Source organism: Poecile atricapillus, chromosome 15, assembly GCF_030490865.1.
Source record: "Poecile atricapillus isolate bPoeAtr1 chromosome 15, bPoeAtr1.hap1, whole genome shotgun sequence".
NCBI classification, from domain to species: Eukaryota; Metazoa; Chordata; class Aves; order Passeriformes; family Paridae; genus Poecile; species Poecile atricapillus.
In genome coordinates, this window is record NC_081263.1 from 6254965 (window position 1) to 6377366 (window position 122402).

The following is a 122402-nucleotide window of genomic DNA, read 5'->3' on the forward strand; positions in this document are numbered from 1 at the left end:
CAAGTCACAGGTGACACTGGAGCCCAGATGAGTGGCTCCTGGGAGGGATGCTGGGAATCCATCCCACAGGATGTGGGGGTGATGAGGCTCTCACCAGCTCTCTCATAAAAACAAATATCTCCAGTGGAGCTGCACCCCTTGAGCATCAGCCAACAGAGAACAAACAGCCCCTTACCTGGACTCTGCTCCAAAAGGGCTGAATTGGACAAAACCCCCACTGGAATAAGTCTTTATTCAGAGTACAGAGGCAAATTCTGCTGCCTGTGTTTCTCTTCTGCCTACATCAGCTGCCCAGCCTGAAAAAATTGCCAAGCTATAATCAAGATATTTTTCAAGTGACTCTGACTGCTGAATAAATGTGGAGGTCATGGGGCTGTTTTCTCCCTCCTTCTTCTAAAATCTGTTTTCATACAGATCAATATCTGTGAAGACTGAAGGAGAAAACAGGCTTTGGGAGTCAAACCTTTTCTGCTTGGAAGCAGGGCAAGAACAAGAGGCTCTGCAGCAGTGCTGTATTAAGGAGCAGGATTTATCATTGCAAGCCAAGGTTGGCTTCTCTTTCATTCTTCAGCTGGATCCTTCCTTTCAGTGACTCTCATTTCTTCCTTGTACAGCAAGAGAGTGAATGCTGAATAAAGATCAGCACCTGGCACGTCCATCCTCTGACAGTTTAAAGGAATTGTCTCTTTTCACAGCACAGGACTGAGCTTTCATCCCATCTGTTGGTACTGGTGGTTCCTGGGTACTGGAAATCTTAGTAATTAAAGAAATTGAAACGTTCCTTGCTTTCTATTTTGTTTTTCCAGGTCCTCATTCACCTGGGATGATAGAGGTGCAGCATTGACATTCAATCACTTTGATCAAAATTCCCATTTTGCAGGCAATGTGGTGAAAACCCTACTTAAGATTTACTCCTACACAACCCCATAACGTGGCAGATAATATTCTCAAATGCTGCTGAACTTTGTGTTGGTGATATTGGGGTTTTTTGTGCCTCCTGTGAGCTAAGCCTCAGCCACTGGACAGCAGCAGAAGCCTTCACCCTGTCCCTGTGTGTCCCAAAACCCTCATGGGAGAGCACAGGTTGCCCTGTCGAGCAGTTTGGGATGCTGTGGGGAAATGGGATTCCTGAAGAGCTCATATTTCTGCAGAACCAGCAGTGCTTATCCCACATTTGCTGAACTCCAGCCCATGAAAACAGCTTTTTTTTTTTGCATTTTGTGCAACACCACCTCACCCACTTAAAAGCTGCAGAAATTTGATTTGCAAACAATCTGCAATTTATTCCTCTCCCAGCCACCCCATTTCTCTATCGAACACCCTCCCTATCAATATCCATCACAGAGCATCTCCTTCAAAGGCCAGCTTCAGCCTCCCAACCCTCTCTTCATTAGGAAAGGATGAAGTAAATCAGCTCTTCAGCAGGTCCCAGAGGCTTCCAGGCTGCGGTGGAAGATGAATTGCACCATTGCCTTTTATGAGTAATGCAGAGTAGTCACAGCAGGGCTTTACAAAGGGCCATACATCTTCCCAGAACCGTGTGTCCATTAGCTAAATAGCTCTGCCCCTCTCAGGACAGCCTGCAGTTGTACAAGATGGGAGAAATTGTGCAGTTATCCCTCCAGCTGAAGTACACCCTGTGTGGGAGCTCCTTCCTTCCTCACAGGACAAACCTGAGGATATGGACGGGGTGAGCACAGTCTCTGTAATCTGCAGGACACAATGCAGGTGAAAGAGCTCAGGGTCAGCTTACCAGCACTGCATGAACAAATATCCCAAATTAAACATGTGAGGAGCCATCGACTCTGGAAATAAAGCTCCTGCACCCTCTGCTGGGGAGAGGCTCGTGGCTGCACAGCCTGGCACACCAATTTCACAGGACTTCAATCTAAAATTCCTTATTTTACCATGGAAATACTCGCAGGGATGTGGCTGAGATGGAGAAAAGAAGACAGGATCTCCACCCATCCCAGCCCTTCCTGCCATGCCGAACAAAAAGCCTGCAGACCTCAGATGAGAAGGAAGCCTTGAATAATATATTCGATGCTATCAATAAATCATGTAATAAAACCGAAATAATGTTTCTTCTCCTCCCATCCTCGGCTTGAAGGGTAAGAGGCCAGGAAACATTAATATTCCTGTCTCTGGTTCTTCCCACGCAGTAGCTTTTCCCACTTCACAGAACACCCCATTCCTTGTGAGAAAACATGTTTTGCCCCATTTAGGAACCCAGTTTCACTGGATGCCTTTATTTTTACCAACAGTGCTGCTTCCTCTCTGCAAAAAGCAAGGGTGAGGCATCCTATGGGAGGCTTGTTAAATCAGGGAAGACCCCAAATTTGTCTGTTTTCTTCCCTTATTTAGGAGAAATGAAATCCAGATGCTTTGGGCTACCGAGGTGGGTTGGGGCACAGCCTGTGTGTATGCTCAATTCTGGGAGCAATCTCCTGCCTCTCCCTGGAGAAAACATCTCCAAGGTGATGGAGTTGGCTTCCCTGCAAGTCCTCACTGTGTGAATTGGTGCTGAGTTATAATCCCCATCAGGAATGTGGGCTGAGCAGGAGCTCAGCTGGCAAAGGGAGGGAGTGAGGGGGCTCCACCGAGGTGATGCTGAGCAGCCCTGGGTTTCCAGCTCAGCAGCAGGTTCCTTCTGCCCTCTAGGGTCCAGCTCCGAGGAGGGCTGCTCACCTCACTCCCCACGAGAGCAGCTCCAGCTTTTCTGCAGGGTGGGCTGGAGAGGAAATTTCGGCTTTGAGCCGCTCCAAAAGCTGCCCTAATGATGCTCCACTGCTGAACAGCAGATGGGGTTATGTGGTGCACCAGTTCTCCCAGTTCATCTATTGTGCCTTGCTGCTGTTTGGTTTAACCACTCAATTAAAAGTGTATTCATTGGTTTGTATTCATCATCTGACCTCAGTAAAAGCTTCAGCTGAGTCAGGAAAAAGCCAACTATAAAATAATATTTTAGCATTTACCCTTTAAGAAGAAATCAGGACCTGAAAGGACATAGCAACTGTGTTTTTTATTTAGTTTGGAGAACCAGTCCCAAATTCATGTGCTGCTTTTGTGCTCAAAAAGGAATTGAGCAGAAAGCTACAAAACTTAAAGATATGCCAGTATAACAAAACCCTCACACCAGTTACCAATGCCGACCAGTGACAGAGGGAGAAAAAGAAACAGCAAGGATTTGTACTCATTTTTGGTAGTAGAAAGTTGGAGAGATAAAGTGTGTCAGTGCATCTTAAAACATTTGTTCAATAAATCATTGGGAAATGTGTAATTTATAGGTTTGGTGATGGGGGAATATCTAGGACTGGCTCAACTGAAGCTAAGAAATCTCTGAAATCCAAAGTGAAAAGAGGAGCTCTGGGACACTTGTTTGTTTTATTTAATGACTATGGTGTAAAGAATAATCTTATCAGCTTTTTAGGTGTGCCCAAAACCTCCTCTCTCCACCTCTGACTTGTCTCATGCTAACAGTCCTTCCAGGGCAAGGAGATAAAAAAACTTGCTCATGAGTTTTGTATGAAAAGTCTCATGTTCCATTATTCACGGAATCCTTTATTCATACCAAATTACATAATCCTTTAAAGTGTGTCCCGTGCCCTCTTCCTTCCACTTCAATTTCTGTCTGCCTTTCTCTTTAATTATGTATTATTAACTTCCTTATATAAAGAGAGTGACCACCTTGCTGAAAATGGTTTCTCTTTCCAGAAAGACACTTTATGCCCAAAACCACCATTAAGTTACTATTGATGGAAACAGGGTTTCATCAGGAAACAGAAAACAGCTGCCAAGAAAGTAATAAGGGTAAATTATACCCCAGAGCAGAGCTGGAGTAGCATTTAATGGATCAGAGAGATTTCATTCACTGTTCTGCCACTGAGTTATTGCACAGCTTCTTAAAGGAAAAAGGTTTCTGCCCACCCTGAGCTTAAAATCAAAATGCTGGAATCAGGTGTTATCAGGATATAAAGCTGGGCTTGGCTTATTTTTCTCCTTGGAATGAGAAGCATCAGCTTGGGTGTCTTAAACGTAGTGCCCAAAAGCAGGACTGAGATTTTACAAACTGCACCTTAATCTTGCAACACCTGCTTACCCTTCCAGTGAATGAGGAAGAGAAGTTCCATTAATTTTCAAGGAGAATAAATGGTTTAATTAATTGGCAAAAAAAGGAAAAAAAATACCCTGGGATTTCTGCTTAGGAATAGAGTTTTTGGCAATGAGTTCCTCCTGCAGAACTTCAGACTCTCTCACTGCATATACAATTCCAAATAACTGCACTAATTTGAAAAAAACCACTTTTACTTAAATTCTGAAATTTAGTTAGAGTCAGGAGGCTGTGCATGGCATCATCACTGAGTTACTGAAGGTAACTGGCATCCTGAAGGGCCAAGAGCTAAACAGCACTGAGGGCAGATTGTTCAAATAAAAATCAGTTTCCCTTGAGGAGCTGTATCTGTGAGAGGACCAGGTAGATCTGTTCCCATGATAGCAACTGCTCTCCTAAGGGACATAAGTAGTTTGTATTCATATAATTTTTTTCTAAGACTCCAATATTTACTTCTGCTGCAGGGAAAGGACCTTTCTGATTTTCCCAGACTATCAGGAGGCCAATACCCAAGGAAAAGCAATGCCTCCTCCTGCTGGTCTCCTCTCTTGGCTTGGCAAACGTGTGAGAGAAGGCTGCAGGTCTGCTTGGCAGCTCTGCTCTGGCACAGCAGGTGCCACGTCTGGCTGCACCAGCATCCCTGTGGGATGCAGCAGGACAGTGTTTGGATGCTGTTCATAATCCTGTGCAGACTGGGGAATGTGCCTCAGCAAAGTGAGAATTTTCCTGCTTATCTCACTGGTGTGAAACCTAATGAGATAAAGTGTAGTGATGTTATTGAAGCCCACTCAGTGTGCTGTATCCATTGGGAAATGCTCACACCTGGACTTCTCTAATAGCTCTGGGGAGGATGGAGCTGCTGAAGGCTTCGAGCCAAGGCCTCTGGCACAATCAGGGGCTGCTGTGCCTGGGCACACCGTTCATTCTGCCAAGCCTCTGTCACTGCCTTGCCCAAATGACTGGCAGGCTGTCTAAAACCCAGCCTCTGGATCATCCACATTCCCATGCTACATCTTTGTGGAAAAAAGTATCAGCACGGAGGAAGGGATTTTGCTTTTTCCTTTTCTCTTACAAAGTGGAACTGCTGTTCCATCAGCCAAGATCTCTACAGGAAATACTGTCAATCAATCCCCTTCGCTCCTCAACACTGCTCCAAAATCCAGCTCTTTTGATTTAGGGCTGATGCCTGGCAAGTGAAGTAACTCATGGGTAACTCTGTTCCCAGTGCCATTTCTCGGCTCTGAGCCCACCTTGATGACACCAACCTCCATTTTTAGCAGGGTGATAAGGAGCTGGCACAGGGAGTGAAAGGCTTCTGTAACCATCTTTTTATCTGTCAGGATGTGGTTGATGGTGAAGCTTAAGAGAGTCAATATTGTTTTAGGACTCTGAAGAGGCAGTGTCCTTGTAACTAAGGGCATTTGAGATTTATGAGCTTGATTTTATGCTCAGAAAGAAAATATGTGCTCTAACACTGGAAATAAAAATGTGTTTAAATGAGGTTTAAGTTAGGAAATCAGGTCCCTATTTCTCTTCTCTCCATCAGCCATTAAATACATCCCCAAAGTACCAAGAAATCCCCATAAATAAAGAAACAAAGAGAACAGAAGAAGTGCAAAGAAAAATAAATGTGTATTTCATCTCATGAAGGTTAAATCTCTGGTATTTTTACTGAATGCAAATTTTCCATTCTGATGCTTCGAGGCTTAAATTAATGATTGTGATTATTTAATTTTCCTCCATTTCCCTTCCAGTTGCAACCATCGCTGTTGGTTTTCACACCACACATAAAGAGTTTTGCAGCTGCCACAGTCATTCCTGTGAAGGTACAAGCTGACCCACGCTCAGTGCTTCAGTGTAAAAGTCTGGGCTACGTTGCTTTTCCACGGTGCTCATGTAAAACCATGTATGACTGTGTCTGTCAGCTTCCAGCCAGTCCCTTAGGAAAAATACAGGTCATTCCCTTGGCACCTGTCCCTATAAAATGTACATTGCACAAAGTCATGATTGAAATGTACAGAGGAAATTACACATTCACCAACAGAAATAAAAAGAAAAAAAAAAAAACATAAAAAAAAAGAAGAGAGAAAGGAAAATCTGATTGCTATTTTACAAGAGAAAAGTGTGTCTCATTCCACACATACAAAATGTTTTCAAATTGTACATAAGTACCAAAGGCATTATGAGAGATTCTTTGGAGATGAAACGAAAGTGCAAGAAAGCCAAGGCAACAGAGCAAATGAAAGGAAGCAAAGCAGCAGCTGTCTTTGCTTTCTAAAGGACAACCAAACTTCCCGGCTCAGCCCAGCCCCGGAGCTTCCCACGCGGGAGGCGCGGGCGTGCGGCCCCACGCCCGTCCCAGTGGGAAATTCACCTCTCAGCTCTCACTGTCAGGACAAAAACATCAACCATTTCCAGCTCAGGTAAGGCCAAATGAGCCAGATGCTGTTATTATCCATGGTAGTGTCAAGGTATCTCAAGGAAGCGGCAACACACTCCAGCAATGGATGTACCCTTTGCTCAGTGACCTGTTTAGGGCTGAAGCAGCTCTTACAGCTGAGAACTTTGGACCCAGAGATGAATTTCAGGCCAATACAAAAATTTGATTACTATTTACTGAAGGCATCCAGCAGTATTAAACCGGAAAATTAGCTGTTCATGCCTTTGTTTATTTAGATTAAACACTGAAGGGTAAGCTCTACCCAATATAAATCTTGTATCTGTGAAAATACTGGCAAAATTCAGTCCTAGAGGATGGTTTATTTGGTGAGGCTGGTGAAATCTCTGAATAGGGGCTATTGGAGTCTGTGGGCTGACCTGCTTGGAAAATCAGATTTATCAGTCCTTTCTTCCATAACTCTAAGATCAAAGATGGGCTTTTAATATTTCTTTTCTTAAACATCTCTTACCTAGGTTTTTTTTTAAATATAGGCAAAGGTAAGACCCACGGGGCACTGGGATCCTCTGCTTGGGCAGTAGGGTTGTGGGAGACCCTGGCACTCTCACCGCTGCCGTGGGACAACCTGGCACAGCACATCAAGACTTTGCCCTTGGATCTCCAAAAGCACAGGACAACTGTTTGGCCACACATTTTAGGAACAGGCTTTTTGGACTTGAAGTTGGCACTGGCCACTCTATTATACTTGTTTGTTTGAAAGGAAGCCAAATAAATTATCAGTCACAGAACTGCCTCACTCTGCTGCATGGCCTGTGCTGCCTTCAGAAGTGGGATTTCTCCTTGGGATGGCAGTCACACACCAATCCCCCCTGCAAATCTTCCTTTTTTGAACAAAACAAACTATTGAAAAAGTAATTTGGTTTTATTTTACCCACTGTCTCACCTCCAAAACAGAATTTTTCTTCCCCCTGTGCATCTCAGATGCAGCTTTATCTGTTTTGATAAAGATATACCCACATGCACATACAGCCCCACGTGGGTGCGTGTACTCCAACCACATGCACACGCTTCTGCAGCCAAAGTTGTGTTGTCCTTTTATCTTGCAGGTTATGACAAAGATAAACTGTGAGCTTCATTCAATCTGTACAGAATTTACAGTTCAGATGAATAGCAATGAAGAATATATAGGAATACAGTAGCTGTTAAGTATTTATGGGCTGTGTGTGTTCGTTTTGTTCAGGTATTTTTTAATTAGCATCACAGAGGCAATCTCGTATTTTAGCTTCCTGATAAAATCTGTTTAAAGAAGCATTCAAATGCAGTGAATTTCTTAACAGAACAGGATGTTCATTTTTTTTCCCTTTTCCCAGCTACGTTGAGTCACATCACAAACCAGGCAGGTGACACTTTGGTGTCTGTTCAATGCACATATGTGGATTGCATGTAGAGATACCTATCAGCACGTGGCATGTAATGTGCAATCTGTGTGCAGTACATGTGGATAATGTGCCAAAGTGACACCAAGCAAGATAAATTTCATAAATACAGTGTCTACATTGGAGAAATAGGAATATAGTTTTAGTGTGTGGAGTGTTGTTGCTGTATAACAGTGGCACCCACCTATATGAATTACTGATAAAAGAATAAAACATTTATAAGAATAATTTATTGAATCTCCTAAAGCATTTGATACACCACGCAGCAACTGCAACTATGTTTAAAATCTGCTCTTGATTTAAAATAACAAAATCTCTGTCATTTATCAGCTATATCTTGTTTTGCCTCGGTGTTCCTGAAAGTCTCAGGTACTCTACACTGTGCGTGAATTTTTTGAGAAAAAGTGAAGAAACTTCAAATTTTAGGGGTTTGAGGGGAGGGAAGAGTAACCAACAAAAAAAGGTCTCCATCCTGCCTGATGACAGGAGCATGAAGTAACTCCAGCTCCAGGGAAGATGCTGGAGCAGTGTGAATTACCAGACAGGACAGAAAAGACCTGTCACCAGCCTTGATGACTTGTCCTCAGGTTCTCAGCAAGGCTGAGCATGGTGTTTGTGGAGATGCTAAAGAACCAAGACCTCCACACCCCCATCTGTGATCAATCCTTTCCATGAGCATCACTGCATATGGAAAACACTGGGTCCTGGCCACTGTGTTGGTCAAGTTTAATGGATTACTGTGAAATGCTGCTTCTGTTCTAAAGGGAGGTGCCCATGGCATGTTAAAATAAGGAGGTATTTTCCCATTGTGGCTTGCAAAGCTTGTGCTGACCTTTTCCTGTGTGGAGTGGGAAGGAGAGAGCATCTCCCCATGTCCACAGTCATCACTGTCAAATGGAGCTGAAATTCCAGCAGAGGCTTTGCTGGCAGCCTGACATTCAGCCTTGTTTTGGGGTCAGAACCATCCAAACTGGAGGTTCTGGCATGGCTTCTACCTGAAATCATTAACCTGCCCTAAAATTATAGGCGTAGCTACAGGTAAAATCCAGCCTGAGCTTGGCACTGAGCTTTGGAAAGCCTTGTGAGCTCAGGTTTCTCAGATCCAGGCAAACAGATGCTGCTTGAACAATTCACCTGCAGCTGTATTTACAGGAATTAGGAGAGGGCAAAATGCTTCCAGGTTCACTGGCAGCTTTGGAAACAGCACAGCTTGGACCAGCTGCTTTCCAGTTCTCCCCATTACTGAGCTGGAGCCTGGCATGCACAGCCACATCTGTGGGTTGCCAAAAGGGACAAGGGTCTTGAAAACAGCTCTTGCTTCAGGGAGCAAAAACATCTGCACTGGTAGAGCCTGTGAGCTCTCCTCAGAGATGTTCACCTGGACAAGAAAACCTGAGCCAGACCCTGATCCCTGTTTCATTTTAATAATCTAAAGCCACGGGGACAAACCCTCACAGGGCACAGAGACAGCACAGACCCCATCCCCATATGGAAAAGCTCCAGCAGAACAAACCAGGGATGTGTTGAGGCCGTGGTGGCTCAATGAGGAAGCAAAGAAATTGCCAATAAAAAGCAAAACTGTCATGCTAACAAAACATAAAGGCTCTCTGGTGCATCTGGTGATGCCAGGCCGAGTCTCAGAGCAGAGTTTTGGCATTACAGCTTCCCTGGTAAATGGTCTGGGCAAGGAAGGGGAGGATATGGGGCCAGGGTCAAACTAGGTCATGGCAGCAGTGCCAAGAGATGAGAGACTGCAAAAACCAGTGAGATGGACAAACCCTGAAGGCCTCCTGACAGCCTGGTATTGCAGTGGGGAGAACACTGACAAAATATTTATGGAGATGAAAATGCCACTCCATAAGGAGAGTGAGAGATGTTTCCTTGAGGAATGGTTATGGCACAGCTGCAGGGTGCCCGAGACCCCCAAGGCTGTAGAGAAGGGTGGGTGGAATTTCCAAAGAGTGGTTTCCAAGGTTTGGAATTCACACTCTCCCCTGTGCCTCGGGCTGTGCTGCAGGCACAAAAGCACCTGGCACCCCAGGGCTGGATGCAGGTGAGGGAATCCTGTGGGAATTAAACCAGACATATGGCAGGTCCCACACATGTGGGTTCAAATGGCATCTTTGAAATGAAGACCAGGCCTCCATCCTTGGCACTGCCTGCTCCTCCAAACCCGCAGAAGGGCTATCTGGGATGCTCTTTTTCAGAGGCATCCTGATGGAAAGGAGGTTGTGACACACAGCCAACACAATTCGTATGTTTTCCTCCCCATTTACACGTTTGAAGGAACCACAGGTACAAACAGTTTTTTTACCCCGTAGTCACAAGCAGTAGAAATGGAGTCTGTGCATGCTGTATCAGAGGGATGGGTGATGACCAGTTGCAGCATGAAAGACACTTGGTATATCAGTGTAACCTACAGAAGCACCGCAGCACCCTGCGAGGTGGCTCACTGGGAGGACAGCCTCTCCCCAGGGTGATGCTTTTGGCAATGTTACCTTGTCAGGTACTACAGCAATCTGGGAGTGCAGATACAGCTGGAGCATATTGCTGTCTACTCATCTCAGGCTGCATGCAGTAGCAGGCAAAATTGAGAGTACAGTCAGTGAGATAGTCCAGAAAGCACATTCATAAGTTAAAAAGGACCCCGCTGCTACCTAAATTCAAAGCGTGATTAATAGTGTATCAAAAGGTGTGTGATCCCTCTCCCTCTAGACACTAAGGTAAGGCAAGCAGTATTGTGTCACTGGGGCATCAAACACTAAGATATACTAAAGAAGATTCCTATGCAGTATTATTATCCTTATTATTAAAAACCCACCCTGTTGTTATTGTTAAAAAAAACAGTGAACCCCCACCCCTGCTCTGAGCAGGTTTTGCTCCGTGAGGCAGAAGAGTTGGGGTGTTTGTGTGCTAAAAGCAAGGGTTTGCTTTTACACCTCTGAGCAGCAGTGACCCCGTGGGGCTCGGAGGGGCTGCTGCCCTCAGCCCTCCCCACAGCCTTCTCCTCAATGCTACCTGCAGCTGAAGGAGCTTTTGTATCTGATTTCCTTGTTTCTGGCTCAGGAAAAGGAAGCTGATGAGAACAGAAGAGGCTGACCCTTGATGGAGAGAGGATGGAGAGGATGCAGACGTGCAGCTGTGCGTTGGGAAGAAAGGGTTGGAGGCTCAGGGCTCGCTCAGCCTGAGCATTCACATGATGGAGAAACAGAAATCCTCACCCTGCTCCTGGGCTTTTCGACATGCCCAATAAAATACTCACTGCTAAGGGTCTTTGCGTGGCACAACTTTGGGTAAATTCCTTAGGAATTTCAGTTTCTCTTTTAATACTTACATTTTAGTCTTAGCAATAACATTGCTGTGACCACGGTGGTCTGAAGATAGCAGGAAAATGAGGTTTCCAGTTGCTCCCTCTTGGGAAAAGTATGAGTGAAGGTGTTTTTCTTTTCTCTTGGGCAATTATCTAGAAGAGGAGCATTTGTATCTGAGGTGATGCTCTGGCTTCTCAGGTAGATTATACAAACTTTTTCTAAAAATTCACATAATTTAAAATTTTAAAAATCAATTAAAAATGTAAAAATATACCTATTTATCCGTAAATAGCAATGACCTTGCAAAATTCATTTGGACCTATTCAGCAGCATTTGAAACAAAATGCCTTTTTAGAAAATCTGACCTATCACATAGTCTGTCTAAAGAAATAGAATGGCTTTCTGAGCTGAATGAAAGGTTTGGTTTTGGTAAGCTCCTTGACGTTTTTTGCTTTAAAAATTGTTATTAAGAAAATGGGTCAACAAGGAAATTCACATACAAAATCTGCACTTGAGTAACATTAAAGTCCCTTCCCAAATATTGGGAAATTTGACTTATGGCTGTTTTTCTGTCTTGGGGTCACATTATGAAAGGCCACCTTGCAACATCTCCAGCCTCATCCCCCGTACAGAGAACTCCTCAGACCACCTGAACTCACACTTGGACCTGAAGGACCCAAAAACTTACTGTGGCTTCATGTCCCAGCCCAGGCATTGCTCCATCATGTAGGTGGGCCAATTGCAGGATTTCTTTCCAGACCTAGACCCAGATTATGGGAAAAAAAAGCCCAGAGGTTTCTTGGAGAGCAGAGCTCAGGCCCTGGTCCAAGGTCACGGCTTCACATTCAGCACAGACACTCCTGGAGCCGAGTGTGGGCATGGGCAGCCTGGAGCAGTTCAAGATGGTCTGCTGGAAATTTGGCTTTCACATCTTCAGCTCTCTCACTGGACTCCTCTGTCCACACTTAACATTGCCTAGAACTTGTTTCTGTCCTCCAAAAAATATGGAATAAGATTTGGGAGGAAGAGGGGAGCAAAGAGTAGCCCAAGAGAGGCTCAGCAGAGGGACAAAGTTTGCCTGTCCACCCTTTTAAAAGTCTTTGTCATCAGGACTGCCTTATCAGCAACCCAAAACTGATTTATTCTCTTGTAGTCTGGTGGTTAAGACTTCTTGTGGGAGATTGCCACCAGGAATGTGTGGTACAGACATGGGGGAGCTGAGCCATTAGAAGGGAAGACTTTTCAGAGAGTATTGGACTATGATTTAGGAAAATAATGGAATTATTTATGTCAATAAGCAACAAGCAGGACCTGTCATTGTTTATGCAGGCTTAAATAATTTCATGGAAGTGATGAGCATTATTTGTAGCTAATTCTAGTGTAAGTTAACCCCAAAACCCATGAGGTTTTGCCTGGATGAATGAGAAGTGATGAGTTATGGCATGGTTGTGCATGGGGGTGTGTCAGAATTTCTTTGGTATGACACCACAGAAAAATAGATCTCATACCTTAAAAAAAAAATTCTATCTGAATTCTATGTGAATTCCATGTGAAATGTATATAAAACCAGTTTTCTGCAATCACTGATGATGGGACAAATCCAACAACTTTTCAATATGCAAGTCAAAATATATTTATAGATTCCAGTGCAGGAAGTTGAAGAGGAAAAACTCAATTTTTCCTATGCAACCCCTGAAGATGAGTTTTAAGGTCCCTTCCCACCCAAACCATTCTGTGGTTCTGTGAATCGATGATTCTGTGGTTCTGTTACTAAAGACCAGGCATGTACCTGTGCTGGAATAGGAGTGCATGACTTCATCCTTATCCTCATCCTCATCTGGTATTCCTGCCTCTGTATCACACCCTTGGTGCCAAATTTCCAGCAGGCCTTGAAAAATAATTGCAAACAAATAAGAGAATAAATCTCTGTTATCTCTGACTTGGACAAAATTTGGAGTGAGCAACTGGCTGGAGCAATGTTGATTTTTGCCTCACCAAATATCACTTCTATTCTTGTGGTCGGTAGAAAGCCCAGGCCACCATATTTGATTTAGGACCTGCTGACACTTGTTCTAGCAGAAAGGATCTCATTTTGGAGCACACCAGAGGCAAATCAGCACGATTTACAACCATTAGGCATTTAAACTTGTCTCTGTGTGGAAGTCAAGGGCATCACTGCGTTAATTCTGCACAAAGAAATCTGGAGCCAGAAGGAGATCTGGAGCACAAAGAGAGAGGGGAAAACTGCAGAAGTTAACAAAAACATGGCTCAAGAGGGGAAAGAAAAGAACTAGCGTGGCTAGAAGCCCAGTTTCTCCCTAATAACAAGGTTTTCCCCTCCTGAATGGTGAAAAATGGCAGGGAAAGTTGTGAAGATACTTCCCTCTTCCTCACTCTGTGATAAGACCTGTGTGCTGGCCCTGGGCATTAGCAAAAGAATGGTTTTATTTCCTGTCTGCAAGTTGTCAGACTGCACCCACATCTTCCCTAAGGCCAAAATTATCCTGGGTCTCCCCTGGTTGCTGTGTCTGGTCAAGCAAACAGGAGGAGAGAAAAAGGCTGTGAGTCTCCCTTCACCCCAAGCAAATCAATGTTCACCCTCTCAAAGGCCACACAGAAATGAAGTTGTCACCTAAATATCCTTAACAGGCTCTTGATATGACACAGGGAAAATGTGGAAAGATGGGGTTTGAAATCACAGCAGAAAACACATGTGGGATTTGGGCTGTGGATGCACAGCAAGGTTCAGAGGCACAATGCCAGCCCTGGTGTCCCAGCCCTGGAAACAGATCCCAAACCAAACCTCTCCTGATCCACCCCCTTGCAAATAAAACCCCTAACAACTTATCCACGTAAAGGATCACTTTGTGGCTTTGTTTTGGTCCCAAAAGAAACTTTGAGCATCACTTTTCCCTTCGCTTTCCCCCAGCTGAAGGAGCTGCTGAGGTTCCTGGCAATGACACAATGACCTTTCCAAGAGGAAGTGCTTCCACAACAACGAAATGGGGCAGACGGGGATTGGCACAACTCGCGGGCAAGCACGGGCAAGAGGCTTCTGAAAGACCATGAAGAAAAAAAGCAGGGCCTCTTGACTCAGCTTGAGGGATCCAAACAAACCAAAGGATGTCCCGAGAACGTGGGGGTGAGATTCTTGGCAGGGCAGAAGAAGGAAGGAAAGATTTTCACGGGCATAGTATGTGCAAAAGTGTTCAGGCACAATGCAAACTGTAAGAAAAGTGCCCACTCTGACCAACAGGGCTTCCAGAGGATGGAACTCAGCACTTAACTCGCAGCAAGGCAGGGACCACAGCATCCTGCACGTCCACCCTCTCCCTTTGTCTGGTGGCTGTGCCTCCCCAATAGCGCTGCTGGCCATGAGAATGGCTTGGGATCATGGCAGCCCTCCAGAGGGGATGCCTTTGGTTTGTCTTTGCTTTCAAAGCACCCCCAGGTCCCTTGTCAGCAGAAGGAGAGATAATTAAATACAATACATGGTTTAAAATATAAAATTCCATCCCCTTAGTCTCTTGTCCTCCTTCTCTATCTCATTTCTCTGTTCTCTGGATTGTCCCTCTTCTTGCACTCAAGCTCATATTTCTGAGTTTTTCCTAAGATGGAATCATTTCCAAATGCTCTGGTTCTGAGCAGTACCCCAGCAAGTCCCACTTAAGGCTATGTCTTCTTCTCATGCAAATATCCCAGCCACCATCCCTCTCCTCCAGGGGCCCACACAACATTTCCATGTATTATATTGGAATTATGTCACCTTCCTCACAGCTGATGAGGAACCACAGAGTAACAATCCCTCATTATTACACGTGCCCTGAAACCCAAGCCAGAAACAGACATGTATTCTGTCTGTGACTCCAAAACACCTAAAAGTGTGATCAGCTTCTGCCATGACATAGCAATTCCCCCCTAACACTTGTCAGCCACCAGTTAATGTGATCAACAAAAGCCCTGGCTGGGTGATTTATTCCTGCCCTGCGCTTCTGAAGATTCCCAAGAAATGCAAATTGCTTACTCTGCGCCATGGAAATTTCACCTAATGATCTTAGAAAGAGAGTATGAAAGAAATCTGGACTTCACGGCTCCAGTTCGCTCATCACCGTGACCTCTTCCAAAAATGCAGGCTTGGACCTGCTCATTCCCCCCCAGAGTAAGCTGCAAGAAAGTATCTGCCAGCTAAGGGTGCCCTAGAAAGAGGAAAGCCTTAGCTGTGGATCTCCTGGAGAAGTTCGGCACGTGGACAGCTGGAGCTGCCAGCGCTTGGACGTGGCTCGGCGGCTGCAGGGAGGCTTCACTGCCGGGGGGCTGACCAGCCCATGTCACTGAAGGGTCCCTCGCCCGTGGCTGACCTCGGGGGGGGACCACAGGGTGTGCAGAGGTCAGAGTCGGTGTCTGACTCCCCTTCTGCAATGTAGGGTCTGATTTTGGCTACGGCTGCATAGCAACCGTTGTTAAGGATGTCCAAATTCTCTTTGGACTGGGAGATGCTAAAGCCGCTGAAAGAGCGCTCCAGTTCCTCGTGGTCCACCGAGGGGATGGAGATGGACGTGTCGCTGTCTCTCATGGCACTCTCGTGGTGTTTGGTTGTAATGTCTTCGTTCCTCAGGTACTCGGCGCTCGCCCGGTGCCCGCCGCTGTAGGCGGACAGGGAGCGCTCGTGGGAGGGCGGAGGTGGGATCCGGACCAGCGAGCCGGGGTCTCCGATGGGAGAGGAGCCGTGGCTCTGCCGCTGGCACGACGTGGAGGGCGGGCACGCGTTGCTTGGGGCTGGTGGAGCGGAGAAGTTCTTCTGACCCATGGAGCTGGTGGACCTGATGATCTTGATGATGCAGCCGTTCTTGTCGATGTGCTCCCTGCTGTCTTCGGGGCTGTGGTAGGGAGGGGCTGGGTCTGGTTCTTTGGACCCAAAGTAAGCCTCTGTCTCCGTTGGTGGGATGCCCATCCGCTGCATGTAAATGTTCACCAGGAAGTCCAGCTTCTTCTCCATGGACTGAACCTGCAAAAACACCACAATTCCAGCAATTCATGCAGGCTGAAGCACATTAACATCCTGGTTAAGAGCAGCTTCCATCGAGGCACAAGTGTGGGGCTGGGCTTCGTAGATCACCTCCACATACACTGACCCAGAGCATCTCAAACTTGTAGTGAATATTTAATTGCTCTGTTCTGGAGGGTTTAATTCTCCACCCTTTTACAAGGCTTCCCTTGTTACATGATTTTCCTTATCTAATCTCTATCTAATCTTTATGACAGGCACCAGGTTCTAGAAAAGCTGAAGCACACTTGCTTCTTCTAGCTCCTTCCTGAACTTTCCACTTGTCTGGGCTCAGAAGGCCATTGGAATTTCTGAGCCTTAAGCTCTAGGAAGATTTTGAATCTTCAGCAAGGCCAGCAGCTCCAGCAGCCAGCCTCAGGGACTCATTTGAAATGTGTCCAGCATGGTGGAAAAGAAACCAATGTGCTGTTTTCAAAAAATAATGCAGGCTTTTGACAAACTCACTAAAGTAGACTCAAAGTGCCCAGTTTGAAAGTAGTACTTAGGCTTCCAAGGCTTTTAGTTCCTTTTTATAACATCCACCTTGCTGATTTTTCAAAGTATTCTGGGCTCACTTTTTTTAACTAAAAGGTAATGTCCTACTGCGGGAAAAAGGCAAGGAAAAACCAACACAATGCATGCAACACCCTCTGACAAGAACCCCTTCCTGACCCCAGATACCTGTTTTTCAACTTTTCCAAGCCTGCCCATCATGCTGGGGTCTTCAGGCAGCTCCCCTTCTGCTGGCCCTTTGGTCCGATCCTTGTCAGTCATGGAGGATCCTCTCCCAACGATCTGGTCAACTCTACCGGGATCAGAAAATCCCCCCGCCCCCGGAAAAGGACCTGGAGTCAGTTGGGGGCAGCAGGTGAGGAGGGCACCACTTGTGCCTCCATGGGACAAAGCAACAGCCTTTCTCCCCAACTAACACTCCAAATTACTCACAGACACGCAGTGCCACTGAAGTGTTAATTCAGATGCAAAATTCAGAGCAGTATTAGCAGAGTTTGAAATTATCCATTTTTGTTTATACAGATAAAACCTGGCACATTATGCACAGTAAATTTACCCACTGCAAAGAATTTCTTTTACTGGCTTTCTTCCAAATCGATTAACTTCTTATTTGCACTGAGAAATTATTATTTTGGGGGAAGATCAGGTTTTCTGTCTAGCAAATATCAATGGGATGTTTTTCAGTCTTTGCAGCAGTTTCCTCTCCTCAGTGCAAATGCCCATGTGTAATTCTCATGTCCATGAAAATCAGCTGCTTGTCCTAAGATCCAGACAAACAGATGCAGTGATAACTTTTTTAGTGGAATTCCATCAAGGCTGAATTTGGCCAGAACTCACCAAACATTATCAAACTTCATCTCAATGCAGTTCTCACTTGTACTGCTAGATGTTTTTTATTAGCAGGGCACCCAGCTGGGAGCAGCAGACGAGACTCCTGCCAAATCAGCTGAGAAAGGTTACCAGGCACATAATTTGGTACTGACTTCTTTACACACATCACATTTGCACGTCCTTATGCCCACTATGGAAACACCTGGGTTGATTAACAGCTCCATATGCAGAGGAAGGAGGAGAGCAGAACCAGTTTGGAAGCTGGAACTCAATTTCATTAGAGGCATCAAATATAAATTTCTGGAGAGTAAACACTGGAGCTTCTCGATCCCTCCACAGTCTGGGGAACAACTAATTTTTGGAATAACTTCTTAATGGCAGCCAGGTTTAAAGATTAATTCTGTGCTGGGCAAACTTTACTCTTGCATAATGCACCAAACGTAAGGGTGGCAGGGGGAAAGAAGGGTTAATTAATCTGACTGAAACCAAGTTGAGGTATCTTGAGCGAAAACTCAAAATGCTTCTTACGCAGTTCTGCAGTGTGGGCCATGGGTCCATGCACCAGGAGGAGGAAAAGGAAGGAGCTGAACACAGACAGACAGGGGAAAATGAACAAACAAAAACCAAGGAAAGGAATGAGACGTGAGGCTATTTCCAACACAAGAGCCATCTGTTTTCTTCACACTGGACAGGGACTTCATACGGATGTTGGCTGTTGACACTGAGGGACAGGTACCAGTGGGAATGGACCAGCGTGGCTCCCTTAGCTTATATTAGAGCAACAGCACTTCACAGCACCAGATCTGGCTCAAAGAGATGAAGTGGATGAGCACATCGCACCAAAGACAGAAAATACAAGCCAGCAATCATTTCAGAGTTTAGCTTTGATCCCAGAAGCTACTTGATTTGGGCAGGGATGTGACAGAATTCTGTTCTGCTTAAAAAGCCATGTTTGATCCTTTGCTTAGCAATATAAGCACAGGAGTACAAGGAGCACCGAGTGCTGGAATTACAAGTGTGAGGAATATGCATGCCTTATTTCTCTCTTGTAATGGGAGAAGGAAATCACTGACATTTACAGGAACTTCCCACGAGGGATGCAATTACTGACAGGACATACAGCACAAGAAATCCTAGGACAATGTCGTTACCATGTAAGCAAAGAGCTGTTAAATTGGATACCTCGGGCTACCTTGGTGGGGAATCACAATTCAAGGCGTGGTACAGCCACTGTATGAACTCCTCTCCTGTATGCACAAGCAAGTAGACTGGTAAAACAATGAACACGAGTTTAAAGAGGCCCAAAGTCTAAATGTTACTGAATATTGCAGAAGGCCAAGAACAATCAGGGTGCTCTGTCCTCCTGTCCCATCCAGCACCACACTGACACTGAAATGTGTCCACTAATGGAATGAGATGTCCCTCAGCAGCTGTGGAGTAGAGCAGGGAGGCAGGACAGACTGTGACACAGAGAGGAGAGCCCAACATTGCATTGTAATAACAGAGAGAGTCTTGTGTGCCCTAATTGTAACCTTGCAGAAATCAAGGCAGGACTTCTGTTGTCTTTCATACCTGAAGAGAAGAGCTATCCAGTGAGTGAACCTCACATGGCCCGCTTCAGGGGCCAGCTGGCACTTCACAGATGGAGTGATGGAGTGATCACTAAGAAGAGCACTAAGATGCTCACCTTCAAGGAAAAAACTTGCCTTTAGACCTGCTGGGATTTAGGAGCAGGGCTGAAGCCCTTCACAGAGCTCGCCCATAGATCATCCAGAAGCCCTTTCCTATTATACAGTTGACAGCAGAGCCCAGAATTCCCACTTGATTCATTCCCTTTGTGTCTGTACCTGAGCACAGTCCTGACTCCTGGGGTGCTTGTCTTCCACAGCTCTGAGGAAGCAGAGCCAGGTCTCGCCTCGGAGGCAGGGCAGCACCAAGGATGGTGCAGGGGGGCAGCTCTGGGCCTCTGGCTTCAGTGCAGAGAGGGGAGAAGAAGGTGAACCAAGTCCTTCTGTCTTTATAGTCTCAAGGTCTCCCACCCCTTTGCTTCCCATGGCACAAGCTGGACCACAGGAGAGTTCTGCTACCCTCAGCAAAGCACAGAGATTTTGTTTGTCTTGTCTGTTTTGACTTTTGTTTTTGGATGCCTTGTCTGATTCAAGAGAAAAGAGGAAATTCCTTGTGAGCTCCCAACCCACCTGCACCTAGCTGAGGACCACCAAAGGCAGGAGGTCCTTTTAGCCACCACAAGATTTTGAGATTTTGTCCAAATGGGAAACAAAGCCCAAAAGATGAAGAAGAAAGAACATATTTCACTTTAGCAAGCAGAAGGGGATAATTTATGTTCTTACTGCATGACAAAGGAGCAAGAATCTTCTGAGGTGCCCATCCCACTTCTACACTACAGCCCATGGGGAGACTTGTGTCTTCCCAATACTTATTTCTGCTGTGCCAAATACACAGAGGGAAGAATTCAGCTGAAGCTCTGGGAGAGGCAGCCCCTTTTTCTTCCTTTCCTGGCAGAAGAGGATTCAGAGATTCCTAAGGATGCACGACAAACTGTGCCATCTGCTGTCCTTGGTCGGCTCTGCTGGGCCTCAGTTTGGGAGGGAGAGAGAAGAGGGGACTGCTCTTTAAAGTGGACTTTACTGTCTTTCCTTCTTTCTAATGATACAAAAAAAATGTAAATTCTTGCATCAGCCACAGTGCAGGTTTTCTCATGCTTCATTATGCTTCATGCTAACAGTGCATGCAAAGAGGTGTAATATGTCACCCTCGGGCCAGAAGCAGACATCAAAGGGTCAAACGGCTCAAATGAGATAAAAATGAAGTGTTTGGGAATTGATAGTCAAGTATTTTCTTTTTTTTTTTCTTTATCTCTTATAAATTTTTGTAAACAATCCAGGCATTGAAGCCAAACCCCCTTCATCCATGTCACAGGACTGGCTACTTACCCCTTCATTTGGCAATAAAACTTCCTCTGGACAAATTTTGATCTACAACTGTTGTCTAAAACTTACTGAGATTGCACCTACTGTAGGCTAAATCAGCTGATCAAGGGAATTTTATCCAAATTGTCTGTGTGTAGAGCATGGAGCAAACACCATCAGCCAAACCACAGCTGTGGGCATTCACCAGGATCCCCCTGACTTTGGTGGGAGCTGAATGCAGAAGGATTTTGGCTGAACTGATCAATCCATAGGGTCGAGACAGCTCAAGGGACATCCCTGCCATGATGTTTCTCTGGGCAGAATTTGGCTTAAACAGGGGGTGCAGACTGAGAAGGAGGGGCTGGAGCCATCCATGGGGACCTCACAGGACACATCCCATGGCACAAGCCCACGTGGTGTTGGGGTGATGAAGATCACGGCAGGGTTTTTGGATCTGGGGCTGCTCAGAGCTCTGGCTCCCATCCATCAGCCCCTTGAGCACCTCACAAGTGCCACTGGTGTCTGTGGGAGGATAAAACTGCCAAAAATTAAGTGCAGTATAAGCCTTTTCATGGGTGGGAACAGATTTCAGCAGCCTTCTGTACCCTGCTGCTTTCTGCAGCCACAGCTTGATACCGGGGAAATGAAAAAAAATCATTGGAAAAGGGAGAAATCATGAAAAAAAAAAGTCTAAACATCCCAGGAGACTTGTGGGCATGTGCAAAGATTATTTAATCAGTATTAGAAACTTTATAAACAGTGGGGGGAAAGTCATTAGTGTGAAGCTGATACAGCAACTGTCTTGGACTGAATAAAATAAATATTTCAATTTCAAGCATCCTACCCTTAGATCCATCAATCACCTTTGCTGCCTGTGAGGCACAAGTTTTCACATGAAAATCTTGTTTTTAGTGAAGGCTTGTTGGACATATCATCTTAAAGGTTAAATACAACAAAATCCTGTTGAATATGTATTTTTGTTTTTAAATATAAATGTTTCTGCAGATAACAAGGTTATTTCATTTTCAAAGACTTCTTTCAGCAGGGAGGAGGAATGGGAAAAATTACTTTTCTGAAAGCACTTTTTTCAAGCATAAAGCTTTGGGCTTCTAGAAAATTCTATTTTTTAATGTTTGAGTTAGCTGAGTGGGAAAAGGTAAGCTTTCAATATTCCTTTTACTTACATTTCTTGAGTGAAGATTACTCAGAGCAGCTTAAATAAAAATCAAGAGATTTGTCACATATTAGCTCTTAGGGAGGCAAATATATTTAGGAAAAAAAATATTTGAGGCTAAGCTTATTGCATTTCAAAATCACCTACTATTTCTGCATGGAAAATGATTTTCTGACAAATATTTATACTTGCCTTGTGCTTTAGTGGTCTCAGTGCAAGGAGAAAATGACCTCAGAATGCCCTAAAATGGGAATTTTTGTGAGAATATATTCCTCACTGCTTGAGCTTCAGATATGGTTTTACTTAGGGAGAGAACTTAATGAGAACTATCTTGCTGTGTGGCTGAGGGCTGGGTTTGACTCCTGCTCCTTTTGCTTGGAAAATCAGGATTGATTTATTATTTTTCAGAATATGAATCCCATGGTTTCAGTATTTTAACACAATTTTTTCCTCTGTGGTCACTAGAGTGACACCAGGAAGAAATAGAGTCCACTGCCTTCACTAGCTACAAAACACTTCATTCTTACTTTGCCCACTGAAATAAACTCATTTCTTTGTCCAAAGAGCTGCAGAGGCTCCTTTGCTTGTGTGAGGACGGTGTCATCCTTTAGGAAGTGGATTGTTCACTTTATATTGGTGTTGGGGGTAAATATTCCACCTTTTACGTTTGAAGACAGCCTGATAAAGTATGAGATCTTTTAAAAAGACATAATTTAGCTTGCTAACGCCTCAAAGAAGAATGAAAATAGGAAATAGGCTCGCTGAAGGAACTGATGGTTATTGATGACTGAATGAACATCCCCTTTTTTGTTCCCCTCTGGCTTGAAGGCAAATCAGAGCACACCCAGAGCAGCAAACCCTTGTGAGTCATGATTTAGCAGGCTGCACTGCTAAGTGAGAAATGCCGTCATATAACTGGCATGAAAGGGGTTTGACATTAAGCAAATGAACAAAATTTCAGAGAAAGCGGCATTTTGGTGAATCCTAACCTAGGCGAGTACTGGGGAGACTCTTTGGAAGAATACATGGGTCCTTTGGTTGGATACTTCTTATGCCGGGGAGTTGAAGGGGGTGGGGGACCCACAATCATATCTATCCTGGCAAAGTAAATAAGAAAAAAGAGACCAGCAAAATGCATAATGAAGCAACACATAGAGAAAAGTTGGTCAGAGAAAAGTCGCAGAAAGAAACAACTGAAAAACAGAACGACAGGGAGGGAGAGAGAGAGAATTTGAAAATATATTCCTCTGGAAACAGAAGGCTCTCTCCTACCACCTGGTTGTTGGTGAAAAACCAGAGTCTTACCCACCTCAGGGTAAGATTTGGAGATTTAGGCACCACTGCAACATTATTAGGAGTTCCCCCCACCCCAGATATAACAGGCACCATGCTTTACCCTCTGGAATATATTTGCATATGTGTGGCAATATCCCACTGAGGTGGCTGGATATGAAACAACATATATTCATCCTCCTTTCAGTTCCAGTGCTAGAGAACACATCCTCAGCTAGTTCAGGGAAGCATGAGCTGCTGGGAGTCGGCGAGGAACGCTGCAGGACTGGATAACTCAATGAATGGGAGACATCCATGGTTGGCAAGGTGTCAGGATGGAACACGAGACAATGTGAACACAACACTGAAAAGAGCACATTGCAGACACAGTGACAGAGGCTTTACTGATTAAAGAGGAAAGTGCATGTAAACACCCCAGAAATGTGCTTGGATGCAGCTTTAATGCACCAAAGCCCTGGCTAGGGGAGGTGAGAGCCAGCCCTGCCGAGCTGAGCTGGCAGGCAGAACGTGGGGCTTTGACTGATGAAGGAAAGGGGCATTAAAATATCTGTTCTCCAAGGTGACTTCCTCCCTGGGATGCCCATAGGGTGCAGGGTCCAACATTGGCCATGGCTTTGTCTACAGGGCACCCTTCCAGTTGTCCTGGGCAGGTGCCCAGCCATGGGACCTGCTGGTGCCCAAATGATGGCCTCAAAGGGCTCTGCTCCCATCACCATCACTGATCTCCTGCTCAGTGGGGACTGTGAAACCTGTGAAGCTGCCTGGTACTCTTGGATCCCAAATCTAGATGCTTCATGCTTTTGAAGCATCTCCTGGTCCTCCTGGCTTCCCTGTGAGAGGATGGGTGGTGGCCTTGACCAGCCCCAGACCCTCATCCTCACAGTCCCAGAGCTAGAGCTAAGAGGAGAATCCAGTCTGGTCTTGGACACCTGCAATTCCTTACCCCAACCTCCCCAAAAAAAGCAGAACACCAAAATGCTTTTTCTTTGCAGCATGGCCCTGAAGGCCTGGGAGATCTGGATGGGTGGTGAGGCAATCTGGCACAGCCCTCAGGGTGCTGGAGGCTCAGGAATGCCAGTGGAGATGATAACCCCGATGCACAGTGCCCACTGCAGAGGCGGCCTCAAGGCCTCTTGTTTCAGGTTACCAAAGTTAGGAAATCTCAATCCCCTCCCTCTCCTCTTCACCCTCTATATTCAGCTACACATCTTGGATCTATGATCACTGAATTTGGACTGAACAGGAGTGAGAGGCTCACACAGAGGAAATTCTCCAGGATATTTTAGTCTCCATTGCAAGGGAGAATGTTCCTTCTGGGAAAAGCACAGTGTGCAGCAGGGCTGAGAAAGTTACCTCTGAGACTTGAACATCAAAAATAGCAGAGTTAAAATGGTCTCTGAGAGATTCATGGCAGAACAGAGATTCCTCTTTTTCCCAGTACAACTTTCCTACTTAATTCCTGAGGTTTGTGTCAGCTGTTTGCATACAAAACGACGTCTTATTTCTTCACATTTTCTAACTCTGCCAGGGACTTAGATGGGTCTGAAATTAATGGAAAACTTCCTCAATGGCTTCTAGGGGAAGCTGGGCTGCCACAGCCATCAAGGGAAGCAATTTCATCCTCCAAGTGTAAAAGCAAATGGTGTATTTTTTTGACTGGAGATTGCCCATGGCCAATTCCTGCCACAGTTCTGGATGTCCTTCAAGCTCTGCAGAACTGGAGCTACTTCTGCTGAGCCAACACAACCAGGGGTGTTGGAGGCTTGGGGTCTACTTTTCCCATCAGGGCTGAAGGAGATTAAACTCTGACCCTCTGTTCAAGGAATCAAACTTATGTGTTTGGGTTTTATTTTTCCTTCCAGGAGAAAAACTGAAAACATGGAACCTTCTCGGTTCCACTTGTCCCTTTTCCACATTCCTTCTCCTATTAAAATGAACACATCTCGCCCTAAAATCCCAGCACAGAAGCTGAAATGCAGCTCTGCTAAACCCCACCTACGCTGGTGGGCTTGGATGAGAAATTCCCATCTGCATGGATTCTCAGCAGACTGTGCCACCCAAGGAGGGATTCCTCCTCAAGGGGCTTAGCATCCCAACAGGGGGAGGGAGCTGCTGCCTCCTCACTGCTCTGTGTCTGTGGCAGCAGGGCCACAGCCAGGACACCAAATTTTGTCTTATTTCACTCCCAGAAAGGCACCAAATGACTCACATGAGCCTTAACACTGGGGCACCAAACCTTTGCACCCCGCCAGGAAGACCATGGAGACCTATCCGTGTTTGCTATGGGATATAACATCATGCCAAAAGCTCCCAAAATAAAGCAGGAGGATGAGCCATGATTCTTGTATGTCCTGAAAAGAGAGTTTTAGGGCAGTCCCTGTCCTGCTTATCCCTGTGGGGACCAGCCATAAGCACTGATATCCTCCTTGGGGATTTATCTTAAAAAGGAAAAGAATAAGCTGTAGCTGCAAAGGAAAGTGTCTCTCTCCTGGCAATACCTCCACAGTGAACAAAAAGCAGTGGAAAATGAAGCAAAGAGAGGGGTCTCTTGCCTGGCCTGAAGGTTTTTGATCCGGGAGAGCATGTCCAGGTGCCCAGCTGAGTACTGCTCGATGACGTCCATCACGTCGTAGGGACGAAGGCTCTCCTTAAACTTGCGCTTGGAGACGAGAAACCTCATAATGCTGCAGGAGACAGAGAGCAAAATCATAACACAGTCCCTGGGTGCAGCCTGACCTGCTTAATGGCTGATAAAAAAACACTGCAGGGAGCTGCTTTGGAAGGAAAATGGAATAAATCCCAACCCTGTGGGTTTGGGAGAGGATGCAGCAATAGGAGAGAGGAAGGGGATTGCGGGGGCTGGTGGCTGAAGCCCTGTCTGCGCCAGGGGGGTCCCTGATGCCCCTTGGACTGTCATCTGTGCATGTGCTCTCTGCACCAGTTTTAGAAATGTCAGCAATAAATCTCAGAGCTGGTGAGAACCGTCATTTGGATGCATCCCTGCAGGGGATTTTCCTGTTTCTCCATTTATTCCTTCCCTAAGCAAAAATTGCCCTTCCTGGCAAAATTGTCTGTAAAGCAGGGCAGGCCACCCAGGGGAAAAACAGCCTGCAGCACACACACGTCAGCATTTGCCAGCACTTCTTGGGCTTTACACTTCTTGTTTTTCTCTATAATTTATTCTTCTGGACTGACTCCCCCCTCTCCCTTTCTTACCACACTGCCCTGATGCTGACTTTCAGCCCTGGTGTCAAATCTTCTGTCACAAACTCGCAGTTGCAGCTTTTGTTCTCATCAGGAATGTCTTCTCCAGGGAGGCTTGCTTCTGGGTTTGGGACAGGGAAGGAGAAACACAACACGTTACTGTTTCCTGTGCCAGTGCTGCACAAGGGAAGACGAGGCAGATCACAAAGAGCAACCCCAGGGGAAGCAGCGGAGAAGCCTTTGCTGAGCATCCAGATGAGAGCACTTCCCAGGATGTGCTTAGGGGACATTCAGCAGTGCCAATTGCAGCTCTTACCCATCCCAGTATCAGTGAATCCCAGTGTCATTTGGGTCAGAAAAGCCCTCTAAGATCATCGAGTCCAACCATTCCCCCAGCACTAAACCATGTCCCAGGTGCCACCCCTAGATGTGTTTTAAATCCCTCCAAGAAGGTGACACCACCACTGCCCTGTGCAGCCTGTTCCAGGGCTTGACCACTGTTTCAGTGAAGAAATTTTTCCTATTGTTCAACTTAACTTTCCCCAGCACACCTTGAGGTAATTTCCTCTTGTCCCTGACTGTTCCTCCTTTCCTCATCCTAATATACAGAAATATAAACATTATCACGGTTATCAGAAGGGATTTTCTTGCTTCTTCTAATCATTATTTATAAGTTTGGGTTGGAAGGAACCTTTTAAAGGCTCTCTAGCCCAACCCTCTGCAATGGGCAGGGACATCTTCAACTTGATCAGGCTAAAATACTGAGCGGGGAAGGAATCCCAACACCTTGACTGGCAGCTCTGCCCTTCTTAGGTGGGGAGGGAGAGGATGTTGGGTCCAGCTGGGAATTTGGGGTCCAGCAGGACACCCCAAGCCCTCACCTTCCGAGTTCTGCCGCGACGCCGCTCCCTTGATGCGGAACGCTTGCCGGGCTCGGCTGCGGTCTCCGAAGCTCCAGCTCTTGGGCACTTTGCTCGGGCTGTCCTCGATGCTCTGGTCAGCGCTGGGGGACCTCCTGATGCCCTGAGCCTGTGGAGAGCCTTTCCCTTTGGTGCCAGCACCGCGGGGACTGGAGAAGACACGATCTTTCAAACTGACCTTCTGACTGTTCAGAGAAACACGTTGAAACAAAGACAAAAAGGAGACAGCAGGAGGAGTCATTCTGGAAACCACGCAGTCCTTCCCCACCAGCCATTAGAAACCAAGAGCACTTCCAAGCAGCAGTGACATGTAGCTTTGCTGTTGGCTTTTCTTTTTTTTTTTTTTTCTCTTTCCAATATATATTTTTTATTTTTGTTTCAAAGAAAGCATTGTAGAAATGTTTCCATCATCATGAGTGAAATGGGAATGGTTCATAAGAGAGAGAAAATAATGAGGACTTAAACAGAAGCCCCTCATGGGATGCCAGGGCTGGCGGGACAGAATGACATTAACAATGAGGTTATGATTCCTTAAATCACTGATCGACTCCGATCACGAGTTAGGAAGCTTTTCTTTCACAACTGCCTTCCAAAACACTATGGCTAATAAGAAAATACCAATTAAAAAAACCCCAAACCATCATCTTAAAACTTTTGTGCAAACACTTCACTTCTGGTGCTCAGATCTGTCCTTTCCCTTTCTTCAGCTCCTGTATTTCCTCCCTCTTAAAGCATGATCTGCCCTCTTTGTATATTCCGAAGAGTTTCTCTTTATCTAGTTACATATTGAAACACATAAATACAAACACTGTGCAACTCCTTTGTATCCTATAAAAATCCCACCTAAAAGCTATCTGCCATCTCCCTGGAAGTCTGCTATCGGTGTCATAAACATGGAAAGTAAAATTTTAAAACTCCACAATATGGCACTTTAATGCCTTTTTTCCTACTGGACTCCTTGCAATTATGGTTGGAAAATAAGGTCTCTCCAGAAACAGAGATGATCTCATTGGGAAATAGTGACCACCCAACTCTAATTAGTTTCCAAATTTTGCAATTTGCATTTAAAGCCTTTCACCCAAATTAAGATGCTGAATTTTCATGTGAAAATTTGAGATTTTGTGAATCTTTATGAAACCACAAACTTTATAGAGACAGCATTGGGAAAAGCAGACTGCAAATAGTTTTGGACCATTTCATATTTTCTTAATAGCAATCGATGATTAAACTCCACTGATTAGAGGTTGGACAACCAGTGCAAGATACTTGCACAAATAGCCAATATTTTATATATAGGTATATCAAAACTGAGTGAAGACAGGGATTTAATTCCCAACACTCTGTTCCATTGCAGCAGCCACTTATCATTCATTCTGCTGCCAACTCTCTGCCGCAATTTGCGGGAAGAACATTTCAGAAATTTTAATTTCCACATCACCAACCAAAGACCTGCTTTTTTTTTTCTTTTTTTTTGGTGTGTCTTTCAGCAGCACCAACTTAAAAGTCAGAGCCACACGGCCCTTCTTTGCCTTCAAAACTGGCACGAGGTTCTTCAATCAGAACTTGGCTGCTGGTTTTGAAGCAAAGCAAAACGCTGCTCCCTTTTCCCAGCCGCCGGCTGTTCCCTGCTGACAGGAGCAGACAACAGCTCCAGCCAGCAAAGGAAGAAGATGTGACTCGAGGACGCTCAGGGAGCAGATTTGTCGAGTAAGAAGGTGCTATTTTTACAAAGTCACTTCACATTGCGAGACAACAAACATTTACAGGGAGAGAAAGGTGCTTAGGCAGCGTTTTGCAGAGTTGTGTGGGGAGGGCATCCCCTGGGCTGCAGGGAAGGGTTGGCTGCGGCCACAAGCTCAGCAGCAATTTCACACTGAAAGATGGATTGGAGACAAAATAAAATTTGCTCATGACCAAACTAAAAAAGGCAGAATTATTCCAATTAAAGATGAATTTTAATTCAGGTAAGTGCTGGGGATTGAATTTCCAGTGTGGTGCCCACCTGCAGGGGCTGTCTGAAAGACATGGGATCAGCAGAGCTGAAATCCAGGTCAGAGGTACAAATCCACACAGGAATCTGGGAACAACCACATGCCTAAACACCTTTCTGGAAGTAAGCCTTCGTTACTAATGCTACCAAAACCATTGTACATAATGAGCCAAAGGTTTCAATGAAATTCTCACTCTGAGTTTCTTGGATTAGAAACCAGATTGAAATTTCGTCATTTGATTCTAAATAGGCCAACTGGATATTTTTTCTTTATTTTTGTTGATTTTACAGAGTAACATTTCTTGAATCCACTCTGTTTCAGTAGCACTGTTACTTTGAATTACCTCTTTAAAAAGTAAGTTCAATGAAACTGCTTTAGCAACACAGCAATATTCAGGATTCAAAGTGATGTCTTTGTGCCCTGTCCTCTGCTGAGCTTCTCCCATCACCAATCCCAGCATAAAACCAGTTGCCTTCCACTGAGTGTGGCAGGGTCTTTTCCTTGGAGCCTCTTTTCCATTCCCACAACAAACGTGCTACAAATGTTTGCAGGAATCACAAAAAGCCAAAAAGGAAGGGTTGAACTTGGTGAGGGATACGAGCAAAGAGTTTCAAGCCCGAGAGCATGAGGAGCAACACATTAAAAAATCTCATAGAAATCTGATGAACAATTGGGATCTGGGTGGGTTTTGTTCCCAAGTGCTCACTAAGGAAAAAAACCCAACACTTGATGTAAGTTCCTTGTTTAAACACAGACGACATGAGACACCATGGACAATTGAATTTTTCTTCTGCCATGCAATTCCCTCATTGGAAATGACACCTGGAATCACATGCAAGTACAATCCCTGCAGAGGAGGATGCTGTTGGGGTCTGCAGGAGCTGGTAGGAAAAAAAATCCCAAAGGAATACAGACATACATAGGAATATATGTTGTCAGCTAATCCAAGATCATGTTCTCACTCAACCAGAAAGTCATGCAGAAGGACGCAGAGTGTCTCAGAGAGGTGTTTGGATGTCACTCCAGGATGGTAAATGAGCCTCAGTTGAGTGGGGAGTGTTGGTGACATGAAGGCAAGGACAGCAGGGACAGATGGACGCTCACAGTCGTGACAGTGGCACGAGCACAGGGCGGGAGCTCTGCTCGTGCCAGGGGAAGGAAGGGAAAGGGAACTGTGGCTTTGCAACCAGAGGCACAGATTGGGGGAAGCCACAACAGCCCTACAGGGTGTGGTTTAATTCTAGGTCCTCATAACCACTCCAAGTGGCACATATGAACACAGACTTGACAGCAAAAATTACCTTTCCAGGCTGACTGTGGGAAAGTTTCACAAAAATTAAGGTTTTGACTTGAATTTTTAACATAGAAAATGAGCTAATTTTTCTCTGTTTCCAGTCAAAAAATGAGAGTCCATGCTGGAGAAACTGGATGATGTTCATGGCTTTAGTGGGCTTTGCATTTTGTTTAAGTCCAGCTGCCCAGCACTCAGCAGAGAAATGCACAAGTACTGACCTTCAAAATGAGCTGCCATCAGCCTCCTTAGGATGCCAGGGGCTTAAGCTCCTGTTTGAAATGCTCTGGTTTGGGGTTCATTCCAGTTCTCTATAGTATTAAATCAGCACTTTAAAAAAAAATGTGGACTCATTACATTAGCAGTAATTTTAGATCAATAGAAAGTATCAGTTGTAAGGTCTTGTCATTGATTTTAAACTATGCTTGAGCCATTACTTCATTTTCTTCTCAGCTAGCCAGGGTGAGTTGGATTAACACAGACTCAGATCCATTTCTGCATCCAAACTCAACCAGTATCAATGCTCATTCTTCTGAGAAGCTGTGGCCAGGAGAAAAAGGTTGTCTCCTGTCAGTAAATGAGGGAGCTTTTTTAAAATCAAGAATTTGTGCTGAGCTTGTGGCATATGAGAACAACTCATTAAAACCAGGCAGGAGTTCCAGGAGTGAATGATGGCCTTTGTGATTATCACTGGGCTCCAGTCTGCTTGCTGGTGTGGGTAAGAGGCAGAAACCAATTACTGGAGACATGAAGAAAGGAAAATAAAACAGTGTATGCAAAATTTGGTGTGACTAAGACAGAAACCAAGAGAGGGCCCAGCTCAAGCCTGGTTTGCCTCCAACAGTTTCAGAAAAAACATTGCTAAAAGGTGAATTCAGCCTAGAGAAAGCAGTTTCTAGAAGCAGAGAAACCTGGGCGTAAGGGAAACAAAACATCAGCCAGTGATTGTGTCATGGTGAGTAATCCCTCTCCTTTTCCTCATCCACAACCACGGTGCTAGACTTGGATGGGAGCCACCGAGGCTGTGATGGCAAAGACTGGAGTTGCACCAGCCCTGCAGCCACCACACAAACACAGGAAAGCACAGGGCCTCGGATGAGTGAAGGGACACCACAGACATGGTGTAACCATGCCTGTAACCTTTGCTGTCCTGCAGCATCCTGTTACAATCACCCATCTCATCCTAATTCCCAGCCCTCTCCTCCCAGACTGATGCTGAGTGCTGTCAGACGCCACATCAGCCGCATCCTGCATCTTCTCCCAGCTGTTTGCATTTCGGGAGCAGAGCAAAGGGTTGCACCTCTGAGCTGGCTGATCATTCCCAAACCAGCCTCCCAAACCCAGAGCCACAGGCCACTCAAGGGCTCTGCAAACACCTTTCCTTCACTGCCCTGGTGCCCCCATCCCACTGTGAGGTGCCCTCATCTCTGAGTGTGCCGGGAAAGTCTCTTACAAAGCAGAATACAATGGAGCTGATAATCTGGCTTGGTGTAGTTACATTACTGTCTAAAAATGAATGTGATATTGCATTTATTGACTAAAGATCACTGGTTTAGTACATTAAGAAACCACAGCTTCTAAGGAGTTTCCTATTAATTTACCTACATTGAGTTTTCCATGATTGCCTCATGGTGTGCTGTTATTTCGTTATGTGCATCCTAGATGAAGGCTTTTAGCACTCAGCCTGAGCTGCATCAAAGTGCTGGCATCTGCCCCAAGAGTTTGTGCAGTGGGGATTGTTGGCAGACACCCAAGGGTCCAGAGAAACAAGACATCTGAATTATTTTTACATCCCTTCACAGTTAACCCACAGTTTTACTAAAGCACAGGGTATATAACACTACATTCAGGACAGATGCAGGTTACAAAGATGCTCTTGTTGAACCCCAAAGGTTCAAGGCTCCTTTTTGACTGGAAGAAAAACAGTCTGTTACCCTCCTTTTCAGACTCTCCAATAGATTAAGAAGATATTGAGGTAACACTTTGTTTCATCCTCCCTTTCCCTTGCAGAACTCAAGACAGGGGAGATGAAATGAGGACGACAGTGGGACAGAATCCAGTAGAAAACGGAAAAAAATTACACTGGCTTTAGCAATTAAAAATCCATGCCTAGGAAGACATGCAAGGAAGACACTGAGATCAGAGTGGCTGATTTTCCAGAAAACAGAACTAGACATGAACAGATGAGAGGACAGATTACGAATAGCACTGCTCATTTTCATCTCTGCCAAAAACAACCTCAGTGTTAAGCAACTGAGAGGAGGCTTTCTCTGGGGAGGAGTTCCTGCTCACACTACACCTCCATACATAAAACAGCCTCACCTGGCAAATGGGAACACCACAGAAGTCAGGATCATTTTTTCCAGCTAGACTATTGACCAAATCTTTGCCATTTGTCTTGAAATGCTGCCTGTGCAACTGATGATCACCCGATATTTACCCACACTTTTCAAGGCTAACCTTCAAGGAAGGCCACAGCACCACCAAATATGTAGCAGGAGGCTGACTCAGAGGTTCAGGCTATTTATCCAGATGTAAAGGATTTCCTACTGTGGAGAAACTGCTTTTTATGAACCCTAGATCATGCACCACTCCTCTTTGTTACCCATTCAGAGATGGGATTTACCACTCTACTTCTGAGCACCTGGTACACGCACACCTCAGCCATGTGAGTCTACCCTCTAGACTGACAGAGAATAAAAAGAGCCAGCAGGTCAAAAAATAGCAAGAAAAGAAAAGATACAGGTTGAAACAATTAATGAAGAAAATCAGAGATACAAATACTGTTAGAGCTGCAGTTTTATACTTTCAAAGCTGTAGTTTGTTGGCTTTCTGAGGGATACAGAGACTGGTGATTTTGAGAATTAAAACGGACTCCAAAAAAGAGCATGCAAAAATCCGAGTTCACAAACATGCGGCATCACTCAGTGCCCTGCCACTCCTGGGCTGTCCACCTGCCTGGCTGCGGGGCGAGGAGCTCGGGGGTCCCCTGCCAGCATTCACAGCATGCAAACTCTGGGCAGTGGGAGATCAAGAAGGTGCATGTTTGCTGCTGAGGAGCAGGGGTGGGGGCAGAGACTCTTCCAGTGCAGGTGTGGAAGTATTTACGCACAAGATAAGATCTGTGTGTCTGTGTATATGGCCATGGGTGCACTAAGGGATGCTCCTTGGGAAGTCCCTGAAAACACCTAGCAGTTGTCAGCTGGATGAAAAAGATGCAAACCCTGCTGGTACAAAGCCCTGAGCTAAAGCTGTCTGTCCCCCTCGGGGTCTAGAAACAGAACCATTCACAAGGCCAATGTCAACGCTCAGGGGAGCCCGTGTCCCCTAGGTCTGGTGGGACAGGCTGAGATTAGTCCTTCTCTAGCTGCGTAGTAGAGGTGCTAGATAGGCAAGCTGTGGCTTCCAAAGGCCACCAGGCTAGGAAAGGTCAATTTGTCATGGTCAGAGAGCCAAAGGAATGGTGACTGAGCAGAGGCAGGAAGCTGGTATTTCTCATGCTACTAACTGGACATTGCTGTACAGTGCAAGTCAATTTGCAAGGATTCCCTGGACATTGAGGAGAGATGGAGTGATAGGGAGGACAGGGTCTTTTGAAAAAAATTACAATTTTTCATTTTGCTTTCTTTTTTTTTTTTTTTTTTTCTTTTTTTTTTAAGTTTTCCATTATTTGTTGAACTTCATTTCCTGGCCTCCTCCCTTGCTGAGCAAACACTGGCTTTGGCTTGGCCCAGCCCAAATTCCCCATCCTCATCCCTTTGCTTCGTGTGCTCTGCACAACTGGCAGCCAGGGAAGGCTCTAATTTCGGGGCGGGCACTGGGGAGGCTCTTCCACCTCTTTTTTTACTCATCTAGTACCTCTATTAAGCAGAGAAGTGATCAGAACGGGTGGTAGCAGGGTAGAGGGAGAATGAGCCGTGCAGCTTTTGATTAGTTTCGTGCGACGCATTTCCCGTGGTACCTAGAGTTTCCTGAGCAGCATCCGCATAGTGACTCTCTGCACGGTTTGCTTTTACTGGAAATGAGGGGAGAGTAAAAATTAGACCTGGAAGCAAATGCCAGACAGGAAACTTTTGATTACTGACTCTAGGTTTAAAAGACAGGTGTTTTGAGGGCCGGGTTCATGACAGGATTGTTCTGCTTGAGTGTTCAGTGAGGAAAATAAAAAAGTCAATCAAAAATCAAGAGGGTTTCTGAAATTTGTTTCACTGTGGTCAATAAATTTAATTATTAGACATGAGGCATTCTGCTCATTGAGTTGGTGGCGTCAGTTTATCTACAATTAACTGCAAGAAGATTTTTCATCTGTATTGGAAACAAAAAAATACTCTGTTCTTCTTCTAAATATATAAAAAACCATAGTTTTTTTCAAATTGTGTAAACCATGGAAAGCAAAAACTGTAACTTATTTTGTCAAATACTATCCAAAAAGCTCAAAATTGTTTGTTTTTTTTTCCCAAAAAACCAAACAAAAACACTCACAAAGAGAGTTAGTTAATATGTGAATTATTTGCACTTTTCACATGGGAAATACCATTATATTAAGCCTGGTATTAAAAAAAAAACAAAAACAGATAAAAACAGGGTGTGGTGCAGTCCCTTTATGGGAAGGGAATTGAACATCTGTGTTCACACATCTGGATTTTGTAAAGATTTTCAGACAGGCCCTACCACTTCTGGGGAGTTGCTCACTTTGAGGAGGCACCACCACAGCTCCATCCCAAACGGCTGCTCAGGCACTGCCCTGCCAGGAGATCCCCACCAGGACCAGGGTCCTCCACGCCATGGAGCAGCCCTCTACCTGTGGAAGGGGAATGACGTGGCCCCATCACCCCACCAGGCCACCAACCACCAGCACGCAGCTCTTGGCAGATTCATGGGCAGACTGGAAAGGCTGAAGGGCATCAAATCCCAATCTTATTTTACACTGGAGTTGGGTAATCAGAGGAGCTCACGGGGACAGCATCCCATGCAAGCTCAGCCGACACCACCCTCGGCATCCTGGGGACTCCTCAGGTGTCCACAACGGGACCCTGCATCCCCAGGTAGCCCCAGGGGCTGGTGGTGCTACCAGGGCTGTCCTGGAGCTGGCGTGGGAGTGGGATATTGAGCATGCAGAGCCTCAGGGAGATGCGTGGGTTTCTCTCCTCTCAGTCTCCTCTGCAGTCCCTCCAGAAAGATGCAGTTCCTTCCGTGCAAATAATCCGCTCCCCTAAAGGCAACTGATTATTTCCAGATTACTGTCAGTCCCAGCATGAGTCTCTGACACCAGTTAAATTGGTTAGAAGGCCAAGCACCAGCCCAGGCTCATGTGGCCCATGGGGTTTCTATGATTGACCCTGGTTTCCATGGGCAGCAGAGGTTCGGGACACCTCGGACATCCTTGGCTGGATGAGCAGGGGCCCACTGAGTCAACCAAAGGCATCCTCCAGTGCGTACAGAAGCCTTAATCACACCCCTGAAGAGAGATCTTGGGGTTGTGTGTATCTCAGACAGACATATACACACACTGAGAGATTAACACACAGATATACACACACGGTACAAGGGACCCAGCCCAGCATTCACCCAGTGCATGGCCAAGGTCCTGCTGAGCTCACTGGGGTCAAGGACAAGCCACAGCTGAGAACAACCTTCCAAAGAGGTTCCTCTCATTACCTACAGCGCTGAACTCATGCTGGACAAAGTAATCTGAGTTTTAGCTTCCCACTTCCCTGGAATCCTTCTGTTTCTTTTTCTCTGATATTAATGTGTTATTATGTTCGTTTGGTTCATTAGTTTTTAGCTTTTCACCCAATTGTACTTTGGAAAATGCAAGAGGAAGAAATGTGGTTGTGGATGCCTTCAGATGTTTCTCAAACCATCTGTTAAAGAGCATCTGAAGCCCACATTTCATACAGGAGCCTCCATAGCCCTGGCGAACCATGTGCTGTCTTTTTGACATTACAATCAAAGCAAAACAAACAGAAATGAGATGCCACAGCTAATTTTCAGCCTGATAAACAGAAGAGTAACCACCCCCCATTATCACTCTGACCTACTGGCTTTCTGCAGCAGGAGGGGTGAGAAAAGCCCTAGCAGAGAGCAGGCCCCCTTTCCTGGGGAATTGAGGGAGAGTGGATTTGCATTTGGAGCCTGCATGGCAGCAGTGCTGTCCTGGAGGTGGGATGGGTCCCAGGGCAGCACAGCCAGCCTGGGGAGGGGCAGGGGCAGGGTGGACACAACACCCAAATGATGGGCACCAGGAGGTTCTGAAAAGCGTTTGTTTTTTAAAGGGAGGAGAATGAAAAGGGGAGAAGGGGCACATAGCCTGTAGAAAAAGGCCAGCATCTCTTCTGCTCATCGCAGCCTAAGCTCCACCTCTGGGAGAGGTGGGCTCCTGGCCCCCAGGCAAATCAGCACAGAGCGTTCCCAGCACTTGGATGTGGATGCAGACAAGCTCATGGTGGAAAAACAAAGCAGAAACCATAGAGAAAGGACGTAACCTGTCCCTCAGATCAGCTGTCCCATTTTACACCAAGACTAAATCAAAAGAGAACCAAGAGAACCACCCAGGAGAAATTCCAGGTGACCCTGAGCCTCTGCCACACTGATCCCATCACCTCCTCGTGTCCTCCCAGCCCAGGCAGCAGCTCTCCCAGTGCTGTGTGGGCAGAGATCAGCACTGGGGTCAGAGGGCAGGACCCCAACAGCCACCCTGCACACTGGCAGAATGCTTGGGATGCTCCCTGACCTCACAAGACACTGTTTATCCTGCACAGCATAATTCCATGTGCCATGCCAGCATGCCTTCTCTAAACTGAAATAAAATAAGGTGAAAAATTGTGGAAAAAGCTCTTTCTGTTCCATTTGCTCCAGGGGGTTTGTGGTGCATAGGTTACAGAAAGAAGGATATAGGAAATCAGCCACTCCCTACACATTACTAAAACAGGAGGAAGATCCAGCTGCCTCCAGGTGTAAGACTGTTTCCTTACAGCGATGGAAATGCAAAGTGGAAAATCCTTTCCCAGCTGAAGCACTGGAAGTGTGGAGCTGGGGTCTGCTGAGAGAGACGATTCATCCCCAGGAGCTTCCTGAGTGAAGCATCACCAGCAAGTGGGTGATTAACTGTCAGGTGGGCAGAGAAACAGGATGAGTTCTCTTTTCTAAGGGCAGGATGACACACTGAGCATCACCGGGAAGCTGCTGGAAATTCGAGTGGGTGGAAGATTTGGGATGTGAATGTAAAAGACACAGAAAATTTTATTGGGGAAAACAGGCAATTTGGGCTCCTCTGAACACAAAATTCCTTCCTGAGGTCTGGGGCATTATCAGATAGAAGGAAAATGACAGTGGGAACAGGTAGAGTTGGTATTGTCCTAACACACAAGGAAGAAGGAAGGAGCTTTGGTGCTGCCATGGCAGCAGAACTGAATGATATGAAATAAACTCCAAAGCTCTGCACAGCAGCTGCAGACCCTCAGCTAAGCCCTCCTTGGGCTGGGGTTTAGCAAGAAAACCCATCGGTGTCACAAGACACAGGTGCACCACAGGAGCAGGAAACAGCACTTGGAAATTACTCTGATGAAGGACCTATAAATAGTAAAAAAATACTCTGAAAAAGGACAGGGAAGGACTATTTTTACTTCTTTCTGTGACATAAGGTTGAGAAAATAGAAAGTGATCAGGGAAAAACCTGCAACCTCTATGAAGAAATATTGTACACAACTTCAGGTTTCAAGAAAATAAATATGAACCCTGTAAGACAGGACTGAGATTCAAAAATCAGAAATAAGACTATTTAGTCTTAGCAGATTGCAGGGTTGATGTGTGGTGTAACCCTGTAAGAGTCTGTCAGATGCCAAATTTCCTTGGTTATGGAGCTGATGGGGCTGAACAGGGATTTCTTCTCATTGCACTGTAAGAAATGTGGATTTACCCTTTGATGCAACCAAAGTTTATCACTGAATGGGGCAGGACAGCAGAGCAGCCAGACCCTGGGATGAAATTCTGACCCTCCTGATGCCACAGGCAGGTGGCCACGATTTCAGCCTTGGTCTGCTCCCAGAGAGCTGTTCCCAAGTAATGCTCCCTGCTCTAATAATGCTGGATGGAGGCTGACTTCACTTCAGCTACATTTAAGACCTTGAGCAAAAAATAAAAAATAAAAAAAATAAAAAGAAATCTGGATAGTTGAAACATGATCTTGGAGATTTGGGTTATTTGGCAGGAAAATAGATGGAGTGCTACAAAGGTTCTGCTTGCAAAGAAAAGCTCAAATGAATGACAGGGAAAAAAAAAAAGGTGGGGGGAGAGGGAGAAGGAAGGAAAGATGAAATTTTCCACCCTTTCTTCAGCAGTGTATCTAGCCAGATATCTTTGGTTGGCTCTTATGCCAAGGCAAAATTAGTTTCTGGCCTCTTATAAGCTAAGAGACATGGCAGAGAGGTACATCTGCAGAATGCCAGGCTCTAGCTGTACTTCTGAAAAATGTATTCATTGTTTACAAAATTCAGGCTGTAAGTTGTGTTTTGAGGAATGAGATGGAAGATCTGAAAGCCGAGCAGATGATCTCCACTGATCATCAGTGAGTTTGTGTCTCATCAGCCAAGAAAAAAAAAGTGATTCAGTTCCAGAATTATTTTTTTAAAAGAACTAGAAAATATAGGACAAAAAAATCCCAGAATTAAATACTTCTAAGTGGATGAAGAGTGTCCTAAAAAGTATCCCAAGCACCAGCCCTGCTGCTTTCCCTGGGAGTTGTGAACGGAGAAAAGCTCTACCACAAGTGAGATTTACGGCTGCCCTTGGAAGGTGCTCGCCACGATCCAGAGCACGCTCTGCACCGTGGGCTCGAGGCGTGGAGGGAAGATGGAGCAGGGAAGGTGCCTCCTCCCCAGGGAACGGGGTGCACAAAGGGTGTCTCTGCCATGCCACCTCGTGCCGTGCCAGAGAGCCCTCCTGTGTCCCACGGAGCAGCCGGTCCACACCGTGCCCTGCAGCCAGAGGAGCTCAGGAGAAGTTGCTAACGCGGTGACGTGGCGATGGCTTCGTGCTCCCCGTGTCACCTCTGTCCAGCACGGGTGACAGAGACACGGGCAAAGCGCCACCTGCCCCTGGGTGTTATACAGAGTTACTCAGCTACGGCCCCAGCAACGAAATAAAACAAAGAAGCGTAAACCAAAGCCCTGCAGTCACCCCCGTGAGTGCCTGCCAGCTCTGCCTGTGCTGCCACCACTCTCCGTACCCCCCAGCCTCGCTAGCCTGCTGCTCCAGCCCGAGGCAGGCTGGAAGGAAGATATGATTTAAGGTCCAGCACACACGTAGATACATCGGACTGCACAGCACAGGAAAAGCACGGTAATACCTAGGAATGCTTCCCTCGATGGTGCCACGACATGGTACACACACGCACACACACAGAAATCTACAGGGAATGCATGGGGATGGCGTGTTGGCAGTGATACAGACCTTGGCGATGGTTCGGGCTGCTGCTCTTTCCTTTAAACAGAAGCAATAGTACATTAGCATGGTGTCAGGTGGCAAAAGATGTTGCTGCTTCACTGTTAAAACATAACGAAACGACAATACCAAACAATACAACTAAGTGGAAGTTGTGGACAGAAGGAAGGGAAAGGAGAGCTTAATTCCTGAAGTTTCTGGCCCGGACAGAAGATCACTGGAGACTCACACAACCTCAGAGAAGACACACACAACGCACAGGGCTGAAGGTTTCACCCCAACCCATCCTTGTGCCTAGGCACCACTGAGACACCTGAGGGTTGTGTGATTTGTGTGAGCACAGGAGGACTTCTGTGGGCTCAGAGAGCGGCCCCCTTCCTTTGGAAATGCACTGCCCTCATGTTTCTGCACATGGGGAAGGGTTTGAATGGCTCCCATGACCTTGGTGCATTCGCTTTTCCTCCCTGGCCACTGGGACAGAGCTCACGTCAGATCTCCGAATGCACGGATTAATGCCAGGTGCTGGGGTTGGACATGGGTGGGAAGGAGCATGGACCCCTGCCCTGGCATCCTGGCACCCCAGGTGGGGTTTATACCTCCAGAGCCTTTGGCAGCTACTTTACCAAAGCAGTTGGCAAAGGCACCACAATCTGTGTTTGCAGTTTCGTATTGAGATCTGAAACTGCATTGCCCCAAAAAATCACTGGGGACAAAGTGAGCTGGGTGCCTTCAAAAGGGCAGCCAGGACACTGCAAGCCATGCTAAGGCCACACTGAAAAATACCCCTCACCTTCACTGACCAGGCATTGGGGTGGTATTTCCCTCCAGCAATGAGGAAAACCTGCTCTGCCTTCAGCTGCTCCTATTCACAACTCCACTGGGGAATGGTGTTTAGCTGGGGCCTCCACCAGCCCTGCCCCTGCAGCCCCCCAGAGAGGGAGCAGACCGTGTTTCTCAGCAGATACAGCTCTGCCTCCCCTAACACAGGTGCCCTCTGAGTGTGATGCTGCACCAGCCCTGGCCCTGCCACTGCTCAGCAGCGACCACTGAGACCTGCACAGAGCCCTCAGCTAATGGAGAGACTAATAAAAATCTCTTTCCCCCCCTCTGCTTCTTGCTCAGAAAAGCTTGGAAGCCCAGCCTCAGTCACTAGCTCAAATACTCACATTTTAAAATGTTCAGGCTGACCCAGGGGTGTATTCTTTATGGAGGCACACAGCCCAGGGCAGGCCCCATCGCACACCTCCCAGCTGGTCCCAATGCCCACTGGCCCCTCTCCATCCCTCCCAGGGTCTGCACACTCCCCATTCACCAACAGGGCAGCCTTGACTGCTCAAAAACCCCAAGAATTACCCCTCCCAAGCAGAGGCTGAAGGTGCAGGGGATTCATGTAAACCTTGCCACAGCCAATTCAGCAAAAATGTCTCACTGCTGCAACCTTGCCTGCTGTCACTGGAGGGAACAGAGAATGAATTAACACATCACAGGCCTGAGTGTCCTCTGAGTGTGGGGAGGAGAAGAAAGGTCAGAGGAAAACTGGGATCACTACCTCCATCAGCCCCTTTGAGAATATGACTTTGAGTTGTCAGTCAAGCACCGTGACATTGCTCCAGAGCCAAGTTAGGCTGAAGGAATTCATATAGAGCACAGGAGAGGGGCAGGGAGGAGGTCACTGAGTGACCCATGTGGGACCAGCTGTCAAACCTCTTTCATCTTCAAGGATGTCCATATGCAGGAGGGGAAAAAGAAAAAAAAGAAAAAAAAGAAAAATATTGCAAATTGTGTGAGTTCCAAACTCTCTTAACTCTGCTGCTAACCTGAATGTCAGTCCTGACTTGCTCTTCAGGTTCCTCAGGAGCTCCAGCTGGTTCAGAGGAGGGATGAGTCTAGAGGGAGAAAACAAAGAGCGTTAATATCCAGACAGAGCTGATTGCAGAGCCTCCTGTCTCGGCAACTTCCCCTGCTGCCCCATCCTTTCAACCAGAACCAGCTTTGTGCCACCAACTGCAGCAGGGGAACAGCTCAGGAAGGATGGAGAGGGGTTGGCTGCTACTTCCAACAGTGTCCTAAGGCAGAGCAGTGGGGTAAGAGAGAGAAAGTGACAGCAAGAGAGAGAGAGAAACTTGTCTGCACCACTGGATTTTCAACCTCCCCAAAACCAAGCAGCTGCCAGGGTTCCTGGGCAGCCCGGTGGTGTTTTGGCAGAGCTGTAGTCTGGCAGGTTGGCATTGCTAAATGGAGAGAAACTCCAGCTTTGGGGGAAAATAGGAAAACTCAACCCTGCTGCTCTTGGGGATGTAGGAGGGCATGGGAAGGGGCAGAGAAAATACGGACCTGGGGTTGGGAGCATCCCAGGAGAAAGAGCAGTGTGCTCCAGGGTCAAGTTTAACCAATTCTCTATTCTCCATGTCAGGTTTTGTCCCAAAATGAGACAAAATCTTGTGTCACTGCCTTCCAGAAAACCACAGGGCTTCCTTTCCTTCTCAGTTTAAAAAAATAATAAAATAAAAAAAAAAAAAAATAAATCTGACAACGGGAATTCTGGTAAGAATTGAAAGTCCAGTGAACAAAACTCCTGTGGCCTGCTTTTGTGCTTAAAAGCCATTAAATTAGCTCAACATCCATTTTTGGGTTCTTCCTTGAGACCCTGGAAGTCCAGGGCTTGCTCCATCAATATTTAATATTGATATTCCCAGCCAGGTTTTCAACCAAGAGAAAGATAGGCTGGAGGTGTCAGGTGGAGACTGAAAGAAATGAGGCTTCTAAGAAAATAAAGGGAGAGATATTCATGCTCACATTTCTTCAGCCATGATGAGACCAACAGTTTCACACTTTAACTAAAAAAAAAACCAACTCAACTGGAAAAGCCTCTTCTCTGCAAGCAAAAAACTTATCCTCAAAACCAAAGTGGTTTAGCAGAGATTTTGTGTTCACAAGATTGAGGCAATCAGAAAATTTTCCAATTCTAAGTATGGAGAAAAGAATAAAAATAGGCCTGAAAAATTTTGGCTCGGCTCCCCAGTCGCTTCCATCCAGAGAAAAGCACATCCTGATCTGCTGAATTAATGATCCTCTTCATTCCAGACATCAGGAAGAAGCTGACCTTGATGCAGTGGAGCTGTGCATGAGTGCTGGGCTGTCACCTCCCTTCAAACACACCGTAGGGTTTGGAGATGCATTCCAGGCTGGGAGAGGTGGTGCATAAAATCCAGCACAGGGTGTACTCAGCAGGTAATGAAGGGTGCACAGCTCTTCTTTGGTGAATTAACTCCTCAGGGAGGTCCATACCCAGCAGAGCACAGGAAAATTGCCCCACTCTCTCCAGCTGGGATTGCAAATCCTGGGCTCTCACTGGTGCATGTCTCAGTTGAGGAGTTCATTAGCTCAAAAGACTGGAGGATTCAGGATCCCAAAATGAACTATTTCTTTTGCATCAGCCCATGGTCTGCAGCGTGCTGAAGGTGGCCACCTCTTGGGCCACCACAGATGCTTCCATGAGGAAGTACAGACACACAACAAACACAGAAATTCACCATTTCTGTGGTTGGTTCATGGGCCTGCTACGTGAGGTGGAAATCACCAGGATCTTACTGAAATAATTATTATTGAAAATGGGTGAAAACTTACACATATACTTGACCTGAAATTTAATCTCAGCTAAATGCTCAGCCTAACCTGTCACTGCAAGAGCAGCTTGGGGAACAGCTACTGCACCACACCATTTCTCCAAACCCTCAAAAACCAAAAAAAGGCAGAACTCTGCACAGCTCTTGAACTGAGCTTTGCTGTGGAATGTTGGATGCACGGCCCCCTGCCCTGGTGTGTGCCCGGGGCACAGGGGACGCAGGTGCCACCAAGCCAGGTGCAGGAGGAACCTGTGTCTGGGGCTCCTCACGTTTTCTCTCTCTCCTCCTGGTCCGTGTGTCACTGGTTAGCGAGGGAAGCGCGTTCCGGTTAGGGGGGAGCTGGCTGAGGAGTCTGCACACCACGGGACACACACAGCTCATGCCACCCACCACAGCAACGCTTCTGAGCTGCTGCAGGTCCCCCCGGCTGCCTCCACCACCCCTCCCAGTACAGCACAGAGAAAGGCCACGCTAACTCCGGGCGCCGGCTCCCACATCCGCAGGGAAAGGCGGATCCGCTGTTCCTGGGAGCACAGATAACTTTTCAAGCATCAGGGGACAGGAGGGAGGTCATGCCTCGGGCCAGGACACCACCAGAACCCCACAACACGAGGAGGGCAGCAGCACACGGCACGGTGGGAGCTACAGGGACACACCACGACACGCACACGGACGCCATGATGATTTTTTTGAACAGTCCCAGGATGAACAATTAAGGAGACGGTGACAGGGAGATGGGTGCTGGAATGGAATGAGAACCTAAATGAGCCTCCATGCAGTGCTGGAGCTCCTATGGGCAGCCAATTTTCTCCCTAACCATGACTTTATGTCTCCAGCTGAAGCTATTTTTCATGACTGAGAACATTTATGAAGCTTATAAAATACTTCATTACAACAAATGGAACGGAAGTGGCACATTCTTATTCCTCTCCCAGTAGTAGAAAAATGTCTTAATTCTCAAAACAGGCTGTTGTTTAGCACAAGAGGAAAATACATTCTTAATATTATACTTGCAGTTCATTGATGCAATTTGCTATAAATTAAGCACACAGAGCAGTAAGTGTGATTTACTAAGGCTGTAAAACTTGCATCTGTGAAAACTGGAACCGGCTTTCGAAATCACACTAAATCACATCAGCTCTAGTGGAATTACTGCATCTAGTGAGGATTTAAACTGCTCTAAGAACAGAGCTTGGCTTGCAGTCTTGAAATGCAAGTCATTTATTCCCCATCTTAAAATATTAACTTGACTACACCTTCAGATACCCATCTCATATAAAATACACCTGTGATTTGCACATCTATTCCTTTCTGCAGAACCTGAGATAGTATTATTTATCATAAATCTTACACAGCCATGTCCAGGACTTTGCATTTGGATTGATCCCAAAAGGTTAAGTCCAAGATTGAATAACTGTGGCTAATAACTGCTTAGCTCTAGGTGGGTCTTGGAACTAAAAACTGAAGTGGAAAAATCCTGCTGAGATGAAGCATTCTTTCACCAAAAAGTCAGATTGGATTACTTGAAGAAATGAATGATGGTATCAGTTTAGCCTCACAGATCTTTCTCTTCTGCAGGTTTTACCCTCAAAAGCAGGCACAGCTGTTCTGGAGGTTTTATTCTGTGCTACCACTGATGTGCCCTGTGGTGCCACCCCACCAGCAAACTCAAAGCCAGCATTACCAGGTGGGCACAACTCCTGCAGCTCAGAGCCAGATAAATGGCACAATGAAGGATGGGAGAAGAGGGCTGGAGAGAGGGAACACACAGGAGTGAGGGCAGAGGGAAATGGAAGATGAATGGGGATGTTTTCTTGTTAAGCGTTGCATGGATTGGGGGTGGGGGGAGGTTGGAAAGACCATCAAGAAATCATCCTTAACAAAGCAAGCTTATCAAGCACGCTCCCATTCTCCTTCCTTACATCATCATTTTGGCAGTTTCCCAACACTTGTGTGTACCAATAGCTAAAATGTACATGGGGGTGCAGGGGGTTAGTCTGTAGCAGCAGGAGGGCGCGTCTGCTTTGGGCTTTCACTCATTCCTTGGAAAAAAACTCATCTTCAAAGGTTTCTGTCTTTTTTGTTTGTTTGTTTTGCTGTTTGTTTTGTTTTGTTTTTTTTAATTCAAGGCTTTGCATGTTACAGTCCCAAATGAAGAACAAGGAGTGACATGACACACACTTTCAGAGTCACATGCACTTCATACCTGGAGGCACCATACGTTTGCGTTTGCGTGCTTTTCAAGTGTTTTCACCAAAGAAAACCAAAGGGGTAAGAGAAAGAAAAACAGGGAGGGGGGGGAAGTTGGGGTGGAGGAGAGGGGGAAAGAAACAGAATAAAGAAAATTAGCATATGAACGAAGTGTGTCCCCAGGAGCAGATGCTGTGGCCAGGCTCAGAGGTGAGCACAGGAGCATGGACTGAGCTGGCTCCCACTGTGGCTGGCTCAGGAGCCACGGCACGCCTGTGTCACCCTTGGGGACAGGCAGCTGGCACCTTGCTCCGAGAGCAAATGGGCACCACGGGGCAGGGAAAATGTGGGGGCCTCCCAGAGTCCTTCCATGGAACATCCACAGCCCTCGGCCCCACCAGCCAGGAACTCCTGGGCTGGGCTGCTGAATGGGCAGGATGTGTCCACAGGTTTGGCTTTTTTAGTGAAGACCAATATTTGACAGCAGTTCAGATCAAGGCCCTGCTCTCATGAGTGACAACAAGAGCAGATTTTTTTCTAATAAATGCAGTGGCTGATGCAGAACAGGTTATTTATGGTGTCTGGATGCACCAAGCCAACTCGTGCATTACAACCCAAACCACACCTGCACACACAGAGGCCTTGTGCATATTTTCGAATTTGGTTCTGCCACATTTTGGATTTAAAGAAATGAAATCTGGGATTCTCTCAGAGGCCACCATGTTTTCCCTGAAACAAATCAGAGTAGCTCTACTGCACTGCTTGGAGTGATGCTCTGGAGCCATGTGAGCTCCTCCAAGGCAGGTGTAACAATTCTCTCATATCAAGCAGCCAAGCCTTTCCAGAGATGCCTTGGGAAGAGAGATGAGCTAAAGGCACAGGCTCCTGCTGTGAGGAATAAGCAGCTCAGTGTTGAGCAGAAAGGATGCCGAGTGGTGACTGCAGATCATCCCCGGGCACCAGAGAGGGGGATCTTGTGTTCCTCTAGCCCACCTCCAAACCACGCTGTGCACTGCAGCCATGGCCTTAAGGGGCTGCTGGGCTTGACGTGCTGCTACAGCTGCAGCAGCACCAGCAGCAGCACAGGGCTGCCAGTGCCTGCTAGCTGGGTTGGGAAAGTGGGGAGGCAAGGAGAGATGGTCAGTGTGAGTGATGCAAGCTGCAGCCAGAACATACAGTTACTCCTTTTTTTTTAAAAAAAAAAAAAAATAATCCACCTAATTTATTTGACAGCATTCAAAATACAGTCAGAAGGGGTTCACTGCTTTTTTGGTAAAAAAAAACAAACAATTTAATTGAGGGCTGAATCCATTGGTGCACCCACGGCTCACTTGCCTGGGTGGTGTTCACTTGATCTGAGCATAAACAGGAGCTGGGATTTAAGGGAGAAGCTGAGAGCCCAGAGAATCCATTTCTAAGGAAGCCCAGAGTGACACTGCTGTGTGGGGCTGAGCAGCACCCACAGCAGCAGCCAGCAAAACTGCTACAACCCTGCTATAAATCTGTCCTGGCTTTTTACTCAAGATAAGCAGGCTCTCCAAACTACTTTTTATTTTTTTTTTTTTTTTTTCTTCTCTTTCTCGTCTCCAGAATTTCTATTTAGCCTTTTCTGGAGATCTTTGGCTCAGATTTCTCCCTGTATATTAGCTCTGTGGAAATACAGGTTTTAACAAGGAGGTTGTGTAACAGGTAATCAAAAGGGTGTCACTGCATGTCTGGCTGCATGGTAAGTTCAGTATTTCAAAGAGCAGTAAAATCTGCCAAAGTCCACTGAAAACAAGCCCTGAGTGCCTGCATTTTGCAGTGGATTTTGGGCCAAGCTCTGTCCTCATCCTCTCCAGTAGCTGATCCCAGGCAGTGCTGCAAAGTTACAGCCAGAAGGCCAGGTACTGGGAGAGAGAGTTTCAATGGGTGAGTTTAATGCTATTGGAAAACAGCTTTGTTCTGTTCTGTTGGGTTGCTGTTGTTTTGGTTTTTTAGACAAAATCTTCAAGTTGGTTCCTAAATTTCTAGGGGAAAAGCAACCAATCAGACACACACTGGGAATGAATCCAATGAGAACTTACTGACCACAACAATGGGACTTCCAACAGGTTTTTATGATGGGTTAAGAGGCTGGCTGCTGTGTTTGAAATACAGGCTAAAGCTTACCCCAGGAAATACATCCAGGCTGTCTGCCTGAGGGCTCGAAGGCACCAGTAATATGGAAAACAGGAAGGGATTATTCCTGCAGTGGCACAGCCCAGTGCTGGGCACAGCCCTGCGTGGGAGCGGGGAGATGGGGCACAGGGGGCCCCATCACACCCAACAAAACCCCATGGTGATACAGGAATATCTAGCAAACATATCCAACCATTCTACAAACCCAGAGAGTCATGGATCACCTCTAAAAATCCACCAGGAAGGGGTGCCTGGCTCTGCCCAGGATGCAGGGATGAGGCGTGGGGTGAAAATGAATAGAACGTTGTGCATTTTAGCTTCTAAGGAAGCCACAAAGCCAAAGGGGGACATGAAGGATGCAGTGCTTCCCCATGTCCTGGAGGGCTTGGAGGCATGTCAGAGGACTCTGTCCCCAGCTCCATGAAGCTCCACAGCCCAAGAGGCTGTTAATTTCCACAGTACTGCTCTAACCTGTGTGGTTTCACCTTAAAAACCTGCCTGGTTTTACTGCAGGCAGAGCAAGGCAGGTGGCTGCTGCTAAAACACTCTGGTGTTCAGCAGCCTCATCCATCATGGTTCCAACGTCATTCCCTGCTTGTGTCAACACCCTGGGACGGATAAGTGAGATACAAGAAATGGGAAAACGCTCCCTGAATCCCGAGTTAGTTTTCCTCCTCTTAGAGACAAAAAAGGAAAAGAAAGGAAAGGAGGACCCAGGGAAAATGCACCTGGGAGGGTGCCAGGCTGGTCAAGGGTGGGAGAGAAGTTTGCTGAAAGGCAGAAGGACCATTAGAGACCTGTTGGACCAGCAAGGAGAGCCTGAGAGGGCACGAGGAGCTGCAGGTAGGGTGAGGGTGGTGTTTACCTATGATCCAGGGCAGCTTGGAGGGAGGTCTTCACACCTGGGCACGGCAACTGTCACAACACAATGCAACTACCAGCAGGCGTGGAGAAATAAAGGTGAAAAGAAGAGCATGTACACACAGAAAGACATGGGAAGAAAAAAAAAAAACAACAAAAAACACAAAGCAACAGAGAAATTAAAATCAAGTCAAAAAGAAAAACAATGAAAAAAATACAAAGCAAAAAAAAGAAACAAAAACAACTCCAAAAGAAAAGCATATACCAGCCCTTAGGAGCTCAAAATCAACTTTTTCAACCAAAAAAAAAGTAAATAAATAAGCAAAATTATATATCCAGGTAACTATGGAGACAGTGGCATTACGAGGAAGGCAGTGGAGGAGGAAGCTGGAGGAGGAGGTACCTGTACATGGGGACAGTGACGGTGCGTTCGTAGTACTGCCAGGTGGAGTGCAGGTCTGTCCGGGACAGGTTGGTGGCATAAAATCTCCAAGCCGCCTGTGCAGGAGAAAACCCAGTGAGACTGTGCACCCAGGCACAGCCAGAACCACCCCTGGGTTTATAAACCTCAACCAACACCAAGTCCTATGGGATGGATCCAGCATTCTGCCTTCTCCTTGATTTGGTAGGTGACAAACTTGGGGTGGTACCATGATCCTCCTGACCATGTGAGACCTGTTAAACATGCTGTGGCTCCCAGGCATTCACTGCCAGGCTGAGGTCAGGATGGGTGCTGTTGCCCATTAAGAAGTGAAAAATGTGGAGAGAGAGGAGCAGGGGAATGTAAAATGATTCATTTAAATTCTCCAAGATGTACAGCAAGGCCAGCCTTCTGCAAGGACATCTGCTTTCATGAAGAAAATGCTCCCAACTGTACCTTTATATCAGGATAAATATTCTCTTTGGGGAGGAAAAAAAGGGTGAAAACAGATTGTCCCAATGCATTTGTCTTGCTGAGCTGGCTGCTTGCTGAATTCCATCCCTTTTCTATCTAGATTCCCCACCACATATGCTGTTTTCCCATGGTTGATTTCCTGGCATTTATTCCCAGACAAAACCAGTCACCAGCTGCTGTCTCACATCTTACACACACGGCACCATTTGTCTCCTCCCCATCTTCCAAAAGTCTATGAAGCTCCCCAAAACCAGGATGATGTAACCACAAGGTTCCTTGGGTGTGACCCTCACCTGGATCAGGCCCGCTGCTGGGTTTCGCCTCTTCTCAAAGTGTTTTTGTCGATGCTGCTCTTGCACCTTCAAAGCAAATCCTGAACCCAAGATACCCTGGGGAAGAGAACAACAATTTGTTGCTAGGATGGGTTTAGTTAACCTTCCTCTTAAAATCTGTGGCCAGCTTTCCAAAACTCCAAAGGTTTTTTTCCTGGCTCATTTTTTGATTCTAACATAGAGGAAGGAAGGAGCCTCCATCCCAGCAGCTGTGGCAGACTCTATCCAAGGGGCAGCAGACTTTTCTGGCACTCACTGGAATTGCAAATTTTCCCAAACTACCTCCAGCCAACTGATAAAATACAAAAGAACCCCAGCGTGATGGCATTCAGCAGATTATCCCCATAGGAATCCAGATCCTGCAACACACTGAAATGCACTGCCAGAGGGACAGGGGGAATTTGCTGAAATGGTGTAATTGCAGAATAACAGATTGCATTGGGTTGTAAGGGAACTTAAAGCTCATCTCATTCCAACCCTCTGCCATGGGCAGGGACACCTTGCAGTATCCCAGGTTGCTCCAAGCCCCATCCACCCTGGCCTTGAAAACCTCCAGGGAAGGGGCAGTCACAGCTTATTTGGACAGCCCGTGCCAGGGCCTCACTACTCTCACAGGGATTGATTTGTTCCTAATATCCAATCTAAATCTGCTCTCTTTCATCTTAAAGCCATTAATTACCCCAATGAACAGCCTTCTGGAGGAAAAAGTGCTTTTTATTGTTTCCATAAATATTTGTGCAGAGCCAAATTGAAAGTTCCCATCCCATTTGCTCATGCAGGCGATGCCCAAGTTGTGGATATTCAAACAGGCTTTTCCCTTTTCTCCCTCATTTTTTGATTCACAAGCCACAGAACACCACAGTGAGGAGGCCTCTGAGTGCATCACATTGTAGGTGTTGGAGTGCCACCAGCTCCAGGGGCTGGGGACAAGGCCCAGGTGAGCTCAGCTCCCCCCACTTACGGCAGGAAGGGCGAAGAAGGAGACGCCGATGAGTGTGAAGGTTGCCGCCAGCAGCCGCCCGTTCCAGGTCTGTGGATACTTGTCCCCGTAGCCAATGGTGGTGAGAGTGATCTGCAGGGAGGAGATCAGTGCCCAGCCCTTGGTCAGACAGCCTTAAAACTGAAACAACACAGCCAGAGCTCCCACAGCACACGGCAGAGCTGGGTCACCGTGCCCTGCACTGTCCGAGGCGCAGCTCGGGGAGCTGGGAAGCAGCAGGGATGGATACAGGATGCACAGACACCCCAACACCCGCCCTGCTCACGTGCTGGGTTTCACACCACTTGGGAGTGTTTCAGTGCCTTTTGCTGTCAGAGAGAGCTGCCATCTGGTGCAGAGGCTGGCGGTGCTCGGAACCTCCCCCAGGAGGGGCTGTGCCTTCGGCAGGGGAAGCGAACCAGCACCGTTCCCCCAAACTCCCTTTCGGCAGCTCAGGAAAGCTATTTGCATGCACAAAATCTGCTGTTTATTCCAAATCTTCCCAGCAGCGCCTATCAGCTGGTCTCCACTCCCCTATTTAAAAACAGCCTGTTAGGCTGAGAGGATGAATTATGGCTCCTTCACACCACCTCATCTAGGGATGGGTTTTGTGCTATTGCAGTGCACCAAGAGAGAGGTGGAAAGCTGCTGTCTGTATTTTGGGGAAGGACATGAGAGATTTGATGGAAACAGTCACCTGAATTTCAAACTCCAGGGGAAGACACTTTTTCCCACTTCACTCCATGGACATCACATGGGAAATGCTGGCTATTCCCCCAAGGCTTCCAAGAGGATTTGGAGAGCCTGGGACTGGCAGGGCAAGGCAGAGAGGGATGGTCTGATTAGAAACATCTTTGAGACTTCTGATCCCAAAGGCTGTCCCTGTCACACAGCCTCCACGGATAGAGCTGGCCCCAGGGATGGGAGCTGACACCATGCTGATGTGGCACTGGAAACATGCATTCCATTTAGAATAAAAAATCACTTTTACACAAATGGAAGTAGGATCCCAAAGTGCCTTTTAATTGGTCCCACTAAAAGCCTTATCAATTAGATGCTATTTTGACCAAGTGGTTGAAAAATGCATCAACGTGGCTAATCCTTACTGAAACAGAGTCAGAGCAAGGCTCTCTCCATAATCACTGCTAATCTGGTTTACAGTATTCTTGTAATTTCTATAGACAACAGTAAGTGTTGGATACATTAAGATCAACCAAGGGATGAGCTTCTGACCCTGAAATTTGATTTATCCCATCTCTCAACATCTGCCCATATTGGATCCATGAGCTGGACTCTGACAAAAACTGTTTATTTTAATGAAGCTTAATTTATTTTCTGAACTTCTCAGTGGCAAAACAGTCTCAGAAGCAGAAGGGATAAATCTGCCCATGGTTCTCCCCAGACTGAGCTCTAATCTGAGCTGTCACTTTTCCCTCATTGTTTATTTTCTTGTTATGTCAAATTGGGCTTTGTTTTTATTTTTCTGTCCTAACTAAAGGGCTTGAAAAACAATTTACAGCCTCTTTCCCTTTGTTGGAATGGAGGAGCTGCTTGATCAGCCGATTTCTCCCCAAGCCTGTTATTGGGATTTGATCAGATCGGGGATTTTCATTACATGCTTTGTAATCAAGGCCAAACTAGTGATGGAGCAGAAGAACAATAACACAAGATTAGAACGTCATTAATTCTCTCTTTGTTAATCGGGTAATCCAATAATTCACATGCACACGCACAGCAAACCACAAGTATTGCCCTTTCAGCAGAGATGTGACGGGGAGTGCTCGCCCCGCTGGAGACTTTCTGCTACTTAGGCCCTATTAATTTTATGAAATTTATTCCAGCGCCTTGCCCAAGTGCAATTTGAATAATTAAAGGACAGCAATACTTGTCAAAACAATGATCAAAGTGCTCTGTGGTGCGGGATCTCTCTCTGACCCACCTCTGTCACGACAGAGCTCAATCCCCCCACTGGGAGCACATGAGTTCCTGGCTCCCCTGCAGCTCCAGTTAACTCAGAAATGTGATCCCCCAACAATTTCTATGAGGTTTATGTAAGAAAAAGAGCTAAATGGAACAGCCTGAAGCCATTTAATAAAAATGTTAACTAAGCACTCTCTAAGTCAATACCTCACGTAAGTGATAGAAGATGGAGGGTTAATGGACATTTTATTTTAATAACCAGCAGCTGCTCTATGGAAATTACTTACCAGACCCCACCAGAGTGCATCTGCGTATGTATCAAAGTGCTCATTTTCTCCCTTCTCGGCCAAGTACACCAGGAAAGAGGCCAGGATGAGGCACAGGAAGCCAATATACCAGGCAGTAATCAGCTCCTGTGAGAACATTAAAAGAAAGAAGAGAATAATTGCAGTCCTGGTGCGCATCTCCAAATGCTTAGTTTCTCGCTTGCTGCTGGATCTGAACTTTCCCTGCACTTGTTTAGGTTTTGGGGCTTTGGCTGGAGATCAGTGATGGCACTTTCTGAGATGGGACACATCTTTGCTTTCTGGCTCTGCCAGGCCTGAAGACCAAATCATCCAAACACACACAGCAAATGGAGGAGGGGATGTTAAGAGCTCCATTATTGCAAGAACTGGAACTGAGATTTTAAAACTCTCATATTTCCCCAGTTCACACAGGGAAGTGGAGTTGAAACTGAAAAGGAACCCCCAGATCCCTGGATATTCTACTTAGGACAACTCCAAGCCACTAAACAAGGAGGAACTGTGAAGTTGGGGTCTTGTTGGACTATCCCCCAGCTGCAGGGAAGTTTTAATTCAGAATTCACAGGAGTGATTATTTTTGGATTAGGTTAGTGCAAGGGTGGAAAAAAAAGATGCACAAATTTCCTATGATTTTTACACAGTGCTGGAGAAGCTGGCTAAGCTTCTCTGGGGGAGAAATGCTAAAATCATAAATACAGCATCAGGAATCAGCAATTTAACAACAACCTCTTCCCAAACTGATCCCCCTACATCAGGGATTGGTCCCATGACTGGAATCTCTCTCTCCCTTCCCTTCTTGACTGGTGGAGCATTCCATCAGACTTTGTGTCTCTGACCGTGTTGCTCCTCTGCATTACCTACGGTGTCCCTCCAATCTCCTCTTCCAGGCCTGGAAGAACTTTGGGATGGAGAGCTGAACCAAAGCAGTGTCTCTGGTGGGGAGAACACAAAGAGCAGCTCCACGTCCTTGCCTGGGCCTTGCTCACCTTGCTGTGTGCGTAGACCACAGAGCCCAGGAGCTTCCAGGTGCCGCCGCGCCGGTCCATGCGGATCATGCGCAGGATCTGCAGGAACCTCAAACTCCTGAGTGCCGAGGTGGCAAAGACGTTCCCTTGGGACCCCGCCGCCAGCACGGCGATGGATGCGATCAGCACCATGATGTCTGCGGGAACACGGGGCAGGGAAAGGTGAGGGAGCGCTGCCAGATCACCACCAGAGGGAACGGCATCGCCACTGCCTCGGGCAGTGCGTGACAGGGGTCTCCTACACCTGTGTCCCCTGCTGGAAGGGCACAGAACTAATCTGAAACTGGATGAGAGGAGCCACTGCACCCCTTGTGGAAAGCTTTTCGTTCTCCATGCTCATCACTCCCATAGAAAATGGGTCAAATGCTGCAGAGCCTGAATTTTGATCTGGTTCAGGGTTAACATGGGATTAAATACTTGCCAAAGGACCTGTCTTTTATCAGTCATAGGTGCCTGTTACACAGAGCAAGGAACTCCCCCATCTAAACTGGGAATGAAAATCTATACATCCTCCATAATTCTAAAGTGCTTAAGGACAATGGAAGTCCAAGAAATAGGCCAAAAAAAAAATCTTGCTCAATACATATCAAAGATCCCATAAACCTCCCTCTTCCCTGATTTATAGGAGTGTTTTGCTGTGGAATAAACTGAAATCCTGCATATGTCCATTGCCAGCTCCCAAACAGTCACAGGCAGTCTCCATAGCGAAGGGCACGGCCACTCTGTCCATTTCTAATCCCAGAAAATATCACTGCTGTGCCCAGATGGTCCCTCTCACAGGAGACTTTCTGAGTGCTTTACAAACAATAATTAATTAAGTCTCACAACTCCCTTGAGAGGCAGCTCATCAGCACCAGGATGACACACAGAGTCTGAATGACTTGAGAACAATTTGGTGTGGAGGTTGGACGTAGGATTGCTGGATTCCAGTTCCTCTGCTCAGCCTCTCCCTGCTAAACCCTGTTTCTGTGAGCTGTCAGTAATGCTTGAGGTGTGTAGGGTTAGGGTTAGGCTCCCAGGTCATCAGAAAACAGGGAGAACCCTGTGATGAATAACAAAAGGCATGGCCATGGATTAGGACTTCTGCATTTTGTTTATTTTTTTCATTCTCAAGGTCACCATGAAGCAGCTGAAGTTTAACCCCCAAAACACATGCAAGACACGGGGGAACCATGCAAGCAAGTGATTGGAATGGCCATCCTGGATTGGGAAATCCCATGCAGGGCCTCAGCTCTTACCGATGACACAGAAAGGCTTGCGGGCAAATTTCAACCGTCCCCTCCAGCCCCGGTATCGGCAGCAGCAGCCGGCGGCCCAGATCCGCACAAAGTATTCCACCCCAAACACCACGATGGTGACGATTTCCTGCGAGGAGAACGGTGCCATTAGTGGGGAGAAAAGGATGATGGAGACCACGCTCCTGAATCCAGGAAAAACCCATGACCTCAGAAAAATACACCTCAGAAAAGTCATTACTGAGCTGTCTGCACCACTCAACAGAGAGACCAGGCTTGAAAGATCGTCAGATCTCTGCTTCTGTGTCTTTCCTCCCCCGCCCCAGGGTGGTGAGAGGTGCTGCACATTGTAGACATGAACTGGAGCTCTACCCTTCTCATATTGTGCTTGTTCCCCCAGCACAGGAATGATGACCACCTCGTTGTCTCCCTGCCACCAGCCTCCAGGACTCAACTCAGTTAATGCTGAGGCAAGAGCAGAGATGGGAATCACTGAATGGGAATAATCCTAGAGGATGACAAAAGGGGATGTCAGCATTTTCCCTAGAAAACTGGCTTGGTTTGCCTGTGTGTGCTGGGAGATCTGGTGCAGATGCTCCATCCCTTGATGCCACGTGAGCTCTTTCCAGCTCTTTCTATCTCTTTCCATCTCTTTCCAGCTCTTTCCAACTCTTTCCATCATCTCTTCCTGAATATCCTGTGCATGTTCTCTTCCCTCTCAGATCTTGTCACACCTTTCTCATGTGTCAAACCCAGTGAAGCCCTAATTAGTCTGCAGCATTCTTTGATTTCATGTAGGGCAGGAATGGGGAAGAGGAAAACAGACAAAAGGAGAAGAGACAGATGAATCTAGCAGCTGTAGATTTTTAAAAAGTTTTTTCCCATTTCTGTCCCATAGGCCTGAGTGGTCCCCTTCTCACAAGGGACAGCTTAAATTCTTGCCTCAAACACCCCCAGTCTCAGGGGTTTGTGGGGATTTGATTTGATTTTAATATCTCACTGTCAGCCCCCACTTACCAGGATATAAAGGGCCCCTTCTGAGCTGTTCTGGTACTCATCAATGGTCGAAAAGACAGACAGCACCAGGCAGGAGAACACTAGTAGAAAACTAAAGGACACAAAAAGGGAGAGAGAGAGAGAGAAGGTCAGTCTTAATGGCAGTAAATTTTCATGCTCATCCAATGAACTCAGAGAGCAACTTTGGATAAATTTCTCTCGGAGTATTTACTGCACAGCTGCTACACCACCATGTAAAAAGGATAAGTCAAGTGCCCAGCTTTGCTAGCTGGAAAGCTTCTGTGTGGATGGACCACTGGACTATCCCCAGTTTGGCCAGTGCCAATCCAGTTCCCCTTCCAGCTGGCAGCTCTGGTCACTTCTGACATTTTTTTCCCCAAGGAAGCATCAGCTCTTTCAGCAAGGTTCAGATGCATCCAAAAGCATCCAAATGAGCAGGGAAATTTCTAGCTGGGACAAGAGGGGAGCAGCTGGCTGAGGAGCAGGAGCATAGGCTGAGTGTGAGCTCCACTCCTGCTCTACTTATACATTTACATCTACAAAAGCTCACACAGAAGTGGTGCTGCAATTCTTGCCAGATTAGGACATTTTGGGTGGATTTAATGTTCCTTTCTCGGGCAGGTACTCCACATTAATTTCCTGCTGCCCAGAAAGGCTGGCAACTTTTTGGGTTTTTTGGAGCATCACTGGTGGTGGGTGGCTGTTACTCTGCTCTTCTGTGGCCAGACATGGGGGTTGATCCAGCCCAAGGGAATGTGATTTTGGTGCTGTTGGCACTGGGAAGGAGCTGGGCTGCTCTCTGTCCCAGCTGTTCGGGGACAAAAGAAGCCTCATCCTGCCATAAGCTGTGGGGATACAACTTTGATATCAGCTCTCTCAGTCGCTAATTTACCACAGAACTGGGGAGATGCTCAAACCCCAACGTGCACCCAGATCTCACTGACATCTACATCCACGGGCAGCCTCCCAAAAGCAGCCTGGGCAGTGCCACCCCAGGCTGTCACTCACTGCCTGTCCCCAGCCAGGCTGCCCAGTGCTGCATGTTCTGATGCAAATCAAAGGGCACCGAATGAGTGACAGGAGCTCGACTCTCTTCTGACACTCAGCGCCTGAATCCGCAGCTGCCGAGGTGTCCTGGCATCTGCTCAAGGATGGAGGCTTCCACCCCTGCCCACTGCTTGCTCCAACAAAAGCAGGGAAATTAATTTACTTGGGATCGATTTACTAATACAATAAAGTAGGCCAGCACAAGGAGAAACTAAAAGCTGCATTCTTTAAGAGCATTAAATAATTCATTTGTCTGACTTTGTCTCGCATTCCTACAAACTGCATTGTGAATATTTATAAGGTTTGGTTCTGCTGGTGGGGGCTGCTGCTTTTTGGTGAATAAAGGAAAGGAGTTTCACACCACCAGGTCATGCTTGTGGCTTTGCAGTGACCATTAATGTCACAGTAACAAGTAAAAATAGGGAGATTTTCAGTATTTATTCGAACCACAGGCTGAAACGTGGTGGTGAGGTAGGGACTGCTGGAAGTAAGGGACCTTCAGAGCCATCTCAGCCAAGGCTGAGCTTTATCAGCCACAAGATGAATCCAGTATCAGGCAGATAATTTCCTGACTTCTCACTGCAAATTTCTCCTTCTCACACCAGATTTGGTGTGCAGACACTTGAAACAACCTCAGGAGAGTAATAAACCTTACTTGCAATCCCACTCATGACATCACTCAGTGCCTTGTCCAGGTCTGACTTTAATTGTTCTTTTAAAAACACTTGCCATAAACAATCCCACCAGAACCTGCCCTGCAGTCAGATGGGCTCCATCCCTCCCAACATCCTCCAGATTGCTGGGAGCTGGAGAAGGGGCCCCACTGCTGCCCACACCGTGGCAGGGGGAGCAGAATCCCACACTCCAGGAGGGAAGGAGCTGCAACTAGGTTGCTGCACTCCTGGAATGGCCCAGATTTTTCTGCAAACAGCAAACATAGCAATTTTGCTATGTTGAAGTGAGAAACAAATGAATAATCAATGAGAGAAGAAAGAAGGGGGGGGGGGGAAACAAAAACAAACAAAAAAAACCCCCCAGAAAACAAAAAAAATCCCCAAAAGAACCCCAACCAAACAAAAATAAGATAATGAAAAGGGATCAAGGGAAAGAGAATTCTACATTTTCTGATTAGAGAAGTAGATTGTGAGTTGTATTTGTTTTTGTGACCAAGCATCACTGTAAAGTGCCTGAGGAAGGGCTGAAAGCAAAGTGCCAGTATCAGAGCAGGCTTTCACACTGTTTTTGCTCAGCTGATCACCTTGGATGGATCCAGAATGAAACCACTATCAATTCATGATTCCTGGCAGGGACACACACCACAAAAAAATAAAAAGAGGACTCCTGTATATTAAGTTGTCACTAGACAGATATTGGTAGGACAGGGGGAGCAAACAAGGAATAGAATTTGCTTTATCACTTCAAATCCCAAGGACGGATTGTGCAAGCCCTGGTTATGGGGAGAGCTGGGGCAGCTCCAGGCACTGCTGGAGCAGTTGGACACATGGGTGCTGCTTCTCCCCCTTCCAGCACATCCCTGCAGCCTCATTCCCAGCCTCCCCATGCTCCTCAGCTCCCCAGGGCCGGCTCAGGGCTGCTGCAATTTCCACTCTGGGCTCCCCAGAGCTTCCATTGCCGGGGAGACCTGATGCAGATCAGGCTGGCAGGGCCAGCATTAATTACAGCTCTGCCGAGCACAGGAGGGAGCAGGGAATGCACCAGCTTCTCCAGCAGAGCATGGGAGATCCACAGCCAAATCCCACTGGGACAAAAACCTCCCCCTGGCTCAGTCCCAACAGGTAAGGAATCTCCCTGGCCCAGCCACCAGGTAAGGAGCAGTCCTGCCAGCAAGGGATGCAGGCTCTGGATCAGCACAGGATGAGCTGCACACGAATCCCAAAATAGCTCCACGGTGATGCACAGCTCCTCTGCCCAGCCCTGTGGCCCACCAGCCTCTGGGGGCTGGAAAAGGAGACTCAGAGAATGGCACCCTTCTGCAAGGGAACTGCTCTGGGGGGGCTGAGGCCTGTCTGGCTCCTGGGAGGCTTTGAGGGATCTGCAGATCCCCTTTGGACAGAGGAGTGCAGGAGAGAAGCTGGGAGGTACGTGCACATCAGGGCATGAATCCTCTGAGCTGCCACAGAGGGAGGGCAGTGGGGAACAGGAAGCTGGACTCTGCTTTAATTCCACCTAATCTACCCAGACAGATCAGGAAAGGGCTCCAGATAATAATGGATAGCTAAGGAAAGGGAAACAAGCCAATAAATAGTGTAGCAGTTAGGATGAATCTAATTTTTAAAACTACGTATCTAATGAAAGCAAATTACGTCTGCAGCCTGACTCTGGGAAATGTTCATGTGCAATAAGGAACATTAATTAGGTCCCATCTAATGATTTTTACATTAAAGATGCCAATTCTGCTTGGAACATTGGAGAAGACAATATCCTCCTCCTGAGCAGACAGGTCCTGCTGTGGAGTCAGCACCCAGCATCCCCAAAACTCCGGGCGGGATTCAGGGTGGTTTGGGACCACTGTCTCCTCTCCAGAGGGACAGAAAGGAGAAATCTGCCTGTTGGAGAAGTACACCTCATTATATTTTCTCACCCACCTCATTCCTGCAGGCCCCCAGCACTTTCTGCTGCTCTGACACCCCTCTCACCTGTTGCTGAGACCTTTAAGCTCAGCCAAGACTCAGCTGTGCAAATCTGACTGCTGCTAATACCAGTAAATCCAAAGACCTCCAAAGTCTGACTTTACATCCAAAGGTTATGTTGACTTAAAACACCCGTGCAAGCTTCTTATTACAGTTTTTAAATCCCAGCCCAAAATCTGCATATCCAGATTTCATATCCACTGTGCTTCAGGTTAGCAACAGAAAAAGGAATGACTGAACTCCCCCTTGGAAATAAAAATACTTAAAATGGCATGAAACATGAAAGATTGTCCTTTTTTTTTTTTTTCTTTCCTTCCTCAGTGAAAGCACATGATGGAATCATCATAAAGCTGCTCAGGTTAATCATCTAATTTGCCTTCCAAAAGAAACCCCCTTGGAATCTACATGCCCATTTACATAAGAATTTTAAAAGGCCTCTAAATTTATTCCTGAAATACTCATATTCAAATAGCATTCACTGACATTCAGAAATGTTGGGGTTCTTCTGATGGAGCACCACTAATTAGCAACTGGATTCCTGGAGATGGAGATGGATACAACACAAGGAGGTGACAGAAGCTTTTAATAAGCCACTGTGCTTGTTGCCCACTTTCGATGGCTTTCCCTGGAATTGGGAAAGGACTTTAATGATTTGTTTAATTAGAAGGGGCAAAGCTGGAAAGGAAGGAGTATTTCACTACAGGCATTCAAGAGCTGCACAATGAAAAGCAACTTAAAACATTTAAAACACTTGAAAATTACTTTGGGGATGTAAACAAGGCATTGATAATTGTGCTAAAATAAAACTGACGTGCTTATGTGCAATCCAGCTGCAATCCCAGTAAATCCATTTGCTGTGGGCTCTGTAAAACGCTGCAGTTCAAGTACTTAAAACTTTGATGTAAATCAAAGGCCAGGAAAATACAGAAATGACAATAAGTGAAGGTGAAAGAGCATCCACAGCGAAGAAAAACAGAGATTGGCAAATGCCTTTTAGTGCTCAGAGAGCCTGGAAATCAGAATGGGAGTATTTGCAGCTCAATTTAAACCTCCATTGAGTCAGAAGAAAAACGCTGAGAAAGCCGTGACTTTTCCAGCAATAAAGACTTTGTTGTATGGCACCTTCCCTTAGCCAGGAGCATCCATCATCTTTATTCATGTAAGCAATCCTGCTGTGACTTGCAACCTGGCTGCTCATTTCCAAGGCTGAATAGAAGCCTAAATACCTCACTCTGGGTTCCCACATCCCTTGGTCTCAGCCAAAATCATCTCCCAAAGCAAATCCTGTCACTAAAAGAGCTGGAAATAGAAGTGGAGAGTCCTGCCTTTTGGTGCTCTCCTTCCCAAAAATAACTCCTGATGGCATCTCAATCCCCTCAGGTCTGGCCATGCCCAGCCCCATCCTCTTTCCTAGATTTTGCTCCTTGGATGAGCCTGGAGGATCCCTGAGCATCCATGTGGGTAGGAAACATTGTTTGTGGTGATCACACCACCTGGCTCCAAGGCAGGGATTGTCATGGTTTATAAACTTTTTAATAAATCATTATCAAAGGCCTGTCTGGGACAACATTTTCAGCTCCTGTGCATTCTCAGTGCACTCAGGTGATGCCTGAGCAGCCTTGGTAAGAACCTCCTTGCTTGTACAAAGCCATAAAGAGCACTGAGGACTGTGGTGTGAACTGTGGAATGGGTTGGGTTGAAAAGCTCCTTAAAGATCACCTAATTCCAAGCCCCTGCCTTGGGGCTGACACCTTCCACTGGAGCAGGTGGTCTGAAAGGTGAGCTGGAGCATCTCCAGAGGACCAAATCAGCGTTCCAGGGAAGGCTGTGGTGTGCACAGTGAGGCTTTAGATGGTGTGCTGGGAGGTGAGAATTCATCAGGCTACAGAGAAATAGCTCTTACAGATCGATATTCAAGGACTGGCCCTGGGATGGGAAGGAAAATCATAGAATGATTTAAGCTGACAAAACCCTCAGGGACCTTTGAGTCCAACCCTTCCCCAGCACTGCCAAGGCCACCACTAAAGCATGTCCCCAAGTGCCACATCTACACATCTGTGAAACTCCCTGGTATGAGCATGGCAAAGTGGCACAACCAAGTCACAAGAAAACCTCTTGCCCTGCTTTCCTTCTATTTAGGACATTTCTCAGAAATAAAAGCAGGATTTAAGAAATTTTTCCTTCAATATCCACCACTTCTGAAATTGGTTTCCACTCCAAAAGCTCCTCCAGCCTTTTGTCCTTGCTTGTAACTGGAGTGCCAGAATCCTGATCCAAACCCTTGGACTGCAGGAATCCGAGCTGAAATTGAAATGACTTGAAATAACTTGTCCCTAGTCCAGAAAAGGATTGTGTGTCTTCACACTTAGGAGCAAGAGTGAGCTTAAGAGATTTTCTGGATTGAAGCCTCAAAGAACAAAAGCCGTCTGGAAATGCCAGGGGATGGAGACCAAGATCTGAACACTTACAGTGGGAAAAGGAGTTAAATGTAAGGAATTGCTTGGGTTTTTTACAGGCTGGCTCTAATCATCTAACTTAGGCTGAATAAAAGCCTTATTAATAATAATGACTGCATGCAAAGTTCTAGCTCCAATGTTCCGCTTTGTCCTCACCCAGAATGAATCACTTGGAAATGCTTGTCTGCGTATTCTCCTCGCCCTGCACACGCAGCCTCAGAGGAGCCAGATGTCTGGAGGAAAACCCAAAGTATTAATCAAGCCTGTGCACCTGCCAGAAGAGTCTGTTCCTGCTGGGATCCAGCTCTGCTGGGCTCAGGCTTTCTTTCAAAAAATTTGGTGGGGAGAAATGTATTCATGCAGCTGCAGAAATGGTTCATGGGAGAGAATCCTAAAGCCCACGGTGCAATTATAGTGCATTGGGAGGTAAATTAAGAGTATAAAATATTGGACATTTAAGTAATTCTTAAAATGTCTGTGCAGGCATTTATTCAGATCATGTTCATTGATTTTAATGTGAGGGAAAGTTGCTGTCTCATGCAATACCCATATTATTCAGATTGAAATCTGAGCACTGCCTCTCTTTCATCCCACGGGGTATTCCCCCAAAAGAGCCTCTGCTTCCTCCCCACCCTGGAGAAATCATTGCTAGTGAGCACAGGAATACAAACCTTCCTGATCCAACCTTTATCCCTGTTTGAAGATCAAGTTATTTCTGTTTCTTAAGCCGCAACACCTCAAGAAAAGTAAATTTCAGAAGCCAAGGAAATGCTGCATGGTTGGAGCAAGCAGGAATTAAAATTCCTCTTGCTGAGATCAAACTCCTCTCACTGACCTGGGCAAGTCACTCCATCTGACTTAAGTGAGCTCTAAAACTGGGTTAAAAGAAAGCTGTCCCTATAAAATGTAATGCTGCATCTCATCTAAACATTCCTCGAGGGAATGTGATATACAAAAATAGGCTCTGGTCTAATTGCAGATAGGAAGATTGTCTCCAATCGGGCTGGTTCCCGCGGCAGACAGGAATAGTAGCCGCTTTTTCAAAGGTCTGTCCCAGAAGCAGAGATTCAGCTGGAGCCTGAGGTTTCCTGCCCACGAAGGACGAGCTCCATCCCACTGAGCTCCTTCAGCTTCACTTCCCCATCTCTGACTTTGCACTAGTTCTACAGCACCACGAATTTCAGCACCTCAGAAACAAAAATCCTCGCTGAGAGCATCCTCAGGGAGCGGCAGCAACAGGGGCTCGGCAGCTCTCAGCAGCCACCTGAACTGTCCCAGACCCACAGAAGGCAACTAAATGGCTCAAAATCCTTGTGCTGCCTTTAAAAACCTCAGTTTCCCCAGGGGTGAGACTTTAGGCTTTGCTCCTGTAAAAGCAGGACCACAGAGCTGTTGCTCTTGGGCTCCCTCCCAGCTAAGAGTGAAGGAGAACAGCTGAGATACTGGCAATTTTGAAGGCACTCAGATGCCCCAGTCACTTCCCAGGGTCCATCCCAGCTTCATTCCTTGATAATTATAAGACAAGGATGTGGTTTCTGAGAACCAGAGGCTAATGGATAACACCAAAGTGTAAAATGCAAGGATTACCAAAGCCCTGCTAATTTCATTTGTTCATTCGTTTAATTAACAGAGTCTTGGGGAAAATAAGGAAGTATTTGCAAACTGCCCAGATAATATGCCTGAGAGTTGGTAATTTCAACATGTGTTTAATTTTACCTCTCTTGTCCCAGGCAGTGAGCAGGAGCTCACAGCAAAGGTGCAAAAGAATTGGCTTACAGCCTTTTGATTTCAGTCCCCAAAAGATTATGACCTCCAAACCGGGTAAAAAATAACCCCAAGGAATAACAGGAATGCCACAATATTCAGGATTGATGTTCCCTCTCACTCACTCCAGCACAAATCAGGAATAATCCCCTGAAAGCCAAGGGGCTGCACTGCCACAGGAGAGGCTCCAGCTCAGCTGGGTCCAAACCCCGCGATGCCTGAGAGACACCTGAGTTTGGCACAAGAGAAAATGCAGGATTAGGTGCAGCACCAGAAATAAAAGGCCAGTGGTCAGTTTTGAAGCTCTGCATCCCCTCCCCACGTTGGTAGGATATCATGATCCTCACCTGGCAGAGGTGGCAGAACACGGCCCTGGTGCTTTCCCTGCCGGTGAAGCTGCTCCTGTCAGGATGGGAACATTTTTCCAGGAGCAGCATCTGGGCCATGCAGACAGGCAGCCCAGAGAAGCTGCCCAGGGTGAAGGATGCAAAACAAACTTAGATCTCTGGAGAGCTCAGCACTTAGAAGACAGTGCTCTTTAGCCCTAAAAAATTGCTGAACCAGCCCAGTTATGCCGCAGGGAGGGGAGAACATCACACCAGCTGCCAGTCAATCCCTGCTTAAATTCACCACTAACAGAACTATTTTGAGTCTCCCAAGAGCTGCAACTCTGAATTCAAAAGTCCTTTTGCACCTTTTCCTCTCCATCAGCAAAGTTTCCCAGGGCAGTAGCCAGGTCTGTGGTCCCCAGGGGCGATGGGGACATCATCCTGCCACCATCCACATGGGCACCTCCTCGGCTCACGGCAGAGAGCGGCCAGCTCGTGACACCTGCACAGACAGCGCCAGGTCTGCCAGGACACAGCCTCGCTTTGCACCTAATAAATCAATCCCCAGCACCAAAGGACAATTATTCACTTCTGTCACCCCTCACTTCTTCCCTGGCATAACCCACATTCTGCAGGTAGATGGCCAGGTGTGGAGCAGGTGAGCACAGCTTACACATCGAGAACCTTTTGCAGAGGGAGTGGCTGCCCAGAGAGCTGAACCCTCCAGAAAGTGGAGGAAAGCCATGGCCCTGGCACAGGAAATCAAGGAAACCTCAGTTAATGAGGGAGTCTCGTTTGAACTGGGCAGTTTTGGGGGCCTGCTGCAAGCAGGGCTGGGGTTGAGAGCCAGCACGTTCAGGCCAGGGCCTTTGTGCTCACCTGGATACTCGCAAAAAAGGTGACATTGCCTCACCCAAAGCTCCCCCAAAACATCCATCAGTGGAAGGGGGGAGGAAGGATGCCTGTCCCCCTCCAGCTGTCCCTGCAATGCAGCAGTTCCCAAGTCAGCACAACCTCTTCACTTCAGCTAAGGCTACATTACCCAGCCAGTTCCCAAACCCCACACCTGCCCCCACTGCTGCTCATTGCTGTGAGGCACCCAGACATGGGCAAGAGGGAATCAGGCTCAGACAGCACCAACCAGGTGATCTGTGGATCTCCTGACTCCTAAGGCAATGGATGAGCCTCACATGATTGCCCTCTCTGGCTGCCACCCTGTCTCTACCTAAAATTTGGACCTGTTGGCTGATTTTCATCAAGTTTGCCAAAGTGATGGGGAGCAGTGAGGATAAGAACCTCTTGCCCTCTATTTTTGCCCCTCAGAGGAGGCTGCCACGTGAGCTCCATGGGGCTGGCACACACCAAGCAGCCTGGGAAAGCCACGAGCTCCCAGAGAGCAGCTCCCCCATGTTCCCCCGCACAGCAAATGACAGTTTTGTTCCCTTTACTTATTTCCCTGTGCCAGTAAACACAACAATAAATAGCAAGCTGCAGGAGGCAGATGATTGTGTGGTGAAAGGTGGAAAACATCTAAAAATGATTTAAAGCAGGGAGGAGAATAGGAAGAGAGAGCTGTGGATTATAATCTCTGAGGAGGAGGAGCTGCACGGCTGGGGAAAGGCAGCAAAGGCAGGGAAGGTTTTCCTTCCCACCCTCCAGCTCCTTGCTCTGGGTGATGCTCAGGTCTTCTGTGCAGGTCCCTCTTTGCAGAGGTCCCCAGACCCAGCCCTGGCACGGGACCCCAGCAGCCCTGGGACAGGAGCAGGAGCAGCACTGCAGGGGTTGGACCCTTTAAAAACTCCTCGGGAACAGGGACACAGGGCATGGACACAGTAAAGCTGAAGAGAGATTATCTAGCTGCCATTTCAACACGCTGGTAAATCAAAGTCGATGGAAGCCATATGCTCTGCTGGGAAGCATCCATCTCGTTGCCAGGGAAACATCCTTCCCGTTTAAAATGGCAGGCAAAGGCTTGCAAAAACCTGCTTTTAACCCCCTTTTCTCAGGCATGATCCAAGTCCCCCAGCAGCTCCCCCAGCCCTGCAGCATCGCTGTACTGCTGCCTGGGAGAGCCGCTGCAGCTTAGCCTGGGAACAGGAGAAGGAGATGGTCCTTCTCCCCTGGGGTCCAGAGGGAATCAGAGCCAGCCTGACAGCAGTGAGATCACACATCAAATTCCCATCTTACTCCCAAGGCAGCTTCCACAGTTCATTCCTCTGGAAAAACAGGGAATCACCTGCCTGGGTCACATCCAGCAGCTGCACTCGGGGATGCTGCAGGTGCCTGGTACAGACACACACAGATGTGCCCAGCTGTGGGGCAAGACCCTGCTGCAGCAAGGGAATGACCAACAGCAGGACCACGGTTGGGTTTGTGCTGCTCAAGCCATCTCCTGCAGAGCTGCAGGTACCACCCATTCCTTACAGGCAGCGAGCACCAATCTGACCTTGGGAATCACGGCAATCTGCAGCCAGGACTGCAGGAGCCACAGGAAACCAGCACTGAGCTCAGCAGCTGGCCCTGGCTCTCCTGCCCTGCATCTGCACCTTCTCCTTGCTCCCTCTAAACCAGAGGTGCAGTCCTGGGTCTAACACGGCCAGGCTGGTTTGCTGGGGCCACTGTCAGCTGCAGGAGGGGGTGGTGGGGATGTGGAAGGAGCATTTCCAGAGCACAGTTTATAACCTGGCACCGTGGAAGTCACAGCAAACACTCTTCAGCCTATCAACGCTGATGAATGTGCTTTTGTTTTAAGCAGAAGACACAAATCAGTGTCCACTGGAACAAAACTGGACATCTCTGGGAATGATTTCACTGCTCTGTTTACCTGCCACTGAAGCACCTCATGATTTTTTTGTTTTTGATAGAATCATGGAATGGTTTGGGTCGGAGAGGACCTTAAAGATCACCTTGTCCCCACCCTCCTGCCATGTGCAGGGACACCTTTCACTAGACCTCTGCTTCATGCCCCATCCAACCTGGCCATGAACACCTCCAGACCCCTTTTTAAAAAATGTTCTCATTTATTGTAAATCCCATAAGCAGATGAAGCCAAAACCAGAGCATTTTCTATTCTGATAAGTAACTATGCCTTAAAAACATTTATAATGGAGATCAGAGACAATATTTAATAATGCAAAACCTAGGAAGGCGTGATGGGACAAAGACAAATCCTGAAGGCTCCCAGTCTGTATGGGAAATGGTTATTGCAGCTGGAGGATGGAGAGGCTAGAGTAACAGCCTGGGGAGCAGGGATGCTGGATTTTTATGCTGCAGGCATCCTGTGTCACTGAATTCCTCTGTCCCTCAGCTCCCAACTGGAAAACGTGGTGATGATTCCCCCCAGCACACAGGGGCACAGCTGAGGTTAAGCCCAGGTCTAGCTCAAGACATGTCCATGGCCCTCAGCAAGAGATAAATCCTTCTGGAGTAGCACAAAGCCTGGCACAAAACAACTGCAAAGCACACCAGCAACCAGGGCTCACGTGGACCAGAGCCAGCACAGCGTCTGAAACGACAGCACAAAGCCACCCGGGAGCCCACAGGAGCAATGTCCTCCAGCACACGACCCCAGGCCATGGCCAGCACCACAGCCAAAGGTTCATTCCACCCCTAGGTAACAGCTCAAGGTGTTATCAACAGGCTTAAATCCCCGTCCTGGGCGCTGGCTTGGCTCCGGAGCCAGCAGCAGCAGCCAGTGCGGAGCCCATGAGCAGCACGGGTCCCCATCAGGGCAGCAGCTCCTGCCAGAGCCGGGCAGGAGTCACCTTCACTGCTGCCATCGCAGCCACATCTCCCCGGCGACTGTCAGCCGGCCCCGAGACCTGCTCGGGCTGCCTGGGAATTATGTCAGCGGGCACTGTAAATATCCAGCGGCCCTTTCATGATCCCGCACATTCCCGCTACCTCCTGCTTGGCTCGGAGCCGCGTGTGAGCTCTGTGCTGTGCGCTCAGGTCACTCAGCCACACGGAGCCATGAATGGATAACAGCCAGGTAGTATTTGGAGTCACAGCATCCTCAGCCTGCTGCTGAACCAAGGAGCAGCTCCATCCTGCTTGTGTAACCCGGCCTCGCAGGACTTTCCCCATAATTAGAGGGCCTTTCCCTGCAGTCCCAGGGGGGCCATATGCTCTGTGAAAGGATGCTCAGAGCTGAGCTTCCTCTCCTGCACATATTTTCAGTCTTCCCTAGAAACAGCAAAGAGCAAGAGGAAGCAGGAAGAAGGGAGAAAAAAAAAAAAAAAAAAAAAAAAAAGTTTAATTAATCTTCATTTAATTTCTGCTGTCTTTTAGCAAATAGAAAATAAGTGAGCAAGCCCATCAGGCCTGTGCTGCTGCCCTGGGCTCTAGCAGCCCTAGTGTTTCCCAGATGGGATGCACATCCCACCAGGCCACTGCAGCCAGCAGGGAATGCCGGCACAGGGTCAGGCCTGACTCCAGCCACTCTTCCCAACACATCCCATGGGGATGTGGCTGCAAGGTACAGGGGCTTCCCCAGACACAGATGGGGAAGCATCTCATTGCCTTCAATCATTTCTCTGTGATTTTCAGTAGCCATCAGCTCCCAAGGGGGGAAGAGCAAGGCCAGAAAGGACTGAGTCCTTTTGGAGGTTCAGCCCCTTTATCTACAGCAGGCTGGGGTTTGGGCAGGTGCTCTCTGCCAAACATACACCCACAGAAGGCTGTCTGCAAAGAGGGGAAGCAAAAATGGCAGGTTTGATGGAGGTGCTCCCCAGGTGCCCAAGTTCTTGCAGATGGATGGTCCAAGTCCAGGCAAGATCAAGCCCTGAGCTATTAGTAAGTCTCCGAAGTTTGGATGAGACTCAAGGTTGGGATATGCCCCACCTACTTTAAGATGTTTACATCTCCACCTCCTGGTAAAAACAGTAGGATAGAAACAACTTTAGAGTCCTATTCATTTGTCATATTCAGATACTTCCATTACCTTTTCCTATACTTACAACCCCAAATCATTCTCCGCATACTAAGATCGTTTAAATCATTGCCAAATTAAAACCAAGTTTCATACCTACATGGTGTTATCTAAGTTTAGACAGAGGACAGAATCAGGTTAGGAAGAAATTCTTCCCTGTGAGGGAGGTGAGGCCCTGGCACAGGTCGCCCAGAGAAGCTGTGGCTGCCCCTGGATCCCTGGAAGTGCTCAAAGCCAGGTTGGACAGAGCTTGGAGCAACCTGGGACAGTGGAAGTTGACCCTGCTTATAGCAGGGGTGTGGAATAAGTTTTAAGGTCTCTTCTAATGCAATTCTATGATTCTATTTATCCCATTAATCTACTGATCCTCATACCAAGCCTCAGCAGCTCTCTCTGTGTCATTTAATATGACTTGAGGTGCTCCCACCACCCACAACTGCATCGAGGGGGAGGGTGCAGGCTCTGGGTCTGAAGGGGCAGCTCAGAGAAGGTTTCAAATTATATCTGTTTTATGTTGCAGAAAATAAAAACATCATCAGCTACAAAAGGTTAGTGCAGAAATTCTTCCTATTGCTCATTAGCTGGCACAATAAGCGAGAAGCTGCTAATTAAGAATAGCATTAAAAACATCTAGATGTTAAAAGAAGAAAATGTGGAGAAGAAGAAAAAATCAATGCAAAATTCCGGTAAGTTACAGACAGAGAGCTCAGGAAATTCTCCTTCTCTCTAAGTCTTTTCCCTTCCTTACAGGAATATCCATAACTAAGAAACAGACCATGACAGAGATGTGCATCCCCTACCACAAGAACCAAACCAGAGATCACATTAACCAAGTTCCTTTAGAGCTGATACGGATTAAATGCTCCGTTCCCTCAGGCTATGGAAACACAGCCCTCATGAAGTGCCAGCAATTGAGTTCAAGACATAATGACATGAGGACTTGTCCCTCTGGCTCAGGGTGATGCTTAATTGGGTGTGAAGTCAGCTTTTGGATGAACACTGCCATTAACACGCTGGCTTCTGTGCAGCTCCCAGAGAGGTGCTACTCCTTTCCCCCCAGTTCACTGCAGGGCAGCTTTCTGCAGGCATGGGGTGTGTCTGGAAAGGCCCATCCTGGGGAAAAGGACACCACAAAACTGCTGCACTGGCTCTGAGGAGCCCAGCCACGTTTGCCCATGGCACCTCCAGTCCCTGCTCTGCTACCAATGGAGACTTACAACTCCTCAATACCTCATCTCTTCTAAATAATGAAAACCACACTAATCAAAAACCCAACAGGATCAGCCGAGCAACCTCTGGGGGAAAAAAAGAGGGTACAAATCCCACCTCCCCCTCAGCCATGAGCCACTGAAGGGCAAGAACTGCTGCTCAAGGGCATAGAGTGTGCTCAGGTCCCCACGAGCTGTCCCAGCTGCTCCCCACCCCGAGATGGACAAACATCCCATGCAAGCTCCTACCCATGCTCCAAACAGCCATGCTCCTGCAGCCAGGAGAGATGGGATCAGCAGCACGGATCTTCCAAAGGATGGAGCCAGCTTGAGGGTTGGTTTTGTTGCTCATTCAAGCCTGGAGTCTTTATATAGTGTCAGGGCAGGATCCAAAAGCGGAAGAGAGACACCCACTCCCAGGGAGTGTAACACACACACTGAAATAAATAGCTCCCTGCCTAGGGGGATGACTCAGGAATCTCACTAGTCCTTAAAGCACAAATCACTGCTAATAAACTCCAGAAAGCTTGGAGGAAGGCCTAGCAATAGGTCAGCTGGGCAAGACTTGGCATTCCCAGCCTTGCCAGGTAAAAAGGAAGAGGAGGGATGAGTAACCAGTGAAAAATAACAATGTCTAACATTGAGGCAATGGTCACACCAGCCTAAGCCCTTCCTGCAGTCTACCTGCCTGAAGAGCATTGAGTAGTCAATGTTATTGGGAAGAGGTTTTGTTTTCACTGGCACTCCTGGAAGCACTCAGGCTTACCCACCATATGTCTTGAAGTGGCAGGAGGAAACAGAGCCTCTCTCTGTTTGTCCAGCTATAATATACAGGTATTTATATTTACCTATTTTGCTCTCCTGTTGAGTGAAAGACAGAGTGCTCTTACATCCCTTATTGCATTCTTCAGATCAGGTAACGAACCTCCCAGCCAGCATAAACTCAATTAATGGCCACTTTGAGACTCTGAGTTGAGCACAAACCCATAAACATGCAGAGAGCATCTCCCAGAGCTGTCATTTCACTGCCACATGTAACAAACACTCCAAGAGGAGAAAGTCAATAAGACCCATTCACAGCCCTCTCTACATGCTGCATCTGTAATGAACAATGAGATCCCAGAAAACTGTCCCTCTGTGGGTGATCCATGTCATGGAGAAGATGCCACCTTCATGCTCCCAGCCCAACCTTAGCCCTGCTGAGGTTCTCAGACCACAGCCAAAGCCAACCCCACCTTCCTTTGCAAACCCAAGAGCACAGACAGAAACCAAACCACCAATCCAAAAGCAAATCAGGTGACAGGAAATGCTGTTAAAAAGAAAAGTGGAGCAAAAAGAACATTTACCAGCAGTGCCCCAACAACTACTTTATGCCTTTTCTGTGTCTCGAATGCTCAGTACACCAAGTCTTCCAGCAGGGACTGGCTCTTTTTGACTTGATGGGCAGAACAGAAGCCTGTAGACTTCTGCCCTCATTAGTGGTGCTTGCACTGCTAATGCTATAATATTAACAGAATAATATTAGCTGCTGTAATATTAACAGAATAATATTTCTCCCTTTCTATTCATTTTAACTACCCTTTGACTGATGTTTTTTTCTTTTTCTTTTGCACCCCATGTTAGTTTTTTCCACCATACCAAGCCAAATCTGCAAGAAACAGACAAGTACCCAGGAACAACCTACTGCCCTCACACAGGAGACACACGAGCTGTACACAGGTCACCCCTCAGTCAGGATTTCTGATAGCTTATTTTTTTCCTGAGCATCATGATAACTTCATGGAGAGTGACAGGCTCGCTGTGGAAGCTGCGTTAGGAGTGCCTGCCCTGCTGTGCTCATCCCTTGCAGTGCGTGACAGCAGCGCTGCTGCCACCCCAGCCCTAATTTGCTCCCACACTGTCACCTCCCCAGGGCTGGCAGAGCTCTAAACGAGAGAGCAGGACTGCCAGGCAGATCAGGGTTTGTTTACAAATGAGGAATTTGTGAATGCCTGGGAAAGACCCTCCGGAAGGCAAAATCTGTCCTGAAGAGACCAAGCACCAGCCACGATGGACTGCCAGGAAGCTCAGACAGAGAGTGGTTGCCTCCTAACCCAGTCATTCCCTCTGTCTTTGCCTGTCCTCTTGTTTCTTCTCCCTGTCCCAGCCTCCCAGGGGAGGCAGTAAAAAAAGGAGGATCTCTGAATGAAGATGGTAACTGGGCACCTCACTCTGGAACACAACTGGAGCTGCTTAGGAGCTACAACCAGTATCAACAAGGCTTGACTGCTTTGGATTTTTTCCAGTCTTGGGCTGCAGATCACAAGAGTTGACCAGGGTTTGCTACAAAGATTCCTTTCTCCAAACCACTTCTCAAAGGTGGATCTCAGATCCAGGTCATCCCATTTCAATGTGGATCAGCCTCATCTCTCCACCTTACCTGCTGGGGTGTCCACTGCAGTTCTGGCTTTGAACACCCCAGTTCCCACAGGCTGTGGCAGGAGGTGGGAGATGCCTCCACTCACTCCTGTCTCAGTTTGAAATCATGCCAGGCTCTTTCTTCTCTCCTCCTTGCCTGGGTTGGTCCCACCCAGCCCTCACTAAGGTGTGCAAGGGAAGTTAGGCTCCCTCTGCCATCAACAGAGAGAAATGGGCACCTCCAGAAGGCAATCCTGCCCTCCTAAGCCTGCACTGAGGCTCCTGTGGGATTTGCACAGGGAATCCAGCAGGTGTCTGAGCATCACCAAAGTCACAACGAAAGCTCACTGCACCTTAAACATATGGATATTATAGGTCCCAAGTCCAGTGACTGCTCAGTCACAAAAGCTTTCACCCAGCAAACCCAGTGACTCTGATGTAGCTTTAAATCACCAGCAGGACTGAGAGGTGAGAAGATTCCAGAGGTCTTCTTGCTTCCTCACTTGGAAAAGCCAGCTCTTTGACATCCAATCCACTCAAAAAAAAATCACTGGATGGATGCTTACCAACACCAAAACTTTTCCACGCATCTAAAAAGCACATTAAAAGGCTGGAGTGATGCCAAGGAGAGACCAGAGCTCTGCAGGAACTCTCTGCATTCCCTCCTTGGTTGGCAGTGGTAGAGCCAAGCAGCCCTGAGGCTGTAACAAAGCAGCTCTTGCCATCCCAGCCAGTGCCTTGTGTGAGATTCTCCCCACCAAACACTACAAGTAATTATTTCAGTGCTTCACAATAAATGCCCACAAGGCCACCCAGACACCTCTGCTGGCAGTGTCACAGGAGGCTGCGCTTGCAGCTGACCCAGGACAAGCCACGAGAGCCATGTGGGGAGCCGAGGCCACCACAGCTTCAGGGAGCTGAGCAAGTTCACACAACTTGCTCATCACACAGACTGCTCTTACTGGAAAGCAAAATTTACATTGAAATATCTACTCTTGCAGTCCTGGTGGAATCATCTTTCATCACAGGTGGCTGTCAGAATAGCCCAAATCTTTTTGTCTTGCAGCCTCATTAGGAGCCATTTAAATACATGGTGGTGAAGGGCCCTGCAGCACTGTCCTTCTGCACTACCTGGCTTTGCCATCATGTGTTCACTAGTCAAGTACATCTAAATACACTCTAAATGCATTCTAAATAGATTCATGAAACAGTCCAGACCACCACAACAATCTGGTTTTGCAATGTGGTTCCCGTTGAACTATCAGGGGATAAAAATCATTGCATTATTTTAGAGAAATGTGTATCTCAGTGCTGGAGATTCCCCTCTTTGATCTACAGGGACATCACACCAACAGGCACAGGCCATTAATCCTTTGTAGGAACCACCCTCCACCTTTCTCAGCTCTACCATATCTGTTCCACAGGAGATTACATGATTACATGAGATTTTTCCCAGGAAAAGGGACTGGCACATCTCCCTGTCACCATGATTTAAAGAACAATCTGTTCCTCAGGAACTAAGAAATCAGTGAGCATTTGGGCTACCTTAAAAAGGGTTGTGCAGGGCTAAGTGTTTGCTGCTAAACTCCCAGAAGCTGAACACTAAATTTACATGCTTTTTACCCTTGTGAGCACCACTGATGCCAGGCAGGCAAAGCCTGTGCCCTGCTCATCCGGGACAGTGTCTCACCCTGTCATCCCTTCCTTCTGCTGCAATGCAAAAAAAAATATATATAAAATCAAGAAACCTGATTTTTATAACTATATCTCTTTGAGCTGTGCCCATCTTGCCTTTAGCACAGGATTTGGGGCTTACATTTTGGGTTATTCCTTTTTTAATACATTGAACCGTAGCCAGACTTATCTGGTTGAGGTGTGTTGCAGCACAAAAAGGAGGTGACCCAGGGGATCAGCTTGTTTTTCATTTCCTTAATGTCAGTGTGGGGTGAATGTGATGGCTGGAACGTGACACATTAAAGCGACTGAAATCAGGTTGCTCCCACCAAGCTCTGACTAAGCAGCTGGAGAGGAGCTGGTGAGGCATCCCACCAGGAAGGTCCCTGGTCCCTGGGGTGGACACAGCCCCACAGGTCAGGGCAGAAGCACTGGAGGTCAGAGCTCAGCAGGTCCATTGAGCTCAGCACCCATGGGAGATCTGTACTGGCCCCTTCATCCCACTCAGCCTGGAGGTGTGGAGGAGAATCCAGGAGAGGTCCCTGCACGTCACTGGTGGATGGGCTGAGTTTGGTGGCACCGTACCTGCCCAGGACAGCTCTGGCTGAGGGTGGTGAGAGCTTGCCATGAACCACCTCTCCTCAGGGTTTGGGGATGGACAATTGAGACTGTCAGACCATATTTACCCCGAATTCTGGAGTAAGAGATTATCTGGGAATGGATCTATGTGAAATAACCATGCTTTCATCACTTCTGAGGAGTGAAAAAAGTCACAAAAGAGGTCACTTCTGCAAAGAGAAACCCTGGAACTCCAGGGAAGCACCTCACCCACTCTCTCTGCTCCCCCTGTGCCAGCCATGGCCATGCCAGGATGCAGGCAGTGCAGGCAGGACACTGGAGAGAGGTGGCTTGTCTGGGTGAGAAGGGAAGAACAAATGGGATAGGGATGGTACAAGGAAATTTTAATAGAATTAGACAGGGAGGAAATGTTCCTCCTTATTATAATTTAAGTTCATGCACTTGCTTAATTAACTAAATGCATGGTGCACAGTATGCAGATGAAAAATGCACCCAAACTATTTTTAACACAGTTAAAGAGGTGCATTAGGGCTGTAAATTCTAAGTAGGAAATGCAAGAATTGTGTTGGTTCCTGAGCACACAGCTTTAAAAGTGCCTGAATCCAGGCTGTTTTCCTGCCACTGTTCCAAATGCAGCCCCTTCTTCAGCTCAGGGACCAAACCTGAGCAGCTCACCCAGGGATCAGCAAATGTGTCTCCAGACACCCCAGACCAGGGTGAGCACCTGCCTTAGGCTGGCACAGAACACAGTGATCCCTCCTGAAATAAGATGGCAGGTAGGGACAAAAAAAATCACTTTCAAATATTACAATTTCAGCCCTTCCTGAGCACAGGACAGGTTATGGAAACCAAGCCAACAGGACTAGAAGGGAAAAAAAAAATAATCCAGAGTAATAGAAAGGAAAAATTTTGGAGGCCAAATGCCCAGCTGCACAAAGAACTAAATTGAGATGGAAGTGCTGCTGCACCCCTCAGAAAGCCTGACCTGCTATTTAGACACAGCTCAACTTTTCAAGTTTCAGCTTGAACACAATGAAGCCATGTGCTGCATTGGTAAGGATCTATCAAAAAAATAATAAAATAAAATGTTGGGGGAATAGAAAAATAAAAAAAGATGTTGAGGGAAATACTGGGAGAAGGTGGGAGATAAAGGAGGCCGAGACTTCTGGGAGCCAGAGACCACTTCTAACTACACCCAAAAATGGGGCCCACCAGGCTCAGCTGTCCATGGGGTTGTGCAAAATATATATTATATATCATATATATCATATATATCATACACAGAGCTCCCAAGAGCAGGTCACCCCGTTGTGTCAGTGTAGGAAGAGCTATTAAGTACGAAAATGAATCATAACACAGAAATATAAAACCGCGCTTTTCTCACAGAGGTAACAGCGCTTTTAGAGAGGCAACAACAGAGATGAGACCAGGGATGGGGGAGTGAGAGATTCCCTGGTTCGAATTTCCCTGATTTCATATGCATGAAATGGTGCGAAAGGGAATGATCGACAGCAGGAAGAGGTGGGGAATTAAATCAGATGGATTGGATCTAGGATGCAGCACTGGAAATAAATGCAACCTGCACAGGCATCTGAAGGCAGAGCATCAATGGCCCTGTGCAGAACCAGCCTGGGCCTCTGCAGGCAGGAATTTATCAGAGGTACTTACCAAGTAAGTACTCTCATATTTATTAAAACATCTCCATGCTGGGAGAATCCCAAGTTTTTGTCTTGGATTTGGGTGCAGGGAGCTGCTTGAGCAGCCCCAGAGCTTCTCTGTGCCTGGAAAGTCAGCTGGGTCTGTGAGCATCTCTGAGATAAAACCCAGCCTTGCAGCATCACAAGCTCACTCACAATGGAAATAAATCTTCATGCAAGAAGTCCCCGTGAGCAGCAGGAGCAGGGAAATAGGGGTGCTGGCAGTAGAGAGGGCTGACAGAGCCCAGGACAGTGGCAGGGCAGGGCACCCTCATCCACAGTCTTCTGTTCCTTCAGGATGAGGGATAAAGGTGTTTTTGTGCTCCAGGCTTTGGCACAAAATGAGGTTTGGGGCACGAGGAGACAGAGGGACCCCAAAGGCACAGGTAGGGCACTGCCCTGGCCCTCGGGACACGGGAATGGCTCCAGCTCTAACATACAAACTTTGTGACCTTGAGACAGTCTTGTCATCCTCCCACACCTTTGAATAAGCTTTTTATCAGTCCTGTCTGTCTGCATTACTGATTTCCAGTTACAAAACCCATTCCAGCACTCACAGAGCTGGCACAGGCCATGCCAGGCTCACTCGGGCAGAAAGGGGGGATAACTGATGCGTGAGCTTATCCTGATAACTTTGTGTGAAGGTTCCCATATCCTTCTGCTCTTCAAACACTCTAACAGCTAACTGCCAAGGCTAAGCCTATCATGTGCACAGTACAGAAAACTGGAGTCCACAGAACTTCCCAATACACCATATGAAATAATGGTATCACCAACTCTTCACAGACATTGGTGCAATTACCACCTCAGCCCTGAATTCAGCCTCCATTTCCCAGCAGGTGCCTGAGGGGTGGGGGCAGAGGCTGGTTTTACACAGCTCCCTGTGGTGCCACAGCGGATACAAGTGGAGTCACAAGCCCAGAACAGACGCAGCTGCTTGGGATGGGAGGGATGCAGCTACGTGCAGAGAGCCAAGGGACACTGGGAATGGGGCAGTTTGGGGTGACCCTGCTCCTGCCCTGGGAGCTCTCCTGGCTGCCCAAGCAAATGCCACCACAGAGAGCCAAACAGCTCAGAAGTTAAGACAGAAGTTAGCCGAGGAAGCCAAAGATGTTTGTAGAGCCCTGGCAGTCAGAGCTAGCCCTGCTGTTTGTCATTTGGCTTTCAGCCCCTTCCATCCCTGTCACTGTCACCCCCGTGTCCCCCAGCTGCGCTCTCACCTGTGTTTATCAGCACATTGCACATAGATCCCCACCCTCAGTGCACACACAGGCAATAACCCAGCTCACAACGGGAACACCTGGCCCCTCTGGAAGACTTTGTGACTTAAACCACCCACAACTCCAGAGGATGGACGGGAGCATGAAAGGCGCTCAGGATGTCCAGTGCTGGACTTCAGAATCCTCAGCTGAGCTCCACAGATGCTCTCCCTTCTCCTCTCTCATTTCCCTGGTAAGATGAGCTCCCCCAAGGATCCCAACTCACTGCAATGCTCAGCAAATCTCCTCCTTCCACCCAGCCAGGATCTCCCCTCTCCAACTGGTCCCACCAACACCTCCAGGGAAGGCCTCAATGTACAAAATGGCTGAGGAGCAGAAAGCACATCCCAACTCCTTATCTTACAGCAGCACAACAGCAAAAGGATGGAGGGGGGAAAAAAAATCAGAAAAGGCCCCGAAAATCCTTTTGCCGTGGTGGACAGAGGCCCTGGCCATGAGGAAAACCACAAAAACAAAACAAAAAAAGCCATTGGCACCAAGGGTAGGAACACCTCAGCCTGAGCCCAGGCCTGCGGAAGAGCCCAGTGGGACTGTGGAAAGTCCCAGAGGGAAGGGAGTTGCAGTAACACCGAGATTTATCTTGACCCTCCCTTTGCAATCCTGGGAACAACGGGAAGTCATCTGCGCTCCTATGCAGCAATGCTTCAGAGATTCAGGGAATCCTTCTGCCAAACGCGGGTCAGATGGGCCATTTCTACCCAAAACCCGGTACCAGGGGGAGGTGTGCACCCAGGGATGCTCCTTTGTTTACCGCTCGGCTGTACAGGCAGGGAGCCCCAGACACTGATTACCATTTCTTTCTAGACACATCTCCCATTCAGACGCTTCCCACGGGGGGCAAGAAATACCTCCAGAACCCTGAGCAGAGCCCCAGAACCAACCCCGGCCCCAAAGCGACTGCAGCCATCCAGCAGGCAAAGATGGGGCCGGGGAGGGAAGGATGCTGGGGGGTGGGGGGGAGGAGAGACGGTGCCTGAGCTGAGCTTTTTGTTCCTCTGCTCACAGCATTGCTATGGTGATTTCAAGCAAGACGGAGGAACAGTCGCTACCCATCACTCCCGCTGCTCCAGCCCCCTGCACCGACCGCATGAGCAGCCCCTTCCCCCGCAAGCAGCAGCGGGCAGGGGGAGACAGGGGCTTGGTGCATCGCACCTCTCCTGGGAGCCACCCCCCAGCTCTGCAGGGGCAGCTTCTTCCCCCCCGCCCCTTTCCCCGGATGGCCATCACCGCCCCGTCCCCGGGCACCGCCTGGGCTGGGGCGAGGGATGCGGGATGCGGGATGAGGGATGCGGGATGCGGGATGCTGCGCGGCCCGGCCGGGCGGCCCGACCGGTCTGGGAGAGGATGGGGGGAACGGCTCAGCCTCCGCCCCCCGCAGCATCCCCCGGGGCTCCCCAAGCCGCCCTGGCACCCGGCATCCCTTCCCCGCAGCCGCTCTGCAGCTGGAGCATCCTTCCTCTCCGGCGCATCTGGGGGGCTGAGGGGGTGGAGGGGGGCACCCCGAACCGGGGGGGGTCTCTGCCATCAGGTTCGCCCCCCACCCTTTTACTCACACGTATGCGTGGTAAATGAATGCCCATCCCCGCGGTCTCTCCAGCACATTGTAGAGGAAATTCTGCAGCTTGCGGTAAAAAGCATTCCTTTTGGGGGGCTTCCCGCTGCCCGAGACCCCGGAGCGGGGCTTGCTGAGGATGCTGCCCCGCTTGGAGCTCTCGGAACCGGCGATGAGGAGCGCTCCGTCCCGGCTGGAGTCCGGGGCTCCCGGGTCCAGCCCCACGAAGCCCACCTTGAGCTTCTTCTCCGCGGCGGGCCCGGGGTAGACGCCTCCGTTGCGGGATTTCTGCACCATGGTGGCGGCGGGGGCGGCGGGGCCGGGGGCGGCGGGGGCTCCGGCGGGGGCTCCGCCCGCGCTCCCCGCCGCTGCTCCGCGCCCGGCGCAGCCCAAGCCGCAGGAGCCGCTGCAATCGGCTCCGCCAGCGCCGCCCCGCCGCCGCCCGCCCCCTTAACCCTTGGCATCCCCCGCCGGCAGCAGCCTCTCGCACTCCCCCCACTCCCAAAAATCCGGGTTTGACATTCCTCACCCCACCAAAATTGAAAAGAAAGCGGCTCCGACTGCGCCCCGCAAGAAGAGCAGGGTCTGGCATTGCTGCCCCGAACGTAGGTCCCTGCTAAAGCAGGGTCCGACATCCCTGATCAAGATCCTCTGATCAAGACACATCTTCCCCCTGCCCCCAACACAGTGTCTGCTCCCCAAACCAGGCTCTGGCTCCCCCCTCAAAACCAGCACGGAGCCCCGGGAAGGGCTGGCAGCACCCTCCGATGCGATGCCCATCGCTGTCACCCCTCTGGCAGCGGGTGCAGACACTCACAGGAGGGACCCGATCCATACCCCATCTCCATGAGCCCCCTCAGACACAGACCTGCTCAACCTCTCCACAAATCCCAGTGTGCAAACTCATTCCGTTTCTCCACGCTTCCCAAAAGCCCAATCTATCATCTTGGATGCCCAAATTCAGCTTTCATGCTGAAACTGAATCATGACATGGTCACCAAGCTGCTCAGAAGCCAAGCTCCCAGTACAGAAAGCCCATCTCCACATGTGCTGATCCAAATCAGCTCTTTAACACCCCACTATTCCCCTCTTACACCATGGCTGGATTCTGCCCAAGGAATATTTCCTTCTGACACACCTTCACTGGACTCAGGAGAAGACAGGCAGACTGCAGAAGATAGGACTGAGGTGCCTGCCCCACATAATTATTCTCCATGGAAAGGGTTCTTTGCAGTGCCATGAGAAGATCTGAAATCAAATAAAATCAACCCCAAGATCATCAACTCCTTCCCAGTGACATTTCTATCTCTTGCAATCCAAAAAATCACAGGTGATCTGTGAACTGTGCACTTCAGCATGTTCTTTGCAAATAAAACTAGGCTTTAGGACAAAACTTTTGTACGTAAATTAAATTGCAAGCTCAGGTAAGCTGCTCCTTTCATCACAAATACCTCAACACAATGTTAGTAGGGAAGCAGAAAAATGGTGGCCCCCAGGTTTTATGGCTGCAGGAGCCACCCAGGGCTGGGTTTTATTGGAAAACCAGCTTTTCCTGAAATTCATATTTAAATGAGAAAATCAACATAACCTTTCAGAGTGCACTTCTCAAATCCTGGCTTTTTGGTCCTCTCCTAATTTCTCAGGAGGATCCCAGTGAGAACTAATGGATAAGAGTAGCGCTGAGATTAAAGCTGCTGCCTCTCACTCCCCAAATCCTGTCATGCACATTGAGAGAAGAGCAAGCGTGGAGCAGCCCTACATTTTTTATGAACAGAATGTTTCCTGTGACCCATATTCTCTCCAACACATGGCTGAAAGAGAAGCCATCTCTGCAAGGCAGGCAGAAAACTAAAGCTGGGTTAAATACTGGAAAAACAGATCCGCAAGTATGTCAGCGAATAAATTGCTCAATTCAATGAGGGGCCATTCTATTCATTATTTGTGAACACTTGTAAGATCATTAGTGTTCTTTAATAGGGTGGCCAATTACGAATGTGCCTGGCACTAATGTACAAAGTGCATTATTATAGATCCAGTGACGCAGTCCCAAAGCAGGAAATATCCCCCTCCACAAAAAGGCCAACAACAAACAAAGGAAGCAATTTTCAATTAACAAATTCAAGATTACAAATAGTCTGTGAGCCCTAAAGAAGAATCTAAATTCAACGCACTCCTCTTTGCCTAATTAGTTGGTCACTCGCAGTGTCACACTGCAGCACAGCTTTGGGTATCCTGCATCTCTGAGACCATCAGAAATCAGGAGTGGGAAAGGGAAGGGGTGGGATCTCCCCTCTCCAAGTCATGGGTGGGCTGAGGAAAGGCACGGTGTGGTGGCAGGGACTGTCAGGGATTGTTGTTTCACTGAGAGGGAGGCAAAACCTCAAAGACAAGCAAGGCCAAGAGCAAGTGGCATCAAGGATTGCCTCCTTTTGTGAACAGAGCGGTCTTTGGGAGGTGGAAAAGGACTGATATTGTGGATGAAGGCATGTTCCAACCTCACCCCTTCTTTCTATTTACCTTGGACTCTTAGGGCATCTCTAACTCCTTTCTTACAATATTCCATGGGTTGGCAGTGCCAGTTGCAGTTGAGTTCTCATGGCACGTGGCTCTCCCCTTTCCATCCTCACATGGCACTCACAGGAGCTGTCCCTTGATCCCGTCCCCAGTGCCTGGCCCTGAGTGGAGCAGCACTCTTGGGAAGCAGCTGGGACACAAACACTGAGCTGTGATGTCCTGCATGGATCCCGCAGCAGGTGATTGTGGAGATGAAGTCACTTGTGTGCAACTTCTGCTGGGTGGCAGAAGACAAGACACAGCCATTAACACTGGGAATTAATGAGGTATATAAAAGCAGCAGTGGGAAGGTGCTTTTATCTGATCCAAGGACATTATGTCTCCACAAATAAACAGAATTACTGAGTCAGTCCTTTGCTTTCAACACTGGTGATGGCTTTAAAACACAAACACCATGGCAGATAGCTTAGACCCTGAAGGTAGGATGAAATCCATCAATCCATGTTAAGATACAGGAAGTCCATGCCCGTCCCCTGGCGATTTTTGAGATGTAGTAAGAAATGACTGGTGTGAAATATGTAGAATATGACTCCAGGGATAAATTTCTGCTTGAAACACTGAACGAGAGCCCTTTCTCCATCCCCACCCAGCTGGTGGTTTGTGTGAACTGTGCTACCCGTAGCTTGGGTTTTGTCACCCACAGCTCTCTCCCAGAGCTATTTTCAAACCCTAAAGCAGATGGCTTTACCTCCCCTTGTACAGGATGCTGCAACATCCCAGCAACACTAACCTGCCAAGGGAAAAGACATTAACAGCTCGGTCTCTCTGCACCCAGTGTCCACCCATCTCACTCTGCTTCAGCTCCCCCTCACCTCCCACCACCCCCATCCTCTTCTCTGAGCAGAAAACAGCCCTCAAGAGCCCCTGCCTATTGATTATTCATGTCTCTTCCCTGCTTGACTCTTCCCAACACATGCCAGATCAGTTATGGCTTTGAAACCAGTGGCCCTGACCCAAGAGAGGTTGGTTCATACAAGGAACTCGACCTGGAAGGAGATGCTTCCCCAGCATAAGGTGGAGCCCTGAGGGAGAAAAAGCTGTAGGAGGGATAATCCATGTACACAAATGGAGAAATCTACATATTTCCAAAGGAGAAAGGTGAGTGTGACATTTCTGGCTAGAATAGAAGGCGATGCTCAGTGAAAGCTTCCACATTTGGGGTGAAGAGATGTGGGCACATCTGCAGAGAGTTTGCAGGGTGGTGAGGACACTGGTGCAGAAGGACCACCTCGAGAGCAAGAGGGTCCAAACTGGGCAGAGAGCAAAGCTGCTTTTGGCAATCAGTCACAACCACAGTTTCAGCACTGATTTTTTTCAGCTTTTTTTTTAAATCACCTGAAATGAAGATGAGCCAGATGGTTTTCCAGTTCTGATCCAATCTGACAGTCACCAGTTTCAATGCTAATTAAGTTCCTATCAATTTTCATCAAGACTAGAAGCCATGATAGACAGAGGCTCCCCAATGATTCCTTCTTCCCCCTTCAAAGGGGATTTTATTCTCTTCTTTACCAGGCACAGGAAAAGGTGTCCATGAGGATGCCACGCCTCCCAGCCACTAAAAATCTTCAATCAGAATTTGCAAGCAACATGCTGATAAGAAGAAGCCAGGCACCCTTCATCCTGCTGCTGACAGAGCTGCTTATTTTATATTACATATTTATTGGATGCAAAATTTCTGTGCCACCATCCATCTTCCTGCCCTGTTCTTAGACAGCACCGACCTCATTGGAGGCTGCTCCAGAAAAACCCGAGACAAATCCTGCTGTATGAGATCAGCTAGAGCTGCAGCTGGAAGTGTCTGACTGTATGAACAGAAATCTCCCCAAGTTACACTGAACTGACTTGTGAGACACACATGCTCCATTCTTAACCAAAAATTTACGTTCCTCCTTTCTAAGGGTGATTAAAATTGCTGAGGTCTAAATATTAATTTGTGCTGTGGAGGCCTGACTCTAAAGAAAACTGGTTTCTGGAAAGAACAGCTGCTTGACTCGGCATGTTGAAGGAGAAACAAGTGGGGAAAAAAGCAAAATTAAGGCAAATTCTATTGAATTAAATTGCACTACTCTCTGAGCACCCACAAAGCTGAAAGTAAGTCATAGAGGGACCAGCAGCCAGCCCATTTCCCTGTCATCTTTAGACTGCTCTGCACAGACCCTTCTCCTGGCAAATTCCCCACTGGCCAGGTCTCCTTCCCCATCTCTACTCTCCATGCTTCCGTCATTGCCCTCCAGCTCCTTCTCCTGCCCTCGCCTCCTTTGGGATCACGTGTAATTCCCTTTCTTCATTTATACTGTTACCTTGAAGGTATTTTTAGCCCGTGACCACAGTTGCCCCTGATCCTTCCTTTTCCCAGACTCTGTAAATTTAGCTCTCTTAGTCATCCCTCACGTCTCCCAGTGCTCACATTGTTCCTCCTGACCTCCTTGGCTTTCCACCTCCTCCTGCACCCACAAGGACCAAACCCACACTGTCAAATTGCTGTCACCTCAGTGCTCCCTGACCTCATCCCCCAGGACAAGGCTGCTCCAGGACCTCCTCACACACCCTGATGGCCACCACAAGCTCCTTGGGGATGACCACCCAGAGATGGAGAAGCCTCCCCACTAAGAGCCCCTTTCCAGCGTCTCAAACCCAGCGCTGTGCTCTCCACAGCACACAGCTTACTGCAACAAAACTAAACTTGGTCTCACCTGGGAGCTCTCCCAGCCTTGCCTGATTTCAGGAGCTTGGAATCCAGCTCAGGACTGGCTCTGCTCCCAGTAAAGCACCTCCCAGAACCATAACTGCATCCTGGCTGCAGCCCAGTCCCACAAAGCCCATTAGGTGCTTTGTTCCCATTCAAGCACCTGCCTCCCACCGACTTCAAAGCTGAATCAAAACCTGCATGAATATTTAGGGACTGGAGGTTGTCATCCGAAAGAAACAAGCCCATACTGAAATAGCTGATTCTGACACATCATCTCTGCAAGGAGGGGCACATCAGATTGCTCTGTGCTTTATCCTGACATAGAAGGGAAACCAGCTCCAATAAACAGGCTTGAAATGGTCCCAGGTGTCCTGGGCTGGGAAGGACATTCTAGAGCCCAAGCTTGGTCAGTGCTGGGGGCATAAAAGGGGTGTTGGTGTGTGGGGCAGGAGATGCTGGGGCAGGATGTGAGAGGGGTTCCAGCTCTGTTTGGGTTCCAGCACGTGGGGAGCTGTGCTGGATCAGAGGTCTCTGAAGGAGATAATCCCATCTGATCCTGTCCCAGGGATGGGGTGTTCCTTAGGGAAGAGCAGGGAAGGGGGGTACAAGGAACTGGCTGGGAGGGTCCCTGCCAGCAGCCTGAGGAGATGCAAAAGCTCTAAACCTGCACGGAGAAAAAAATATTTTCTTTTTTTGAGCAAAAGCTCTTTTTTACTAATTTTTTCTTTTTTTTCTAAAATGTCAAAACCTACAGATTTGGCAAGTAAGAAAACCAAACCAAATTACTAAAATACTGAAAAGCTTTAAGGCTAATTATTTTACCTCTACATTATGGAGAAAGATGAAAAGAAATCCTTCCAAATTTTAAAAGAAATCTGCTTTCCATTTTTTTCCATGCAATTTTTTTCCATTTAAAAAAAAAAAAGCATATTAGATTTTGATTTTAGTTAGGAGGGTTGCTTTTGATCCATGTTTCAGGTTAAAAAAATGGAAGTATTCTGTTGGGAAGCTGCCAGGCAGACGTGGCTGTCTCCATGCTCCTGCCTCTGTCACAGCATACCATGTGTCATCTGCAAAGGAAAACTCTTGAAGTAACTAAATTCGTGGTTCCTCTGCACCGTGGGCTTTTGCTGCAGGCTTTCTTCAGCCTTTCAGCCTGGACACCTGGGAAATCAAAAGAATGTGAAAGGGCAAGAGTTTATGATTTATTTATCTTTAACCTGAGGTCTTAAGGAAAGCTGGTGTACGTGCATCTGCATCTCTCTTCCCTCCTTTAATAACTGCAGAGCTTTTGGGAAATTTTTATCTTCTTTATTAAAGATAGGGGGGAATTTCAGATTGCTTTGAGTGAGAATATGTGATGAGAGAGAAGACAGAAATCTCCTCTCTGCAGGAAATGGTGATGCATGGACACGATAATAATGGACATCAGAGAACATCCAGGACATTATTTGAAATATAAATCCATGGGAAGACGGACACCCCTGGTTCTACTGATCGTGAAATTCCCTCCTCGAGGGCTCACTTTGCATCCTGTGTGGGAAGCACCTGCTAAACATCTCGGGTGTTGGACAAGGCAGGATCAAGAGCTTTGGGCACGTTCCCCCAGGCAAAAATGCGGGTGCTGTGCCTGCAGGGTGGCATTTCCTCACTTCCAGCCTGATTTTCATGCAACCCGTGTTTTGTTCTCGTAACTTTGCCTTGCTCACACTGTTCCTGTCCTCTGGGCATTCCGAGGCTCCGGCTGTGCCCTCGAAACCTCTCATTCAGCATCTCTGTGTGCGGGCAGGGCCGGGGAGGCAGCAGCGGAGCTGAGCCGTGTCTGCAGCCTGGCAGGAGCTGCCGGAGAGGGGCTCCAGCTCCACCTGCACATGTGCTCAGCCTCGGCCACCCCGCGCTGTCCCCACTCTGGGCACATTCCCCGTGGAGATTGATGGCGGGGAGGACACCGAAGCCACGGAGCTGCGGCAGCGCTTCCCTGGCAGCCGCGGAGCTGGGAACCGCTCGGAGCATCCTCGGGGCCGCTGCGGCCCCATCCATCACAGCCACCTCCCTCTGCCACCAGCCGCCCTCGCTTGTCACCGCAGTCCTTCAGGGAGGTGCTGGAGCACAATTCCACGCTGTGTCCTTGGAGCTGGCGAGCGTTGGAAAGGATCTCCTCGCCGCACTGACGTGTGAGAGGTGGCGGGGCTGGCACAGACACCCCTGCACTCCTGCCCCGCACCAAAAGCCGGCTCAGAAACCCGCAGCCTGTGCCCAGTAAGTGCCGTCACAGCCATGGCATCCCCACAAGGCTGATATTTGGGGACTGTCCTCCTCTCTTTCCCCTGCTCGTGTCCCCGTCCCAACGCCTGGCTGCCTCCAGACTCATCACTCTGAGTGCTCTGGCCGGCACTGCAGAGAGCATTAAGAGGATATAAGACATGAGAACAGTGCCAGACTCAGGGTGATTACAAATCATTTAGACTAAGCAAAACCAGGCCATCCTAAATTTGTAGGCAGCAAAAGAGTGTTTGTGAGCAGAGCTGAAATGAGTTATTTCAAGATGCTGCAGTACCTCTCCATAAAATATCAGAGTAGTGGCCAAATGGTACCCGAGGCAGAAGGGAGGGTCTGGCCCAGAGCTTCACCCTGGGCTGTGCTACAGCTCCAGTTTCTCTTCAGCTCAGCAATATCTCTGCACAGGGTAAAGAACAGCCCAAAAGGAGGACAAGATGTGGTGCGTTGCCCTGGCCAGAGCTGCTGCTTTGTGTTCCCCTGGCTGCAGATGCACCTGAAAATGTGGATCTCAAACTGGGGAAATGCAGAGGGAGGTGGTTAAAGGAAATTAGTCAAAGGCTCCCAGGTCTGGCCCGTGGCATGTTACAAAATGTTGGAGAGCCTGGCTTCTCACCCTCCTGTCTGAATTTGTACCTCTGGGGCCAAGGGTGGCTGATGGACTTGGTGAAGGGAGTGCAATGGAAGCAGGATGGAGAGGTGAGACCCACCCAGGCGTGGGATGTTCCCTGCCTTGATCAGCCCTTTCCCCCAGCTTCTGGTCTGGCCCATCCTCTGTTTCCCAAGAAGGTTTAGTCTGAGAGGTTTGTGTCCAGCTCCAAGGACACAAAACCCAGGGAGAACTCCTCATCCTCACTGGGCCAGGCACTGCCCAGGCTGTGGGGATGGCCCCAAACCCGTCTGCTCTGACCTGGGTGCCCAACATCATGCAGATCTGCTCAGGAAAGAGGCCAAGCCCAGACATTTGGGCTGGGGAGCAGAGCAGAGGTGATTTACACCAAAGGTGGATGGAGAGCTGCCCAGTGGCAGTGCAGCTTTGCAAGGGGAAATGTGCTGTGCAGCTGCCCAAGGAGAAGAGAAGCATCTGCTGGGACACAAGGAAAGACATTGGTTAGTGATGAAGTCACTTTCTAAGGTCACATAGTCACTTTGTGCTGCATGTGCATCATCCCCATCGCTACCACAGATGATTCAGCATCTCCATCACCAGCAGGCGATGGCAGGACCCCTTGGGTGATGTCCTCTGGGAATTCTGGGCTGAATGGCACCTTGGCCTCCTTGGCAGTCAGTGACAGTGGTTTAAAAGGCAGAAAAAATTGAATGGGTGGTCAGGAGACCTTTGTTTGCTTTCTTCTCCCAGTGGGGTGTGTTTTCAAATGTTGTGTAAATGCTTCAGATGTCACCAAGACTTTTGAGTCAGCATGACACAGGCAGGACCTCACTGCCTGCATGGGGTTAAGGTTCAGCAAAATCTGGTGACAGATGATGGAGCCATGGGAGAGGAACTGCCCTGACAGAAGAGGTTTTCTGAGTGCCAGTGACGTGTGGCCTGTGCTGGGTCTGCAGGGACCTGCCCAGACTGACAAGGGGTTGTGGCTGATGCCTCAACTCCCCTCCAAGTGCAGAAGGGCAGCAGGAGGTTCAAATTCCCCCAGCTCAGCATCTGCAGCCTGGATTCCACTTGCAATCTTGCAAAAGCCTTATAAATTTTTTAGAGCAGCCCCAAACGCCTGCTGAGTCAGCCAATCAGCTCCAGTGGATTAAGAAAACTTACTTTAAATTATTAACAGCACACAGCCAGACACGAGGGTAGAGGTGGGAAAGGAGAAGCACTCGTTGCTCATTCCAGTGGATGCCACAAGAGGAGTGTGGGGTTTGCCAGAGGTGTCCATTCACACCTAAAGGATGGTCCCATTTGTGGGATATTCCCTTCTCCATCAGGATCCCCCACCAAGGCATCAGAGCCATGCTGTGTGCAGGCTGTGCTGCATCGTGGAGATTTCCCTTTTGGAAACTGGGTTCACATCCAGCCCACACCCCCTTCCTTCCTCCTCCCTCCTCTTCCAGGCCCATTGGCTTCTCTCCTCTTGAAGAGCTGGTCCCCAGCTGTACAACAGAGCCAGTCCTAAAGATTTTTGACTTTCCTGCAACCTCAAGTACTTTTCCCTCCACCAGCTTTAAATTTCAGGAAATACAATCACACTTGCAAATTCCAGTCCCCAAAGAAACAGCAATAAGCACTTTGCATCTCCCGAGGCTATTCCTTTTGCTTCGGCCGTGCTGCCAGGATGAGGGACGAGGGTCTGGGTTTCCTCTGCTCGGCAGCTGTTCCAGGAGGACTTTGTCCCTGTTTCCACGAGATGGCACCGATGAGGCTGCTACGGGATCAGCCACCGCGACGCCTTCAGGGAGGACTGTGGTGGAAAATTACTCTAAAACAATAAAAGTTGCTATGAAAATATGCCTCTGAGCTCTGGGTTGTGGCGTCCCAGCACACCTGGACATGGCAGGGAGTAATTGGAGGAGAATATGACATTTTAAAATCCATCTCACCACCGCAGTTCTATCACCTGCCATGGGTCACACACACCCACCCGCTCCGACACGGTGCTGATGGCTCCAAAATCAGCCTGAGCTCACTGCGAGGTTTGCCACAATCCACCCGCGGTCAAGTTAGGGGGGCTGTTGGGTTGTTTATCATTTTGGTAGGATCCCAAAATGGATCGTGTCAAACTAAGGGCATCATTGCTTGTGTGCCTGCAAGCCCTGTGGGGCCAGGCAGTGATTTGTACATGGTGGGTTGTTGATCCAATCCCAGAGCACAGATCCACAATGGATTCAAACCCAAGGTTTGGCTGGAGGCAGGTTGTGGCTTCACTGATACTGCGTTGAGATGCTCAGAAATTCAGCATATTTTTCCTTTGGAACCTCATGCTTTGAAGTGGGTTTAAATAACACTATTTCTGTTCATTCTGTCTTGCTAAGGATCCTGACCCAAACCTCCCAAAATGGGTGATGCTGTTGCTGCTGAGATCTCACTTCAGGCACCATCTCTTCTTTCTGCTCCTGCAGATCACCTGGGGTGCCAACCCACATCGAACTGAGGCTGAAAACTTGGCCCAGCTCTGAGCCATGAGCAAGTCTGAGTTAAATCCTCTGGGGTTTATATTTTTGCTGTTCTGCAGTTCTATCATTAATTACCTCACCACTTGTGCAGTGCTACCAGAGTATCTTTCACAGCTCCCTTGGCATATTTCTATGGAAACGTAGCCGTGGTTTTGTCAAGCCTGTTTTTGCTTTTAAAATAGAGAGAGAGGTGCAGACTTTGCGCCTGCTCTTCTCTGTCCCCCACCTGACCCCACGGTTGTCCCCACTCCTGCTGTGCCAGGGGCTGGCTTCCATGGGGCACCAGGGAGCTGGAGGTTCCTGAGCAGCGTGGGAGGAATATTCCCACATGAGCTCCTGAAGCTGCTGCTTTTAAGGATGCAGGAAGATCATGCACATGAGGATGTTCTCCTGCTTGGAAACACCCAGGAAGAGGCACAAGCTGTCTCAGGGAAAACATGCCTTAGGAGCTGGGAAATGCAGGAGGAGCTGGAAGATGAGATTAAACTATCAGTGGGAGAACAGCCTTCTCCTGTGGCTGTGCTGTGCCTGCAGGGATCCCCAGATCCCCTTCCAATTTGTGGCATGCCAAGGACACGGCACTTCAGAGAGCCCAGACACTGCAAAGACCTTGGGAATCAAATTGTTTTCTGTGGATGAAGCTGGTGGATGTGGGGTGTGTGGAGAGGGGTGAGGAGCCTTGGTGGCCTGTGCACAGTTTTGGGGATCTTGGCCCAGGGAGCCAGTCTGTGTCTGTGACGCGAACATGTGATGGGGAGAGTTTTGGGGGAGCAGGCAGGGTGAGATCATGCAGAGCTCTCTGTAATTCAGCTGCATGTCAGCTCCTTGAGGCTCTGCCTGGGGACACACAGCACTGCAGAGCATCAGATGTTAATTAGGATCATTAAGGGCTTTGTGACACAAACAGTAATGATGATATTTGTGTCTCTGGAGCTCTCCTGGGAAGGGCCTCGCTTGATGCTGCCCTTCTCAGAGACCGCGTATGGCCACATGTTCCCAGCACTGTCTCCTCCTGAAAGCCGAGTCATGGGCAGAGACAAGCTCAGGATGCCCCAGCACGCTGCTAATGCCTCCTTCAGGGAGGAAACATCCCTTGGAAACATCCCCGGAATGATGTAGTGGAATCACAACTCTCACACCGCCTCCCTCCTTCTCCCCGCCCCATTGTACCACCTACTGCTCCTCCTCACACTCGGTGCTCCCACTCAGTCTCCTCACAGCTCCTGGCTGATGCTTTTGGCCCATCCCAACCACTCAGCAACCAAAACCCCTCAGACTGGGACAGCTGCACTGGGTGGAGTTGGGAGAGCTGCACACCTTGCCTGGACTGTGATGAGAGTCAAGACACTGCCCTGGGTGAAGACCATGAGTTTCAGGGCTTCTTGTGAGAATTGAGTCATGTCTGGGTGTTAGTGAGGAAGAAATGTTCCTGTTGTGTTGTTTGGAAAGGGCTGGGGGATCCACCATGGATGGGTGATGCCACAAAGCAGAGCTGCTGTCTCAACCACTGCTCCCAACATGATGGGGAATGACAAAGACCCAAAGTGATGCTCCTCACCCTTACAGGAGACAGGGGGTGCCCTATTTTCTTTTCTCTCAGTGGCATAACTCTAGGAGCTCAATTTAAGCTGTTTTGCATAAAAAAAGTATTAAAAAGACTCTGGAAAATTATTTTAGAGTCTTGAGCTGGTTAAGGAGACCCTCAAAACTGCTGTGAGAGCTGTCCCTGCTTCAGGCTGGGGGAATCACTTGTGTCGAGGGGTGCAAGCTGGGGAAGGGCTGAGTGCTGGCTGACACCCTGAATATGGGCTCCCAGCTGTCCTCCTGCCTCCTTATTTCCATCCCAGGCCCTCCTGTGCCCATCCCCACCATCTGCTCTAAGTGCGACTACACAGCCCCCAGCCAGCCCAGCCCCTGTCAGTAACAGATGCACACACACACAGCTCCACACCTTTTGGGTTGGTTGGTTTGGTTTGTTTGTTTGTTTGTTTTTTGGGAGGGGGGGGCAGTTTGTCTGTTTTTGGTTTGTTGGAATTTTTTTTGGTTTTTTTTTTTTTTTCCACTGTGGATGTTGTACCAGTTTTATTGGTAAAATTAACATGAAGCCTCACAAACGCTGGAACATGCTTTTCCTTTTAAAGAATTTCCACTGGACCTTAATGGTGAGCATCCAGTCGTTGACATATAAACTCTTACAAGCTGATGTGCACACGTGCGCCCGGGGGAGACGGTGGCAGCGTCCTGGTGTCAGGGATGGTTTCTGCGCGATGCACTGGGAGCCCACGATTCATTTGCCAGCCTTCTGGGCCTTCTGGGCAGACTTGGTGACTTTCCCAGCCCCACCGCTCTTCTTCTCCACGTTCTTGATGACGCCCACGGCCACGGTCTGCCGCATGTCACGGACAGCGAAGCGGCCTGAGGGACAGGGAGAGGAGGAATGAGAGAGACACACCGAGGCTGAGCTCTTCTGGGAGGATGGGGGTGGGATCTACACCCCCCACTCATGGTGCTATGTGTTATCCCTGCCCTTGGAGTAGGTTCCTGCAGGGACAAGCCCTCAGCTATCAACTCTTGCCACTCCTGATGCTCCCCCCTATTTAAATGATTGTTTTTTAAAGTTAAACCCCATCTCTTCTCTGCAAGCTCCCAGCACTGCTGAAGATTCCAGATGTGCAACATCAGCCTGGTCTAGTGGAAGGTGTACCTGCCCGTGGCACGGGGGTGGAACAAGATGCCCTTTAAGTCCCTTCCAACCCAAACCATCCTAGAACTCAAGCATGGCACGTCCCCACATTTAAGGGTGGCCTCCACTGCACAAACTTCCCTCTTTCTTTTCCTGACCAGTTGTTTCAGGGCAGAGAGGAGGAAACTGGAAAATGTTTCAGTGTTCAGAAACTATCATGGTTTAGCAACCATAAAGCAAAGGTCTTGTTGCTCCCAGAGGGAAAACCCAGCCTTTGGAGACCCAGCTCAGCAGCATATGGGGGACCAAAAAACATCCTCGGCTCCCTCCCCATCTAGCTGGGAGAAGCTCAGCATGTCTGGTGTGAGCTCTGCACCCACAGAGCCCTCATGCTCCTCCACAGGAGACCTCCAAAGAGCCATTCCCTTACCAAGGGGTGGGTACTGGGAGAAGCTCTCCACACACATGGGCTTGCCAGGGATCATCTCCACGATGGCTGCATCACCCGACTTCAGGGACTTGGGGTTGTCCTCCAGCTTCTTGCCAGAGCGCCGATCGATCTTCTCCTTCAGCTCGGCGAACTTGCAGGCGATATGTGCGGTGTGGCAGTCGATGACGGGCGAGTAGCCAGCACTGATCTGGCCAGGGTGGTTCAGGATGATCACCTGGGGGACAGAGCAGTGTCATGGCAAGGCTGGGAGTGGGGGGACACTGGCAAGCCAGGCGTGGTGGCATCAACACGTCCTGCTCACCTGAGACGTGAACTGCGCTGCCTCCTGCGGCGGGTCCGACTTGCTGTCCCCGCAGACGTTCCCGCGGCGGATGTCCTTCACCGAGACGTTCTTCACGTTGAAACCGACGTTGTCCCCAGGCAGAGCCTCGCTCAGGGCCTCGTGGTGCATCTCCACGGATTTCACCTCAGTGGTGATGTTCACAGGGGCAAAGGTGACCACCATGCCAGGCCGCAGGATTCCAGTCTCCACTCGGCCCACAGGGACTGTGCCAATCCCTGTGGAGACAAGGATAGAGTGCAGCAAAACTCAATCTGCTTGGTATGTCCCTGGGCCAGAACCCACATTCAGCAAAAGCAAGATTTCTCCAGTGGTTGTCACCGAAGTATGTTTGCTCCTTGCCCAAAACCCCCATGTTTTCAGCAGATCAACACAGGGATTTTGAAAATCACTGATTTTCACAAAACTCAAAGTTCTGTAAAAAAGAAGTAACCCATAGTCAGAAAGTCCTGAGCAATGCCCCAAAAGTTCTCCTGGAGCAGCTGTGGCATCTCTGGTGTGGAGGGCTGGGACATCCCATCATGTGTGCAACATCCCTGATGGCCACACCACCAGCTGTGACAGAGAATGAGGGTGGCTCATTAAATATCTGGGATCTTTTACCTTGGTGACTCTGTGTCACCAAGAGACTTTGGGAAAATTCCCCTTTGGAGGCAGGTAAAGAATGATTGAGAAAAACAACATTGAAAAGAGATTGAAGAGGTTGTCTGGACCCATCTGCTTCTCCACATCCACCCTTCTGCCTCCACCTCCCCTCTTCTCACTGTGCCTCTGCTCCCCAAGGACCTGCCTGCCAGTAAAACCAGATCCCTTTGCCCCAGCTAAGCTAGAGGAGGACACAGACCTGCTCACCACTTTTCATGTCCACTGCAAACAACAGCAGCCTGCATTAAAAACCCAGCTAAAATCCCATGTTCAACCCCTGCAGTGCATGTGTCCTTGGAAAAGGGTGGGAAAGGTCTGGAAAAGTCAGGGCCTGCCTGATCCAGCAGCCAAGGAGTCAGCAGTGCTGTCCACTTATGCCAGCAGGTCAGAGAGCTCACAGGGTATTTATAGCTGAGCAAAGTGTCCCCATCACCTCTCCAGAGGGAAGGGGACACGCGTCAGCCACGGCTCTCCCTACATGGCTGGCACAGCTTGGCAGGAGGAGGTGCTGATGATGGACACCAGCATTTGGGAAGCTCGGGCAGGTCACAGCCAAGCTGCCATGCACCAGCTTCAGTGGCCCTCCCTGCTGGTCCTGTCTCTCACCTGGGTCACAGAATGTTTCTTGCTGCCTCCAGCTTGCTAGCCGTGACCTCTGGGGTCAATTTGCAGCCGTTTTGGCATCATGTATTCCCTGGGGAGAGCTCACAAACCTGCTGCTCCTCTCTGGTCCCTGGGCACCTTTGGGCACGTCCACCTCCACCCCAGGCAGGCCAGGCTCAAACGGGGTCTTTGCCCAGGAGCTACCACCCTTTATTATCTCTGGTTTGAAGAGTCAAATCCCTCCAGCTTCCCAACACCTGGAAATGTCATTCCCAAATTTCTGTGGAATGAAGGCTCGGGTTAAGGCAGAGGAGTGGCAAAGCTCACCTCCGATCTTGTAGACATCCTGGAGGGGCAGGCGCAGGGGTTTGTCTGTGGGGCGGGTCGGGGGCAGGATGGTGTCCAGGGCCTCCAGCAGGGACACCCCACTGGCGTTGCCTTCTTTGCGCTCCACCTTCCAGCCTTTGAACCAAGGCATCTGGGAAGAGAGCAGCAACAGAGAGCCATAGAATCACAGGATGGTTTGGGTTGGATGGGACCTTAAAGACCATCTTGTTCCACCCCTCTGCCATGGGCAGGAACACCTTCCACGAGACCAGGTTGCTCCAAGGCCCACCCAACCTGGCCTGGAACACTTGCAACACGCACTGAGTGTGCCTGTCCTCAGCACCCAGAGGTAAGCCCAGAGAGATGTCCCACCAGTACAACCTTCATCAAGTCAGTCCTGCCATGTCCTGGCTTTACTAGGGGCTGGGGAGCTCCTTCCACTCCACCATCCCTGCAGACTTTGCTCAATCTCCCTCTCTCTTCTAGAAATGAGCAAGACATCCATTAACAGGAGAAAAAGGATGGAAGTGGTTAAAGCCAGCACACTCACAGCCCTCACTTCCAACACCAGCCCATGGGCACTGCACCAGCTGCCTGGATCCTGCCCTCCAGGAGTGCTGCCTCCAGCACAGGGACCACAGGGTCTGCAGCCAAGCACCAGCTACAAAGTGCTCAACCTTCAGTCCTGGGGTCCAAGCTTCTCCAATGTGAGCCCCAAAGAGATGTTTCCCCTCACTCACTCCTGCTATCACCCCTCCAGGGTTGGGATTCTAAACCCTGGCTTGGGAGGATGCTGGAAACCCATCTGCCAAGAGACAGGATTGTTTTTCACAGATGTTCTATTCTCCTGTCCTAAAGTGGGTATTAAAACTAAAAAATTCCCAGAAAAGAGGCAGAGAGTGGTGGAAATGTGCTCAGGTACCATGGTTAAATGCAGGGAACTGCAGTGCTTTATTAGGGTGATGCTGCACTTCTGGATGTTGTAGCAACACCTGGAGCTTGCTGGCAAGAAAAATTTAGTCCTGGTCTGAGACAAGCCTAATACAATAAGCAGAGATCAGAGTCTGCAAGGCCATTCCCCTGCCTCTGTATAGAGAGGGTTAGACAATATTTTCCCACTCAAATGTCAAATGTTTCCGGTGTGTCCCAAATCCATCACACACTTTGTGGATGTGGCTTTTTTCCCATAGCACCAACACCAGGGGCACAGTGCAGTGGGCATTGGGGGCTGGGGTGAAGCAAGACCCCCAAAGTGCCCCCAGCTTCACAGCAATCCCTGCAGGGTGTGGCTATGCCAAGTCTGGTTTGCTATCCTGCAATCTGCACCAGCTTTGGGAAGGAGAGAGGGAAACACAGGATGCAGCCAGGGAACTCAGCTTGCATCCAAAGCATTCAGGAAAATGACCTTCAGGGGGTCATGTCTGACACCACTTGTCTTTCTTGGCGGCAGTGGCAGGAGGAGCCTGGGGACTTTTGTTGCGGGTTCTTCCCAGGGCACTGCAGCTCTCGGTGTGCAGCCAGACCCAGAGCCAGGCAACAGCTTGGCAAAATGAAAACTCCATCCAGGCAGCGAGGGAGCCTCGTGTGATGTGCAGGATGACTCAGACCTTCCCCCATTCTGCTGTCGCATGGCCCAAACGCCAGGCAGGGACCTGTGCCAGCAGCTGCCTGGTGGCCACCTGCCCACAGGCTCTGCTCTCGAGGATGACGGCCACCAAGTGCCCACAGCTCCTGTCCCTCTGCTCCACACAGCTCTGGCACACAGGAAAATAACAACCTCTGCCCAGGACACCTGGCTGCCAGAGCCATCCTCTCTCCAGGGGACTTCTGACATGCCAAGAATCAGGTAAAGATGAACTCAGACACCTTCTGGGAATGAATCTCTGCAAAACCTCAGCGTGGCCTCAGGGTGAAAAGCGTCTGTAAAACTTGGTTCGTGCTGCCTCCTATGGCCACCCAAATAAAACCTCTGTCATGTATTCCCAAAATCTGCTCCCCAAAGACCAATTCATATTCCACCACTCCTATGGCAAAAGTAGGATCTGACCAAATCCTGCAGACAGGCTCCAGCTCCCCAAAATATCAGCTGAACTCCAGCTCTTTTACACTCAAAATTTGTTTCACAGAGCAGTTGCCTTTCCCTGATTTGGCCCAGCCCATGAGCACCTCAGCACCCCCATGCACACACCCCAGTGGTGAGGCTGCAGTCCCAGGAAACCACACATCCTGCCACCAGAGACTGGGTGTGTCTGGGCTGCAGCATCCCATGGGGTGAAAGTCTCCCAGACCACATGGAATGGCCCCATTCTGCCAGCTGGAGCATCATAAAGCTGCTTCACAGAACACCCCACTTCCCAAAAAGCTCTCAAATGCCAAACTTTGATGGAAGCACAGCCCAGCTGTCATTTTTTGCAGTTGGCCTTGGGATTCTGTGCAACAGGGATGTGGGCTGGAGTCTCCCACACAGAGCCGGTTCCAGCCTGATGTACCCTCCTTGCTCAGAGGCAACAGGAGCTGCAGGGACATCATGGCTCTAATCCCCACTTTCTGATAAGTCCCCTGACAGACAAGTCACTTGACTGCCTTGTGCTTCAGTGAAACCTGTCCAGAAATTACAAGTGAAAATAATCAGAGCTTTTTCAGGAGAGGAAAGAGAGAAGAGACATCTACACCAGGTTCCTGCTTAAGCTTTCCCTGAGGTGGTGCAATATGAGGAGGAGGAGCCTGTCCCTCAGCCTTCTCCAGCAGAACTCATGCTGTTCCAGACCAGGCCAGGTTTTCTTCCCAATTCCCTAGCTCAGGCAGAACCCAGGAGCCAGCTGCTTCCTTAGGACAAAGGACAGAGTTGTTTCATCCCCTGCCTTCTCTCAGGTGGCACATCACACTGGGAACCTGCCCTGAGACCCCTCTGGAGGCAGGGGGCCACAGAGCCCCTCCTGCTCCATGCCTCCCCTCTGCTGTCTATTTATAGGAGAATTGTTCAGGATCATCTTCCCGGCCCAGCAGCTGCTGACATTTGGAGCTTGCCGGATTTGAGGCACCCAGGAACCACGGGGCTGGGTTTGGCATGGCCCTGGCTGACCTTTATCCCAGCTCTGCTCCTCTGGGAACAGGAATCTCCCAAGCACCCCAATAATTCCTTCCTTCCAAGCCATCCCAAGGGAGCTGCCTTTCCTGTGCAGGGCAGGAGCTGTGTTTCATGGCTGTGTGAGTTTCCATTGCAGCACTCTCCTTCCTCAGGCCTGTGATCCCTAACCTCCCTCAGCTGCTGCTGGACTCATGGATTGCCTCCCTCATCACAGAGCCCTGCCCTAATTCACAGGAGATGTCCTGAAGTCCCCCTAAGAATCAAATTTCCCATGGGTTTCACAAGAGATTCCTGGGGTGTCTGATCTCAGCAACTTGCTCAAGGTCACACAGAAGTCACCAGGAGAGTAGGGACCTTCCTCTGGCCAGAACTTTCCAGCCCATTATTTCTTTAATAGACTAACCCTGAGGTAGCTTTTCCTCCAACAAAACCAGTGTCAGAATAACAAGTGTTTTGGGCAGCCTGTCTGCCAAAACCTCCATCCTTCTTAAGCCCTTCCTTCTGCTGTACTAAATGATGGCATGGGCCCACCCAGAGCACTCTGCCTTTGTCTCCCCACCACAGAGGGAGTGAAAACCGATGGGAAAAGGAGCAGCCTCAAGTGGATACTCTAGGGAACTGTGGTTTTGGCATGGGAAACCTGGTACTTCCTGAAGACAGCTTTAGGAGTGAGATCCCAGCACTGGAAGTGGAGGTTTGGCCACCACAGTGACACAAAGCATCGATGGGAAAGGGAACCTGAGACCCAGCACGAGGGAGCCCGGCTGCACTGCAGGAACTGCTCCAAGCCTGACCCTAGATTGTGCAATTCCCCCCAGAAAGCAATGCCCTAAAAACACCCCCACTGCTCCTGCTGAGTGACAATTGCTGCTCTAATGTCACCGTGGGTTCTGACAAGGTGAAAACTTCAAATCCCAGCCCAGAAGCAAAGCCAGACTGATCATCTCCTTAAGATGCTCATGTTCAGCTGCTGGGGTGCCCGGCCAGGGCACAGCACCCATGAACAGAGAGCCCATTCATCCTGCCCAGGGCCAAGCAGAGCTCCATGAGCCATCATCTGTGCTGCCAGCACATGTTTGCAGAGCAGAGTTCATCTTCAGCCTGTGTCAGGGTCCTCAGGGTGGGGGGAGAAGCGTAACACAAGGCACACTTACATTGGGAGAGGGCTCCAGCATGTTGTCTCCATGCCAGCCCGAGATGGGCACGAAGGGAACTGTGGCCGGGTTGTAGCCGATCTTCTTGATGTAGGCGCTGACCTCCTTGACGATCTCGTCGTAGCGTTTCTCGCTGTAGGGGGGCTCTGTGGAATCCATCTTGTTGATGCCCACAATGAGCTGCTTCACCCCCAGGGTGTAAGCCAGCAGGGCGTGCTCGCGGGTCTGCCCGTTCTTGGAGATGCCGGCTTCAAATTCACCCACACCGGCAGCGACGATCAGGACAGCACAGTCAGCCTGGGGCAGAGAGTAGATGAATTGCTGCACGGCCCTGGTGACACCCCTGAGGACTTTGGTTACCCACAACACTGCTGATCTGCCTTAAAACTGACCCAGCTGTGCTATTTCAGAATTGCCAACCCCACATGGTTCTGCATTGTGGGTGAGAAACCAGTGTGGATCCCTCCTGGATGCAGGACTCTGACCAGGATCATCTACAGACATTACAGATATTATTTAAAAACCTACAGAACTCCTGCAAAAAACCTCCCTGAGTGACAGGTGTGACTCCAGCCATGGAAACTGTTCCCCAAATTACTTTTGTACCAAGAACACACAGCATAAGCTGCCTGGGTTTGGCAGAAAGCCATGCCCAGTCCAACTGGTACCTCAATGGAAATCTCCCTGGGTATAGTGGGGTTCACCCAGCGCCCATCAGTCACAGGGAGATGCAGGAATGTCCCACAGTTCCTACCCAGGAAGAGTAGGCCGTTTGGTTTGGCAATATTATGTGGGACAAAAACAGCTGTTTTGAGGAAAGGGAAGGAGAAAAGATCTGTGGAGCCTCCTTTATCCAATAAAACCTGGTGGATTGTTGGAAGTTTCCTGTATACCTCATTTGGCTGAGGCTAAAATAATGTGGAGATAGCCTCACACAAAGGCCTGAAGCTCCCAGGCAAGCCACGTTCATCCCACCTTCTCACGTGGGTGGAAATGGGGTGGAGAAGCCCCTTCTTTGTCCCCAAAGACACCCTTTCTCCCAGACACCCAGTGCAGGACCATGGCGTGCTGGGTGCCCTGGCACTGCCCAGTCTCTTGGGTGGACCCTGCTGAACACTCCTCGATGTCAGCTCTCTCAGCTCCCACCTCCTAAAGGACTCTAACAGCACCTGCATGACCCTGAGCTCCTGAACAAGCCTCAGCCTCCCCTGTCCAGCAGCGCCCCACGCCCTGGGCCCCAGCTCTCACCTGGGAGGTCCCAGTGATCATGTTCTTGATGAAGTCCCTGTGGCCAGGGGCGTCAATGATGGTGATGTAGTACTTGGTGGTCTCAAACTTCCACAGCGAGATGTCAATGGTGATGCCACGCTCGCGCTCGGCCTTCAGCTTGTCCAGCACCCAGGCGTATTTGAAGGACCCTTTCCCCATCTGGCCAACACAGAGACAAGAACTAGTGAGAAACTCAAGCCTACAGCACTGGTGGTGGCCTCCCACCCTCCAGGCACTTCCCAAGCTCACACAGGGTCACACTGCAAGCATTTAATGGTAAAATTCCCTAAATTCAGTGAGAGCTGTGGTCTATTTACTAAAAAATACAGGTGAAAGAAGATATTGTTCTCAACAATATTGTTCTCAACCTCAATTCCTCAACAGGATGCAAGAGAGGCTGGAAGAAGAGCCATGGAGTGAATTTGTGAGTGGGGCTGGGTGGGCAGGACCTGGAGGAACCAACCCATGAGGTCTCCTCCATGAAACACCACAGTCCTGCCCTGTCGCTGGAAAATCCTGTACAGAAACATGTAAAGCTGCTTCTTGCCACACCAAATGTCTCTGAGACAATATTCATATACTTATCCCATTTCCTAATGCTAATGGAGTTATTGAAAAACATCTGTTTATGAGTTTTGTTTTATTTCCCATGGTTTCACAGAGATGCACACACAGGGGTGTGGTCTAGTGGTGGGCTTGGCAGTGCTGGTTGGACTCAATGATCTTAGAGGACTTTTCCAACCTAAATGAATCTCTGATTCTGTGATTTTAATCCATGACTCAGACCTGTGAGGCAGCTGGTTAGTGGGAAAGGGCATTGCTACATGAGTGAGCCCAAAACTGGCAGGGGTGGAATGGGTTAAAAGAAAATTAAATGAGAGTTGGTTGCTATGAGCAGAATAGAAACGTGATTGATTCTTGCCACAGAGTGTGCAAATTCACAGGAAAAGCTACTGTGAGCTGCAGCCAGACCAACTGTCATTGCCAAATGGTCAAAATCTCAGCCAACATTGTAATGCAGGAAATCACGCTGGGGGAGATTAGCTCCAGTAAATCTTCCTGCCCTGTGATAAAGCACATTCCCTGGTAAAACCACAGAGCCACTTCCGAAGGGCCTTCTCCTCTGGGCTGGAGCCCTTTGACGTCACTGCACCAGGGGAGCTGGATTTCCCTCCAGCGTGGAGGTCGTGCTCCCAGTCTGAGCTGGATCCTGCCAGGTGGAGATGGGGCAGGACAAGCCCACCCTTGCTGACCACTCTGTGTGCTGGGGCAGTCAGGGCAGCCTGGCCAAAGCAAGGGGTTAAAATGGGCTGCAGCCATCAGCTCTTGGCCTCAGATACTGAGGGGTTTTAAGGCAGAGAAAGGAATTCAGGTAATTTGCAGATGATTTAATGGTCTCCTATTGCTCTGCAAGGTCAGAGCTGTGATATCCTGTTTCCATCCATCCATCCATCCATCCATCCATCCATCCATCCATCCACTCCCTGCAATCACACTTTCTTCTGGCCCATTATCAGTCACTGGTCAGAGAGAAGCATCTCCTGCTGGCAGATAGCAAATGCTCCAGTGCTGAGCCTCCCCAGGAAAGAGAGCACAGCATCACATCCAAACCTGCCCTGCCTGCACCATGCCCAGGGGCTGGTCTGCTCCATCTCCCACACTCCATCCCTGTTCCCAGCCAGCACAAGGAATTAATGGTGACAGCCTGTTTCATAACAGCTGAGTGCTGTGATGACTTTGCAGCTTGCTCTGGAGGATTATGGGCAAAATCCTAAAGCTAAGGGTAAGATTTCCCCTCCTCAGAGGGGATGCTAGGTCGAGGAGGTGATGCCTCATCTCTGCTGGGAAGCTGTGAGCTCTCACTGGGATGGAAAAATCCAGAATCAAGTCTCTGCTCCTGAGTATCTGCCTGACACTGGATTTAGCGAGGGGGTAGAGCAGGAGCTTGAAGGATTTTAGAATCACAAAATGGTTTGGTTTGGAAAAGACCTCACAGATCAGCTCATTCCAACCCCTCTGCCATGGACAGACAGTTCTACTAGACCAGGTTTCTCCAGATTCCATCTGGCTTAGCCTTGAACACTTCCAGGGATGGGGCCAAGTTAACCCTTTCCAGCACGTACATCAAACTCCCCCTTAGGGAACAGGGAGGAGTCATCAGAGTGCGCTCATTTACTGCTGGAAATGGAGATACAGCAGGGAATGGAGCATTTGTGCACTGCATTAATAATGGGCTCTTCTCGGGCAGGAGGTCAATCAGCACATCCCACAGCCTTTCCCCCATCAGCAGCCTACTCCCTCCCTTCTGGGTGGGGAAACTGAGGCACAGAGTAGACCCCTGGCTCTCCCACAGCAGCTGAGTGGGAATCAGCACCTTCTTGCCATCAGCCATGTCCACACACACACAACCAGCTGCTCATCACGTGTGAGACCCCCCCAGAGCTCGGCATCACACGTAACGTGAAGACAAATGAGATCCTTTATTTAGCAAACAGTTTCCCTCCTTTCACGGGGTGTATTCAGTTACCCAGAGCTGGTGTTGAAAAACCCAGGGTATTATCTAGCTCTGCACAATACCTTCCCTGTTCAGTGCCAGAAATAGCCTGAATTTCCCTGATCGAACCCCAGCGGAGGGACAGCTTTCTATTCGGAGGCCACAAACACTGATTATTTCATTTTTTTTTTTTAAAAAACAGGACAACTCTTCTTTCAGAGATGCTGTTACCTCTGCCCTTGAATCAAAAGAAAAAAAAAAAACAAAACAAAAAAGGGAGAAATCCTCGCTCTTTTCTCTTAAATAAAATAACAGACCCTGGGGTTTTTTTCTTGGCCTTTTGGGTGCACGCAGGCCTCCATTTCCTGTGAATGCCACCTAATGGAAGCAAACCCTTCCCCAGCCCTGCATCAGAAAATGGAGTCTGTAAGCTCAGTCAATAGGCTATTAATAGCAGCCTCCAGTGCCCGCAGATCCTGGCAAGTCAGTGAAAGTGTCTGTTCAATTAAAATCACTGCAATCACATCGACGATAACCTTATCATGTCTTATCTGATCTTATAGGTAAAGGGAGGGGGGATTTATGGAAGGATATCAGCAATCATTTCAAACCAGGGAACAGGGATCATTTTGTATGAAGGAAGAGGCTCTTTGGCTTAAGGATGCGAAAAAAAGGCTGAAAGGGGGGCAGGAAAACAAGGGATTGAGCTCAGATGCTATTGGAAAATTAAAAAGGTTAAGACAGACAGCAAAATGTGAAGTCAAAAGTGGCAGCTCTATAAATCTTTTCTTTCCTTTTTTTTTTTTTTGTCAATGAAATGTGAGATCTTGACCAGAAAAAAAAAAAAAAAAAAAAAAAAAAAAAAAAAAAAAAAAGAGGGATATCTGCATTCCCGGAGCGATGACGACAAGCTATATTTTGAGTGACAGGAGCTGCCCTGTGGATAACACAGCCAGGCTGTTCCTGGCTCACCCACATCTCTAGAATTTACCATCATTAATTTGTCAGGACTCCCAATTGACATTTTTCTTCCCAAGACTGTTTCTTCCTCGTTAATCTTGGGGTTTGCCACATTACAGGTATCGGGTGGTGCTTTGCTGTGCAACAGCTTCTAAACGTATGCACGATAAAATCGTTATAAATGCCACCATTGCAAGGGTTTAATTTAACTTAAATGCTCAGATTTCCTGCCAGTTTTCTGTGTCACAGGCTGCCACTCACACTACACACCAGACCACCTGCCTGGGAAAAACAGGAATGAGGTTTTTCAACTGGATCAAACCAGTGGTCCAGCTGATGTTGCACCTTGTCCCCGGCAGGCACTGGGAACTGATGCTTCAGAGTGAAATTCAGGCAGCCCTGACCTATGAGGGATTATCAGGTTTTCCCCGTCATGCACCATATTTAGAAGGAATTTCATGCCTTGAAGCACCATGGTTTGTGGCTCTTCCAGAATCCTAGCGATTACTGCTGGTTTCCCTAGCCCATCTTGCAGACCTCGGCGTGCCCCTGCCCTCATTACCAGCCGGCAGCAGGGAGTCCCCCAGCTCCGGAAAAGAGGGTGGCGAGTGCCCAAATGGCCTATTTTCCCAAGGCCAGAGAAGTCGGGAAGACCCAGGGGTGCAGAGGGAGAAAAATAGATGGGAACAGAGGGAGAAATAGAAGGTAAGAGAAGGGCAGCACCAGCAAAAGGGGAATATTGCCAGCGGGATAGCGGTGGGGATCAGTGAGGAGCATCCCCGCGGGTGGGAACGCGGGGTGGGGGCAGGCTGAGGGGCGGGCTCCTCACCTCGGCAGCCTCCTTCTCAAATTTCTCAATGGTCCGTTTGTCGATGCCCCCGCATTTGTAGATGAGGTGCCCGGTGGTGGTGGATTTCCCAGAGTCCACATGCCCGATGACGACGATGTTGATGTGCGTCTTCTCCTTCCCCATGCTGCTGGGCTACGCGGGGCTGGCCGGGGCGGGCGGCGCTGGGGAGGGCGGTGGGAACGCGGCTGCCTTTTGGGGGAGGCTGCGGGGAAAGAGACAGGCGAGTCAAAAGAGCCCCCCTTGTGCCATCCCCCTCGCCCAGCCCTTCGGGAAAGGCTGTCCTCCCCTCGCCCCACCTTCCCGCTGGACCACGCTCCCGGGGGTGCCCGGCCTCGTCTGGCAGCTCTGCCCGCGCTGGGTCACAGCCAGCCTGCCCCCGGGATGCCAGCCGGGCTATTTCGGGCGGCCACGTCCAGCCTCCAAGTCTCGGCAAGGAGCCGTGTTTTTGGGCATCTTGCCCTCCACCGCCCTCGCGGAGACCCCCGGTTCCCAGGGCTACGTCATCGATGCTTCGAAGGTGCCCTTCCTCCCTGGAAAACCTTCCCGCGACTCTGGGCTGCTCCCGCTGCCTTCTCGCTCTTTCCAAACCCGAGGGCATCTCCTCCATGTCGTGGCTGCCCTGGGAGGAGCCGAGGGTGCCCGTCCTCCCGGGCTGCCCCCACCGCTCCCCAGCTGGGAACTGTGGTTCAGGTGACAACAGAGCGTCTGCAAAATGGGGTGGACAAAAATAGCCCTCGCCTGCTCCCCCAAGCAGGGCTGCGAACAGCGGGGCTCCTCTGAGCCTGCACTTGGGGGGTTTATTACATTTTGCTGCCTTGAAACTGGATGGAACAGAGGGAGGAGGCTAAAAACGCAAACGGATATATCCGGGGAGCTGTCCTGGCATCTCCCGGCGTTGCCATGGCTCTGCAGCTGCACACAAACCGGGCACAATTAGGAGCTTTAATCTGACGTCTAATAAAATCCAATTTCACGAATCTGCCCATAGAAGTAAAGGAGGTCAGGAGGAGTTTGCTGCTCTAATAGCGATTCAGTCATGCGGGTGACAACATTCCCAGCGAGAAGCTTCCCTGGGCAGCAGGAGCGGCGGCTGTCCCGTCCCTCCTGCCCTTGAACCCAGCCAGCCCGGATCTGGCCATTTTGCGGCTCCACTGGGATGCTCGGTGCCGGAGCTCCCAGTCCTGGGTGCGGGTCCCTGTCTCCCCTGCAGACCCCTGGCACACTGGGGGACATCAAAGCAAGAGCGCTTTGGGAACTGGGGGATTTTTAAAATTCCTTCCCCAGCGAGCTAAAGGCATCCCTGCCCATGGCAGGGGGGTTGGAACGAGATGATCTTTAAGGTCCTTCCAACCCAAATCATTCGAGGATTCTATGATTATAAAGGCTGGAGGGGGGACCTGGGGGGGATTATCAGGTTTTCCTCCTCATGCGCAACATTTAGAAGGATTTTCACATCCTGAAGCACCACGGTTTGCGTGTTATTTCCCAACCTGCGGGAAGACGCACCTGCGGGATGAAGGAATGGTCCAGCCCCATCCTTTCCCTCCTCGGGGGTACCCCCCACCCCAGGGGCTGACAGCACCCAGACACGGGGGGGGTGCGCTGATCCCCCGCAGCCCCTGGGGCAGGACATCCCCCTCCCCATCCCGGCTGTCCCCCCCATCCCGCCGGGGTCCCGCAGCTCTTACCGGGGCGGCGGTCGGGGCGGCCAGAGGCTGCCGGCTTGGGCTCCGCCGGCTTTATCTCCGCGGGAGGGGCCCACCTATCGACGGCGGCAGCGCAATGCAGCGGCCCCCCCGCACTACGGCAATGCGGTACCGGGCGGGGGAGGAGGAGGAGGAGGAGGAGGAGGCGCGGGGGGGTTCGGGGGGAGGAGGACGAGGAGGAGGAGGAGGAGGAGGAGGAGAAGGGAGAGGCGGGAGAGAAGGGGGACTGGGAGGGAATGTGTAAGGATGGGAAGGAGGTGGAAGGATGGGAGATAAAGGGATGGGAGGAAGATGGAGGGATGGGGAAAATGGAAAGGTGGGGAGAGATGGAGGGGTGGGAGATAGAGGGATGGGAAGGTGAAAGGCTGGAAGGCTGAAGTCAGAGGGAGACAGCAAGAGGGAAGATGGAGAGACGGGAGGAAAGTGGAAGGATAAAAGATGGAGAGATGGGAGACATGGAAGATGAAGGCATGAGAGGGAGGTGGAGGGATTGGAGGCAAAAGGATGGAAGGATGGGGAAAATGGAGGAGAAATGGAGAGGTGGACAGGTGGAAAATGGAGGATGGGAAGATGGAGAGATGGAAGACTGAAATCAGAGGGAAACAGCAGGATGTAAGATAGAGGGATGGGGGAAAGATGGGAGGATAAACGATGGAGAAACAGGAGAGACTGAAGATGAAGACATGAGAAGGAGATGAAGGGATGGAGGAGATGGAGAGACTAGAGATACAGGGATGGGAGGAAGCCAGGTAGATGTAGGGAAGGTTTTTTGGAAGACAGGGGAGATGATGGAAATGCTGGCCCAGGGGGAGTTGGACTCCCCATGGCAGCCTGGGAGTGAAGGGACAGGGCTGGCTTTGGAGGGGGCCACCAAATCCACATCCCTGGCTCTGCCCCAGTGCTGCAGAAGGGCTGTGCTCCCACAGGGGCTGGGGAGAGAGGGGTCCCTGCAGGGCACAAGCACGACCCTGGGCAGACCCTGAGGGCACTGCCCCACATCTCTGCCTTTCTGGGAATGCATCAGGCCAGGGGCAAGTGACAAAGCAAGGGACAAACAGAACAAAACAGATTTCTGCACCTGCAACACGAATGGGGGCTACTCAAGAATTTGTGATTTAACACCATCATCTCATTTTTAACAGGAAATGGTGTTCAAGTCCTAGGAGGACAAGGAAACCAGAAGTAATCTCCTTCAGTAATATAATGACATTTTCTTTGCATAAAAAAATAACATGCGGTGGTCAGAATATTTATGTCTGTGTCAACTGTGCATTTCCAAGGCAAATCCAAAATTTTCTGTGTCCCAAAGCCAAATATAGGTCAAAAGAAAGCTAATTTTGAATAAAGCTGTGAAATAACCCAGAACAATTTTATTGCCCAGACCATCCTTCCAGTGAATTTAACAGCTAAATTAGATACCCTTATGAAGATACTCTTACCTTCCTAGACTAATGGTTAAAAACTCACTCATCATGTGGATAAAAATGTTCCTAACTTCTCATTAGTGATTAAAGGGAGGCCTTTTTTAATGAATATTATAGCTCACTGGTATTTTCTTAGAAATATGATAGTCAAACTATCTTTTGTTTTTATGAAGCATTCCTTGCACAACATAAAATGCACTGAGTGCCAGGAAAAATAAAAAAGAAACTCCCAAGGAGAAGGCTCTAAGAGGATTTAAAGAGATTACCCCAGCCTTGTTTTGGAACAGAGGTAGAAGCTTTACCACAGGTCTGGATGGGCTGGAGATGGACAGCAAGTGTGATAACATGGAGGAGGGAGAGGTTAATAAATCTCTTATTCTTCCTATCCATATTTCAGCACTTTGCCCTTTTATTACAAAAGGGCAGGGGCAGCCTGGGAACAGCCCTCAGGGGGGAAATGGCTGAGTTTAATAATGAACGTGGGAATAGAATAAATCCTGGTCACCTCTACCAGGTGAGCATGGGATGGGCCTCTCCTGCCTCCTTTCCTTCTCCAGTAAAAAGAATTTTAGTTTCCACCCCTTTTCCCAGGCGGGAAGAAAAGAACTGGGCAGTGCCCTGTTCTGCACTGAAATAGAGCCTGACAGCCCATCAGCCTATAAATAGTCCAGGACCTGAGCAGGAGAGAGGGCTGTCAGACCTGGCTAATCCCAGCTCCCTTAAGCCACTTTACCCCAGCCTGCAGAGGCTTAAAGCCACAGCTGTGTGCCCACGTTTGGCTGGCACCGGGGGCAAAGGGCCTCACTGAACACATGTGGTCCTAGGGACCATCAAGCTCAACTGCCATGCCTGAGAGGAATAACTTTCCCTCTCAAAAAAACTGTGCAAATTTGCCCTTAAATGTTCAGCCCTGCAAAATAACAGAGACCAAGCCAGTGAGATCTGAGGGCGGCTGAAGTTTAGCGCCCCGTCTCCCTCCATCTGGCATCAGATCCACGTCCCTGCTGAAACAATTCCCCTACAGCATATTGAGGCTTGATTTACCACCAAATGATTTAGGGTGATTCAAGAAAACAGAAACCCCAATTCCCCAGAAGGGATGGGGCTGCACACAAACATGGCAGGGACCTCTTACTCCTTTCATCATCATCACCTCCACCCCATCCAGCCCCTCAGCCCCTGTGTTGAGATTTGGTGCTTTAAGCTAGGCTAAAATTTCCATTTGCCCAGACATAACAACGGGAATTTATTTTTTTCCCCAAGAGGCCTGCACAGTGTGACTGGACAAGGGAATAATCTGCAGTGCCGGTAATTTGTATGGATCTGGGATGCGAACACCCCAGGCTGCCTGCCTGGATTTGCCTGGCTCTGGGGGTGTTTCTGCCCGTGAGTGTTCAGCTCACTGAGCAGTTGTGTGTTTGTGGTTATAAAATGCAGCAGGTCTCCTCTGAAGGAGGAGGTTTGGGCAGGACAGATGGCAGCTGTGAGGAATGCCAGCCCGGGTATCGCTCCAGAAGGGAGAAGTTGGGGCTTGGGCAGAGGGATGGCTGTAAATTGCTATTTTCTTTCTATTCAAAGAAATAGAATCCTTGAAAGGAAGAAGTGCAGCCTGGCCTCACACAAGAGCCTTCAGAAAAGCAGATCAGAGGTGGGTAGGGCAGTGCCCTCTGAAGGGCAGTTTGTGGACAGAGTGGAGGCTGTTAGGTTTCCTTCTTCCCATGTTCCAGCTGTCAGCTCCTTCCACAGCAGCTTTGGAGGCTTTGCCGAGGCTTTGCACCCTGACATTTCAGCATTTACCATCTGCTGGGAGTGGACAAGCTCAAAACACCAAGGCACTGACCATCCTCTCTGCTCGTGTACCCATTGTGCATGCCATGGCAATCCTGACTGTTGGTGCACACAAAACAGGCATTCCCATTGCAGCTAAACCCCAGATTAACTGCTGTTAAACCAGGGTGGGATTCCCTGCTGTACATCCCAGGGGTTTCTAGAGCATGTTTACCTGGGGCTGGCTTTGAGGCCAAACTCCCCAGGTCCTTGTGTTCACATGTCATGACCCTCACAATGCATTTGCCTGGCAACATTCCTGGCCCAAGGCACCAAACAGGAAGAAACCATAGGGTGCAGAATCCCAGACTGGTCTAGAAGGGATCTTAAACATAATCTCATTCCAGCCCCACTCCCAGAGGCAGGGACACTTTCCACTAGACCAGTTTGCTCAAAGCCTCCTCAAACTGTCCTTGAACACCTCCAGGGATGGAATAGATTTCATGGACTTTTAACATGAGCAGGTTTTTCAGCTCATGTTCATGTTGTAGACCTGGAGAGGAGATATAAAAACAGGATTTATGGGACAGAAAGGCAGGGGAAGGAGGAGAAAGGAAGTATTTTGAGGTCCTGCACTCAGTGCATGCTGCTGATACCTTTAAATTGGAGGCAGAGATTTAAAAATAAACTTTGGGAGCGGGAACAAGACATCCAAGTCCTCCAGCCACTTTGGCCAGCTGGGGACAGAGTCTGGTGTCATCCCTGATGGGACAGCAGAGTACCTAGTGCAGGGTGGGCTTCTCCTTAGGACCCACCATGGTGCTCACACCGCTGGAACCTGCCCAGTGGGGTTTAGTCACAGCCATGGGGGGATCCAAGGTGATCTGAGATAGCAGTGCTGGAGGGACAATGATTAAAGGCTCTGAAAACTGTCCCCACTCATCCTGGGTGTCAGTGGTAGCACACAGCTCCAGGGGATGCTCTTCCAGGAACCTGTTTTCCACCAAATATCTGAGTTATGGGGTTGAGGCTGTGGAGGATAAAACTGCTCAGCCTGAGCTGCTGTCCATCTGGGATGCTGCCAGGATGAACATTTCCATGCCCTGAAGTATCTTTTAGCATCAGGGAAGGAGACAAACACCATTTGATCCACATCTCATCAGGGACACAGTGACATTTCTGGTGCCTGCATGCAGCATCTGTGAGGGCTGCGAGACGCTGATCCCTTAAATCTCCCCATGAGCTGGGGATGGGCAGAGACCAATCTAGGTCAAGCCCAAATGAAATAAGGCACCTCTGCCCTGTGGTTTAGTGCTGTTTGCAGGATGCTGCCTTGCCCCTGGACCATGCTGGTTTTCAGCAAAGATGTCTGGTGCTGTGTCAAGCTACACCAGATTGATGTGCTTGTTTTGGCAGCTGTGCACATCTCCCAGTTAGGAAAAGCCTGATTAATCCCAGGGATGGATTTTCCTATCAAACCACAGCCAGTGAGTGAAAAGAGCCCTGGCTGCCCACATCTTCTGATGGCTTTAGTGGAAATGTTAAAGGAGATACCTGGATAACAGCGTAAGCTTTGGATGCATCCAGAGGGTGAAAAGAGGATCAGGGAACCTAATGAGAAATTTTTTTGCTGAACCAACCCCCATCAAAGCCCTAGGGTTTATATTGGTGAATAATTTGTTTTCATGTGGTGGTAGTGACTGGCAATGGCATCTCCCCTGATCTCACAAAGGAGTTGCTGGTCTGGGAGTTTTCTGCAGACATGGATCCTGCTCAGTGTTGCTGCTGGTCTCTGCAAGATGATTTCCCAGTTTTTTTGAGAGGAACAGATGAACCAAAAGTCAGGAACTTGTGGAACCAAGTTCACCACAAGCCTCTGGATTACAGCAGGCAGCTGTCATTTCTCTTCACTGGCTTTTCCAAATTGGAGACATCCCTTTTGCACAGCCAAATCAGACAGTTTGTGACTCTCTAACTCTCCACAGTGTATTTTCAGATCAGACTCAGAATTCTGGGGGTCCTGATGCCAATTCCCTGTGTCCTTTGACTGGACTGCAGGTGAGGATAGCAGAGCTGCTCCCATCACCATGGGGACAGTGGTCCATGCCCTGATCTGACTTTGGTTTATTCTCCTTCCAGGATGGCACTTGGGTCTCTGCTGCACATGTCCCAGAAAGGCAGAGCAGGATTTCCAGATGACAGGTAAAATATGCTGCTCCAAGCACTGTGCTTAAGGAAAGTCTTTCCCTGCATTTCCAGGACATTCCCTTTTCCAATTTAAACTCGTACAGGCAGAGGAAGAAGTCCAGGCATTTCTATCAGGTCACAACCTGAGCATGGGCTTGGCTGCTCTGTTTCTGACCAGAGGCGGCCCTAAATGTGGCATCTGGGATGAATATTTTGGGTATTTATTATCCATAGGTGGCAGCAGCTGCCTGTGCCGGGCGGGCGCTGCCCTTATCCCAAAGCTGGCAGTGAGTAACAGAGCCGGGAAAGGGCTGGGGAGGAGGAGGAGGAGGAGGAGCGAGAGAGGGAGGAGCGGGAAAGAAGGGCAAGCCTGAACACAGGTCCTGCCTGCTCTCCCTTCTGCAGCGAGAGATCCTCGGCAGAGGGAGAGCGAGGGAAGCGCCTCCGTGGGGCAGGATCAGGCTTTGTAGCACTGTAGAGAGCTCAGCTCTGTGTTACTGAGCAGCATGCCCAGAGCAGCTGTGGCTGCCCCATCCCTGGAAATGTTCAAGTCAACTTGGACAGGGCTTGGAGAGCTGTGGATTAGTGGAAGGTGTCCCTGCCCATGGCAGGGAGTTGGAATGAGATGAGCTTTAAGGTTCCTTCCAGCTCAACCCAGTCTGTGATTCTACTGCTGTGCCAGGACTAAGCTCTGCATCTTACCCAGGAAGAAAATTGCTGCATACTCCGATGGGGAGGGGCTGCTGGGCAACCTTTTCTTGACCAAATTCCTGAAGCCACTGGGATGTCACATCCCTGGAAGGCATCTGGTGGCAGCATGAAGCCATTGGGGTACCCCAAACACCCACTGATGCTGGCCCACGCATGCTGGTGGAGTCCACAGGCAGCAGCTCCTTCAGCTCTGCAGCTTTGCCAGCTTCCAGAAATTTCTGCCAAGTTCAAAATGACACAAAGGCCTCACAAATGGCAGATAACATAAACCAGTTGCCAGAAGCTAAAAGCCAGATTTAAAAAAAAAAAGCAAACAAAAAAAAATAAACAAAAAAAAACCCATAGAAACCTTGCTGAAAAGCGAACTGGAGAGAGTTGCAGTCCTAGGCTCTAGCCTAGAGCCTCTAATGAGAGGAAAACCAAAGAGAAAAATCTATCCAAATCTTGTCATCTGCTCACTTTAAAACTACCATTTCTTGACCAATATAAATGAAATGTATCTTCCTCTTTTCAACATGTCTGATATGAACAGGCTTTGTCCTGGGAAACCAGACTGGCTTCTCCATCCGTCTCCCCTGGCTGCTCCGTCCTACCCATGCTGCTCCTGCTGCATCATTAGGGAAAAATGGAATTGATTTTGAGAGGAAAAGCAGAACAGGGCACGATTTGCTGGAGACTGATCCCCCTGAAGTAGCAAAGCCCCGATTCACCCCTCATGGCTGTGGGTGCAGCATCCTACCCCCCATGTTATCTGCTTAATGAGGTGATCCTTTAAAAGCAGCCCCAAATGTGGGTGTAAGTGGTGTCATTGCACAAAGGGGCTGGGGCAGGTTTCTTCATTTCTGCTCTATCATTAATTAAAGCAATTAGCCTGCTCAGGCTTGGTGGGGTGCACAGCCATCCTGTACCTGCTGTGGAGAATGTAACCCATTATTATAGAATATAGTCTTTATATCAATACATGTAATTGCTCTGTACATGATAGGAGGACAGAGAATGCAGGAATACATCTCCAGGGACTTCAGGAGGGACCTGAGAGATGACACAGGTTACACTCAAACAAAAGTGACTTATCATGTCTGAAGCACTGAATTTTTAGCCTTCTGTCATTCCCTTCTGGGCCAGAAAAATCTCCCAAGCCTGTGCCCTGGAACTCTCCATGCTGTGTATCCAGGCAGCTCTGGGAGCGAATGGGCTGGGAGTGTAAGGACCCTGAAATCAAATGATCAAACCCAGTCACGCAGCACAAAAGCAAAGCCTTATGCTGGGCATGAAAACAACCACGTGGCTGTTTAAACTGCCTCTTGGAATTTGTGTATTCAAAGTCCATCACAGCCCTTAGCCAAATCCTTCCCTGGAAAGCGCTGCGTCAATATTATCAGCGGGGAAACTGAGGCACCGCTGGAGGAAGTCCGCCCCCAGCTGGACCACACATGTGCTTGTGCTGGCCCTTTAACCTCTGGGGTAAATTTTGGAAATAATCTATTTATTTACAGGCTTGTGGTGCCAAGGTTTTCCCTGAAAACTGTCCTGGGAGGGTGCATAGAGTGTCCTTGCCAGTGGCCACGACACTGGTCAGTGTGGCCTTCTTCTTGGGTCAGCTGGGGACATGGCTCACATGGAGTGTCCCCATGCTGGGGTGCTCACAGCCCACTGAGAAACACACCCGTGAGGGCAGCTCGGCCCTTTGCCTGCCCCATGAGCTGTGCAGGGAGATCCATGTCCTGGAGCAACCCAGGGCAGCCTCCCCTGGCACTGGTTCCTCATCCTGGTGATTAAAGAATGACTCCAGGTTATTAAGGAAAAAAACAGACTGGGGAGGAACGAACCTCATTGCATGGGTTTGTGACAAAACCACCCCAGGCTGGGATGTGGGCTCCCTTCTGCCATCAATCCTAAAAATGGTTAAAGCATCACCCCCCAAAAATGTTCTTTCCCACCACTGTGCCCAAACTGCAAGGTTTTGCTGCAACCCTCAGCGTGCTGGGCTGCAAAGCTCTGCTCTGGAGCATTACTGAATTTCAGGAGAGAAAAAAATGAGCAACGTTTTAGGTATACCAACTACCAAACTGCCTTTCTGGAGATACCTTGAAGCTCTGGCATCTTTTTGAGTGTTTTGTTCTCAACCCCATTTCTGTTCCAAACAGAAAGAAATTTTCTGTGAAGTTTCTGTTCCTCTTAAACAGGTCTGCTTCCTTGTACACACACCCATTGCCTTGGCTCTCCCAGACTCACATCCCACAAAACCAGTGGTTTCTGGAGCAGGTACCCAAACACGGAGGAGCTGATCTGTGGTGTGGGTTGTATACGGCCATGCTGCAAGCTTTTCCTCCTAAAAATAAAGCGCTAATAAAGCGCTCTCTCCTAGAACCGATAAAGCCCAGCCAGCTCAGAATCCCTGGCATCCTTATTTATTCATTTTCCACGTTTCATGAAGGAGAAACTTCGGAAAGGGAGCGGAAGCACCTGCTGTAGGAGGGCGGACGGGGTTTGGGGTGGCGGGGGGGGTTCGGGGGTGTCCCCTTGTCGCGGCCCCGCTGTCATTGGCGCTGCGGGCGGGGCGGCTCCTCCGCCCATAAAAGCGAGCGGAGCGGAGCCGCTCCGGCAGCGCCGCGGCTCAGGCCGTGCGGTGCGAGCGATCGGCGGCCCCCGTGCCGGACCCCCCTGCCCTGCCCTGCCCTGCCCTGCCCGCCGGAGCCCGCACACACACCAGGTTTGCCTTGCGGAACTCCCCCCGTGCCTCGGTTTCCCCGCTAAGGAAAGGCTGGCTCTCCGCGCTGGCGCTCGGTGGCCGCCAGCTGTTGGCAGCTGTTTGACCCCCCCTGAGGCTTTTTTAGAGCTTTCTGGGAGAATCAGGGGTCGGACTGTGGGAAGAGACAGCTGCTGGCAGGAAGGTGCTTTGTACCCGGCAGAGGGAAAGAACTTCTCCAGTTCAGAACTGGAGCTGAACCACAGCACAGGTGAAGGGCAGACAGGTTTGTCCCGGCTGTGGGTGATGGGGAGGCTGCTGAGAACAGGCTGGGGCCGGAACTTCTTGCAGGAACACGCTCGGTGTGTGCCCCAGCTCAAGATTTCTTTGCTCCTTATGCAACATCCGCCTGGGATTTTGTAACTCCAGATGTTGACCCAAGGAGGGGAGCTGGATTCCTGCAAGAAAAACACCCGGGGAGGGGGGGGATCGGAACGGGGCTGTGCCAGGCTGTGCTCTGGGCAGGCAGTTGAGTATGACGGAATTATTTTGGCTTTGCACGTAGCGCTTGGAGCTCTGTGGGTTTAATCCGTGTGCGGTGAGCACCAGCCGCTGTTCCCAGAGCAGGGTTGCACATCCCGGTTCTCCAGGAGCCACGCTGGTTCTATTTGCACCCCTGCAGTGTTCGGGGGTGCAGGGTGGGTCAGGGTGGGTGCTGACGGCTGCCTGTGTGTTCCCAGGTTTAGATCTGCACAAGAACCAAGATCAACCATGGCATCCATCCCATCCAGCGGCTCGCTCATGGCCACGCACAACTATCGCAGAAGTAAGGGCAGGCTGGGGGCTGGGGTGGGCTGGGGGTGAGCATGTGGGGGTCTCTGCCAGGTGTGGGGGGATGTGGCTGGAGCAGAGATGGAGCTGAGCTCAGGTCTGTGCTTTCAGCTGCTGCCCCATGTGAGTGTTTGGTGAGAAAAGGGGACAGCCAGCAGTGTCCCTGCCACTGCCCAGACCTCCTTTGGGTCCCCCAGCCCAGCTGTACCAGCTGGTGAGGGGGCTCAAATCTCCTTCGCTTCCTACTGAGCTTGTAGGGGATGGAGTGGACTGTTTCACCTTGCACTGTTGCTTCAGAAATGATCTGCAGAACCAGTCTGGGCAATGGCTGCTCCTGGTACCTCACCCGGGAGAGAGTTTCTGATTTAATGGATTGCTTAAACCAGAGGGAATTAAAGGATTCCCCTGGGATGAAACAAGCAGCAGGCTTGTAGCTGTTGTACGAAAAGTGCATGGATTATGCACAGGAATTTGCATCCTCTTGGCCTCAAGTCATCTGCAAAGGCCTCTCAAAGGCACTAAATTTTGTCCTTGGGGTTGCAGATTTTTTCTTACAGAGGTGTTCAGGCGTTTTCCTGCTCCCTGCAGTTGGAATCTCCCCAGTATTCCCATCCTAGTGGTTTTTGCTGGCCTGGTGCTAAACTGGGCAAGTGGTGGAGTGAGTTAGTGGTGAGGCTGAGCTGTGTTTTTCCAAGGCTGTGTTTACCTTCTTGTGGCACGACCATGGGTCAGCAGTGGTTCTGATGGCCAGGATTTTTCCACAGGGCGCCTGAGCTCCACATCCAGCACCAGCTCCTGCAGCTCAGAGTACTCTGGGGAGGTCATCCCCCATGGCCCAGGTAAGTGTCACCTGTCCTGCCTCGTGGGGACTCCCCTCCCAGTCCCTCCTTGGGAAATCTTACTGGAGGTGAGCCAGCCTCTCCTGTGGGATGAGGGTGAAGTGGCCATGGGGCTGCACTGACCTGGGCTCTCCCTGTCATGCACCATTCCTCAGACCTGCCCAAGTCTGACCCCGGCCAGTGGTGGGCCAGCTTCTTCTTTGGGAAGACAACTCACCCAGCCATGACAACGGTGTCAGAGTCCCAGGAGAGGTGAGTGCTTTGAGGTGACACAGGGGAGCACCAATGCAGCACGCAGGGCACTGGGGGGGTGTCCCTGCTGCATCCCCCAGGGCGCATTCTGACCCAATGCACCACGTGCATGCCCAGGGCTGCCACCCTTTCGCTGCAGGAATAAATGCAGAGCAGTAACGCCGCATTCAGGGCTTGGCACGGTTGCTGACTCTCTCTGTGCTGTGTGTTGCAGCCTGGGAGCCCTGCGGGTGGCCACAGGACCGGTGGCCTGTGGGCTGGTGGCAGCTGCAGGTCGGAGGCGCCACGCCAGCGAGTCCAGCGCGGGACCCTCGGTGTGAGCGGGCACAGCCACTGCTGCCCACCCCGGCGGGCACAGCCCCTCCCTGTAGAGTAGCTGGCTGCTCCAAGCACGAGGTGCTGCTTTCTGATGGAAAGGTGCAGCAACCCTGACGATTCCACTCCAGTCTTTTTTACTCCCTCCCAGTGTAACTAAGCCCTCTCAAAGCAGACTTGGTAACACGTTTTTATTACCTTAAACTTGTACAATGGAAACGAATAAACCGGAGCAGCCTTTTAAAACGCTGTGGGTTGTTCTTTTTCTGTGGAGGGGGGAGCAGAGCGGTGCTGGAGGTGTTGGTGGGGCTGGACCAGGACACAGCACAGCCCCTGGCAGCAGCAGCAGGATGTGGTGGTGGCAGATAGCATGTGCCAGCCTGACTCACCAGGCCCTGTGTGTTCTGCATGTGAGCTGGATCTGGCTGGGCTGTGGTGGTGCTGCAAGCGCCTTCCCTCACCCTCTTCTCTCCTTACTTGGCTACGCAGCTGTCCCTGCTGGCACTGAACTTGTTTTGCTCCCCAGACACACTGCCCTGCGCTGCTTTGGTGGCTCCAGGGGTAGGAGCGAGTGCCAGGGCAGGGGGAGGGATTTGAATGCACAGCTCCATAATGAGGAGAGAGATAAGGCTTGCTCAAGACATGCATTTTGTGCGTCTGGATATCAGGCTGGAGCTCCTGGTGTGGATGGCAGCTCAGAGGCTGTGCTGGGTTTGCAGCCCTGGATCCCAGCTGGCCCTTGTGCTGCCCTGCCCCAAATGCTGCTTTGCCTGATTTTTGCCTTCAATTAGTCAGTTTGGCTGTTTAATCCTTGTGTGACCAGCCTAATAGCTGGGAAAACAAGATCCTGCATGAAGGGAGTGCCTTTATTCCTGCTGGAGGCAAAAAAACCTTGCAGAGGTTGATTTAAAGGTGCCAAATGTTCCTGCTCTGCCTCCAGCCACAGCATGAGGTGCAGGGCTGTCCCTGTGTGCACCAGGCAGCTGAGGCCATGGGACCCCTGAGCCGTGAGTTTCCCTGCCAGTGTCCCATGCTGGCAGGACAAAGGGCAGGGAGCAGCTGGGGGCAGGTGGCTGCTCTGCAGGGGCACCCAGGGTCACTTCCAGCTCTGTTGTTTCTACAGTGGAAAGCACTCAGTAAGCTTTTCAGTGAGCTCTGCTTCCCCAGGCACTGGTCCTTGTCTCTGGGGCAGAGAGTCTGTGTCCCCTGTCCCTGTGAGGGGCCAGGGTGGCACTGGCACCTCTGCTCCCCCTGTGTCAGTGTGTGCATCCAAAGGGAATGGCTTCAGGGCTGTTCCAGCAGTCTGGACACACAGTTTGGACCCCAGGGGCTGCCAGCACCCTGAAGGTGACCCCCATGTCCATGGCAGCAGCTGATCTGATGTGACTTCCAGTCAGGCAGCAAACTGCTGTTACTGTGGGGCTGCACATCCCAGAAAACACATGGCAGCCTTTAAACTTCACAAAACACAGGAAAATCAAGATAAAATAAACCCTTTCTGAGTAAGACAAGGCAAGGTGGGATGTGTGGTTATAGCACTGCACCAGGGTCTTCCCAGGCCCCAGAAAAGCCCTTTGGGTGCTGCTCAGCCCCAGGATGCCTCAGGGATCTCCTCTGCTGCTGGTTGCCAGCAAAAGCCACGTCTTTTGGAGAGACAGATATTTTTTTCCAAGCCTGGAAATCAGTGTGGACACACAAAGGTAAAGTCAATATTGCTGTATTTGCTTGTTGGTCTTGTGATCATGGAGGGACAAACCCATCAACTGTCCCCAGGCACCCAGGGCAGGCAGTGACAGAGCAAAGGTGCCAATCCTACATCCCTGGCTTTCATCTGGGCACATTCCCCAGCCTGATCCAGCTCTAAGTGAGCTGCTCTGGGATGCCATGAGCACATGGATGCTCCCCTGTCCAGCTTTCGGATGCTGGATGAAGGTTAAGTTCATTCACTGCTCCAAGGTGGGTTGGATTTACAGCAGGGACTGCAACATCTGACAGTGTTCTGCCCATGGTTCCCTGTCCAGTGAAGCAAAACTTCCTGGAAAGGCCCTGCTGAATTAAAGGCTGTTTTTTGAATGTGTGTGAAGTGTCACAGACTCAGACTCCTTCTCTGCTGGGAGTGAAGATCCCCCCAGCTTCATGGCATTTCTGAGAGCAAAGCCCTAGGCCTTGCCTTTTTTGCTTGGGATTAAAAGGCTTTTAGTGCCTTTCTCACCCTTTCACAGCCTTCAGACATATTTTGGAAAAGCATCTGACAGCCAAGCAAATTTATTTTTGTTCTGTTTCCATCTCCACTGCTGTGGGTGTCTCTCTTCTCAAGTAACAAGTGATGAGAGAAAACTCTTATTTCACAATGCTATGGAACAACCTCACATTGTGCCAGGAGAGGTTTAGGTTAGGATATCAGGAACAAATTTCCACACTAAAAGAATTACCAAGCATGGGAGCAGGCTTTCCAGGGCAGTGGAGTCACCATCCCTGGAGGGGCTGAACAGACCTGTGGATGTGGCACTTGGGGACATGGGTCAGTGTGGGCCCAGCAGTGCTGGGGGAACGGTTGGACTTGATGATCTTAGAGGGCTTTTCCAACCTATGGTTGAACCTATGGAATCTATGATTCCAGCTGATTTCCTGTGTCCTCATGCTGCTGCTGTGGTGGGACAGCAAGGGAAACATTGTGCAGCAGAAGCAAGAGGATGAAAGGGGCTCCCCGTGCACTGCACACCTCCCTAATCAATCCCCTTCTTTCTGTAGGGCTTGATATTGGAGGGGCAAGCACCCACCTCCCATGGAATCAACTCCACAGGGACTGATGTCCCCCCTCTGCTCCCTCAATGGTGTTTTAACTGTTGATTAATCCACATATTTACTAAAAACTCGCTGGTGTTTTCTGCTCACTCGTCCCTTGCAGCAGCCCTCGTGCCACCCCACCGCCTCCAGTGAGAAGTATTTCTTTACATTCCCTGCCTCTTGCTGCTGGGGGTTGTTTTGATTTGGTTTGTTTCCCTCCAGCAGCTTTGCTTCCCCCTCACCCTTCAAAGGCTGATGTGGGACCTTAAAAATAGAAATGAGCTGTGCTGCTGAAATACATCGCATTAGCCTGAGGCTGCTTCCAAATGCCACTGGGTCAGGGCTCCGGTCCCTGAATCCGCACACGGGCACATGCCAGGCTGCCAATGCAGCAGGACAGACCTGTAGAGCAGGATTTGCAATGCCCTCTAACAATAGGATTGGCAGTGCCCACTCTGGAGTGGTTCCAGAGGGACTGGGACCCCAGCATTCCTGCCTTTCTGGAGTGGATTTAAGGAAAAGCCTGGTCCAGTTTTGGGGGGAGGGCTGCAGTGCCCAGCTCAGGCTGAGCTCCTGGGAGAAAAATTTGGGTTCTCCTCTCCCCCCACTCCCAAGTTTATCTACTTTTAGAAAACAAGTAATGACCCTGAGAAGTGCTAAAACCCAGGAGACCGTGCTGGAGGACAAACTCGGGCTGTGGGTTGGCTTTTCATGCAGCGGAGGAGGAAGAGGAGGAGGAGGAGGAGGAGGAAGGAAGGAAAACTGCTGTGGGCAGCACAGTGTCATCACGTCCCCATATTCGCTGTCCACATCCCCAAGAGGTCACTGTGACTGCTGAGTGAGCTGGTTCTGGGCCATGTGTCTGACGGGCTGGTGCCCTGCCAGCCCTCCTGGCGTCTCCAGGTACCCACCATGGATGGCTGTGTCCCACACCACCCCCATCACCCCACGCACACCCTTCTCCTCCTGCTTATTTTTGAGCTCCATCTGGTGGCAGCCAGACCTGCAAATTTACTGTTGTTATTCTATTTGAGCAGCCTGGTCTCGTGGAAAGTGTCCCTGCCCGTGGCAAGGGGCTGGAACAAGGTGATCATCAGGGTCCCTCCAACCCAAACCGTTCTGTGGTGCAGCAGCCCCTCCGTGCCTGCACCAGGAGTGTCCCTGCCCTTCCTTAGTGTGCCATAACCCTTCACCTGCTGGATGTGGCTTCAGTCTTTCCTGCAGGAGAGGGCCTGGGCTGTACCTAGGTGTGCTCTCTGCTCAGCTGTTTGATCAGGCTGCAAAATGTTTGTGCAAGGAGGGGATTTCCTCTTGCAACCACCTCCAAACCCAACCTGTAGCTTTTTCCATCTGGGAACACTCTAACC

General features: G+C 49.0%; 3 protein-coding genes across 9 annotated transcripts; 1 reads left to right on the forward strand and 2 right to left on the reverse strand.

Moving 5' to 3' along the window:
- Positions 1-15556: 15556 nt before the first annotated feature.
- Positions 15557-80294, reverse strand: KCNQ2 (potassium voltage-gated channel subfamily Q member 2). Of its 6 annotated transcripts, none has more exons than XM_058850586.1 (17): positions 79999-80294; positions 56434-56524; positions 55420-55546; positions 54143-54318; positions 53139-53264; positions 50914-51024; positions 49914-50009; positions 49129-49223; positions 45721-45750; positions 41706-41774; positions 39898-39927; positions 27127-27350; positions 26258-26366; positions 25594-25725; positions 22738-22845; positions 16982-17105; positions 15557-16261 (listed from the first exon to the last, which is right to left on the reverse strand). In XM_058850586.1, the coding sequence occupies exons 1-17, from the start codon at positions 80292-80294 to the stop codon at positions 15557-15559; spliced, it is 2649 nt and encodes an 882-aa protein (XP_058706569.1). The 6 variants fall into 6 exon arrangements, with proteins under 6 accessions (XP_058706569.1, XP_058706570.1, XP_058706573.1 ...); XM_058850587.1 differs by lacking the exon at positions 22738-22845 and adding an exon at positions 34409-34462; XM_058850590.1 differs by lacking the exon at positions 22738-22845 and having other exon boundaries at positions 26258-26363; positions 27127-27314.
- Positions 80295-92730: 12436 nt separating this feature from the next.
- Positions 92731-107341, reverse strand: EEF1A2 (eukaryotic translation elongation factor 1 alpha 2). The gene is made up of 8 exons (XM_058850430.1): positions 107216-107341; positions 105507-105729; positions 101203-101382; positions 99955-100251; positions 95713-95863; positions 94099-94355; positions 93777-94011; positions 92731-93078 (listed from the first exon to the last, which is right to left on the reverse strand). Exons 2-8 carry the CDS (start codon positions 105648-105650, stop codon positions 92951-92953), a joined length of 1392 nt encoding a protein of 463 aa, XP_058706413.1. The 5' UTR covers positions 105651-105729; positions 107216-107341; the 3' UTR covers positions 92731-92950.
- An 8539-nt stretch (positions 107342-115880) lies between these two features.
- Positions 115881-118494, forward strand: PPDPF (pancreatic progenitor cell differentiation and proliferation factor). 2 transcript variants are annotated; one of them, XM_058850768.1, is made up of 5 exons: positions 115881-116035; positions 116752-116837; positions 117607-117681; positions 117837-117933; positions 118148-118494. In XM_058850768.1, the coding sequence occupies exons 2-5, from the start codon at positions 116783-116785 to the stop codon at positions 118251-118253; spliced, it is 333 nt and encodes a 110-aa protein (XP_058706751.1). In that variant the 5' UTR covers positions 115881-116035; positions 116752-116782; the 3' UTR covers positions 118254-118494. The 2 variants fall into 2 exon arrangements, with proteins under 2 accessions (XP_058706751.1, XP_058706752.1); XM_058850769.1 differs by lacking the exon at positions 115881-116035 and adding an exon at positions 116259-116282.
- Positions 118495-122402: the final 3908 nt, after the last annotated feature.

Bases quoted from the DNA above. Each gene is read 5' to 3' on its own strand.
- EEF1A2 (XM_058850430.1), bottom strand. From the start codon at position 105,650: ATGGGGAAGGAGAAGACGCACATCAACATCGTCGTCATCGGGCATGTG. The intron at 101,383-105,506 runs GTGAGGAGCCCG...TGTGTTGGCCAG, and splicing joins TTGAGAAGGAGGCTGCCGAG to ATGGGGAAAGGGTCCTTCAA. The intron at 100,252-101,202 runs GTGAGAGCTGGG...TCTCTGCCCCAG, and splicing joins TGATCACTGGGACCTCCCAG to GCTGACTGTGCTGTCCTGAT.
- KCNQ2 (XM_058850586.1), bottom strand. From the start codon at position 80,294: ATGGTGCAGAAATCCCGCAACGGAGGCGTCTACCCCGGGCCCGCCGCG. The intron at 54,319-55,419 runs GTAAGAGCTGAG...GTGTTCCCGCAG, and splicing joins CAAGCCTTTCTGTGTCATCG to ACATCATGGTGCTGATCGCA. The intron at 27,351-39,897 runs GTCTGTATCACT...TTCTCTGAACAG, and splicing joins CAGCCCGAACCATCGCCAAG to TCAGAAGGTCAGTTTGAAAG.
- PPDPF (XM_058850768.1), top strand. From the start codon at position 116,783: ATGGCATCCATCCCATCCAGCGGCTCGCTCATGGCCACGCACAACTAT. The intron at 117,682-117,836 runs GTAAGTGTCACC...ACCATTCCTCAG, and splicing joins GGTCATCCCCCATGGCCCAG to ACCTGCCCAAGTCTGACCCC. The intron at 117,934-118,147 runs GTGAGTGCTTTG...TGTGTGTTGCAG, and splicing joins GTGTCAGAGTCCCAGGAGAG to CCTGGGAGCCCTGCGGGTGG.